We start from the raw sequence: 144,179 nt of genomic DNA, 5'->3' as shown, positions 1-144,179 counted from the left end.
AGGTATAGAGATGGCTCAGAGGGCAGCTGCAAGCAGACAGCTGGGACGACAACAAATAACAAAAGTTGGAGCCTATAGCAAAGCAGTAGGAGGAGAGAAAATGCTGGGCCTGGAGATGATCTGAAATGGTATCAGAATGGTTAAGAAAAGCCAGAAAACCCCCAGACCCAAACCATGTAGCCAAATGCAGAGCTCATCTTCAAACCAGAAAAGAAAGAAGACCATGGAATTGTGCACCAGTCAATCTAAGTTCAGTTTCTAGAAAAATTCTGGGAAAAAAATGATCCAACCAGTTGTAAAAACTGAGAAATCTGAAAGAAGGAAGATTGAAGACAATACAGATTTGTTGGAAACTAAACATTTCAAACACAGTATCTCACTTTTTTTTTTCTTCAACAGGCCTGGTGATAAGATGCTAATCCCACAGATCTTGATTTTAATAAAGGTTTTACTTTTTCAAAAGCTAGGTAAAATTGTGTTCCTTGTGAAACAGTTATAGGATGGATGCCAAACTGGTTATAAAATTGCACCACAGGAAAAATTAAAAATTTTTCATTATTAGGATGTGAGGCTGTTATTAAATAGTACCTGCAGGAGTCTGTCCTGGGTGTATTTCTGTTTGATATTTTCATTAATGGCACAGAGGACAGAATAGAGATTAGACTTAATACATCTGCAGAGGACTTGATGCTACAATGATCCAAGAAAAACAAAAATAAAATAAAAAATGAGGGACGATTTCCACACAGTGTATTTAAATTGAAATGATCAGTTGCATAAACAGATGATGGGAGCAACTCATCAACTGGCGACTCTTCAGAAAAGGATCTGAAGTTATAGAAGTTCACATACCTTCTATAATTAAAAATGTTCATGCTATTGCAAAGTCCTTTGAACACCACATTGGGCTGTATAAACAGCATAAACAGGCAGTAGACACTTGAAGTAATCCTTCAGCTGTGCGCAGCACTGGTAAGGGCTTGGCTGGATTGTTGTGCTCAGTTTGGCGATCCTCACTTTAATGATTTGAGCAATCCAGACTCATTGAAGGTCTTAAGAACATAATTTATGAGGGAAATGGAAAAAAAACATATTGTTAAGCCTGAAGAAGAAAAGCTTGTGGGGGAGCACATCCAAACATTTTCAAGTATGCAAGGAAAGGAAAATTCAGACTTCTGCCATAAAGATAATAAAACACTGAGATAACTTGTCTAAAGAGATAATGGAGTTTCCATCATGAAGGGATTTTAGATAGACATGGCAGGAGAGTGAAAGATATAACTAATGAAATTATTATGGGGGGACGGGGGCATGGACTAGATGGCCTATTGGGATCCCATCCACAATGAAATTTCAGGTAAACTTGGAAACTTACTGATGATGCCCTTTTATTTCATAGATCTGGAAACTGGCTGAGCATTGGAAACAAAAGTAAAATCTTTGTCACTAAGTTATTCATCAGAAGAAAGTAATCTGATGTTTTTTGATGTGCAAATGATGGCTCACAATTGCCTGTCACGTCAAATGAGGCTTGTTCAGTAAGCTGGGGAGCCACCGTTCTGCAACCAGCCTTTAATGCATTGGTGTATCAGAGGGTGAGCTGGTGGAGGAGCTAATGTCTGGATTTGTTACTGTAAATGTTTTGGTCTTTATTGTTCTTCAGGTTTTTTTTTAATCTTGAATGGATAAAAGTTACCCAGCTGATGTAATGGAGCAGTAATTCCTTTATGTCTTTTCATGCACGTAAAAATGTAATTTAGAACATGATTACAGAAAGATCACGGTTATGTTGGCCAAATTATACTACTTCTATTCTCTTCCTTACAAAGCTTTCTGGCCAGTTCACTCTCATTTGGGAGTCTGCAAACAGGGCAGATGCAAGACTAATACTGAATGGGTCAGTAAACCTGGCCCCTCGCTCCAACGCCCTGCACGTTTCTGGAAGGATATGGTAGGGGGACCACTGCAACCTTCTCCAGCCATTCTGTCTCTCAGAAAACACAAACACAGGAAATTCGTGATCTTATTTCTAGGCTTCCCAGTTGTACTGTGTTACGAAAAGGCCATCCTTAGGGTGAATCCAGAGCTAGTTACTTCTCAATTAAATGAAGTGAAATTCTGGCTTTACTGAAAGAAAAGGTAATTTTTGTCTTGACACTTAAGGAATCAGGATAAAATCATTCCTTCTCCTTTATAATGGAAATACCCTTTTTAATGTTGTTTCTAGAGAGGGAACAATCTTTTTTATTAAAATCTGTAGGATTATTCATTTTACATTCCCCTAACAGACCCCAGTGTTTTCAGTCAGAATTGAGAAGATGTCTGCTGTCTCAAAGACCTTTTAATCACAGATGACAGAAATACACAAGTGGGGAGAGAAAAGTGGCCAGAAAACCCAAGAGTCACTCACAAGCAAAAGAACAAAAGCAGAGGTGGGCGAACACTTAACTGATTCTATCTCTGTAATTATTTATTATTATAGTAATTAAATCATAATTAATTCCTTAGTTGCATTTAACATTGTTAATATTCTTATTTCATCTTGCTTAATTTCTGCTAGAATTAGATTCATCGAATTTGCCTACTTAATTCCAGAAATCCTAATCCACCTTTAGATTTTGTCCATCTCACCTCACAATTTCTGTTTTAACATTTGTATTTTGCCCCTTTCTGTTAATTATGTTTTGTCCCCTACCCACTGCCTACAGGAATTTTTCTTGACTAGCTGTGAAGAATTTTCATCATCCCAATTTCCCTATTACCATAAAATCACCCTTAATCCAGAGCAACTTGTAGTAAAGTAAAATAGGGAATGTATTTACAAATTAAAATAGAGATGACAGTGTGGCAAAAGTCTTGGGAGGAGTGAAAGTAACTTGAGAGAAAACGCCCTAACACTTTGATTAGCTTGGGAGTCTCTTCCCATGGTATCCAGCTGAAAAGCTGTTAAGAGATTCCTTTGCTTTCTAGCTGGGGAGCTACTTCTCAACCAAGTCCTTTGTCTTTGCTTTCTTGGACGATGATATCACCTTGGACCCCATTTTTTCTTTTCAGTGTCCTGTTTGGGGATCTCTTCAGATACAGAATTTCTTCTGCACTCCTTGTTCCATACATTTGGAAGGGCCTTAGGCAGAAGGGAAAATATATCAAAGATGAAGTGACAGGTAATGGAGCTGCCTGGCTAAAATCCCTCCTCTGACAAGATCCGCAAGCATCAGTGTATCTCATTGGGAGTTTTTCCAAAACATTTGCATCAATCATTGTGAGCAGAAAGAAGACGCAGGGAACTCACTGTAGTCTCCATCCCAACCCACCATCATTAATCCAAAGTCTGTTGAATAATGTTTCATGTCTGTGGCTTTCTTTATCAAGCAGAGCCTATTCAAACCTAAATCTCCTATCTTTCAGTGCAGTGCATTTTGTTAAGCAATTAATTAGAAAATAATCGTATTCCTGGGCAAAGAATCTAGTCCCTCCTTTGCACAGGCACAGCTTCAAGAGAGGGGATGGGACTTGCCTTTCCCCAGGCTTGCCTTCAGCCTGGGGCTTAGCACACTTTTCTGGGAGAGGGAAGTGTTGAATTCTGAACCCCAAAAGAACTTATGTCATGATGCATGAGTGAGATTGCTACCTACTAAAGGCAAACAAAATCTGTCTTCATGGAAGAAGGGGCTGTCTGTGAATGTGAGGTTTTGTGCTGAGTATGGTAAATGCCTATGCAATTTTGGAGGAAAAATTTTAGATTCCTCTTGCTTTTGAATTACCTAGAATATAAGTGAGGCCTTTGTGCATTATGCTTCTAGGTGTTGGTGCCTAAATCCTCTTTACATCATGCTTTATGTTCTTCAGAAGGAAGATTTTCCTTTCGCTGTGATACTTTCCTTAGCTGCCCCATGATATCTTAGCACGTTGCAACAATTTGTATTCATTATTTGCTTGCATGCTCAGTTTTCTGGGCAAAAATTATCTTAATAAGGTAGGAGCAGATAATATAATGTGTTTGGTCCAAGTATTGAAAGGAAAATATTTTAGCTGCTATGGCTAACCATGATTATGACCAGTACTAAATTACATGTAATGAACTGACCTTCGACTAATCATTTCAGAAGGAAAAAGCCTAATAACGCTTTTAAGTTAGTGTATGCACATTCATTTCTATTAGACTTTATTCTTCCATTATTTGAGAGCTGGCTGGCTGACAAAAGCATCTTATCCAGAAAGTGCACAAATTTTAACATTTCCTTCTGCGTTTTGATCACACACGTGACATGCTTTCTCTATAGCTTTTTAACGCAACAGTTCAATAATGAGGGTCCAAATTACCTGAGCCAAATTAAACTTAGTAACATGGCTCCAAACCCACAAAGGTGCTCAGGGGAGCTACACATTATCAAGCAGGGAAGTGCACTGCAGCAGCTCTACCATCAGCCATTTGCAGTGTTACTAATGATCTCTGTTGTAAAGTATTTAACCTTTGGAAAGAACAGTGATAACAAGGAGGAAGAGAGTCCTTACACTGGAAAGTGTATGCTTGCAAGCACATGTATCTGTTTTTCATTGTATGTTATGGTTATTTATTATTACCATGACACAGACATGTCCTATCATGGTATGTGGCAAAATTTGATTATTTTTTTTAACACATGCAATAAAATTTAAAAAAAAAAGTACCTTACTTTAACTAACGGATACTTCCTAAAGATGCATCACAGCATTGAGTTCAGTAACAGGCAATTACAATGAGTAGGGCTGTGGAATCAGGTAGACTGGGCATCAGAAGCAAACAACCATAGATTAAATATCTACACAGAATAGATCTAGACAATAATGTATACATTTCCAAGCCATCTCCGCAGCCATCACAAGGAACACCCAAGGCAAGAGAACTAACAGGATCTGCTCATACTCTATTTGCATTTTTTTGAACATTTTGTATTTTGTCCAAGCCATCCAATTGCCTCATGGAAACCATGTGGCTAGAATGGAGCAACCACAGTGCACCAGAATGATGTTACTGAGATAACCAAAAAAGGCTAGAAATGCCCATATAAGAGTGGGGAAATATTTCTTAAAAACACCTATCTTGTCTCTGATATCTGAATCCTTGTTCTCACAGACAACCCTATAAACAGACTGAAAGATAAATCTCCAAAATAAGTTTCATAATTGTACTAAAAATACTAAAAAATATGGACTTAGCAAGGTACAATATTGCTCTATTGCATATTATTTTTCCTGACTATGACTATCAAATTGTAACTCTGTGTGGCACAGAGAGCTCTGGTTCTTTATCCCTCTCATAAATGAAAAACACCTTCCATTTTTATGTTTGCTAATACTTCTTTCTGCTCCATAGATACCAAGTACCCATCTCTCCTGAGCTCAGACTGATTGATATAGGCTTAATTAATCTCAGAAAATTGTTTTCCAACTGGAAATTTGCTTCTTCCATTCAGACCTGACAATTTGTGCATCAAAAATACACATTTTCAGTAGCTATAGTGGTTGGTCTAATGGATTTCTTTATCTATACACTCTGGCTCTCTGAGTCCTCCTGATCTCTTACATCACATCATTTTACATGACTCTGTTTTCCTTTGATAATAATTTTCTTCATGGTTGAATTTACACTGGGGTGGATCATAATTGCCTATGCATGATACACTTCTGCTGTCTTTCAAGATCTTCTGCTTGATGTGGAGAAACAATATGGTAAGTTAATACAGCTGCCTGTTCATAGCAGCATAAGATAAGCATAAAATCCTAGAAAACCAGAAGACTAGAATGTTCTACAAATAGAAGAAAACATCGCTGTTTGGAAACTGGCAAATGCTACATTGATTTTTGTGTGTGTTGCAAAATAATAGGACAAAAATTTCTCCCTTTTATCTTTCCTTCAGCCTAGGTATGGATTAATAGCTAATAAGTATGTTCTGCTTGAGAGAGAGAACTATTTCTATGTTTTGAGTAACAAAAGGTGTCCAAGTTTGTCAGATTGGTTCAAAACAGATTTATTTATTAACTGGTTTATTTATTTGGTTTACCTTGAATAGTGGAAGAATAAGCACCAGGAACAACAAAAAAAAAAAGTTAATAGCAGCTTTTCCCCAAATTCTGTTTAAATGTGGAGGTTTTTTGCAGCATTTTTCACTGAAAGAATAAAAATAAAGGGAAAGGGGAAAAGCGATCTTAGGTCATGATTAAAGGTTTTGTTCTTGGTGCTCCTCCAGGACTGTTTGGTTCTGACTCAGATAAAGAGATTAATGCTCTCAAAGCTGTGATACAGGGAGTTGCGGTTCTGTGATTGTACATTCATGATTTATAAAGTCTGTTGACTCTTTTGTGAAATTGCCTCTGTGGAAATTGTTTGGGATAAGAAAGAAACTCAAGTGACCACTGCTGTTTGCATCCCTTTTTCAAAGGAGACTTTATCGTAGTTTTATTCAGGAAAGGATTTCAAAGGGGTGCTTTGGTTTGGGAACACTGGAGTGCAATTACCACTGGCATGTTTCATAGCACAGTGCAGTTCACTGCTTCACTTTATGTCAAGACTTGCTAATCACACAGGATTCCAGAAAAAAAGTAAAATTAAAAAAACACATACAGTTAGACTCCTTATAGGGCAAAAATATCTAACAACGAGTTTAATGAATATTCAATAAATCTTACACCCCCACTCCCCAGTTCTGAGAAAAAAGGTGTTTGCTTAGTATATTTTCTGGTTTCTAGTTTAACTGTAAGTATGAGTAACAGATTTCATACCTTTTATTTTAGTAATTATAATGTAAGCTACTGAGTCTACAGGAAGTCTTTATTACCGTTAGGGGGCTTCTCCAATGCAATTTCATGCTGATAGAAATAGCAATCACTGAGCTATATAGCAGAACACTGATGTTAGCTGTGATGGGTTATTCCTGCACCAGCACTCCTACTGGGACAGAATCTTTCCCAAGAGGAAATGTGGAGGTCAGACCCAGAAAATATGAGTTCTTTATAGACAAGGCATGGGGGAAAGCATGGCAATATTCAATGCCAGCAGCAGCTAAAAATACCTGCACCTTTTAAATTTGAAAGCAAAGGCGGGTGAGGAGTTGAAGTAAGTTTAAGCCAAAAGAGGGGAGTGAATGACCCTGGAGGACAGGAAGGCTAAGCAGAAAAAATATATATATGTAATAAAATCAAAAATTTATCTATAAATTTATAAATATATATTTATAGTATCATTATATAATATATAATATAAATATATAGGATATAATAAAAATATGTTAAAAAAATAAAATTTCCCATTTTTATACTTGGAGTTTTCTGAAGCTCGATTTGTGCACATAGCCCAGTTAGGATCTCAGCTGCAGTTGGGGAATCGGAGACACCCTGTGCACAAATGAATCCTGCAGTAATAAACCTCATTATTATGAACCACTAAAACCCTACTTGGGAAATCAGGACGAAGATATCCTGATGTCTCTGTTCAAATATTAGCCAAAAATAGATCTCAGCACAGCTTTCTTCCCACATTAGTAATTTTATTCAAAATTTTACCCTGCATATGATACAATGAACATTAAGAAGAACAAGGAAAATGAGGGAGTTTAAATTACCTTTTGTAGTGTTATGTGTATATATTGGCTATTTTGTGAATCTTTTACTATAGTCATGTTTTATTATTGCATAACAGAATAATTATAAAAATGTGTCCTTTGTGAAAGAGATACTCCCATGTGGTAACTTAGACATATTGACTTTCCATTATAAATTGATAATTGTAGTTTAAAATGATAAATGGCAACATCTGAATTGATCTGATTTAATAAACAACTATTTTTACCTAATTATGATCCACTTATGGTTTTCCTGTTTGGATGGCAAAACATTTTGGTCATTAACACCAGATTGCCTGACAGAGTTGTCCTTTCTGCGTGGACTAGAGGGTCCTTTGCATAAAGTTGAAATCTCAGACTTCTCTCCCTTTTACTGAGGAATTTCCTGTTTTATTGTTTCTGACAAATTTTAGGCACGTAAATCCAGATTCATAAAGGGATTTGGATATAATAACCTTAAGACTGCTACATCAGTGTTGCTTTGGTGTTGGAATTTACAATCCCACACCAAAGGCATAAATTCTCTGGAATGGTGTTTTTCCAGCTTTTGAAAGTGTTGCCCTCTTTTGGCTCCTGTGTCTTCATACAATTTTCGCCCACATCCTTGTGTTTAAATTAAAACACAGTTCAGGTTAGGTGTAATTGCTGGAAGACCTTAGTTCCTCCAGGGTAGCAGAGGGCAAAAAACAGCTACAAGGGCTAACTCTTAATGTAAATTTTGGTGACCCCCACCAGCTGAGCTGCTGCTGGCCGTTAAAGCTAATTACCAGCTCCCTGGCTAGCATGAGCACTTGCAGCCAATAATGACTGTTGCTTTTTACACTCTTATGCTGAAAGAACCCCTGCTGTATCATGAGAACAGAAAAGAAAAAAAAAAGTATGTGGCAGCATGGTAAAACATTGCGTATGACTTGCTGACACCTCTTGGGCGCAAAGGTGAGCTCCTTGGTGGGCAGGATGCAGAGTCTGAAAAATGCAGTGATTTGGGAGTCTGATGAGTTTGTATAACACAAATGCTCCTGTACCGAAGCTCTTCACCAAGACTGGGAATCTCTGGGAATGTGCCACAGTATAACTTTTGACACGAGAAAGCTTCCCAGGGAAGGTTTAATGTCCTAGCTGTCAGACAGGAATTTCATGGATACTCCTCACAGTTCAGTTATGCCTCAGCCCCACTATGGGCAGCAAAGCACCTTGGACAGATTGGTTGGGTTGCTGAGCTTAGATATGGAAGGAACTAGATGTTCAAGTATTAAGCCTACTGTTTGCCCGAGCAGATGTTTTTTCCCATTGCTTAAAGCACCAACTTCAGCAGAGCAGTGGAAGCTCTGTTTGCAATACGCCAGCATGTCCTCAAACATGCACCAGGAAGCACCAGTATTCAAAAAAAATCTGTCTCTGCCCTCTCTTTCATCATTTGCGGTCACTTATCCATCCCAGGAGAGGTTTTTAAGGGAATCACCAGCAGCTTTTCTTGCCAGAGATTCCAGGCGTTCGACTGATGATTCAGATGACATTTGTGCAAGCCCACTGAAGAGAGCCAAATCTGTAGGGTAAGTGACAGCTTTCAGTGCTGGAAAGGAGAATCCTATAGCAGGGGAAATGAGCCAGTCCATAGGGGTGTGCTCTGTTCAGTGACTCGGGACTCTGGAAATACTGCATTACCCACATATGTTACGTTGCACTAAAAGTAACCTTGGAAGGATAAAAACATTTCTTTTGCCTACACTAAAATGTTTTGTCATTTTAATGATACCACTGAAATTTTTACACAGTGAAAAATCTTGATATCATTTGAGATCTATTTGGAGCTATCCTGTGATCACTTGTGTGTAGCGCCAGCTGAATTGATTATCAGGTGTATGTATGTATATGTGTATGTGTATGAATACATGGGATCATTGACTAAATGGTTCTGTGCTAGACCGGTTAATGTAGGAGACCACCGGTTATCTCAGAAATCCTATTGAGCTTACCCAATTAAGCATCGAGATTTGTGAGTACACTTCAAAAATCTATTTGTTGATGTGGGTTTTGTGTGTGTTTTTTAGGGTTTTCTTTTCTGAATGAAGAAAGGAGGAAAAAAGGATAACAGGTTTTAAAAGTAATGCCCTAATGATTGAGGTGTAGCAGCTTTCTGGAAAAGCCAGTCCGAGATTTCAGAATTATACCAAGGTAGTTGGAGGTGTTAGGACTGCCCTGGATTTTAAAAGTGGCTTTACTTTTACACAGATAATCCAGGTATGTGCATTGATTGCATAGAATTATTTTCAATCTGTGTCTTTGCTAATAAAATTAATGGCATTTTAATTTGAAACACCCACATCAGAGGCATACCTAAATAGGTATATCATGATGTGATCCACAGTATCTTCTATGTTTTCTTGAAAATATGCTCAGCAACCTTGAAAAGCTGTCTATCTCTGCTTATCTGCATCCTTTTGAAAAGTTCACTGTTTATAATTGATAATTTTTACTACCAGAGCTTAGGATTGTAGAAGTCCTCGTAGGATCAAATCCAGCTTGCCACCAGGCCTGCCTGTGAGATGTGGGTATTTTCAACGGAATTTTCTTGATCTTATGTTTGACAGTAACGTGCATAAGCTACATATTTGAGACTAGTCCGTGAATTCTTCGCAATGTTCCATGAAAATTAACACTGCAAGTGCTTAAATTAGGCAATCCTGAAATTTCAAAGCCTGTAGGGGTTGGAAGCCAGACTCCTGGAAACACAGCAGTGATTTATCAGCAGAGATTTATCATATGGCACATCTTCCAGCAAAGAGAAATGGCAGGTAGTGTAGAAACAGTTATGCTGGGTGGGGCAGATCTTTAATTTGCTTGTCTCTAGTAAAGCTGTCACATTTGCTAAAGGCTCCACTGATTCCTTCCCTTCCTGACCTACTTTTCATCCAGTCCTCTTGAGGGGAAGATTTATTTTCTTCTTTAAATGTCAAGTTTAGGCCTTATACTTGCTACGTAAGCAAGAGATTAAATCCTTTATGTGTCCTGTATTTTTGCAGAGTAGTGTAAGGAGGGTTGATTTGACATTGGTTGTACTAATAAACTATTAACATTTTTCCAGTTTTTACAGCTGTATATAAAAAGCTTTCATACAACACTTCTTTTTCTCCAACAGACCATGGAAATGTAGTATCATTATGGGTATCATTATGCTTGTTTTCTAGCCTAGGAACACTGAACTCCAGAGAAATGAGGTGACTTTTCCACAGTTCCAGCCTACATGGAACGAAGCAAAGGGTCCCTGTGTCATTTACCTACTGGTGTGGATCCGATGCTATTGTCTTGTTCTTTCTTCTCTTCTCTATTCCTTTTCTCACTCTAGGGGATAATTGACTTTTCACTGAGTGAGACAGCTGCTTGTGATTACAACACGAGATTTAAAAACAGCACAGAGAAATAACAGTGCTACATGAAAGGACAACTCTGGTGACAGTAATGTAATGAAAAGGCAGTAGCACTAATGGGATTGAGAGGCTTTCCAGAAACGAAGTTTGGAGTAATTTGCCAGAAATATTGTTTCTGAGACCAAAATCAGTCTTTATAAATACAATGATTCTCCTCGTTTCATCAAATGTCTTACTAAAAGGCTGGACCGTGCTAGATGATGCTGAAGGCTTCTGACAGACGCCTACAAGATTGTGCATGCAGTACAGAGCACATGAGACCTATGCACACTCTCCATCCCTGTTAAAGCTGTAGTCAGTCCTTGGACAGTCTGTTTACTCCTTGGGGCACGAGAGGAGCCATTGCTCTTCCTTTTTTTTTTCAACTAGAACTTCCTTTTTTCCTGTTCTGTTGACTGGGATCTCACAATACTCACAACGTATGATACTTTTGGGTGGTAAAGGGGAGTACCTGGGTCAGAATAATCTCAAAACTTATGTAATACTATACACAACTTATTGCATGTATATTTTTTTTTTAAAAAAAAAAGCTCTCCAAACTTGCAGGTTTAGTTATGTGTTACCCTAGAAAATAGAACACCAGTTACTACAAATAACTGATCTTAATTAAAATTATTAAAACCCCAAACTCTAAATATAACCATACCACACTCTCTGGTAGGTTTGCCGCTTAGAGTTTGCCAAATGTGCTAACCAGGAGATGCGGGATAGAATATTTTTTGTGATTCAAGTTAATCTACATCACACACACCTGTAATTTCTGTTTTCAGAGGCTGAAATAATAAAGGTCTATTTTCCAGTGAGCATTATAGTCAAACATTAATATAAAATGAACCATTTAACATGCGGTAATAAGACACTGTTTCTCTGAAATTAGTGGAAGTCTGCAACACCAATGATTCCCATTCCATGTGTTATGGAAGGGCACACAAAGACCCAACACTGCTTATTGTGGGAGAGTCTTTGGAAACAAAACTGCAGTCTTGGGAAAGAAGAAATTATTCCCAGAAGAAAAGATGTTCCTTAGAAGGACCAGAAACCTTCAAGGCTTCAGGACCAGAAGCCTTGAACAGCTTCCACCTCCACTGCTGGCCCAAAGAAGCTTTTTGAAGAAGCTAGCTCACCTGGGACAGATTAAAGGTGTTGATTGAGTGGGTGAGTCTTCAGGAAAATAAGTCTTCAGGAAAATCTGAGCTTAGCCTGAGGGTTGCTGATGGGAAAAAAAGACCTTAGCCAGGTTACAGGCCTTGGCGGATGGGCTGAAAATCTTATCACTGGTGAGGGGGTTAAAAGGTGGAGAAGTCGCAGTTGGAAATATTCAGCCAAAGTAGGAGGACTGTGGAGATCTCAAGGTGGACAACTTGGAAGGGTAATTGTATCGCTTGAGAAAAGGGCCATAAAAATCTTGAAAGGAAGCCAATTGTAACTTAAGAGTCGGATAGCTTTGAAGATAAAATGATAGTGGAACATTTCCTGGAGCACAAAAAGAGCTGTGGCAGGAAGCTGGAAGATAATGTGCGGTGGGATCCCCTGGGTTCTCCTCTCTAGTCCCTGACATCCTCAAGTCCATTTGATAAATGCAATAAATCCTATCTTAAAGGCAGAAAACATGTATATTATAACTTCTCATTTTTATTTTTACTATGAACCCTTTACTAGCTTGTTAAAAAGTCCCTTTTCTAACTGTTGGGAACCACCTTCTAACTTCTAATTCTTCTGATTTCTAACCAAAATTTTCTCTCTGCCAGTTCTCTACTAGTCTGTATGCCCTTGTTCTTAACCTGAAACTGCTTTTAATACAAGTAGGTCTTCTCATCCAAAACAAGGGAAAAGCTTTTAGTCCGAGGCCAACTAGGTCTTCAATGGACAAAAGCAAACTAGCTTTAGCTGCTGCTCGCCATGCAAGCTATATGTTCCCTGTATCACTCAGGTTCCTGCTTCTGCTTTTGTTTTTCACTGAATCTTTCTTAAAATAAGAGGATGATAGTTACCTCTAGTCAGTCTCCTAAATGAGATGTCATCAGCAACTTAACCACTTTTGTTAATACTCCCCTATGTCTGCCTAACATAGTTCTTCCATTTGATGCTATGGTCGCATTGCTTTTCCACAGCAGTGTCCCACCAGCTCGCTGTGATACAGTGTTAAAAAACTGTATGTAATTCCTCATCTTCAACTCTTTCCAAATTATGCATTTTGTGCTAATTGATTTGATTTCAGTCCCTATCTGTGATTCTTATTCTCAACCAGCTTTTGGTGTAATGTTTGTCATGTCTGTGTTGATACAAAACTGGGAGGTGTCACCACCAGATTTTATCAAAAATTCCTATTTTTCATCTATGAAAACATCAAAAATCCTGTGATTAAGGAAACTTGTCCTGAGGTGGTTGAACTAAACCTGTGCTACTTTCAGACTATGATTCCTGGCATTCAAACCTGTTTCTTAACTTTCCCTCATCAGTTTCCCCTGTAATTCTCAGTTACTATTGTCACAATTATTTTCTCATATCAGCAGCTTACTGATATCCATGTAGATGAGATATGTTCAGTTTTGTATCAAAAATCAATTACCAAAAAATACTTAGCACATCTTTCTTTCTTTCTTTCTTTTTTTTTAATCTCCCAATGTATAGGGATACCAATATCCAAGAATAACCCATTACTAAGAGTATGTGTTGTGAGGTTGCCATCAGAGACATTTATAGTTCCCCATGATAAATCATGACTCTACGAATGTCTGAATCTGGCCTTGGGCTCCATAGCACGATCATCAGAACTTGTACTTAGCCATTTTCCTCATAAACAGATCTTGTTTGACTGTTTTCTCTTTGTCCTCTCTTTTGTCTATTCTCATAATGATTTTGTCACCCCTCATATACAGCGACACTCCACCTCCTCTTAGAACACTCCCATTTGCAATTGTGTGCCTGATTTTTGATTGAAAAGCTGTAACATTTATCAATTTTTGCTGAATAAAACTGTTTAGGAAAATTTTCAGTTTTGCCATGTTTCTGGAAACAAGCCTCATCGCTACAATAGCCTAGTAGCTGCAAACACAATAGGACACTCTTTCTAGGAGAGCTCACAGCCGAGACTGACGCAAAGAGGAAGGATCAGGACTTGATGTACATGCAGAAAAGGTCAATAACGGAGCCAAGAGTTGAACTCTCTAATCCCTGTTGAGTGCTCTTTCTCCTCAAGTTTGTTGTGTATCAAGGGAAATATTAGTCACACCTGTACCGAGACGCTGAGACATCTGGCCCAAGCAAGGCAGCTCTACTTCCAAGTTCTTTTACCATTTTACCCCCAGACTGACTTCTTCAATACAACTCCGACTTTTTTGACATTTAATCCTCCCTTCTTCTTCCTTTTGGCATTGCTTCAGTCACAATCCCTTGTACATTAGTTCAGTTCTGGATTTACCAAGCTTTTAAGTCATGCAGGGAAACATTCCCTATAGACTTCTTATTCTTCAGCCACACCCTTCCCCATCATTTTATATCTCCTCTTCTATCAAAACCTGCATGAAAACATCTTTTTTTTCTGAATAGCGTGTTTTGTCTGCTAAATCCCTTCATATACATTTAACCCCACAATGCAACTAATCCAAACCCAACAGGCATCTTGTGAAAGTACACAAAGAGAAAACAAATCTAACGGTGATTGCATTGATCATTGCTGGGCCAAGAAGCATATGTTTCTTCTCCAATCAATAACATTTTATATCTAAACTTATTTCAAAGTAATTAAAACAATAAAACACTTCAACTTAAACTCATAAGCAGTCTCCTTTCCTGCCTGTATTTTAAGAAAAAAAGTGGCATACTTGTCTGTTGTTAAAAAATCATAATTAAAAAAAAATAGGAAGGAAAATGTGCATTTAACATCTGGCTTTTGGTGAGGTCTTGCTCTCTCCTATTTTTTCCAGCTGTGTTGGCTCTTTACTTTGATGGATCCTCATTCAGGCATCCCTGAAGTTCATTTTCCTACTGATTGGATGTCCCTTGGCCACCTTCCCATTTTGAGAAGAGAAAGCAGGAGCGGATACCACACATGAACTTGGCTTAAATGGGACTAAACTGTCCCCTCCACTTTCAGGCACAGCTGGAATGAAGAACTTGGAAATATGAAAACAAAACACAAAAAAGCAACCAAGCCCCAGTCAGACAGCTATATCTACTTACTCCAGAGAAACAGCTACTCTTTAGAGCTGTGTACTCTCCTGATTGGGGCCAACCAGGAGGAAATAAAGCCAGGTTTAAGATTCATCAATAAGCAGATGAAGAGAAATGTGGACTGCTGAGCAAGGAACTGGAAAGGAAGGAGATATATTGTAGGGTTTTTTACCTGTTAAGTGTTATCTCACTTCCCTGGTTTATGCTTATATAAATAACATCATACTGCCCTTCAAATTTCTGCTCAGTTCATTGAGTACCTCCTTTTATTCCCTCACCCATGGCTGTGTCTTTACTGAGACACCAGTCTCAGTAAAGTTTCTCCTTAAAGGGCAGGACTTAACTAAAAAATGTCCATTACCCTTAGGTGGGAGTAGCTCTTACAATAAGGGTTTCGATAACTTTGGCTAGGGTTTCCTAGGCAGAAATATGCATTCTGCAGCACGCGTGCACATACACAGTGAACAGGACACATCTGGAAAGCACTGTATAAAAAAGTACTGCTGACCTGGGGCTGCAGAGTCAGACTTCAGTAGGGCCTTTGGAGTTCATTTAGCATGCACAGGTCATCATCACAGCATGCATGCAGTCCTCTACAACATGTGTGCAGTAGGGACTTCTAGAAACATGGCTCAAATCCTTTAATTCCAAATAAGATTTTACTTAAATTCTAGGTGCAAATAGCACAAAATTTGGAAAAATTAGACACTTGGTAATCATACTAACGTCCTTTAATTTGACTTCTGTAGCAAAGGCCAAGAAAAATCAGTTTTCTGCATGACAATTTGTTTGACCTATGGCGTATCTTCTAAGAATAGCAGCTTGCCTTGATCTTGATAGATGGATGATGCACAATCACTATGTTCCAATGTTTTTTCAATAGTTTTTTTTGTAATTAACATATACTTCTTAAACTATATCTGCTGCATTAAATCTTCTGGTAATTGTCTTGACATTGATTTCTGATAGATGAACTTATTTTGTAAAGCAAGTGACAGTAAATGTTTTCTGATTGTATTAGAGGATGACAGCAACGTTCTTAGCCTTAGTAGTGCGGTGGGAAGGGTACGTGTGATACAATACACCTCATGAAGTTAGGGCTTCTTGTAGGGATGTCCATGGTCTACCCTTGGCAAAATGGCCTGGGTGACAACAGCTGTTAAGGCAGGAGGGCTTGTGTACATGACAGGTGAATGGGACACCCAGAAATGTCTAAAATTGATAATGTTCATGTGGTTGGTTGACCCTGGCTGGACACCAGGTGCCAACCAAAGCTGCCCTGTCACTCCCCTTCTCAACTGGACAGGGGACAGAGAATGTAATGAAAGGTTTGTGGGTTGGGGTGAGGACAGGGAGAGATCACTCACCAGCTGCTGCCATGGGCAAACCAGACTCGACTTGGGGAAATTAATTTTATTTATTACCAATGAGATCAGAGTAGGGTAATGAGAAATAAAACCTAAATCTTACACCCCCTTTCCCTCACCTCTCCCTTCTTCCTGGGCACAACTTTACTCCCCATTTTCTCTCCCGGCTCCCGCCAGTGACACAGGGGACAGGAACGGGGCTGGGCCAGTCCCTCACGCTGCCTCTGCCGCCCCTGCCCCTCAGGGGGAGGCTCCTCACACCCTGCCCCGCTCCCGCCTGGGGTCCCTCCCGCGGGACACAGTCCCCCGTGGGCTTCTCCAACGGGAGCCCTGCCCAGAGGCTGCAGTTCTTCATGCCCTGCCCCAGCTGGGTCCCCCCATGGGGAGGAGCAGCCTCTGCCTGAGGGGCTGCATCTCATGAAACCTGCCCCAGACGGGGCTCCTCGCCATGGGGGTCACAGGCCCTGCCAGGAGCTGCTCCAGCGCAGGCTGCCCATGGGGTCACAGCCTCCTCTGGGCACCCCCTGCCCCGGCGTGGGGCTCTGCATGGGCTGCAGGTGGGGATCTGCTCCACTGTATCCTGGTTTCAGCTGGGATAGAGTTAATTTTTTTCTTAGTAGGTGATGCAATGCTGTGTTTTGGATTTTGTTGAGGTGAGAACGATGTTGATAACACACTTATGGCTTTAGTTGCTGCTGGGTAATGTTTATACTAAGTCAAGGACTTTTCATTTCTCAGGCCCTGCCAGTGAGAGGGCTGGAGGAGCACAGCCAGGACAGCTGATCTGAACTAGCCAAAGGGATATTCCATATCACAGAATAACATGCTCAGTATATAAACTGAGGGGAGTTGACCATAGCTGCCGATCACTGCTCGGGGACTGGTTAGGCATCAGTCAGCATGTGGTGAGCATTTGTATTGTGCATCACCTGTTTTGGAGGTGGTTTTTTTTCCCATCCCTTTGGGTTTTATTCCTCTCCCCTTCTCTCTCCTTTCTATTAGAATCGTTGTTACTATATTTTTTCAATTATTAAACTGCTCTTATGTCAATATATAAGTTTTACCTTTTCCCCAACTCAGGCTGGGGGGAGTGAGCAAGTGGCTGTGTGGTGCTTAGTTGCTGGCTGAGGTAAAACCATGACATACCATTAACCACCATCAGCTGAAGGGGGACAGCCTGCCTCACACCATGGTCTTCACCAGGGGTTGCCAGGGAATCCCTGCTCCAGCGCCTGGAGCACCTCCTCCCTCTTCTTCACTAACCTTAGTATCTGCGGAGCTGTTTCTCTCACATACTCTCACTCCTCTCTTTGGCTGCCATTGCACAGGGTTTTTTTCCCCATTCCTAAATATGTTATCCCGGAGACACTGCCACCATCGCTAATGGGCTCAGTCTTGGCCAGAGGTAGGTCTATCTTGGAGCTGGTTGTCACTGGCTTTATTGGACATAGGGGAAGCTTCTAACAGCTTCTCACAGAAGCCACACCTGTAGCCCTCCACTACCAAAACCTTGCCATGCAAATCCAATACAGTTCAAGAGGAAGCTGATTGTCAGGTGGTTTATCATCAAATCATAGAATGGGTTGGGTTGGAAGGGACATGGAGCTGTTGACTGCAGCTTTTTGAGTGTGACCATCCAGCCAATTCCTTATCCGCTGAGTGGTCCATCCATCAGATCCATGTCTCTCCAGTTTAGAGACAATGTCATTGTGCAGGACAGTGTCAAATGCTTTGCACAAGTCCAGGTAGATGACATCAGTTGCTCTTCCCTCATCCACCAAAACTATAACCCTGTCATAGAGGGACACCAAATTTGTCAGGCATGATTTGCCCTTAGTGAAGCCATGCTGACTGTCACCGATCACCTCCTTATTTTCCATGTGCCCTAGCACAGTTTCCAGGAGGATCTGTTCCATGATCTTGCCAGGCTCAGAGGTGAGACTGACTAGCCTGTAGCTCCACAGGTCTTTCTTTGCCCCTTTTTAAAAATGGAGGTTATGTTTCCTCTTTTCCAGTCAGTGGGAACTTCACTGGACAGCCATGACTTCTCATATATGATGGATTAATCATTAACCAGGAAAATTCAAAGAAGAGTTTTGTTGTGTTTGTGTTGGTTTTGTGTGGGGTTTTTTTGTTGGGGAGGGGGGGTTATTGTTTTTTTTGGTTGTTTTTTGTTGGTTTTTTTTCAAACAAAGGAGAATTCAGCTCAAAAAGAAATAAGGACAAATATTTGTGACATGGAGAGAGCCCTCAGAGAGGAAACCGCAGCAGCACTTGGTTTGGCACCTGGTTTGACACTGTCATGGGATGCCTTATCAATGTATCTGTGCTACCCTGGCCAGATCCAGCATACTTCTGCAGGATCCTACAAGGAGTCTTCACCCAGCTGGTGGGGTGATGGGATGGGGCAGCTCATGGGGATGCACATGCATGACCTCCTGTGGCTCTCCTACCAGGTTCTGGGATGAGTGTGGGCACACACATAACAAAAGCACCCCCACCTCCAGCTGGCACATGGCCAGAGGATGGATGTACATGCAACTGAGTGTGCCTCTGTGTTGTTATTAGTTGCTGCTAGTTAGATAAGCCACTAACAATGTATAGGTGTTTGCTAACAACTGGTGTTAAGTATGTAGTATAGTGATTTTCCTGTTGATTCTGAATGCACCATTCACCAGTTGCTGATTTCTGCCATTAATCAATCAATAGTCTGCTTTGATCTTGAGCTGGTTTTAAACCGTGCCAAGACACTTCTCTCTGCAACACTTCTCTGTGCTTGGGGGTTGTAGCAAGGTGGGGATCAGTTTCTTCTCCCAGGTAACAAGTAATGGGACAAGAGGAAAGAGCCTCAAGTTGTGCCAGAGGAGGTTTAATTCAGATACTAAGAAAAATTTCTTCACTGCAAAGGTTGTCAAGCACTGGAACAGGTGGCCCAGGGAGGTGCTTGAGTCACCATCCCTGGAGGCATTTAAAAGATGTGTAGATCTGGCACTTAGGGACGTGGTTCAGAACTAGGTTAATGATTAGACTCAATCTTAAATGGTTCTATATTATGATCTAAATGGTTCTATAATTCTACGATTTTATGATATTGTGGTTCTATGAATAAAAAGTCAAGTTGGAAAAGAGGTGACATAATTGAACCAAAGGTGGATATCACACAGGTGACAGACTTCAGATGACTCTAAATTTGGAGTCTCTGAGGTGTGCAGTGGGGTTATGCAGAGATAATAAACTTGCTTTTCCCTTCTACTGTCTGCTATTTAATTTGATTATACCATGCAGAGTGGAAAGTATTCACCCGGCACTGTTGCCTTATTTTTCTGCAACTTTTATATTTGAAATAAAATTCCTTGGCCTGTAGTCCTGTTTTAATAACTTGATTAAATGAATGAATGTGAAGAAAAAAACAGAACGAAGAAAAAATGTAAAGTAAGCACAATAGTGATCAAGAAAGGACTGTTTTCCCTCTGTGACAGCCTGTACAAATAAAGTGTGTACCCAGTGTGAGTAATCCTTAACTGTTTTTGCTATTAGCTCAAAAAAACCCCAGACTTTGTGAATGAATCCTGTGGCACTGCTAGGGGGATACAGGATGTGGTTTTATGCCTTGAGAGGTTTCCCTGTGACTGACGAGAGGCTGAAGTCCTGCAGGGGTTGCGGGAGCCTGGGCAGCTCCCCCAGCCAGTTCCTCTGAGCTTTTCTTGCCTTTTTCCTATGGGAAAAGGCAGGACTAGAAAGGGGAAATTTGAGACAGAAAGTGGAAAGACACTTCAATGTCTGTGTGCATCATACCTAAAGCAGGCCAATGAATGCTGTTTTCTAGTAGAAAGCTTGCAGAGGGCTGATAAAAAGTTTGCATGCTGTTTAGAGAAGGCCTATGACAGCATTCAGACATACTCTGTCACAGAGCCTGAGACAGGTTTTAGGTAGAGCAATATAGCTCAGCAATGAATTCTAACATGCTACTGTCCAATTAAAATGGTGAAGCAAAAGACTCTAATCAGCTAAAATCTTGTTGGGCTTGACTGTGGACTGAAAACAAAGCAGAATGAATTCAAACCCAATGAAACAAAACCAGGGAGGGGAATATTTCTTTATTCCACATGGATCAGTGTGTATTTTATCTTAGTGTTACATGATGCATATTAATGATGGTTAGACTTTCATATTTGATATTTTCAGTTTCATAATCATCAGAAAATTTGGATGCATTTTCATATCCCATTATTGGCTTTGCACTGGATAACACTTCTCGGGTTTTGCGACTTTGGCTTTAGCTGAAATAGAAACATTGTACCAGAGGTATACTTGAAACTGTGGTCAAGGAAATCTGATTTCTTGTTGCTTACATGAACTGGCTGCTTTAAGTCAACATTTTGTCTTTCAAGAGAGCAATTTTATTGGCCATCATTCTAACAATAATCTAGTATTAGTTATTTGTAAAAAGCTATCTTTTAAAGATGGCTATTCCAAAGTAATTTTTAAAATGCACAATTTAAGCTATAAAAATCAACTCGGAAAACTCAGCTGTATTTTTTCCCTCTCTCTCAAGATCTAAATGAAGCAATTATGAATTTTACTTGAAACTTAGTTTATTGTTTACCTCACTTGGCTTAGTGGTTTATAGTAGCTCTGGAAGAGGACGTGCCCTCTGAAAGCACCAGTAGTTGCAAACCAAAGGATTTGGACAGTAGTCTGGGAACTGACTTGGACATATGGAAACATTCACATTACTCAGGTACAAATGCTGAAAGATGTCACAGGCTCCTTTTGAGCATCTGGGCAAGAATCTCTCCTCCACAGTTAGAAGGTAATGAAGTAAAAGCTCAACTTGGCACATCCCTTCTTCATACGCATTTCATGTTTTAGGCAGCACCTCATTCTGCTGTTACTGCTTTTGCTTTCCTGCCTGTAGATCACACTGTGCATCAAACTGTGTCCTGTTATCTGTACCAGATGGTCAGGTCCCACGGAGGGATTTGGGCTTGTAACCAGTAATGACATTTCAGTGCAGCAGCAGCAGCAGCAGTGTGTGTGTTGTACTGTTAGATGCAGTGTAATATGGAGGAGTTGTTTATTATAAACTGAGGTCCCTGATGCCTTTTTACAGTGATTGTCCAGGAGGGAAGGTTAAAGGTCTCATGTGTTCCCTGTCTACCCTGTGCCTCCACAATGTAAGAAAAGATTCATTTAGTCAGTGTTCCTTTTCTCCAGAGAGCAGCCTTGTTGGCCAGTATTATCTGTTCTTCTATAAAATGACCAGTCTGTTAGAGGTTTTGTTTATAAAATACACAATGCAAGTTAGTCAGCAAACACAATTCTTGATTTTTCTCTTGTGGAGTTCCAAGTGAAAATTACCTAATCAGCTTTTCATGAAGTGTGTTTAATCATAATGTTTCTTCACTTGGCTTGCAGATTTTGGAGTGAGACTTAGAAGGGCATGTGCCTTGGTGAATCAAAGCTGGCCAAAGTGTGGGTGGCAGAGGTTTATAGACACATTTTATGCTTGCTTTAGTTCAGGAACCAGTGCCCCTGGGGTCAGTGAAAAGGCTTCAGATAATGCTGAAGTCATGTGTGCATGGACTGAATATGACCTCGGATGTTTATATGCTACCAGCTGGCTAGTGAGTTGTATGCACAATGTACAGCTTTAATGTTCCCTTGCAGAGGCTGCTCCACTCTCTCTCTTGCTCTGCTAGGACAAAAACCTGGTGAGAACATGAGAAAGTATTATGTTTAATGAAGGGAAGGAAAAGAGGAGCCAGTGAAAAGGAAAGTCACTAATTGATATTTTGGCATGTAACAAAGATCTTCTACATAGATTTTACATCTGTGCAAAACAATAACTTCATTAATCCCTCTGAACTGTGTTCTCTATTGTTCTCATCTGTAGCTAAAACCTTTGCCTTTAGGAATTAGTCCAAAAGATCAGAAGATTATTGTTGCATTATGATCTGCAGATTGTGTGTGTAGATTTATATGTTAAAATTGCCAAATTAATTGATGTGTTATTATTTTTTTAAATCTTAAATCTGCTGTTTGGTCTATGGCTTGGCATAACACCATGAAGTCCCTAAACACAAAAGAAGAGTGCTTTGGAATGCAAAGTGCCTGAATACTGACGTCAGGTAAACGTGTTTCAGGTTGCAAGCCAATATATCTTTTTGAAGTGACCTCCATTTGAAAAAGAAGCGTTCAAAAGTTTAATTAGCTTTAAATAAGTTTCTGTAACTGAGAGCAAATGGCAATTTCATGACAGAAATTTCACCGTGTCCACACTTGGAACTGAAATGGTAAATATCAGCAAAGATAAACTTTTTAATGTCTACGTAACAACAGCACTGGGGAGATTAATGTACTGAAAGCAAACAATTACATTGTTGTTTCTTATCGTATCTGATTAGGGTACTTGTGAGAAGGACCTCAATAATTTTGCTCTTCTGCTTGTAAACAGAGTGACTGCTTAGATAATAGTCTCTAGTTGTGACATCCCTTAGCAACACATTGTGAAAACACAAACATGCTGCTTTATTAACCATTCCACCATGACTGTGTTTTAAATTCATTTGGAGGATATATTCTCAGATAATTACGAAGAGGGGCATGCAAGAGGCCACATCTGGCTATGAGGTACGTACTGTAGGAACCTGCCCTGTTGGCATCGTAAGTGCAGAGTCTGGCAGAGTTTGGGCAGCGCAGGAGCTGCCCACCCAAAAGAGTGGGCTCTTTGGGTAGCATTTGATGTAAAACAGAAAGAAAACACGTGGCAACCTGCTGTGATGATTTGTGAAGGATCTGGAGAAGGGGGTGCAGAAGGCCAGGAAGCACAGCTTTGTGTGCTAGGTAATGTGGGCAGATGAAGGTGTTTCCTTGAAGGGTTTTGAGCCAGAGACCAGGAAGTGACCCCAGGTTGGTAGTGATGGCCATGGGCTGCCTGGGAAACTGGAGCCTGAGCGACGCCTGCAGAGAGTTGGCAGTGTGTAAGAGCATCAGCCACCACACTGAAGGGACAGCAGTGGTTGTAGGTGCTATTAACACTGTTCATCAATGTAAAGAGTAATAGTCTATATTTTCATATACATGGAATTAGACACATTGCTGGAGAACAACTCTCCTTTCCTCTCCTCCTGTCACTATGTTTGGGTGTGAATGCTGACTCCCCTGATGCAGATAAACCTCCTCTGACGAAAGATGTGGTCCCCATCCCTGAGGATATTTTCTGCCTTCCAAACTGGGTTTAACGGGGAACTAATCAGTTAACACATTTCAACTGCAATGCAGTAAAGAAGTGTTATTTTTGATAGAAAGGTGGGCTAAATTCAGTTTTATGAATTACTCCATCCCACTTCTCATGAATGGTAGCCCTGACAGTGGTAAGATGTTTTGTTGCAAATTGATGGGGAACAGCTGCCTTGTGAATGTAGGATGTTAAAATTAAGGGATTAGAGACAAGATACATGTTACACTTGATCCATTTATGGAGCAAAAATCAAGGAACAAAAAGTGTGCTGGGGTTTAAAGAGAAATCTTTTTGTTTTCTAATGCTGGCCTACATTCCTCTAACTCTTTGTAAGGAATAAATGACACACACTAAGGGCAATATGTAACTTTTTTTTTTTCCCCTAGAAAAAAAGAAATCATGTTATTCACACCAAATAAATAATTATTTTAGAACTCAGTATTCTTTTTAAAATACAAATCTTAAAATAGTGCATAGATACGCTTAAAATTATTCTTAATTTAGACATTTTATATATATTTATATGTATTTATTTTTATATTAATTTAGACATTCTATATATAGAGAGACATTACATATATATAATTAATTATAGCCATTAATTTAGGCACAGCTTTTAGTGTAACAAACAGGGCAGATATTTGGTATAAATTGAGATCCATATTGTTCCAGCTATATTGCTAACACCACTCGTTGATTTGGCAACTGGCAGAAACACCAATCAGCAATCCACTTTTCTAAATCATCTGACTTCTTTCAGCTTCTCATATTTATAGAACATATGGCTACAGTAATAAAAAGAATAAGATGCCTTTCTTTATTTCATATCTCTTTATTTGAGATGGAGTAATAGGGTATTGTTTTGAGTTTTAAAAAGTCAGCTTTTGTTCTATTTAAAAATTGTTTTCCTCTTCTCCAACGACAGCATTGATTAGTCTTTGCCGTCTTCAAGGATCCTTTTTCTTATTGCTTCCTTAAGGTCTAAATGCTGAATATGCAAAATGATGATCTTAACTAGTGTCTAATGAGTGAGGCTGGGAATCAAGACAACATTTCTCTCTTATTGACAAATTCATTACTTCAGACTATGGTTATTCTTCATGGAAGGCTGAAGGGCATAATTAGTGTTTGCAAAGTAACTCGAGATACTTGGATGAAAAGCACTTTATACAAAGTGTGAAGTGTTTTACTTGAAGAAACATGATCTGGCAAGTACAGTGGGACAGGACATAGCTGTGCAGCAGTCACAAGAACATGTTCTCCCCTCACCAAAATGCTTCAGTGAAATTATGATAGTCTACTGTTTTTCTAGCTCATTTTGTTTAAATCTGAACTTTTCTACAGGTATTCGTTTTTCTTTTCTTCGCATGACAGTGTTGATACATACAACTAAGAAAAAGCCACAGATTTTTCTTCTGTTTGTCAAGAAAGTGAAACTTTGTAAGTGAAATTTAAGAAATTCCTTTTCAGACTGGCTGTACTTGATGATAATAGCCAGTTTTCAGTTAAAGGGATTAACAAATACAAATCAACACTATTTGACCCCAGTTCTCTATGTTTGCTAAAACAGCATTTCTTAGATGGTGATGATTGTGCAGAGATCTTTAGTAATCTATACGGGCCCAGGGTCAGACAGACTGGTGCTTTCGGTTAACCACAATGCTCATGAGGGTGCACTCAATCCCCTGGTCCAGATCATTGATAAAGATATTAAACAGAACTTCCTTCTGCTACGCCCCAATACCAAGCCCTGGGGAACACCACTTGTGACCAGCCACCAGCTGGATGTAACTCCATTCACCACCACATTTTGGGCTCAGCCATCCAGCCAGCTTCTTACCCAGTGAATAGTATACCGACCCAAGCCATAAGCAGCCAGTCTCTCCAGGAGAATGTTGTGGGAAAGTGTCAAAGGCTTGACTAATGTCCAGGTAGACACCATCCACAGCCTTTCCCTTATCTACTAGGTGGGTGGTTGTAGTGCTGTGCTTGTATTGGTAGCTAGAAAGGTGGCGATAACACATCAGTGTTTTGACTACTGCTGAGCAGTGCTCACACAGAGCCAAGGCTGTCTCCCCAACTTTCCCCTCCGTCCCCACCACTAGGCTGATCCTGGGAGGGGAGATAGCCAGTACAGCTGACCCAAAGTGACCAATGGAATATTCCATACATATGATGTCTGTTCATATATAAAAGCTAAGAAAAGAAGGAGGAAGGGGGGGCATTTGTTATTTACGATGTTTGTCTTTAGGAGTAACTTCTATGCGTACTGAAGCCCTGCTTCCCAGGAAATGACCAAACATCACCTGCTGATGGGAAGTAGAGAATAACATCTTTTGTTTTCCTTCCCTTCCACATGTGTGAATTTTGCTATTGCTTCATTAAACTACCTTTATCTTGGCCCACAAGACTTTTTCCATCTTGTTTTCTCCCTCCCTGTTCTGCTGAGGGGGTGAGTGATAGAGTGGCTTGGTGGCCATCTGGCGTCCAGCCAAAGTCAAGCCACCACATTTATATCTCGTCTAAATCTACCCTCTTTTGGGTGTAAAACCGTTATCCCTTGTTTAGGGTTTAGGAGATTTTCTTGCTTATATCTTGTTTAGGAGATATTCTTGCTACTAACTACAATGAATTCCACATAGCACAGATGTAACTATCAATTTTTGACCAGACAAATCCGTGTTAATGTTTAGCACCTGTCCTTTTCCTATTGAAGTTTACAGTAAGCATCATTGGACTGTATCACTGGCTGCCCCATTAATAAACTTTAACTGGAGCCCACCTCTCAGGCCTACTTATCAAAGTGTTTCTTTCTAATATATAAAGAAACTTTGGCTTGATAACATTACTAAAATCCTTCAGACTTCTGTCTCTCTTTTCAATATGTCTGTCTTGCTGTTCATTTAGACAACATTATTTTTAGGCACATAGCAGTCTCAGCCTCATTTCTACCTTTTGAAAGTTCAGGGAACTATTGATTGCCATTACTAGTGATGATAACTTTTCAAGGTTATCCTCAGCAATGAGGTAAACTTCAAACAGTGGGAAGGGAAGGAAAGGATAGTTGGAAAAATAAATACAGCAAATATCTTTATTTATTTGTATCCACGTAGATGAAAATTAAAGTATTTTGTGACAACCTGTGATTCCCTTCCTACTTTGAAGTACCCAGAAGAGAAGAATTAATAAAAGCAACAAGAAATTGATGGAAGAAACACACTTTTTTATTATAATAATTTATGTGTACAGTGTAAATATTGAAGGACTGTCATAGGAGTTAAGTTCTCAGATGGTGATCTCAGGCATTTTTACATCTTTATTACCTTTTTTCTCTCATTAATTCCCTGCAATTGCTAATATTGGAAGGAAAATTGCATAGCATGGAAATGCACTCATCTATTCAGCATCTATAAATGCACACTTTATGAGTTGTGCCTGTACATACAGCAGATAGTAAATGTCATAGAGAACATGAACATGTTGGAAGACTAATAAGAAAATTAATTACTGTGTACATACATTCAGATAAAGGACATGCAATTTATCTAATCCAAGATCTGCAGAGGTTGTTTTAGCTGCTTATATTGCCTCGTAGTGGTTTATCTAACACTTTTTCCCTCCCTACAGCAACACACATATGCACATATGCCTGAATGCACTCCAGATACCCAAGGCTAATGCCATTCAGATGCCCTGCTGTGTCCCATTGTCTGCTTTGCTGAAGGGCAAATCTGTAGTAGTGACAGTGTAAGCATAGCAATTTGCTTACAGATGTTGGATTTGCTTCTTTGCTGCATTGAGTCTATTATTTTCACTCATATCAGGACCATTTTTACCACTCCTGTGCATCCCTAAAACCATAATAAAGCTTCAATATATGAATAAAGTGACAAAACCCCTTTTGCTCTCAGGTTGGTTCTTAATCTAGGAACATGACCTGAGATGGAGGGTATAGCTGGCTTTTTGTGGGAATCTTAGGTTAGATTAGAAATAAACTGCAATAGGAAAACCTGTTAGACTTAAGATAGGTGTATCTGTGACCACCAAGCAAGCACCTTTGCACAGGAAAGAGAGTGAGGAACTGAAAATATTACTGTGTGGTCTTCCTTTGAGCAGATGTTTTTATCTGGGGACAGTCTGTAATGCATTTCCTTGACACTGAACTTCCACCCTGGACTCCTGCTTGAATGTCATGGACAAATGGGCCTGCACCCTCAATAAAGCAGACTAGGAGCCATGAATAATCTGAGACAAATAATGTCAATATCAACTCAAAAATGAATCACAAAGCCAGTCTAGGAATCCTCTGAATGGCATGCTATGGGGCCATACACAAGTCTACGTGGCTGGATGGGATCCACCCAAGTGTACTGAGGGAGCTGGAAGAAGTGCTCACTGAGCTGCTCTCCATCACTTGTCAACAGCCATGGCTAACCAGGGAGGTCCCAGAAGACTGGAGGTCAGCCAGTGTGATACCCATCTACAAGAAGGGCAGGAAGGAGGATCCAGGAAACTACAGGCTTGTCAGCCTGACCTCCGTGCTGGGGAAGGGTGTGCGGCGGATCATATTGAGTACCATCAGGTGGCACATGCAGGACAACCAGGTGATCAGGCTCAGCCAGCATGGGTTTATGGAAGACAGGTCCTGCTTGACGACCCTGATCTCCTATGACAACAAGACGACCCACCTAGTGGATAAGGGAAAGGCTGTGGATTTTTTTTACCTGGACCTTAGTGAAGCTTTTGACATTCTCTCCCACAACATTCTCCTGGAGAGACTGGCTGCTCATGGCTTGGGTGGATGTACTGTTCGCTGGGTAAGAAGCTGGCTGGATGGCTGAGCCCAGAGTTACATGGTGAATGGAGTTACATCCAGCTGGTGGCCGGTCACAAGTGGTGTTCCCCAGGGCTCCGTAACAGGGCCAGTCCTGTTTAATATCTTTATCAACAACCTGGACCAGGGGATTGACTACACGCTCAGTAGGTTTACAGATAACACTAAGTTGGATGGGGCTGTTGATCTGTTTGAGGGTAGGAAGGTTTTCACAAGGGGATCCAGACAGGCTGGATTGATGGGCCAAGGCCAACTGTATGATGTTCAACAAGGAGAAGTGCCAGGTCCTGCACTTGGGTCTCAAGAGCCCCATGCAGCGCTACAGGCTTGGGGAAGAAGGGCTGGAAAGATGTGTGACAGAAAAGGACCTGGGGTCGACAGCCAGCTGAACATGAGCCAGCAGTGTGCCCAGGTGGCCCAGAAGGCCAACAGCATCCTGGCTTGTATCAGCAGTCGTGTGGCCAGCAGGGCAAGGGCAGTGACTGTCCCCCTGCACTGGGCACTGGTGAGGCGGCACCTGGAACCCTGTGTTCAGTGTTGGGCCCCTCACTGCAGGGGGGACACGGAGGGGCTGGAGCGTGTCCAGAGACGGGCAACGGGGCTGGGGAAGGGGCTGGGGCACAAGTCTGATGGGGAGCGGCTGAGGGAGCTGGGGGTGTTCAGCTGAGGTTGGACCTTGTCGCTCTCTGCAACTCCCTGGCAGGGGGCTGTAGCCAGGTGGGGGTCAGTCTCTTCTGCCAGGGAACAAGTGATGGGATGAGAGGAAATGGCCTCAAGTTGCACCAGGGGAGGTTTCGATTGGATATTGGGAATAATTTCTTCACTGAAAGGGAGGTCAAGAATTGGAAGAGGCTGCCCAGGCAAGTGGTGAAATCGCCATCCCTGGAGGTATTTAAAAGATGTGATTACGGGGCACTTAGGGATGTGTTTTAGTGATGCTCTTGGTAGTGCTAGGTTAACAATTGTTTTTGATGACCTTAAGGGTCTTTTCCAATCCAAACGATTCTATGATATATGAATGAGTTCACCATTGCTAGTGTGAAACTTCAAAACAATTTGATTTAAGAAGTGCTGTAAAATTATTTTTGCAGGGCTAGTCCTTGCTTTAGTTTTAATACAAATATTTCTTTTGTTTTGTTTGGTTTTTTGTGGGGTTTTGTTTGTTTGTTTTCAGTAGAAAGGTAAGCGGAGCTTGTTCCTACTTGTAAGGCATGATTAAAGAAAAAGCTGAATGAAACATATCTCCTAGCTTGAGTTTCTTGATGGTGTTTTTTTTTTTAACCCATTATATAACTACTTTTTCTAAAACTATTATGTACTATATTGCAGGGGAAGCCTCGGCTTATTTACTAATCAGATATTTATTTCACACTTGTCCCTAATTTAACTGTTGTAGACATAGACAGCCTATGTTTGAGATACCTCTAGATTTTTTTCTTTTCTTTTCTCTTATAAAATACCTCCAAACTCCTGTAGTTCTCACATATCCCATCTAGACATGACTTCTGCTTCACGCCTGCCAATTTGAAAATGGACAACAGACTATTTGGAACGTGTAAAACGATTTTGTTCCTTATGAGCAAGAAAGTGTTTTTTCTTTATTCTAGGGAGATTGCTTTTTATTGACTTCAAACATGTTCATTTAGTAGGGCCTCCTAAGGGGAAAAATAACTGATGCTGACGAATTTTCTGCAATGTGTTAAGTAATAAATATAAAAAGAAGCAAATTCTAAAAAAATGTGCCAAGGAAAAAAAAACACAGAGAGTATTCACATTTACAGGCTCAGTTATCCACGGTTGTGAGGCCTCTGCACGCGGTGTCATTCACACTACAACTGTACCTATATCTTCTTATTTTATGTTCTTCCAATACCCTTTCGAATGCATTCATTATTGCATAGTCCATGAAGCCTAGGCTTTGGGAATAATTTTACGGTATCTTTAGACTATTTTTTTTTTTTCTGAATGCTTTTCAGATAATGTGTTAGCAAATGCAATAATTGCCATTTTTTGGCATGGCTTGCCGCAGGAATGCTTCCCCACCTTAGTCAAAAAGATCCATGAAGTTTCAGCACATCTATAGTCTTCGCTGTGTAGCAGTCATGAAATGGACTCTAGAACAGACATTTTCAGGGTTATGGTTTACCTGAAAACCTATTTCTGTAGCCTGACCAAAGTTGCAGCCAGGGTGTCCATAGATCCACCCGTGATAGTCAGGAGCTGGAGAACCATTTGCAGCTACTGAAGGATTGTCTACATGGGGAAACCAACTGGCAAATGCAGACTGGAACAAGCTTTATCACTTCTATAATAAATACATCAAAGCACTCCCCACATTCTCTGTATCTACAAAAACAGTGGAATAAAGGTTACGTGCTGTGGTTTGTACCTCCCTTGCCAAAGGTAAGAGCTTTGCTTCTTCCTGCAACAATGGCAAATAACAGAACAGATATTTCATCACATCCATGCTGCTTTTCTGCCTTTATTATCTGATCTCATCCCTCACATTTCACAACAGGGAAAGAGGAATTAGCAACAAAGGAGCTGTAGACTGCCACAGCAGAAATATCTCCAAATAAATTGTTGTTTCAGAAACTACAGGAAAAACCCTTCTTTCTAGTCACTGAGGGTCTTTGTGTATCTGCAAATATTCAATGTGGTTTCGGCTTAGTTAGTGATTGCATAATTATAAGATTTCTGCAACAATTTCCACCTAAATTTCAACGATCTCTAACCATTTTAAGTATTACCTGCAGACATTTTAGAAAATCCTTCAATAACTGCTCAAACCAGTGATTATATAATGCACACACATTCCTGTGTTTAACTCCATGTTTACTCTAAGAAGTAATCATCAAAACACTCCTTCAAACTTCAATACCAGGTCATTAAGAAGAAGAGTAAAACAACAGCTTCAGTGCTTCAGCTGACATCCTTAATCTAACCTCAAAAAAGGATTACAGTGCATTATTGACATTTTTGATCATCTAACAATTTAATTCATGTAAATAAGTGTTTTGACCATCAATTTCACAGAAACCTGGGGAAAAACAGGGACTTTTTTCCTTTCTTTTTTTGCCATGCTTTGGATAATTTTATTCTGGGTTTGGATAGCTTGTCAAAATAGACCTTGAGCCAAAGCATAACAGTTTCAAAGCCTAGAAAATATGAAATGAATACAGCAGTATCAATCCAGCTACCTTATTGTAAGTAAGATTTTTTGAGCGTTCAGTATTTTTAGTTCCAAATAAAACTGTTACCTCTAATTTGAGGTTTGCAACTACAAACAGCAATATTATGAATATGTCCTAAACCTCATGAACTGAGCTGAGAACATTTTCAGCAAACAAGGTAAAAATAATGTTTTCCCTTTCTCAAAATTTGTCCTCCCAGAGCTACATGTTGCAATTCACGTTTGGCTTATCTTCATACCCATGCAGAGTATGAGCTGGGAAAGAGTTTAAATACCACTAAGGACATTTAGGTGCAGCAGATGATTTTCCTCCTGTATCTTTGCACCACTGGTCAGAGAAACCAATTTAGAAGGTGAAAAGGAAGCAGATACATAACATATATGGTTTATGTCAATGTAGATGTGATCAGGGAGAGGTAGGTCTGAGCTTAATGTGGGTCCTTTGGGATACTTAACATTCTTGCATGGGTTGTCCTCTGTGTACACCATTAGTTCTGTAAAGACCCTAAATCACTAGTTTTTCTGTTGGTACAGGTGACTAGTGGGCATTTACACCACTGTACAAAATTGAAACAAAATTCAACTTTTAATACAAAAAGTGCCACAGAAACAGAGCCAACAGAAGATATTTCTCTCCTTCAAAGTATTGCCATGTGAGTCCTTTCTTTTACAAAAACATCTTCACAGACTCCAGCCAGGTGGACCTCACAGATGAAGATCAATAAGGAAAAAAATCAGTTTATGTAATTGCTCTGCTGTGCTGCAGTTTATTGCCTTTTTGAGAACAGGGACATAGGGAACTTCTTTGGCTCTGTCTTCTCTGACCATAAAACCAGATATTAGAGATCATAGACTATAAATGTGTTTGTATTGGCACCCTGCAAAGATTTGAGAGTGATTTGCAGTTAATATTAGATGACTCGTTTTCCAAGTGGCAAACTGACAGTAACCAGGCTAACTGTGAGTCGGTTAAATTGGCTATTACTGTGGATGTGGCATACTATTTTTTATTAAGGGATTTTAAAAACCTACACTAATTTTGCAAATTACTAAAGAAGGGCTGAAAAACAATAATTTTCTTTTTGTTGAAATGATCATTAAAATGCAGAGGATAAATAAAACCCTACCTTCAGGCTAAAAAGTCTGGATTGCTGTCTGCTTGCATTCTCATTAGATCTGAAAGTAATTCTTCTATTTGAATTTCTATTTCATTTAGTTAGTCATAGGGTGGAGGCATTTTTTTTCTTGATTTTGTTTTAGTAAAGTGCTGTAGAAATGTTTTAAGCATGCTTGAGGGAGTCTTGGGACTTTTTGGAAGTGGGCACTTTGCTCTGGGTCTGGCTCTGCCCTGAGCAGCAGCATCATGACTGTCTGTCAGGCACTGAAAGGTGTTCATGCTAAGCGTAACTGTTTGGAGAGGTTTCTCCTCCAACTGTCTAGAGACTTAAATGCAGAGGTCAATGTTCGCAGTGCACTGGAGTCGTTTACCAGAAGTGCAATTTAGATATTAGATGATTTCCTACAAAATATTCTTAATATTTACAATGTCCAAAATTGTTACAATATTTATATTCTTAGTACTTAGGATATCGTAATTTGTTATGAATATGCAATTGGCTGGAGAGAGAAGAAGCAGTTTTGGTGGCAGATGGGTCTGTGTTGGTAGAGGTTGTTTGTAACAGCACTTCGTGAGAATGTGCATGGACCCTGCTAATCCTGTTGAGGCATGAACTAATTAAGGTATAAATACTAATAGAAACCCTACTTGTTTTGGCTAGAAAAAACATCATCTAGGGTCATAAATACGATAAGTAATTTTATATAATTTGAAAACTTCATGTTTAATCAGCAACTCATTGTTACAGAGAGTTAAATGTTAATGCAGCGTGTTTTATACTGACCCCACAAAAACAATTTCTAGGGTAAGGGTCAAGAATGAAAATATATGTATTGTACTGGTATGGTTCCTGGGCCAGGCCACATATACAGTGTATTTTTGGAAGTGTTCAGGTGACTGCCCTAAACTAGTATACATTTCAAAAGGGTGTATCAGCTCGGTGACACTCTTAGAAAGCAGCTCTTTGTTCTGCACTTTCCCACCAAAGGAATAAAGCCTCCACTTTTCCACCTTTCTGCATGTAAAACTACTTCAGGAGGCGCTCATATCATTGTGGTAGAAGCTGCAGGATTGCGTAGATTGTAATTTCAGAACACATCCTGGTTTATCAAAAGCATAAACACACAGTTTCATCCAGCTGGATTACTTTGGTTTCTGATGTGCCTGCAAATACTGCCATGATAAAAACTTATATTCTTCTGTTATTCTGTCTTAAATGATGGAGAAAACTGTTTTTAAAACAGTTTGTGCTGTTTTTAAAATGTTTTTAAAACATTATGTGCTTCTTATAATTTATGCTACTCGTTTCATTTTGCATTCTACTTAAAAGAATCTAGATAAAATAACTGGTCCAACATCAATGGCAAAAACTATCTGTCAGGAGGGCTTTAGATATTGTGGATGTGCTTATGGCAGAAGGATGACCTCTGATGACAGCCCTCTGTCTCCTCCAGCAGTATTCTGTCATTCTATGGATATTGTAACATGATGATTAACTTATTTTTACAAGGCAGTTGAACAGGAATGTTAATAAATGTGAAAAGTTTTATATACAACTTTCATTTTCTGTTTTGGTGAGGTTTTTAAAATAATATACTGCGGACCTGTAAGAAATTAAACGTCTCTTTAAGCTGATCAAGAATTCAGATCCTAATGTGGCAATTTGTTGTAATGAATATAGAGTTAAAAAAAGGCAAGCATCCCTTGTTAATGTCTTCCTAAGCTGCTTCCTTTTGGTATAACAGGGCTATGTGGAAACTGATAACACAAACTGCCTGGGGCTAGTGGCATGGGTCCTGCTTCCCATGTTCTGGTAAGGTCTGATCCTCTGATACCAAGCACAGAAGCAGCATTTTCCTACTTTGGCAGGAAACATCTTTGCAGTGCTTGGATTATTATATAATCACAGAAATATTAAATTATCTTGAAACAGAGATAAGCCAGACACTAATATTGCCAGATACTGACTCTATGTTGAAGGGCTTTCATTTATTCTGGAACCTCACACTGTCTCCGCATTAACTCCTGGGTTCCTATGAACATCACACTTGGCATCGTTGTGTGGTACGTGAGACATACCAATACGATCCCTCCTCATTAACAGAGCTCAGAGTCTATTTTGACAAAATACAGAGAATACTGATGACCTGATTTGATCTTGTTTGACCAGTAAGTACTACTATTTGTTATTCCAATGATGTTGTCCAAATACTGTGAAAAAACATAACTGATTTTTAACTCAAGGTTAGCATTTCCAAATTACCCTAGAGATTAATCACAGCCCAAAAATTAATGTAATCTCTTGATTGCTCATCATTACTTCTTAATATATGAGAAATATTTTACCAACAAAGCTAACACATGAAGTAGAAGATAGCTTTACTTAATGATACATTTTTCTAGTTTATCTTAGACAAAATCTTTTCATTCTTAGAAAAAATATTTTGTTGAATAAAGCCATTGTTTCATCTAGCTCAAAAGCTTGCTTTTAACACTGAAAAATAGCAGGTAATCAGTAGTGGTCATTGTAAATGAAGGAACATTATCTTTCATAAAGTTCCTCTCCAGGCCAGCAGTAATTTAGGTTGGAGACGAGAAAGTCTTTAACAGGCTGGGAGCTTTAACAACTCTACCTGAAGCCACTGGAAATATTTTCAATTAATTCAAAGATAGTTTTCCTGAGCCACTTAATTTATGCCCTAAAGCAGAAGGTTTGTTAAGACTTATAGTAATTATTATCATTATCAAAACTGCAGGTACTGGCCTCAACGTATAAGCATTTTATCTTTGCCTGGATCTCAGCAAATAACATCTCATACTACAAAAGTGTCAGAACATTTGTAGATTTTCACTAGCCTAGGGGAAAAAAAAAAAGCTTTCTCAAGGAAGTTCATGTGTGGATATTCTCCTGGTTCTTCTAAAGCAGGTATAGGAATTTAACAAATGAATACATGCCTAGTACTTGCCATGCTCCTGGATCTCAATCATATAACCCAATTATTCTGAAAAGAGGTATTTGAAATACTTGAACTCAACTAAGAGGACTCTTATGATCCTCAGAAGTGACTAGGTAAAGGGAACCACTTTTTCAATATTATGTTACACGACAGCCCAACCACTTCAGCTAATAGTTTGCTTACCTTTTTATGCATATGCACCACCTAATCCTCTTCTGAATCTGTGACAACAGGGATTCTGTCGGCACTTCTCTGCACACAGAAGCTGCAGTTGGAAAGGAAAATTGCACAATATGGGTGTTTAGTCAAAGCAAGTAAATGTGTCCAAGAACAGTTCAATTTCTAATGAAAATCTTTCTAGGTACAAAGGCCTGGCTTGCCTGCTCCTTTGTCTGCAGCTCCCAGTGTCTGCAGGTGTCTCCAATTTAGTTGCCCAGCACAGGACTTATTAATAATGGTTGGAAACATTTGCATTTGGAAGATGCAAAGTGTCTCAAAAGCAGAGTGTCAGCACTGATGAGCTCCAGAACTTCACAGATAGTACTTTGATGAATTCATTAATAAAGGATTGGAAGTGTTTTGCCTGCTAAGTGCGTGACATGGCAGATAAGAATATTCCCACTTTTCCTGGCCAAATGTAGAAGACTGTCTTGATTTCAGAAATGGGTACTTACTGCTTTTTCTGCCTCTCTGCACTCTTTATCTGGAGGTGGACTAAAGCAGTATGATGAGTAGTTTGGAGTAACCTGATTTTTAGATGCATGTCCCTCTGGTTCCCCAAGACTGGCAGAGGTCCCTGCAGGTTACTCGTTCAGGAGCTGTGGGCAGCAGTGTGCTGCACAACAGCACAAATCGAATGCTTTCAGATTGGTCTGCGAAGAAGCAAGGCAGCAGCTAACAGCATCAATTAAGAAGGGATATTTAACTGCAGTCTGAGCACCTGAAGCATGTGGGGGAAAAGAAGGTCATCAGGAGCAGTCAGCATGGATTCTCCAAGAGGAAGTCATGCCTGACCAACCTGATAGCTTCTGTGATGGAATGACTGGCTGGGTAGACGAGGTAGACAAGGTAAAGCAGTGGATGTTATCTATGACCTTGACCTCAGCAAGGCTTTTGACGCTGTCTCCCACAGCATCCTCACACATAAGCTCAGGAAGCGTGGACTAGAGGAGCGGACAGTGAGGTGGACTGAGAACTGGCTGAATGGCAGAGCTCAGAGGGTTGTGATCAGCAGCACAGAGCCTGGCTGGAGGCCTGTAGCTCGTGGTGTTCCCCAGGGATCCGTGCTGGGTCCAGTCCTGTTCAACTTACGCATCAACAACCTGGAAGGAGGGACAGGGCGTACCCTCAGCAAGTTTGGTGACAATACAAAACTGGGAGGAGTGGATGACACACCAGAGGCTGTGCTGCCATTCAGCCAGACCTGAACGGGCTGGAGGGCTGGGAGGGAGGAACCTCATGAAGTTCAGCAAAGGCAAGTGTAGGGTCCTCACCTAGGGAGGGACAACCCCACACACCAGCACAGGCTGGGGCTGGCCTGCTGGAAGGCAGCTCTGTGGAGAAATACTTGGGAATCCTGGTGGACAGCAAGTTGCCCATGGGCCAGCAGTGTGCCCTTGGGGCCAAGAAGGCCAATGGAACCCTGGGGTTTCATTATGAGAAGTGTGGCCAGCAGGTTGAGGGAGGTGATCCTCTCCATCTGCTCTGCCATGGTGGGGCCACACCTGGAGTGCTGTGCCCAGGTCTGGGCTCCCCAGTTCAAGAGGGACAAGGAACTACTGGGGAGAGTCCAGCGGAGGGCTGTGAAGATGATGAGGGGGCTGGAGCATCTCCCTGATGAGGAAAGTCTGAGAGAGCTGGGCCTGTTTAGCCTGGAGAAGAGAAGGCTGAGAGAGGAGCTTATCAATATCTACAGAGATCTTAAAGGTGAGTGTCAAGAGGCTGGGGACGTGCTCTTTTCAGTGGTGCCCAGCAACAGGACAAGGGGCAATGGGCACAAACTGAAACACAAGAAGTTCCTTCTGAGTATGAGGAAGAATTTCTTTACCCTGAGGGCGAGAGAGCACTGGAACAGGCTGCCCAGAGAGGCTGTGGGGTCTCCTTCCCTGGACATGACTGTGCACCCTGCTTTAGGTGAACTTGCTTTAGCAGGGGGTTGGATAGTTGATCTCCAGAGGTCCCTTCCAACCCCAACCATTCTGTGATTCTGTGAAGTCTACCTAGCTTCTGCTTTAGACACCCAAATCTCACTTCAGACCTTTTCCTAAATTCTTATCTATTTAGAAGGAAAACATGATGGGTAAGTAAAATCCATGTTCCTGGCTCAGGTATTAATTCCTTTAAACATTCAGTTACATCATGCCTGCCCCTAAAGAAATCTGATTAGTACTACTGTATTTTTCACTCTGCCACAGCCATTAGAAGTAAAAGGCACCCTAAACCTCGGAACTTAACATGGGACCTTTCAGAAAAAGAAAACTTAGATTTATTCCACTGGAATTAGAACAAAACCAGATGTGGAGATCAGTTGGACTGTAAACCCAGCCAAAGTTAAGGTGCATTGGGCTCAGATAAGTTTCTTATCATGAATTATTCATGGCACCGAACTGTTAAGAAGATTCTGATTCTTTTCTTTAAGACATGTAACTTTAAGGATGAAATTATTTAAACCTTCAGTGCTTACAAGTTCTCACTATCTCTCAGAAAAGATTTTTTTCTATTTCTGAAAGCTTAAGTTCATAATTTTTTTTTTAGAATCTGGTGACTTTTAATGCTGCTTAAATAGTTACAGCAAGGCAAAATACATAGGACATGGAGCAACAAATGGATAGGTTATGATTTTAACCATGTCCTAAAATGCATGAACCCTCTGGGCTGGGCTAAAATGAAACTGGAAATCTAGGATGGGATCTGGCCTTAATGTACACGATTTTAGGCCCAAGATGGGCATACAGACCCCCTCTGGAGGCTGGCACATCTTTCCTCCTCTGCTGGTTATGAAGGCCACATAGGCATACAGTTCAGACCTAACCTTCAGATAGCTGAGAAAGGCAGTGTTATGGTTAATTTACAGTCATAGCCCTTGAAACCTCCCAGGTAGTAACTTTATGATTCCCAGTTATTTTTGATCTGCAAGCGAAGCAAAATATACAGAAATACATATGGAAGAAACCATGTTCTGTCCAAAGGCACGTTTCCTGTGTCAGAGGTAATGCCAGCTCTGCAAAAGAGCGTTCGCAAATTAACGTGTCAATGGTATAAACCTTACAAGCAGATCTGCGTTCCTGACCTCATAGGTAGGAAGCCTCACATCATCAGAGACCAAGCTGTTGTAACTTCATTCTGAAGGAAGGGAAGAAGAACAAACATAGTTGTGGAGTTTAAAAACAAAAAAAAATGAAAAAGAAGGGGAAAAAAGAACTGGACGTGCATAAAGGGCTCCTTCTGCAAGGTACTGAGTCTGAGTACTGACAAAATTCTGTCCTGTGTTTGAAAGAGCCCTGTGCTGAAGGAGGTCTTTGATCCTTGTACATGTAAACTCTGTTTCCAGTCTTTTTCTAAGCAGATAGTCTGCTTTGTGAAAAGTGGTTGATCAGTGGTTAAATTTCTCATTATCTTTGAAAGGGAGCAGATCTTCTGAATTAAACTCAGACCTGCTGAGATAATCGTTGAACTGGAAGGGGACTGTACCCTTAAAAACTCCCCTGCAGCTAAAGGAATGCCTCTTGAGTAAGGTGGTGGCTGCAACCAAAGTAGGGGGTACCTTTAGGAGACCGGGAGGGCCATTAATCATGGAGCAATTGCATTATGCTTAGATGGCCTGTAACTTACTCTGCAGCATGCAACAGATGTGTACAATATTCCCCTGTAATAACACGCTGTGTTGTGGGTTACTCACACATGCATAATATCAAGACATATTGTGGATATCTGCACTCCATGAGCAGATCATACCACTAATTTTGAGACTGCTCATGCACTCTGGTTTTTTTCATCAAGCATTGTTTCTGGATTGCATCCTGAGGAGAGTTTCCTTTACTTTCTGTTTTAGATCTCCAGCTCTAGTAGAATTAGGTAAGGATCTCTCACCAGAGGAAGAAGTTTCTATGTAAGCTAACAGGAACTGGATCTAGTTGAAGCTGTGACAGGAATATGGAAAGTACAGGTTGTGGAAGCTGGTAGCAATGACTCCCTTGAGGCGATGAAGAGCCGGTAACAACAGATAAAAAGTGGTCCACAAACAATAAGCAATTACCTAGGAGGTGCCTAGAGAACTGGAGAATAAACAGCTGTTAATTTAATTCAGAGAATAATAGAATAATAGAATGATTTTGATTTGAAAAGACCCTTAAGATCATCAAGTCCAACTATAAACCTAACACTCCAAAGTCCACCACTAAACCATGTCCCTAAGTGCCACATCTACATGTCTCTTAAAGACCCTCAAGGATGGTGACTCCACCACCTCCCTGGGCAGCCTGTTCCAATGCTTCACCACCCTTTCAGTGAAGAAATTATTCCTAATATCCAGCCTAAACCTACCCTGGTGCTACTTGAGGCCGTTTCCTCTTGTCCTGTCACTTGTTCCCTGGCAGAAGAGACCAACCCCCCCCTGCCTACAGCCCCCTGTCAGGGAGCTGCAGAGAGCGACAAGGTCCCCCCTCAGCCTCCTTTTCTCCAGGCTGAACACCCCCAGCTCCCTCAGCCGCTCCCCATCAGACTTGTGCCCCAGCCCCTTCCCCAGCCCCGTTGCCCGTCTCTGGACATGCTCCAGCCCCTCCGTGTCCCCCCTGCAGTGAGGGGCCCAACAATGAACACAGGGTTCCAGGTGCCGCCTCACCAGTGCCCAGTGCAGGGGGACGGTCACTGCCCTGGTCCTGCTGGCCACACGATTGCTGATACAGGCCGGGATGCTGTTGGCCTTCTGGGCCACCTGGGCACACAGCTGGCTCATGTTCAGCTGGCTGTCGACCAGCACCCCCAGGTCCTTTTCTGTCACACATCTTTCCAGCCCTTCTTCCCCAAGCCTGTAGCGCTGCATGGGGCTCTTGAGACCCAAGTGCAGGACCTGGCACTTCTCCTTGTTGAACATCATACAGTTGGCCTTGGCCCATCAATCCAGCCTGTCTGGATCCCCTTGTGAAAACCTTCCTACCCTCAAACAGATCAACAGTCCCATCCGACTTGGTGTTATCTGTAAGCCTACTAAGCGTGTAGTCAATCCCCTGGTCCAGGTTGTTGATAAAGATATTAAACAGGACTGGCCCTGGTACTGAGCCCTGGGGAACACCACTTGTGACTGGCCACCAGCTGGAAGTAACTCCATTCACCACCACCCTGGGCTCAGCCATCCAGCCAGCTTCTTACCCAGCGAACAGTACATCCACCCAAGCCATGAGCAGCCAGTCTCTCCAGGAGAATGTTGTGGGAGAGAATGTCAAAAGCTTCACTAAGGTCCAGGTAAAAAAAATCCACAGCCTTTCCCTTATCCACTAGGTGGGTCGTCTTGTTGTCATAGGAGATCAGGGTCGTCAAGCAGGACCTGTCTTCCATAAACCCATGCTGGCTGAGCCTGATCACCTGGTTGTCCTGCATGTGCCACCTGATGGTACTCAATATGATCCGCCGCACACCCTTCCCCAGCACGGAGGTCAGGCTGACAAGCCTGTAGTTTCCTGGATCCTCCTTCCTGCCCTTCTTGTAGATGGGTATCACACTGGCTGACCTCCAGTCTTCTGGGACCTCCCTGGTTAGCCAGGGCTGTTGACAAGTGATGGAGAGCAGCTCAGTGAGCACTTCTTCCAGCTCCCTCAGTACACTTGGGTGGATCCCGTCTGGCCCTATATATTTGTGTGTGTTTAAGTGGAGCAGAAGGTCACCAACTGTTTCCTCCTTGATTATGGGGGCTTCTTTCTGCTCCTCATCCCTGTCTTCCAGCTCAGTGGGCTGAGCACCTTGAGGGTAGTTGGTCTTGCTATTAAGGAATGAGGCTAAGAAGGCATTAAGCACCTCAGCCTTTTCCTCATCCTTTAAATCCTTCCAATCATCCATCCAATAAAGGATGGAGATTCTCCTTAGTCCTCCTTTTGTTCCCAATGTATTTATAGAAACATTTTTAATTGTCTTTCACAGCAGTAGCCACATTAAGTTCTAGTTGAGCTTTGACCCTTCTAAAAGTGCTTGTCTTCCAGCACTTGAGGATGGCCTGCTCCTGCCCCTTTAAGATTTCCTTCTTGATACTGTCCAGTCTTCCTGGACCCCTTGTCCCTTCAGGACTGCCGCCCAGGGGGTTTTGTCAACCAGTCTCCTAAACAGGCCAAATTCTGCCCTCTGAAGTCCAGGGTAGCAGTTCTGCTGACCTCCCTCCTTACTTCTCCAAGAAATGAAAACTCTAGCAATTCATGATCACTATGAACAAGACACCTCCAACCATCACATCACCCACAAGCCCTCCCCTGTTCACAAACAACAGGTCCAATGGGTGCCTTCCCTAATTGGCTCCCTCACCAGCTGTGTCAAGAAATTACCTTCCACACACTCCAGGAACCTCCTAGACTGTTCCTTCTCTGCTGAGCTGTTTTACCAGCACACATCCAGTAAGTTTAAGTCCCCCACGAAAACAAGGGCTAGAGGTAGTGAGACTTCTCCCAGCTGCTTGTAGAGTATTTCATCTGCCTCTTCATCCTGGTTGGGCGTTCTGTAATAGACTCCCACCAGGATATCTGGCTTGCTGGCCTTCCCCCTGATCCTGAGCCATAACCATTCAACCTTGTTGTTACTGTCTACTGCTCCACGCAATCGAAACACTCCCTAACACACAGAGCTACCCCACCACCTCTCGTTTCTTGCCTGTCCCTTCTGAAGAGTTTACAGCCATCCATTGCAGCACTCCCATCGTGTGAGTCATTCCACCATGCTTCAATGACGGCAACTACGTCCTAGTTTTCCTGCTGCACGATGGCTTCCACCTCCTCACATTTGTTGCCCATGCTTCAGGCATTGGCATAGATGCACTTCAGCTGTGCTATTGATCTCACCTCCAACACTGGCATGCCATCCCCAGGCTTGTATCTAGTAAGCCTGGTTTTATTCCCTTCCCCCTTCAAATCTAGTTTAAAGCTCACTCAATGAGCCCTGATAACACCTGAACTAGAATCCTTTTTCCCCTTTGTAGACAGGTGAACCCTGACTGTTGCCAGCAGGCCTGGTGCCAAGTAAACTGACCCAATGTAACAAAAACCAAATTCACTATCCTTGTGTTTTTGTATTCTTTTCCTGTGCAGAAAAAAACCCAGAAGGTCTCTTGCAAGATCTACCAAGAAGATCTGCAATATACCTTTCCATGTGAATTCCCCTTCTGCATTCTGCAAGGAATGAAGTGGAAATAGGAGAGCCTTCTCTTTTCCTCCTCTAGTTGTGAAGGGCTGGGGAGCAATTGTGATATCTGAGAGAAGTTCCCTCAGTTGACAGGAATATGAGCATGAGATGGGAAAGCAGGAGATATTTTACGAAACTCAAAACCTACCAGAATACATGTGTATTTCTGTTCAATTCTTCAGATGTTCCTCTGGAAAAATCATGTAAGACTCTTCTTAAAAAAAAAAAAAAAAAAGGTTACTCTAAATCAATATTCTCTCAGTTCTTGACATTCCATCAATACCCCAGGCAGGTTTCCTGGCCACCTCTGGCAGTCATATACTGCCTTGGTAGAAGTTCCCCTGCCAATGCAAGCAGTGAAGGACAGCTTGCATCACCTTGCCTTCTGAGGGCTTTTCTCCTGAGTTTCCTGCAAGGGATCCCCGTGGCAGCTGCTGCACAGAAGTCACCAGTGTACTCCATTTTTATCGTTACTAAGGGCAAATTCCCTTGAAGGTTTGAGCTTGGCAGGGTGCCACTCATTGACTCAACACCACTGTTTCAGCACATGGTTCTGCTGCTGTTTCTTTACAGCGCGTGTGGACAATGTATGTATTTGGAGCCTTCTGTCTTTCTGTTCATTCATTTTTGATCATATAAAACATTATTTTGTACTTGTTGAGATTTTCAACTTCCATCCGTAATTAAAGTGGTATAATGAGATAATCGATAGCCAGATCTCTTTTGTTTTAACTCAAAGTTATGGCCAGTTATCTACAGCTTCTCTCAATTCTTTTTTGGTACAAATCCCTTTACTTAGACTTAGGCCAAAAGTATGTTTTTTCTGGAAACTGTTGAAAGAAATGGTCCTGGCTGCCTACTTTTAACAAAAAATAATTGGAAAATATAAGGTTTCTCACTTTACTAAAAGGTATCTAATTTTTTGTGAGGACTCCTTTTGATTTTGATGAATGTAAGAATAATCTATCCACCTTCATTCATATCCAGTCATTGCTATTGTTTGTACCCTGTATAAGATACCAGCTTGCATGGGGAGCTCCAAAAGTGGTTATTGTGACGAAAAGCATTTGTGGAATATACGTATAAATTAACTTTTTTCTTTTAGTTATAAGAGAATGTTTAAAAAAAACTGGATAATTCTTGATATTTTTTTCTCCTTTTCTCCTTTTTCAGTTTTTATTTTTTGGAATTTTTTCTTTTTAAAAAAGTATTTTTAATTTTCTCAATTTTGCTACTCCAGAAGAAAACTTGGGGTCAGGGGAAGGGGGCAGGAATTTCCACTTATTACAAAAAGTTATTTCTTAAAAAATAAAATTCTAATTTGGCTTCAGCTCCTGAAGAAATCTTGACAAAATTCCCATATGAAATGATTGGATCAGATTTTTAAATTCCCCCTAAGAATATAGCTTTTACACATCAACACTCAGGTTTCAAGAAACATCACTTTGCCTACCTCATTTCAAAACAGAAAGTTGTATGTAGACACATGGAAAATATTATTTCCAAAATGACACAGAACTGTAAAAACTTATTAGTCTATACTCAGAACACTTTTTTTTGTCTTTAGTGGACAACAAATTTTGTTCTCATTGCCATTAAGTTATATCTGTGTGATGGGCAAACCTAAATGTTCCAAAATAAATCAGCAGAATAAAAGGGGAGATTTGAACAATAGCAAAGACGACAGCTGAAACCTTGTAAAACAAAACTGGGTTTTTTATCTTCTGTAACGCTTCTCTTTCATTCCTGTTGTACACCATTGTCTGCTGTCACCACTTACTACCTTGTATCTTTTTTGGGTTGTGAAGTACATAGGACTAGGACCTGTCTTTAGAATTTTGCAGGCTGCCATGGATGTCAGTGGTTCTGCATAAATATGGCAACATGAAGTGTTCAAGGCCAGGCTGGATGGGGCTTTGATCAATTTGGTCTAGTGGAAGGTGTCCCTGCCCGTGGCAGGGGGCTTGGAACTAGATGATCTTTCAGGTCTCTTCCAACCCAAACCATTGTATGATTCTATGACAGTGGCTGTTTGTACCTTCACAGCTGTTACCATGGTACACCCTGCCTATCTGTTTATACCCCGTGACTTTGGAAACACAGAATCTAACAAAAGTAACAGCCGAGGAGAATAATCCCTGTTCACTCACCTGCCAGGGCTGACCTTGCCAGCTGAATAAAACCAGTTCCAGCCAGTAGAGATATTTGTACACCAATAGCAGTTATGAAAATATTATACAATGAAACAGTATCATTCTAAGTTGTAATTCATATGTATATAGTAGCCATTCCTTTGAGTGGAAATACAAAATGGGCAATTTCAGGTCATGAACAAAAAAAGCCAGTAGTACTAAATAAATGAAACTGAACTACAAGGCATGGGAATGTAACCTAGTAAATGAATAATAAACCAGACAGACAGATAAGAAGGGCTTTTTCTCAGAGCTCTGCAACACACAACTTAATCTTTGTAAGGGAGGGAAGTGTTGCAAATGCTGCCTAATATTTTTCTGAAGCTCATATCCTCTGCAAAAACCCCAGTAATCATGCTGAAATGATTAGAGTGATTGTAGCATGAAATGGCTTGGATTTGCTCATCTGGCTTCAAGTTCAGAGCAATGACCAACAAGCTGACTTATGTTCTTAACAGTGTAGACCCAGAAGGGTTCGAGCAGATGTTGCAGGCTTACTCCAGGCAAATACATGAAGTTTTGTGGTTTCTCTTAAGTGTTTGCTAATATCTACCACATTGCAAAGTCAAATGTCCTTTCTCAACAGAGCTGACTATTCATAATACAATACAGATGATTTAATCTGTGGTTAGGACTTTCCATTTCTACTAGAGCTGTGTAAAGTCTGAACTGCTCAAACCTACATTACATTGGCATGCAAAACAAGAAAAGGCCCAAAATCCCAATTAGTTCCAAACTCTCTAACAGTTCACACCTCTGCTGTTGGGTTATGCTGTGATGCTGTCTATGACCCTGTGCATGTCCATGTGCTGCGAGGACATTACTCCTTCAAGTCATAACTGAATAAAGTGGGAGGTTTTTTAGAAAAGTTTTGAAGCAATTAGAGGTGAGTCTGTTTTCAAAACTAGAGACATCAGGATCTCAACTGTACTTGATTCTGTCACTTACATCAAAATGTTCATCTACATTCCCCTCTTACTTGTGACTTGCTTACAAAAATAATAAATGCTAACTTTTGATGTTGAAAATACTATTTGAAACTCACTACTAGGTAAAGTGGTTTTAATAGGATCATTATTTCTTTCAAAATTATTCTAATTTCTCTTTGCAGTCCTGACCACATCAAAACCCTGAAGAGATTTGTGTTGTTTGGTTTTGTTGTTTGTTGGGGTTTTTTTGTTTCATTTTTGGTTTTTTTTTTTTTGTTGTTTTTATTTTTGGGGCTTTTTTTGTTTGTTTGCTTTGGTTTTGGTTTTGGTTTTGTTGGGTTTTTTTCTTTCCCAGAGAAGAGTTTTATTCCAGAAACGTGAAGTTCCTGAAGAACTCAAATGAATCCCTTTTGAGTTTGGTGAGTGCTTCTGGACAACAGCATTGGGTGACGGAAGATTTAGAAAACTCTAAACAATTTGTTTTGACATCTTTAACAAAGACATGTAATTGGTTTTGCTTGAAAAACTGTTTTCGATAATAAATGAAGACAGAAGCCTGAGAAATTTGAGACCCACAAACAATACAATTTGTGTCAGAAAAAATACCTCTGCTAACAAAAAACGTATTCCAAGTTTTTGTTGGTTTAGCAAAACAAACAATGGGTTTCAGTTGACTGAAGATTATTTTCTTTTGTATTTTTGCTCAGTTTGGACAAAGAATAATAATAATAAAAAAATCTATTTCATACATAGCACTGCTCCTAAGTAACTCCCAGAACAAGGCAGAATGAAATAAAGTTTATATCTGGGTTGAAATGCTGGTCCCTTTGAAATCAATGGCAGAATTCCCATTAATTTCACTGGGGTCAGTCTTTTACCTTCATCATTAACTTAAAGCTCAGTTTTCCTTCATTATACATTGCAGAAGTGAAGGAGGCTTCTTTCTGCTCAAATCACTGCTAGTGAATCTGTCCCAAAAGAAACAGGCAATACACACTTCTCTTTTCTGTCCTAAAAGAGCACTGGGAAAACGCACATTTCTCCAACTTTTATAATCTATATGGGCGTTTTCAAATGTATCTTAATGTCTTTGTCTATAGTAAACCCTGTTTAAGATGTTAATAATTTTTGACAAGCACTTCCCTTGTGTCTGGATTTTGAAAGGAAAACCTAGAGCATAAAATGGCCTTGTTCTAGTCACGCAGTGGATTGAAACCAGCAGAAGCTGATAGCAAACAGCTTTTCTCAAAATATAAGTTCAGTTTTCTTTCCCATGCATTTCTACTTCACGTTTTGCTGCAAGAAAGCAATGTTATTTATAAAGACAGAACAAAAATTGAACTCTGAAATCTCCCTTTAATACTAATTCTTTGTCCAATTATTAATTTTTTTTGTAAGCTGTTCTTTCTACCTGACATCCAAACAGCAAGGAAAGAAAATTTATCCTGTAAAAAAAGTCTTCAGAGAGCTTTCTTTAGAGCACGGAGTGAAACAGAGGACTCCCAAAGGGGAAGTCTGCACTCCAGAGAGTCAGAAGAGCTATTTCCCATTTCAGGGCAGCCCAGCACCACACACCTCCAGTTCCTTCTGTTTATTGAGTTAATGGTGAATCATAGGAAATACACACTTTTCACCCATGTATGAGAATAAAGCAGCATTAATTGCATCGCAGTTTTTTTTATATGCAGCATCAAGGCTGTGGCCTATCTGAAAGCTTTAGAAAATTCAGCCTGTTTTATGACAGAGTTGGCGAGGCAATGAATTTCCTAGGGTTAAGAAGTCATCATATACTGGCAAGCCATCATAGCCGAGCATGTGCTCTTTGTTACTGGACCTTAACTGCATATCTGAGTCCTTGGATGCCTAAAAATAAGCATTAGAGTTGCATGTCTTCCTATCTTACAAAGTACAGCGTCGGCTGATATTCTGAAAGGTAAAACTTACATTAGGACTAGACATTTATTTTGTTTTTAACATGTTATCCATATAATTATAGATTTCACCAGTTTTCTACTGCTTTTATATGTAAATTGTTCAGGTCTCGCCTGTACTGAATTTGTTTTTCATTTATTTATGGTAATATGTGTTTATGTTTTTAAGTAAAATCTCTTGCTGCTTGCGATTGGAGACTCCCCAGGGAGGCAAAGCTGATAACAACTCTCACGTTAACCAAATTAGGAACATAAGTTTCTAACACATTATTTAAAAAAACGAGGAAGCAAATTAAAAAAAAAAATTAAAAAAAACCCACAACACCCCAAACCTGTAAAGAGGAAATGAAATTCTAACTTCACGTTCAGTGACAAAGATCATTAATTTATTGACGAAACACAAGCATCATGTTCAGACGTTGTGCTATAAATGCTAAAAGGGTACAAGACATCCTGCAATGAGAGAGAAAACAGTTACAGGACTGAGCAGAACATTTCTTTAGCACAACATATTAAAGGAACAATTCTAGCTCTGCTAGAAATTACAAATTTTATATATATATCCCATACCACATATTTCCTCCTCCCTTCCTGATGGAGTATGTTTTCTGCTGCAGCAGCAGCTGGGCTTTTCCTTTTCACTTGCTCTAGCAGCTGCAGTCCCACCCTCATCTCAGCACCAAGCACACACAGTGATTACATATGTCTATTGCAAATGATCATTTTCCCTTCTGCCTCCCAGCTACAAATTCCCATTACAGTATACCCCTCTTTAAATCTCTTCTTTATTGAGTTTCATCAGCATAAGGCCATTGTTAATACATCTGTTTGAAATAAAAAACAATTTCCCTGTGTCTGCCACCTCCTCTCCACTACAGAGTCTCACCCGATCCCAGGTTCCAGCCATGATTAACCGGCACACATGTGTTTCAAATAAAAGCTATCTTCTCTTCACACACACACCCTCCCTCTCCCAGCTGTGGACTTCCCTGCTGCGTTATACTCATTTGTAACTCTCCTGCCTTGTTTTCAGCCATGCTCTCCCATCAGTGCCTTCTGTGTTCTTAATATTTGCTTATGGATGTATTTAGCATCTTTCTTTCAAAGCAGCAGCTCTAAAAAAGATAAACAAATATCACAGTCTTCATTTTAGATGGGGAAATGAAAGCCTGCAGAGTTTGAGAAATCTACTGATGGCTCTACAGGGGGCACAGCAGGCTTGGGAGAGGCACCTGTGACCAGATTCTCACCTGGTGCAGACTGAAGCTGGAAATCAAGATCTTTGGGCTAATGGGTATGTGCCCCTGTGATGGATTGTTCTTCCTCCCTTTTCAAAGATTTTACTCTTTTTGGAGATACTCATCTTTGGAAAGCATTACTTACCTGTGATTTATATCTTAGACTTAGAGTGGGTTAGGGAAGTGGTGGGCTTCAGACTTACAGGCACATCCTTTCAGCTGTTATTCAGTGGCCAGAGACAGTCTTAATTTGTGGAAGACTAGAGCATGGGCCCATCCTTTCTCCCATCTGCAGAGCAGATGGCTTGTGCATGTCCCTAGTTTAACCCAGTGGGGCTCTGGGTAATAACCCTGACTGCTCATGCCTGTTGCTGCAATTACTCGCACCCAAACTATGTGCCGGTCTACTATGCAGAAGCTCTCAACACTGAACTACTTTCCCTTCATTTGGCTGCGCTGCTATGAACATAACCAGAACATGACAGTGCTTATGCTTCCCTGTGTTTATATTGTATCCCATAGCTGGTATTGCCAACCCCAGCTACATAAAAATTAGGAGTTGTCTCCCAAAGCAATACCAACACAAAAGAATTAATTAGCAAGCACTTGTGCTCATTTTTCTGACTTGTTGCCTCTTGAGTCAAGATTTTCAGCTTTCCCCTGTGACTATAGTGTCTAGAAATGTAAATATTTTTTATTCTTTCTGTAAATGAAAGCTAGAATTCCTATTTAATCTATTGTTTTGGGAAGGTGGTGCTTTAGGAAGGACACACACCCATTGTTATGGAACTCACTAAATACTTAGAAGAGTTGGGAACATGTTACAAGACTTAACTCCAAAGGAAAATTTGTATATATACCAGATAACATTGCACCAAAGAAAAGAAGCTGCTGGTCATTTGCCACTTGCTAAATGTCGCTTCCTGATAGACAGCAAAAACAGTCAAGAAAACCATTCAGAGCGTGGTGCTATTTTCTTTCTAAAATATTATTCTGAATAAAAATTTCTACAGTATTGACAAGTGGTTTATGTCTTAAATCATGTCTCCATTGTGAAATAAACATATTTAATTTAAAAATAATCTCCCACAGCAGAAAAAAGACTGTGGGGAGAACAGTTAACAGGAGCTAAATAGACAGGTAGAAGCACAGTGTAAGAAAAAAGATCTTTCTGACTATATTCATGAAAATATATGTGAGGTTCCTGAGTTTGCTTTTGTTTATGACCTTTGTGGTTGACAGACTCACAAGAATTAAAATTTGTGAATAATAATAAGGGGTTTAATTTGGAGACAATTTATCTGACCTCAGAATAAAAAAGTAGCAACTCAGAAAACCTGCCCAAAAATTGCTGTAGTACTTCTGCAAAATATTGTCTTGATCCTCTGTGAAAATGTAATAGAACAGATGCTTTAAAAAGGTGAAATCATGGACCAGAATCGAGGGAATGCTTGAATGAAGATATGTAATTTTCTGTTTAAGACTGCAAATCAGATGGACACCAAAGGGGTTACTTTTAATGTTGAACCCTGTATATGTTTTCATAGACAACTTCTGTATCTAACATTTGATTTCTGTAAACATGATAAACCATAAAGGGAAAGAATATAGAAGGACATTTTGGATAGATCAAACTCCCTTACTTGGAGAAGTTAAAACCAGATCATTAGTCCAGCTTTCACATAACACTGCATCTCTACCCTATGTCATAGTTGGCATTTGTTTCCTGTAAGACTGACCATCTTGACATTTCTTGCTCACCAAAAAGTGGAAAAGTTAAAGCAAGGCTGGCAGGGACAGTAAAGGTGAGATGCATCTCCTCAGCCCAGATTTCTCAAACACATTACTGAAAGCCTGAGACAATCCCAGACAGCAGTGATAAATGTCTGGCACAGCTAACACATGCAAACTGGTGTAGACTGTGTGTCTAGAGAAATGGAAACACCATTCCCTTTATGGCATCTGCTTGGAAAACAAACAAAAAACCAGGAGCAGCAGTCAGCTACCTCCCTGTTTAAAAGAAAAGAGAAGGTGCAGTTGGAAAAGAGGAACTTCCCTTCCATAAATGATTTTTACAAAAAAGAAGTATCTTAAATGTGGGACCTAACTTGAACACTCCCAAGGCTGGATCTGTCCCTATGTTCTGAACAACCTAGTTACTGATAAACTGTGTTTGTCTGAAGCAGTAGAACTTGACTTAGCTCTCTCACTCCTCCACTGTCTCCTGCTCGATTGACCTAAAATGTCCAAGGTGTCTCCAAGGACACATTCTGATGTGACCACATCAAAACCTGAGATTTGTTGTTGTTTTTCTTGCTTCTATTAAAAAGCATTAGACGAGAACAAATGATAGATGATCTCTATACTGCTGATGAGTTTACAACAGACGATCCACTCTTGGATAACTTGTGATCTTCCAGGCATTGACCAAGACGGACAGTTTAGTCTTAGGTATAAACTAAGAAATAAGGGCTGATACTGACTTTTTCCTTTGCTTCTGTAAAGTAGGGGAAAGTGTCATTTTCCTTTTCTGCCTTGTTTTACACAAATTCTTGAAGTTCTTTGCAGACACAATGAAGGTGGTGAGACTGCCTTCCACAAACATTTTTTTTGGATCTTGCTTTGATGTACAGTTTCGTCACACAATTAGAAAAAACATTCAGTCCCGGTACTGGCTCTTGGCTCACTGTCCATCATCCTTCCAGGGGCAGAGATGTAGGCAGAAGGCTGTGCAGTCAACACCACAGGTACCTGTCTTCCTGGCCCTGAAACGTTCAGGATAACACAGTCAATAGAGCAATCACATGAGCTCGGTGAACTGTGGCTTCAGAGGAAAATGTGGCTGGAAATGTTACACTTCCATGCAAAATATGTATTCCTCTGTGTGTGCACATGTGCACATTTCCTCAGCTTTCCTTATGAAACCACCACTTGTGAGTGAGCTCCTCAGAGGTCTCGTTATAACACTATAGGAAAGAAAATTGTGGGTTTGGCTCATTTGTTGTTCAAAGAATTATTAACTGAGTTGCAGCTGCAAGGCCTAATACTTTTCTGACTTGTACCTCTTCAAGGACAGAAGGCTTCTTGGGATCCAATCAAAGGATAAGAAATCAAAGCAAGACTTGCAGAAGTTGGAATTTGCCTCCAATCATCTTTTATCTTTTACTGCTGGAAGTAGCACATCAGCAGGAACTGAAAGTAACGCGACCATACATTCTGATTTTCAAACCCGAGCAGAATTTGCAGGCCTGATGGTAGAAGTGCTTTATCTCAACTCACTGCTCATAACATTGCCTCGCTGATTCTGCAGTAGAATTATGAGAAGTAAATATGTGCACACACACACATATGTACACTACATAGGATGTGCGCTACAGGTTTTGCATGATCAGCAACATTTGGCAGCTATCAGCCATAACAGCTTCCTCTCCATAAGTCTGATGATGGCCTTGTCTTTTCGTACTCCAGCCATAATTGTTAATATATTAAAGAGCTATGCCTTTAAACTTGAAGGTGTGAATATTTTCATACTGAGCCCTACATTTGATTCCTCTCCAGTTAGTCCACATACATGCAACTGGTTTCACAGCTGGATTATCTGCTCTCCAGTAAAGTGGAAATACTTTACAGAATTTTTCTCACACTTGTGTTATTTGTACGTCCCCTTCAAAATGTGTGCTTTCTGTCTGGATCTGCTGATAACAAGGGTTGAAGAGTGACTGAAGCCTTTCTGCAACTAGAATTCCTCTACCAATCTGCCTGTTTTATTTCAGCTATTACTTTGCTGCCATTTTTTTCTTAAAATTGACCAGGGATTCAAAAATTAGCTGTGGGGATAGACACATTCAGGGTATGATCAGGTAAGTCTTGTTTGTTCAGGAGACGGGACTAAAATGACATACTATCTCAGTATGCTGCATGCACATCCTTCTTGCTGCATGGGAGCAGCTATCCTCTCTGCACCAGGATCATTCAAGATATGTACATGTAGGTGTTAACAACACAGCTGTGTGGAGGGAGCATTTTATGCCACACAGTGTGGGCTTTCCCCATACTATTAGGTCTTGCTGCTATTTATCTGTGCAATAGATTCATTTTACCAGTTCCAAGTCTTTTCTAGTCAAAAGCCAGGCAATTTTCGATTGTACTTGTTACAAGGTGTCTTTGTGCCATTTCACACACATGATCTTAGAAATCACTTGTCCTTCTCGATCCGCTTAAAAGTTAGACTTCTAATCCAAGATAATCATCAAGGTTTACTCTAGTCAGTAAGTAAATAGCTCCAGGACAGTCACTTATCCTAAGAGAAACAAGTATTGCTATGAGCATACAGTGATATGTTTTCAAACTGGTCCGTCCCATCTCTCCATGGGTTTCCCCACTGTCTGGAGAGGAAACCTAGACAGGCAGATTAGTTGAGATGAAATCTGGACCTTGCTGACTTCACTGGGAATTGCTCACAACCTCTAGAGGCAGAGAGCTATCCCCAGGTAACTAGAGTCTAAAATGTTGAACTGCCTGGTGGCTGATGTGGTACAGGTATGTAACCACTAGTGGCTATGATATGACCATGGCAAATTCCTTTCTATTAGTGAGACAAATGGGGTTTAAAAATAGATAGAAACCAAATATTCCTTTAATGTTGTCTTGTCATTTGTCTTCCAGTCAGAGAATGTATGTCATTGCTTCACTGCTGCATTCACAGAGGCTTCCCTTGGTCTTCATTGTTGCTCTCCAAACCATTGCCAGAGGTGGGCCAATAACATCATCTTAACAGCAGGAATTAGTATGTCAAAACTGATCTTGCCTTGTTTCTCAGTATGTTGTTATGCACCGAGCAACAAACTGCACAGAAAACATGGTCTCAATGTTCTCTGAAAAGGACTGCTGAAATATTTGACAAGCTTCAGTCAAACCAAGCTGTTTTCTTCAGTTTGAAGCCAACTTGCCAAGAAGTCTTTCAACACTTTGTAGTGTTTTATGTAGGATTCTTCAGTGTAAGAAAATGTACAGTTCAGTAGGATGTTGTCTTTGCTGTTTTACTGTGACAATACGCAATGCTGAAGTTCTCAGCTTTTCAGTCACTCATCAGAGTAGCTTCTCTGCCGTAGCTGTATAGTGTGGATATAGACATGCCAGATATTAGATATGCCAGATATACGGCAGTGCCAGCATAGTGTACTTTGCTTACATTTATCATACACATTTTATTATCTCACCTCTGCTCCAATAGTAGATTTTTTCCAAGTACTTTCAAACTGCTGTAATGATTTAGATTTTGTTCTTATTTTTCTGAAAAGTCTGCTTCCTTTCCTCAAGTTTCAATCGGCTCTGTTATATACATTTTGTGATCTGATATCTGCTGTGTCTTGAAACACTGTGAGAAATGTCCAAGCTCTCCTAAGAGCACAAACCAAAGGTCCCACCTCCGGTGAGTGGAGTAAGTTGTTCCTGTATTCAGTTTATCAAAATTAGGGTTCGTGTCTTTTCCACTTTCTATTGCAAAACTTGCAGGCTTCCACATCCTACTTGCCCCACATGCAGTCCCCAGATCCCCTGCCCCCCCTCCACTCCCTCATTTCCCCTCCCTTCACCATGTTTCTACTCTCTTTTGTCCCATGTGATACCCCAGCAGCTCCTTCCCACTGCAATACCAGAGGTCTCCCAGTGCCGCTTGCCTTCCTTTTCCTAAGGTAGCCATCCTTTTCCAGAGGACACAATTCATAACATATTATGTGGAACAGCTGTTCCTAGAGAATAAATCTGCTGTCTTGATTCCACTTTTCTTCTTATAGAAGGCACACAGATTTAACAATTAACTCTAGGGCTAAACCAATAATTTGTACCTTCACAAATAACTTTTGTACCACCCAGGACCAGACAAAAGAGAGCCCAGGCTTTCCAGCACATCATTATATCATTCCTCTGGGCCTCACAGGACCTTTTAACTCCTCTCCAAAAACTGTGTTTTTTAAGGGAAAATAAATGCTTTTCACTGTCCACCTCTAAGGTTATAATTTTCTCTCTCTTGCAATTTTGTACTGTCATGTTGACATCAATTCTCTTGATCTCCGAAATGAGGTGAAAAGAATTGCTAGCAAAGCTGTAGAAATCTAAGATTTCGGAAATTGCTTGTTAATATTGCTTCTGCTTCTGAAACACACCCATGCTATGTTTTATTAGCTTGAATTTAGAAATAACAGACAGCTTGCTTTCATTCTCATCTCTTGAAAATCAGGCAACCCTCCAGCACCCAGACCAGCAAGCTCCCTAAATCCTGGCTGTAGTTGCACAGATGGGATAACATGGCCATGTCACTCTGAGCAGAGTGGAGTGAAGGTGTTGCTGGGTTTGCAACTTGCCTGTACCCATACGTTGCTTCATGCCCTTTACTCAGTCTTGCTTTGGAGTTGGTGGTGGGGAGGGTGAAGGGGGTGCTGTTAAGGATTATCCTTTTAGATCCATTTGCACAGCATCTGTCATCACGTGGCTCAGAGCTGCAATTGAGGGGCAACTCCATTGTGTGGCTGAACATAAATCGGGTTAGAAATCCAGAAATCCAAATCCCTTTGAGCTGTTCACTATGCAGTAAGTTCTTACCAAATGGTATAGGCTATTTTCTTTTTTGACATGAGTTCAAGTGAGGCAGGATGAAGGGATGGGTGATGCTGAGACAAAGCCCATGACTGCTCAACACAGGAATAAGAAGGATCTTCTTTTGGTGATCCTGGTTGTTACAGCTACTTTTGGCTTCTCAGAGCTCAATGGAGACATTTTTTTAAATCACAAAAGTTGGATTGGCTTTCTCTAATGTCATAGGTGTCCTCCAAAGTGTCCCAAAGATCTCCCTGCTGCAGAAACAGGAAGCTCACTTCTGTCCAGCCTTGGCCCAACTGCTGCCATGTGCTACAAACGCTCTCTGCGCTGCCAGCTTTTCCAACAAATTTGAGTTGAATTTCCATTTCAGGCAGCCTTTCCTATTTCAACTGTTGACACCACCTGCCTACTGTAGTTTTTGAGGGATATGAAGTGTTTCTTTGAGCTGGCTGTGTCCGCGTGGCCTGGGTGCCAGCTAATGTCAGTATAGTTTGAGGCTTCAAATGGTAATCCTTTACTGAAGCATCTATTCCTGTGTCACCTGATCCTGTGCTCTTGGATGCTTGCCTACCACAGATTTTGTTCATGCACACTCAGAACCCATCTCCTTCTTCTACTCCACTAGGGCAGAAGACTAACAGGAGCAAACCTGAAACATGTAGATAAGCATTTATCTACTGCGTGATACCGTAACAACACTTCAGTGTGTTACATACATAAATATGTTTGGTGCTTCACACTGCAGTTGAAGAGAAGCTGCAAACACAGGAGATAATCCTGATTTACATTAACACTGATGTGAATGCTCTCTCTATCACCATTCATGATTCTTCCTGGTAATTCTTAAATTATTTTGATCTGTGATGAAAATACTCTGCCACACTTGAGGAAAACCTAATGCCTCCATATTTTCACAACATTTGACTGCATTGTTCTGCTGTCAGAAACTAGTCTGCTAGCACTAAATGATCCAGAGATCTTTCAGAATAAAGGCTACTTATTAATTTCAGTGGTGTACTCAGACACCAAGTCCTAAGACATGGTGTTCAGTTCCAAGGTCTTAAATACTATGTAATTTTCTGGGATGCAAAATGACATGTATTAGCTGCTATGGAAACTCTTAAAAGGAGCCATTGTGATCAAGAGCGTAGAAGGGCTTGCAATTTGTCAACAGGTAACATGGAAGGGGAAATTGACTAGTAGGAAATGATTTTTATTTATTTATTCATTTATTTATTTATTTGCCCTATAGCACAGTCCTAAATTTTTTTTAAAGAATAAAAGCCAAAAGCACAAGGCCTGAACTTCTAGCTTGTTACTACTTTGGGTATCTCTGAACAGGTGCTAAATGCCCTCACATTACTTCTGTGGCTAAAGGGATGAATTTTGTAGTCCTTGCTCAGGAATAACAGCCATTAAGTGCACATGGGCCCAATGGCCTTCCAAAACACTTTTATAAATGACAAAGAATAAATTCTTGCAGACCAGTTATTTCTATTTATGGAGTACCCTGGAAAGAGAAGATATTTTGCTTTATATGAAGCTATGATTTATGTAAATGTGAGGAACAGACTAATGTAAAAGCAGGGTGCAAAGGCTATTAGAAGTGGAGGCTGTAGAAGGCAGAAAGTGGCCAGGTGGTGCAGTGGGCACAAAAATGACCCATTCATATCTACTTGCTGCAGCAAAGAGATTTTTGCTTTCCAGCAGAGACTAGAAATAACAGTGTTCAAGCCACTGAAGTGCCAGCATGAATCCTTACAGACTAGTGAAATGTCCCCACAGACAAGGAGGAACTATTACCGTGTTTATAATAATTGTGAGCTGATGGTACTAACACTGCACTGGGAGCAGAAATGGAGCACTGTATATTTGTTTTCCAAACAAAAATATCACATATTTTACCGAGGTATCTTCTAGCAAAGTTAGCTCACGTTTGCACCAAAAAGGAGATTGCCTTTTCCTCTCCTTCCTTTTGGAGTATAGCTCTGCAGTGGTAAGCTATTTGAAAGGACTATGTTCCAGGTAAGAGACAGCTATGAGAAAGATGGCCAGTGGTCAGGTCTGATATTGAAGTTGGCTCCTGGGTAAATAAGAGCCTAGTTCAGAAATAAATTTAATTTGTGGGCAGATTGTTCTTTATCTGCTGCATTTTGCAATGGAGAGTGAATGCCCTGGCTTCACAGAGGAAGCTGACAGGCAGAGACACCGCGCGGGCTGCAGGCTGTGTCCCTGCTGCAAACGTGCAATGAAGAGTCTGAGCAGAATTACTGAGCCTGAAGCATCAGTGTGGTGCCAGCAGGCTGTACCTGGCACACACCAAAGTTGGTGACAAACACCAGGACATCGACTTCTCTCTCTTTCACCTTCAGGGACAGAAGACTGTGTGAGGGAGGTGGCTGACTGTACCAGTGCTGTACCTGCATAGCTGGGAGGGTGGTGAGCTGCAGCATGGCTGTTTGCAAAAGCGAGGCCCAAAACTTTTCATCAGCTTCACAGTATCTGTCTCATCTAGTGAAACTGCACTAAGACACCACTTGTCTCTTTAGGACTTCATTTTGCAAGGCACAGAGCTTCATGCTTCATGCCAGCTGACATCCTTGAAGAAATTACTTGGAATGCTGTAGTGTCCAAATGAGAAAATATAGGTGGAGTATGAGATCAGTGGGCTACATCTAAGCTGTTCGTTGACTTTGCTCATTGATTTATAAGACCTTGTTGCACCTCAGTTTCTTCTGCTTTGTCCAGGGAGGAAAGAGTCTTTTTTTCTGTGTCTCTGTGCAATATGGTACTTGGTTACAAGTGAAAATATTTATTGAAAAAGATTAATGCTGTAAATTAGGGTGAAAAATGCTATAGATGCTAGAAATAATTTACAAGGCAGCATCTACAGAGTGTGAAGGCAGCGTCTACACAGCTTGGTGTATAAGCTCATCCTAAGTTTATCTGGATATATAACTACAAGAGTCTACTAAAAACATCCCAAGATTTCTCAGGTTGAAAGCATACAGGCGCAGGGAAAAAACAACCCAAACCAAAAAAGACATCCCAAACCCCTAAGATTCAACAGTGAAAAGGAAGAATAAAATACTTCAGAGTCTTCAGTGGTTTTGCATCTTGGAAAAGTGCAGATGTTTGCTGAACTGGATGATAAACAGAAAATTTGTGTAGCTGAGGGGGAGCTGAGGGGGAGTAGGAGAGATACGGAACCAGTTCTTCCTCACCTCTGTTTATCTCCTGAGCCCCAGAAGACTCTTTTGATGTATTTTGTCATATATTATTTTATCCAATATAAATCAATGGGGAATGTGACAGACATGTGGACCTAAGAGTCTGTTCATTTAATCATCCCCTGGACACAGTCCCAGGTTGTGAACCAAATGGGATAAATACAAGGAAGATAAAAGTTGCTGAGCATATCTGTTCAAAAATTAAGTCTTTGTCTGTGGGTTGCTAATGTAAACAGAGTGGACCAAAGGAGAAAGAAATAATCACCACTTGCAAAGAGTTCAGAGAAGGTCTGCTGTGCACAACCCCAGAAGATTAATTGTGTTGGAGTAGCTGGTGTCTGTCTACCAAACTATGAGACTGAATGAGCTGCTTTGTTTGGACACACATTTACTTTTATTTATAGACTGCTAGACCTTCTTGTTTGATTCATGGCTGTAATTATGTAAATATAATAATATTTACATATAGTAATAAATATTATAATCAAAAATAATGTTAAAAAAGTGAGGAAATAAAGATATTTTTCAATTGTGGGATTTTTTTTTCCCCCAGCATAAACTGACTCTTACTACTAGATCTCTTTTGTGTACTTCAAATGCAGCCATTTGGTTAAGCCTTCTCTACAAAATGCGTGTGTCCTGGAGAGTGATGTCATTAACTACAGGTGTTGCATGGTCTGAAGAGTGGCAGGAGGAGCACACAGTGTAATGAGGGTGCCAAGTTTTCTCAGACAGTGCTGGAAGTGCTATCTACTACTGCATGGGATACAAGGAAGACAAACGTGATGCAAATCATCTACTCTGTCTTCTGTGCAAGCATGTTACTCACTTACATAAAATACCATCCAGAAATGCATCTAGGGTTTTTCATCAGAGGCCGTGTCTGCATTAGCAGGCAGTGTCCATCTATAAAATGGATCCATACAGTGAAGCAGTTCATCCTGCAGACCTGATCTCCATCCTGTACATTTTTCAAGGGGCTTCCTTGAGGTAGTTCTGGACTGAACACCTATTTGTAGCTGTGGTGCCTGACACCATGCACACTTCCAGTCCAGTTTTACCCAAAAAAAAGAATGTTTGTGCATTGGGAGACCTCTTGACAATGTGAACTAAAGCACAGTAAATGGGAACTTGCTTCAGGAGTGCACTGCTGATCCAAGCTAAAATAGCAATGTAGATGAACTGGAAAATTTTTGGTTCCTTCCTAAAGTAAGCATGGGACACACACCAGCGATGCGGTGCAGATCCCAACCCGAGAGTGAACTGGAAAGCTACAGTTTCTGGCAGCATGAACCATAAATACATATCCATGGAGGCTGAAATCCTGTGTTAGTAGCATCATGGGTGGTGGTACCATGCTCTGTAAATGGAGTAAGACAGAAGTACTGTATTTGAAATATGGGGAAGTGATTGTAATTTCAATTTTCATCATCTAGGATGTTTAATCCTAGAAATAATAGAAGATGATCTATATGTCAACATCATAAATTCCAAGAAGGCCAACTGCAAGGTGCTGCACCCAATATCAGTACAGACCAGGTGATGAAGTGAATGAGGGCAGCCCTGCAGAAAAGAACTTGGGGATACTGGTGGATGGAAAATTGGATATGAGGCAGAAATGTGTGCTTGCAGCCCAGAAAGCCATCTGTATCCAGGGCTGCACCAAAGCAAGCATGACCAGCAGGTCAAGGGAGGTGATTCTCCCCCTCTACTCTGCTTTTGTGAGACCCCACCTGGAGTACTGCGTTCAGGTCTGGGGCCCCTGGCAGGAGAAAGACATGGAGCTGTTGGAGCGGGTCCAGAGGAAGGACACAAAAATGATCAGAGTGCTGGAGCACCTCTCTTATGAACACAGGCTGAGAGAATTGGGGTTGTTCGGCCTGGAGAAGGCTCTGGGGAGACCTTAACTATGACCTTTCAGTCTTTAAAGGGGCTTTATAAGAAAGGTGGAGAGGGATGTTTTACCAGGGCCTGAGGTGACAGGAGAAGGGGCAATGGTTTTAAACTGGAAGGGGGTAGGTTTAGGCTGGACATAAGGAAGAATTTTTTTACAGTGAAGGTGTTGATACACTGGAACAGATTGCCCAGAGGAGTTGTGGATGCCCCTTCCCTGGAAGTGTTCATTGTCAGGTGGGACATGGCTTTGAGCAACATGATCTAGTTGAATATGTCCCTGCCCATGGCAGGGAGATTGTACTAGAAGATCTTTGAAGGTCCCCTTCCAACCCAAACTTTTCTATGTCCTGTGTCTCCTTTTATCAGGAAAATCTTGGGCATGATCCAGTAAGTCGAACATTTACTTGACTTGAAGCATATCAGTGGTGCAGCCACCAGTGAAGCCATCCACATTTTTTCATTCACAAGGTAAGTACCATGGCCTTAGCAGACCTCTTTCTCCTTACAGCTAATTCAGGAAATTCAGCTCCAGCTAATACAGGTTGTATTCTGCTGTCTACAGCTGATACACACCTTAAATACCTTGACCAGCAGCTACAAGAGGGCTTCGGTTTGAGTTATATGGTTACCTTGAGTTTTGTGAGAATGTAACCATTCTTTTTGCTAAAATATGTATTATTCTTCATCTGCACACTTTACGATCTCAAAAAAGAAACTGGGAAACTGACAGATCTACAGTTTCGTTACTCTTTATACACGATGATTCCATTCAAGTGATATGTAGGGGTCACTTCTCAAGCTGAATTTGGCTGTCTCAAGCACTTGGGTTTCTCCCCTCCTCATCTTCAGGAGTCAGCCTGTTCCCAGATCCTGGGGAGAAGTCTCCTCTGGGGAACACAGGGCACTCCTCTTGGGTGGGGATCGGCCAGCTGCTGTCTAGATCGTTAACTCTGGACTGTATTTCTTTTTAAGAAGAACCTCAGTTGTTTTATGAAAGAAACTGTCTAGCTGGCTTCTTGTGATAGCGGGAGACTAGATGTGACCCATGGGGTGACCTTCATGCTTGTGTTCTTGTGTACAGGAATATCTTACACTCCTGGTTGTACTAGAGCAGACAGTGATCACAAAAACAGCCTGTGCTGTTTTGGGGATATTTGTGCCTTTCAGATACTATGATTGCTATGTTAAGAGCAGTACAGGGATGCCCTAATTTCAGCTAATATCTGTGTTACCAGAGTGTGTGCAAATGCGCAGATGTCCTTTGTCATTTGTCCTTGTAGTCCAGCAGTTTTACTCATTGGTGTTGTTTTACTTCTCTCCACATGCCATCCTTTCATGACTTCATATGGGCTCAAGTTTTCCATTGGAAATTTTCACTTTGGTTTGTGGTCTCACTACTAGTGTGTTATACAAAGAACTCCCCTCAAAAAAACCTGCAGCTCCTAAAGATAGTTTATTATCTGTTTCATAAGTAATTTCTGCTGGTTTCCTGATTCAGTTAGCAAGAATTCTCAAGATATTGGCAACAAAATGTAAGCATTTAAATACGTATTTAAGCTCTAAGAATAAAATATCTGGATGCCATTAAAATTTCCCACTAAAGTCAACAGGGTTATGATGATTAGGCTACTTGTGTTGAGAACCTCATACTTCTGATATTAAATTTAGGAGTTTGGCCATCAACTTCAGCTTTATGTGTTCTTTCAAGTCTATTTGGCATGGGGGTCTCTAATGTGATGATCAGAATTGGAGGAAGAAGATCATTTTTAGGGTACCTTTACTCAAAGAACTTCAAAGGTGATTAAAAACATTCACCTGTTTCTACAACTATCCCATCAATGTTTCCACAAATCTTTGGGGACCTAGACACAAGCACTTGGATTTCAGTCATTACTTTTTCCCGTTAAGGAAGAACCTGAGCTCTTTTCTATCTTTCCTTCAGCTCTTTCTGCCACACAGACCACCTCCTGATAGCCCAGAACTCTTCTAAACCCTCTGCTTTAGCCTTTTCATTGAACATTTGAGGGAGGGACGGGAGTGACGGATGTGATCAACTCTGCACAGAAATCATGACTATTTCCATTGAATCAAGCCCCTCACAACTTCTTCCAGAATTATTCCATGCATTAGTGAGTACACCATCCTTAGTAGGTTCAACTTACTGTGCTTCATGACAGAACAGCTAAGGTGTGAACACTGAGCTTTTGGAGTAACACTTGTTAACCCTACTGATAAATTCCAGAAATTTAGGTCTTGGGTTTCAAAAACAGCTCTGAACTTGCAGGAATGACCATGAGGTTAAAGAAACAAGAGTTTTACAGAAATGTGTATGCATTTTCAGTACCCAAGGAGAAAAGGACCCCAGATGGAATACAAGTATGGTGAATTTACTGCAATTTCTCTCTAATTTCCTAACCAGCTGCAGACTTTTATATCATCTTTGGGATTTTTCAAGAAACATCTTGCTTTTTAACAAGTCATTTGCAAAGAAACACAGTCAGACAGTTTTTCCATTTCTCTTCTTTTCTACTATTGTGTTGAAATTTGAGGAATAAGCAAAAAGAAAAAGAAAAAAAAAAAAGGAAAATGTGCCAACAGGTTATTAATCTGTCTATTCCATGTTGCCAGCAAATGAGGAGTGTCATAACTTTTTCTAATTTGGTCACCAGCACTTTCCCTTTCCAGAAAGCAGGACCGGAAAGGAAACCCCTCTGAATCTTGTCAACATCCCTGGGCTCCTCCAGGCTCTGGAGGAGGATCTGAAGGGCTCTATTGCACTTCTGCCAAGCTGCTGAAGTGCAAAGGTCGGTCTGCTCTCCCTTGGGACTCATCTGTTTCCATCACGTATACAGATGAGGCAGAGGAGGCTTTCAGCTTCAGACAAGCAGAGGGAGGCCTGCAGAAAATAAATGTCGGGGGGGAAAAAAAAAAGAAAAAAAAAAAACCAAAACCCTGAGGCCCTCTGCAGAAATAGGTGCACCAGTCCAGAGGCAGACAGACAGGCAGCCTGCATTATCAAAGCGTGCCCGGCTGCGCACCCGGCGGTGTGTTTATATAGGCCATGACACTGCATGTGTTGTCTGTGCACGGTGCGTCCACAAATGGCTTATTTGGCTTGGTCCCTTTCAGCTTCTTTCATTGAGGAAACCCCATCGCTCTGTGCAATTCTCCTACCCCTAAATAGTGCTGGCAGCCCGTTCTCACAGTGCCGGAGACTGTGATTGCCAGCAGTGTCCAACACCGGTAGGTTTAGCCCCAGTACTGGTATGTGAATGGGGACCTTACTGAAGCCACTAGAAAGATGTTTTCTGCCTGACAAAGTGGCAGAAAATGTGAAGGTTCTTCTCCCTTCTCCTGAATACAAGACCCAAAAGGCATTCTGGGCTACCTTAGTGTGTTTGAATAGATCTGTCTTTTTTTTCCCAATAAAAGCTTTCACACAGTAGGCATGACAATTAGCGGTTTTAAAATATTTTTTTCTTGTATAAAGAAATCTAGAGAAAACAAAGATTCCTATCCCAAGCCTAAGACTTACAGACCATATAGAATCATAGAATCATTTAGATCATTGAGTTCAACCATAAACCTAACACTCCCAAGTCCACCACTAAACCATGTCCCTAAGTGCCACATCTACATGTCTTTTAAAGACCCTCAAGGATGGTGACTCCACCACCTCCCTGGGCAGCCTGTTCCAATGCTTCACCACCCTTTCAGTGAAGAAATTATTCCTAATATCCAGCCTAAACCTACCCTGGTGCTACTTGAGGCCGTTTCCTCTTGTCCTGTCACTTGTTCCCTGGCAGAAGAGACCAACCCCCCCCTGCCTACAGCCCCCTGTCAGGGAGCTGCAGAGAGCGACAAGGTCCCCCCTCAGCCTCCTTTTCTCCAGGCTGAACACCCCCAGCTCCCTCAGCCGCTCCCCATCAGACTTGTGCCCCAGCCCCTTCCCCAGCCCCGTTGCCCGTCTCTGGACACGCTCCAGCCCCTCCGTGTCCCCCCTGCAGTGAGGGGCCCAACACTGAACACAGGGTTCCAGGTGCCGCCTCACCAGTGCCCAGTGCAGGGGGACGGTCACTGGCCTAGTCCTGCACTGGATTTTGTCTTATATTGTATAACTGTTTTTTCCATATATCTCTCTTCAAACTCTGGAGCTAAAGTTGACATTTTATGAAACTCAAGAGCTTCTCCTAAACTCTGACTGGAAGACCTAAAGATACATCCATAATGCCCTCACCAGGAAGGGCTATTTTCCTAGCAGGACACACAAGGCAAGTCAATAAGCTTGCTGTGGGCTGCCCAGCATGGGCATCAGATAGGACTGCAGAAGCAAAAAGGTGGACTTGAGTTGGCAAAAATGTGTGTGGCCTCCAGGATGTTTACATTCATATATGGACATATAAATCACAGAGCTACGAACGCCACGTGTCATTTTTTCTGAGTCCTGGGAAAAAGACACTGGATCAACTAATAAAACGTATTTTTAGTTCCAATAAACTTTATTCCTTTATTTATCATGTCCTGCAGCAAAATTCTTGCTGTTTGAAAGAAAAAGAATTGATTTCTTCAACAGAAGGTCAAAGTCTTTTCATGTACTTTGAATATGTTCTTATTGTTTAAATACAGACAAAATAAATGGCTGCTTGCAATTCCAAGTTGTGCAAGGCTTCCAGCTAATAAAAGGCTATGGGTCTATTCGCAACTATCAAAAATACCCCTATTAGTTCCCCACTCAGAAAATCGTGAGGAAAATACCCTGTTCCTCTTTTTGGTAAACAACATCACTAAGAAAACATGCTGACAAGATGTTTCTTTGAGATGCACCTGCAATCAGAAAACAATGGTCTTGAGGAGTACTTTTATGTTTGTAATAGATGGTCCCTTCTAAAACAAAAAAATTACTTAAACATGCTCCAAACCTAGATGACTATTCTCTATCCATCCCAAACAATGGATTAGTTAGAATTTCTGCCTCTATCATTTTTTCTATTAGATACATAGTTTGCTTTTTCCCACCAATGCACTTGATTTCATGAAATAGCTTTTATCATTTATAAACTATAGATGCTCTTATTAGTCTTGAAGAAGTCAGCTGGGATACCAGAAGCAGTCTCGCTCTTACAGCACAGAGCTTTTTGCAGCCTGAACTAGTTCCCCAAGGAACAAGAAAAATTATTTGAAGATGAAAGGTATGTTGTTGTGGTTTAACCCAGCAGGCAGCTGAACACCACACAGCTGTTCACTCACTTCCCCGCAGTGGGATGAGGGAGAGAAACAGGAAAAAGGTAAAACTTATAGGCTGAGATAAAGGCAGTTTAATAGGACAAAAATTAGTGGGAAATAATGACAAAAGAATGTAGAAACGAAGTGACGCACAACACAATTGCTCACCACCTGCTGACCGATGGCCAGCCAGTCCCTGAGCAATGGGCCGCCACTCCCAGCCAACTCTCCCAGTTTTATTGCTCAGCATGATGTCATACGGTATGGAATATCCCTTTGGCCAGATGGGGTCAGCTCTCCTGGCTGTGCCTCCTCCCAGATTCCTGTGCATCCGCAGCCTCCTCGCTGGCAGGGCAGCATGAGAAGCTGAAAAGTCCAACTAAAACATCAGGGTGTTATCAGCATTTTTCTCATCCTAAATCCAAAACACAGCACTATACCACCTACCAGGAAGAAAATTTACTCTATCCCAGCCAAAACCAGGACAGTTGTGTATCAATTATGGTACCCAAACTATTAACAGCAAGCAAAAGCAACTATGTTGCTGTCCACCATATGAACATCTATAGCTGTAGGGCAAAAGACAGTTCTGGGTTAGGGAAGTTTGCTTTCTGATTCTTATGCTAAATCACTTTCTCTTCTTGAGGAAAGCTGTGTCTCCATTTTCTTCTATAAAAGCATTAAACCCCTTTTCGATGACCAGCAGCATAAGAAGCAATTTCATTTAGCAGGAACTACTATTGTTTGATTATTTTTTAGGCTAAAGGTTTTGAAAAGACACATCTGAGGTACACCTGCAATTGGTTAGCCTCCTTTCCTATGTTCATCTAGTATCTGCTCTGAAAGCATGGACTAAGGGAGTGAGAAGACAGCCCTGGCAGTTGGTGCTGTTCTGTTATTGCATGCCAGGAGATTCTTTTCCCTACATAAAAAGGAATTGCAAAGACGGAGCCAGTATCTCCTCAGGGGGGCAAGTAAAAAAGATGGGAGTCAACAGTCACAAATTGCAAAAGGGGAATTAAAATTGGACACAATGGGAAAGTGTGGCTCAGCACTGGAGCAGGTGCCCTGAGAATCACAACAGTGTCCTGGACATCAGGCCCTGGACAATGTGACAGAGCTTGGAGGTTAGCTCTGCTTTGGGGAGGGTACTGGACTACATGATCTCCAGAGGTCTCTTCCAATTAAATTTTGCTAAGAATTTATAAGAATAAAGGTGTAAAATGAAGTGAATTAGTAATTTGGAATTCACTAACAGTAAAAAGTTCTGAATATTTTAAATCCTATTTGGAGAGGAGTTGTTTTCTTTGATTCTCAGTCCTTCTCCTAACTCCTCTATCAAGTTTAAGTTCTAAGTCTTAGGGACCACATATTATCTATCCTTCATGCTCCTATAAAACAGTTTCTGATGGGATGTAGACTGATAATGGGGGAGCAGCTGCCGTGCTCGGCTGAACTTGGCCAACTGTTGTGTTTGTGCTCAGACAAGTAGAAATTCCCCAGAGATCATCAAACATGCAGGGCAAAGGCTGAGGGCAGAGCTAACGGTCAGACAGCAACTTTTTTTAATCTGGCCTGCTGAAGTCATGGGGTTTTGCCCCAAGCAGGAGGCCTGGAAGAGACTCAGTGTCATACTGCAGCGTTTATCTCTGCACTGCCATGTCTGTGTCACTGGAAGCTGATAATGGGGTGAGGGAAAGCGTAGGCGTTTTCCTGAGCCTTTTGTCTAGACTTTCCTTTGTTCCAGGAGTTGCTTTTTGTCCAGGTATCCATCCTCTTAGGTCTGCCTGCTCCTCTTGCAAGCTTGCCTTTCACATGGCTGTACCCCAAGACAACAGTGAGCACTCCAATGAACACATGGGTATAGCTAAACGGGAGTTTCCCAAAATACTGGATGGTAGAACACACCCTCACTGTCCAGCAGCACTGTGAGTGAATTCCTTCAACTCCATTCCCCGGCATGCATCCCAAATACCTGGTGCAATTCAGTGCCCACTGCCATGTGAAACGGAGCAGGGTGCAATGAGGTGCAGTGCGGCACCGTGCCATGCAGTGAGGTGCAGTGCAGTGAGGTGTGGTGCTGTACTGTGCAGGGAGGTGCAATGAGGTGCAGTGTGGTGCAGTGCAATGAGGTGCAGTGATGTGCAGTGCAATGAGGTGCACTACAGTGCAATGAGTTGTGATGCAATGAGGTGTAGTGAGGTGCAAGTGTGGTGTGGTACAATGAGGTGCAGTGATGTGAGGTGTGGTGTGGTGCAAGGAGGTGAGTGCAGTGCAACGTGGTGAAGTGCAGTGCAATGACGTGCAGTGATGTGCAGTGCAGTGCAGGTGTGGCTTGGTGCAATGAGGTGAGATAGGGGGCAATGAGGTACAGTGCCACGAGGTGCAGTGATGTGCAGTGCAGTGCAGGTGCGGTGAGGTGTGGTACGGTGCAATGAGGTGCAGTGCAGTGTGATGAGGTACAGTGGTGTGCGGTGTGGTGCAGGTGCAATGTGGGTGCAGTGAGGTGCGGTGCAATGAGGTGCAGTACAATGAGGTGCAGTGAGGTGCAGTGGAGGTGCAGTGCAGTGCTGTGCAAGGAGGTGCAGTGATGTGCGGTATGGTGGAGGTGCAGTGCAGTGCAATGAGGTGCAGTGTGGTGCAGTGCTGTGCAAGGAGGTGCAGTGCGGTGCAATGAGGTGCAGTATGATGTGGTGCTGTGCAAGGAGGTGTGGCGATGTGCGGTGCGGTGCTGTGCAAGGAGGTGCAGTGCAGTGCTGTGTAAGGAGGTGCAGTGATGTGCGGTGCGGTGGAGGTGCGGTGCGGGTGCGGTGCGGTGCGGTGCCGTGCAGTGCTGTGCAAGGAGGTGCAGTGCGGTGCGGTGCTGTGCAAGGAGGTGCAGTGAGGTGCGGTGCGGTGCGGTGCGGGGCCGCTCTCCCCGCGGAGCCACAGCGGGGCGCGGTTGTGCCCAGAACCGCGGCTCGGCGCTCCCCCCTCCCGCCCCCCTCCGAGGGGGACGCATGTGATCCCTTTTTTTGTATCGCTATGGAAACAGACCAAAGCAAAGGGTAAATACACGGACAATGGCAAAAGACAATTTTAATTTTCATCCCCGCTTAAATGTCACACGTTTTTGAACACGCCGGCACCGTAACCGGAGCTCGCATCTGCAGCCCGATGTGGCGAGCTGGTCCCTGAAGCCTGAGGAATACAAGTCCCTCATTATTGCCAAGCGGGATCAGAGCACGTAGGTCTGTTTAGACACTGCGATGCATTGTAAGAGGCCTCCCTTCAGGGACTGCCATAAAAGCCTCCTTCTTCCCCCCTGTTAAAAAAGAGCAGCTGTATTCTTCTAGCATGGACCACGCCGAAGGCTGCCTGTCTCTGCTGCGCCGAGGCTCTCTAGGTCGGGCGTGAAAAAGCAAACTTCATTTTAGAGGCTCAACAGGATTGCCCAGTGTAGGAGCATGCTTCGGTGGGAGCTGTGCTCGCTCCCGTGCACGTGGCTGTGGGAAAACTGGTGGGGAAGGTTTCTGAGGCTGTGCATTGCTTGCTGACACTCAAGGTGTCTGACAAATATCTTGGCAGCTCTAAGCTGGTCTTACAGCATAAGCCCGAGCAGTCGCATAGGTTAGGGTATTTCAGGCTATCAGTTACCTGCTGGTGGCTGCTTCAAATACCATTGACATTAAATTAAGACCGTAGTTATTGCTTGTCAGACAGGAGAGAGAGGTCACCTTTCGGTGCCAGCACTCCCTAATTTTGTAGCTGTGCCTCAGCCTAGTTCTCCCTCTTCAAAGCCAGTAACAAAGCGCTCAGTGATACAAATAAACAGGACTGCATTGGTTATTTTATAGGTACATGAACAGTGTCTCGTTAATCGTTGAGTGTTACAGATGTGAACAGGGTGCTCTAAACTGTTTACCAGCTGGTTCTTGGAAACGAGGCTTCCTGGATGACTTTCCTATTGAGATATGCTGCCCCTCCTTGCAAATCCCTTGGCGGCTCCTGCTTCCCAGCAAGAGCAAACTCCCCATTCACACACAAGGTCGTTCCTAGAATTGTCACCGGAGATGCTAGAAAGGCTCCAGTTGGGCGGGTGGAAGATACCGATTGCTCCTCTCTGTTTCCCAGCGTAAGCCTGCTCATGACGCACACAGCATCTAGAAATGTAAGCCACGCTGTCGGTGACCTGGCAAACCCCAGGAGCACGTGGACTGCCTTGCTGCATCTGGAGCTGGGGGTGACCTTTCCTGAAAGGAGGAATCGGCTTTGAGTCAGGCTGGGAGTCAGCATGCTGCTGGATTTCTGTTAATTGTACTAATTGCAGCAGTCTCTCCTTGGCACTGTTTTACTTGGAAACTCGTGTGTGTTTAATTTTTAAGCTCACAGACAAAAATCTTGGCATGTGAAGGCTGAATCTTCTGGTTGGATTTGGGAAGGGGGAGGAATAGGACAGAAGGGAATGACCAGCTGGGCTCCTTTTGGCGCAGTCAGAAAATCCAGAGTCACTTATGACGCTTTCCAGTATCTCAGTGCTGTATTTCACAGGCATTCTGGCCGCTCATTAAATGTTTCACATGTATCTGAAGTAAGACAAAAGGAGGGAGAAAAACCACATGTGACTGTATATCGAGGAGCAATGTTGTACTATCACAGAGAGGAGCTAGATGGTTTAAGCAGCATTTTTGTGTTTGAAACCTTCAGGTTCTGCATTAATTTGCAAGGGCACATTGTCGTTACACAGAAAGCAAATCTGGTGCTATGCGCTAACGTACCTCTTACACTGTATTTATGTGAATGTGAGTGCACATTCTAACTATTAGTTACCATAATACATAACAGTTTGGCTAAATGCCTTCTTCGTTTATGATTTCCTGGTTTGGAAAGCATGCAGTTGTTACTGAACATTCCCAGTAGGAAAAATTGTATGGAAAGTTACTGCAAAGAAGAGTTTCTGGATAAAAAGACCCGACCAGTTCTCCAGTGTTATGCTGTGAGACAGCATTTTATCCCTTACAGACCCACTTAGGATGTAGGAGAAAAAGTATCAAAGGATATTTTGCTATCAAGGGTTAGTAACTTCTCTCCAGGATTATGGGGATTTTAGGAGATCATCCAGGAGTCATGTTTGCAATTAATATTAGTAAGAATAGCAGGTGATTTTAATGCATCAATAGAATCAGAAATCTTTATTGTGGTCTGTTGTATGGGTTTTTTTCTGTTGAGTTTGTTTTTCTAGAAAATCATATTACAGTATTTACTATTATTAAAAAAAAAAAAAAAAACAACCAACCTCATCTAGCATTGCTTTCCTGGTTATATATGAGGTTGAATGCCTGGTTAAATACCAGATGAGCTCAGCTATTTCAAAGCACTTTAATCCACATTTGACCAAGATCCTCATGTCTTAACTGCATATACCGAATGAACGAAAGAGTTGAATTTAGGAGGGACAGACTGACGTTCCCTTATCCCTGAGGGGATCTCCAGCTATTTGTGTATGTACTGTGACAGAAGGGTCTTTAGATATTTATTTAGATCTCTCATATGAAATATCCCTCTTTCTTTCTCTCCCACATAAACCTCTGCTTTTAGGGTATAAAAATATGTCTGTAGATTGAACCCTGGTTTCCTGGGAAAAGAAATCGTATATACCTCAGAAAGATTTTGGTAAGTAACTGAAATCTTTCAAATAAGGAACTGAATTGAGCAATATCCCTTACTAACTTAAAATGAGCTCTCTGGAGGTCAGTAGAACAGGGACCTTCTGCAGGTGAGGATCTGTGCAGTGCTCCCAAGACCTCTGAAAACTCATTTAGGCAAATGGAAAGTCTTCCCTGAAAGTTTTCCTCGCCCTCCAGCTCCTTACTTTTACCAGGAGCTCTGGCAGCATGGAAACCTCAGACTGGTGGAAGCAGAATATGTGTATCTGAATGGACTTTATCAGACCCCCTGTCTCCAGGGGAGTCACACCAGCCACCCCTTCACTCCCTGCTTACCTCTAAGATGGCAGGATCAGCTTTGATAAACGAGAAGGCATATCCCTCTTTTTGCCTTCCTTTAGGCTTCTGGGAGACTTTTGGCTATCACAGCATGGATTTACTCCACAGTATTTCTCTTAGCCCAGTCATTGCCATATCAGTATCACATTGTCCCATTTGCATGGGTGCACTTGTAATGCCTATGGGTCTTCATTTATTTCCTTTTTAACACACTTAATTCTTCTAATTTCTTCTGAAATGACCATTTGAATGATTACTTAAGAAAGGCATACAGATCTACTAGTTCACCTTAGCTCTACTGCATTCCATACTTCTAGGCACTTTTTTCCTCACCAGAATAACTGCATCCTAATGAATTCCCCTGCATTTTCAGTGTGGCACTGCTGTGTCTCTATCTGGAGTTTCCCCTCTGTGTCTTTAAGAATAAGGCCTGCAAGGATGGTGTTGCTGGTGGTATGTGCTTTCCCCTTCCCTGACTCTTTCCAAGCAATTAGGTTTGTAAAGAACTTTTTATTTTAAATGTATTCATTTTGTTTGCATCTACAGGCACTTTGGAGTCCTGTGCCACAGCAAGTTAAAACGGATACTTCTTTCAGTAGTCTGTCAGTTTGTTTCCAAAAGTTTGGCTCTATGTCTACAAAGTAATTATTTTTGCTGGCATCCATCTACCTTTGCTAGTTTTCAGATGGACTTGATGTCTCCTCCTCCCGGCATGGGGGCTTTTGAACGCCTGCCATTGCAAGATTTTGGTGTTGTTGTTGTTGGTACTTCTGCCTTTCATCTGGTGCAGCATCCTTGCAAACTGCTGAAATCTCGTGCTCCCTAAATCCCAGCAATCAGCCCTCTCATGTTTCCTGCTTTTGTGAACTGCAAGTTTGTAAATGGCAATTTCACAGATTGTGTTTGTCACTTCTGATCTGTCACTTTTCACATCTGGAAGATAGAATCAAATACCGGGAAACGTCTATGATGGATTCAAATCAATATAATCTTAGAAATTGTAACAGGTAAGGGGCAAATATGCTTTTGCATTGATTCCTTTGTTTGCCTGCCCCAAAAGGCTTTAGTCGGTGTGTACCATAACAAAGCATCTCTCTTCAAGGACCAAACTGATATCAGTTGCCATCAGTTCCAGTTTTCAGTTACTAAAAATGTGCTACCACATATATATGTATACACAGATGGAATATACATATAAAGACAAAAAAGGAAATAGTTCATGTCTCTTGCTGCAGTGACCTGTCTTTTCCCATTTAGCGAAGCTCCCCCATACCACCTGCAAACTTTGCTGACAGCAGGAGGGTGAAACATTTCAGGGGTATTTGGAAAGGCTTTTTTTGCACAACCCTGCTAGATTCATTCTTCCACTTTTTGAAATGTTCAGCCTCTCCATGTTTGTGATATTGAAGTACCAGCAGGCTCAGCCATGTAGGATGACACACAGACTGAATGTTAATCAGTGTTTTGTTCAGGCTGAGGTGATCTGCGGCTGCCTTGCCATGGGCATCTGCCACACTACATGGGAGGCAGTTTGCTTCAGTCCTTTCAAGCCTGTTGACAAAACAACAGCTAGCTCTTAAGAACTACATCTATATAAAAAAATAAAGCAATGCCACTGAAAGCTCCCAGGCACTGGAGCTGGATTGACTATACCACTAAATTCCACATTTGATTCACTACAACGGACACAGTGGCTCTGAAAGCCCACCCCTGGTAGTCCTGCCACCCCTGACTTAACCTCTACTTCTCCTCCCTTGGCCCCTTCATCAGAGATGGCTGCTTTTCATAGGCACCCCCCGGCTGTCAGCCCAGCAGTGCTCCTGACGTCCTCACTGCAGCCACCCGGGCTTGTCTTAATCAGACAGCTAAAAATTTAACACCCGTCCTGCTGAAAGTAGCCTGCTGATTTCAGAGGGAGCAGGATGTTGCCCTAACCATTTGGTTAGTCACTTCATGTAATATTTTTATTTTTCAACAAAGGTGTTTACTTTTCAAACAAAGATCATTGGTTCAGCCATGGCAACTATAGTGACTGTGTAGCCAGCAAACACTTAATATGTGGGTGGGTGGTTTGGATGGCCCTGAATACATAATTAAATTTGTTTTTCCCTTCAGCTCCCTGTGGTGTGTTATTTTTTTATATTTAAAAGTTATCCCATCTTGAAGACAACTGTTTTTTATTATTAAAAGGACAGCTTAAATGCGTTTAACAAAAGCTATTCTCATTTCTTTTATGTCTCAATCTTTTTACCAATTAAAAAAAAAAAAAAAAAAAAAAAGTCCTTTAGTGCCTATGATCGACTTCCTGTAGCCAAAATGTTTCTCTAAACATTTTCTAAAAGGTCTAGATGCTTTGTATACTTAATGCAATAAGCTCCACATTTCCTGATCCTTAAAATGTTCAGCATTAGCCTTGATGTTTTATACTGCATCAGCAAAATTGAGGATTTGGAGTGTTTCCCCACCTTAGAATGAAGAAGCTGCTGCATGTTGCTCCTGGTGCAGGTAAAAGGGAACAGCACATAAATAAGGGACCATCCTTGTAATGTGAACTTCCGCAGTCCCTGTGGGATGCACCAGTGCCTTTGGACCATGGCTTGTTAGCACGAATGGAGCCCTGTGAGTTCTGGCAGTGACAGCCCAGCAGACTCTGCGGGAATTCAAAGTCTATCAAGTTGGGTAGATGGTTTAAAATAGACAGGTGGAAATTCTGCAAAAACAAGTGTGATGCAGACACTTTGGGGAGAGGATCAAACCCACAAATGCAAATCTGAAGTGATTGGAAATGAAAGCAGTATAGCAAAGTGATTTTGAAGATTATGATGGAACTAAAGTTAGATAAGGATAGAAAATGTCATTTGCTTGTGAATCAACACCTTTCTTGTTCTAATTATTTCTCTCTGTTACCTTGGTTTCATGAGAATCATAGAATCACAGACTGGTTTGGGTTGGAAGGGACCTTCAAAGATCATCTAGTCCACCTCCAACCTGCCATGGGGAGGGACACCTTCCACTAGATCAAGTTGCTGAAAGACCCATCCAGCCCGGCCTTGGACACTTCTAGGGATGGGGCATCTATAACTTCTCTGGGTAACCTGTTCCAGTGCCTCACCATCCTCATCATAAAAAATACCTTCCTTATGTCCAGTCTAAACCTTTCAGTTTAAAACCATTGCCTCTTGTCCTGCCACTACAGGCCTTGATAAAAAGTCTCTCTCTTTCTTGTAAGTCCCCATTAAGTACTAGAAGGCTGCTATAAGGTCTCCCCAGAGCCATCTCTTCTCCAGGCTGAACAACCCCAACTCTCTCAGCCTGTCTTCGTAGGAGAGGTGTTCCAGGAGTGTCAGGAGTGTTACAGCAAAGTTTAGATAGTGAAGCTAAGCTGATGAAGCTGAAGCCTGGTGCCTGCGTGACAAGGGATATAGAGCATGGAAAGTCTGGAGGAACAAAGTTTGTTTAATACCTAAAAAAAGAAGACTGAGGACAAGATGGAATGTCCCTTGTATGTTAATGTTGCTACAAGGAGGACAGGGAGCCATTGTTGTCTGTGTTCCACAGGGGAGAGAATAGTCTGTTTATATCCAAAAGTTTTATATTGAAAAAGAAGAAAACTTTTAATATATAAGGGTTCTGAAGCACTGGCTGGCAAGTTATGTGTGAAAAACCTTTGATCGAATGTTTTCAAGAACAAACAAGCAGATGACCCTCTGCTGAGGAGGATTTAGTCTGCTTGATCCTGCCTCGGTGCAGGTTATTGGACTAGATTTTTTGGTGTATGTTTCTTTTTAGCCACACAGTTCTGTAATGTACATGCTCCGTGGACAATCTGGGAGAAATTAGAGTTGAATCCAAACAATCAGGCTGGGACTGATACTCATGCCTAGATGAAACAACCCAAATATGAAGGCGGAAATTCAACTAAGTAGCTACTATTAAAAAAGATCTATAAATAAATTGCCTAGAGTTTGAGACAGTCCCATTACTGTGGGAAACCAGGAAGGAATAGTTATTTTTAACTAACTCTCCTGTTGGCATTTCCATGGCAGCTGATTTGGTGATTTATTGAAATGCATTTGTAATGATTTCACTAATACACACATGACGTGATGAAAAACACCATGTTTAATGAGCTTTATGTGATTCATAACAAACTGCAGACAGTAAAAGCCTGATGACATTTTTAAATTCTATGGAACAAGAAAAATTTTAATTTTAAAAGCAGGAAGCTAAATTCTAAGAAATGTTCCTTCTCTAATTTGCCATTAAATCAAGGGAGACATGATAATTCTAAAAGGTTCTATAATTACATGTTAGTCTATTGTAGTCAAAGGAACTGGAAGTCAATTGGGATAAAACAAAACCAGGCAGCTATCTGGAATCTGTTGTTCACTGTCTTTTGGTCTTTGCCAAGCCTGCTTTGCTTTTACATGGCTTTTGTGTTTGGTTAAAATTAGTTGTCACATAACCAAATAATATTATAACAGAAAACAATAAAATCAGGAAATGTAATGTTCTCTTTCTGGAATGCCACATTATGCTGTAAGAGTTACTTAATTTTAAATTCTAAGTCAGTTAAAGTTGTTTTAAAAACTTCATTAATTTTTCCTTTGCACTCAGAGTCTGCCCATTTTGGTCCAAGCTGTAAGACTACAGAACTGACTTACTCAGCTAATTGCCCAGCCATTTGCTCATCTCCATTAAAATGGCTCAATACTCAGATAAAAATAGATACAAGTGGGCAACCCTTTTAAGGTTTGGAGGGGTTTTTTTCTTTGCATGCTTAACAGTGGACTTTTGAGCTTTTCCAAGTGAGAAGAAAAGAAGCCTGAATCTCCAGTGACTAGCTTACTAGAGCTTTAATTCAAACCTGAATCTCCCATTAAGGTCATCTCTATAGTGGTTTGAAGTTTTCTTATTCGTTAACCTCTGCATTGAACTGAATATTCCTCAGATTCCCTAATTAGTTACAGTTGGAGCTTTAGTGACTTTCAAGACTTTCCTCTTTGAGCTAGAAAGAAAAAGGTTCAAACAATGGTCAGGAAACCCTAAAACCTCTTATCTCTCAGCAGTTTGATTAGACAAGAAGAGTACTGTCTTGATGGATTGAAAGTGCTCTGTACCAGATAAGAACAAGAATGATAAGAACATTAGAGGTCTCCATTTTTTTAACGGAAGAAAAGACTGCTTTCCTTTTAAGCACTATCTTTTCTTCATTTACACATTGCAGGATAAACAGAATGTGTTTGCAATTAATATTTCTGCTTACACACTCACTGTGCCTCGATTTTTAACAGATAGAACAGAAGGATATAAGATTAAATTATTATCAAAGCAGCTGAAACTTAGTAACCTCCTTATTATACGTTGTGTGGCCTAGCGAAGCTGGAAAAGAAGGTAGAAAAGATGAAGCTATACAAATAAGCAAAAAAAATGTATTTGTTCAACGTATTCACTTTCAGATAGATTAAAAAGTAAATATAGGTGTGAGAAAGACATTAGCTGCCCTGCGAAGATGGTTGGGTAAATGTTCGGCTTGTGCTCCATTCAGTGGGTTGGTTGTTGCTTTTCTGCCAGTTGCTTTCCATTAATCACTTTGGTTCTAAAAGGCCTTAGAAGGAAATTGTTTACAGATATTTTCCTTTGCTCTGACAGAAATATGAAGCCATTTTCAATCAGCTCCCTCCCATCCTGCATTTGCAGCCCAGCCATTTCTCAGTTTAAGTCAATCAGGACATAGCCACTGACTTAAACTGGAGCAGATGAAGTTCTTTACCTAGCAATGGCTAAAAAGCCAGAGCGCTGAATGTTTTCTATAAGCCAAAGGATATTTTAATAGCTTAGCTTTTTGTGTAGCTGATTAACTTTGTATTCCAGTGCCAATATAGCAGAAGAGTCCTTATAGGAGTCATTTTAAGGAGCCTCAGGGCTGCATTTGTTCTCAGGCATACATTGGACACTTTGCATTAAACAGTTCCTCAGAATTTTCCTAAGATCTCAGTCATAGCCCAATGTATACCATTTAAAAAACAGAAACATCCTGATACCGTACATAATGCTTTTAGCTGTATGGGGTTTTTTTCTTGTGGTTTGGTTTTTTTTTTTTTTTTTTTTTTCTCTGATCATTGTTGAAGAGCTATTCTCTGGAGACTTCTATAGCAGTTTTTATGGGAATCTATTTATCATTACATGATGTTAATTCAGATGTTTTCGTTGAGCCTACATACTTCTTGCCTCTACATTTATAAATGCACAAATTTATGATGTTGTAAAGTTCAGAAATGGGCGAACTAGTACAGATGGTACTTGGGCCAAAGTAGCAGATTGTAGCCATCATTTCTAGTAGCTTTTTCTATAACTTTAAACAAACTAACCCGAACAGCTGGGATGGTCTGAGTTCCGTAATAACAAACTATTTACACATGAAAAAAGTCAACTTGAAAGCTCAGAAAGATAGGCCCATTTAGAGGAAACAGACTAAAATGTAAGTTTGATTCTATAATCACATCTTAATTATGTTTCAGTCATCAGCTCCTGCTGGCTTTGATGAATCATACGGAGGAGCTGGTCTGCATGCATATCTGTCTTTGCTTGCAAAAGAGCTAGTAGAAAAACATCAAAACCTTTCAAGGGAAATATGGCTCCACTGAAGTCAGTGGCAAGACTCCTGTATGCTTCAGAAGCAGAGTCAAGTCTTCAGGCTGGGATCCTGCCCACAGGCAACTGTAAGAACAAAACAGGAAAAATGGTTGGCTAATGAGAGTTGGGAAGGAATGAGCTGGAGAATATTTCTGGGAGGTTATGGAGGAGAAGTGGCAGCGATGAGGATGAGGAGACAGAACAGCTCAGGAGAAGAAGGAGGCAGAGCATGGAGAGGAGGCAATAGGAGAGCAGTAAGAAGAGGCAGCAGGAGAGCAGTAAGAGGAGGCAGGTGTGTGTGTCAATAAGCAAGAGTGGAGCTGAAATAATGGGTGCTGCTTTTCAGACCAAAGAAGACAGTGTTTCAAATCAGTTCCTTAAAGGGAGAGACTGTGGTGTTCTGAGTGAGCTGAAAGGGTTAAAAGCCTTCAGAAAGAAAACAGCCATCAAAGTCTTTACACTGTGTTTAGGTCCAAATCAGCTGTGCCAGAACAGTTCATCCCACCTCTGGCCTGCTCCCAGGGAACCTTTCCCTTCATAACCCTCACAGCTGGACTGGAGTTGGGCCACGAGGCAGATGAACAGAAAAGGCAATCTGTAGGACGATGCCTGTAGGCCTCTTTCCTGAGGACCCCACAGCCTATGGCACATGGTCCACCATGTCCTGTGACCAAAATGTTGCTTTCTCATACAAAGAGTCAAGAGAAGAGCATAACTGGCAGCCCACATGTCTCTGACACAACTGTTGTAAGACAAAGACCACTTGCATGGTGGATGTGAAGTAGATGCATCTCTGATCATATGAGAGAAAAGGCTTCTCTGCAAACTGCTATGAAGCTTCCTGCAACAGCAACAAGTACCACAGCACTGTGCTGGTCTCTGAAACCAGACATTTGGGCTATAACTGTCAACATTGAGTGACAAGGGCTTGGTACTGTCCTTGGACATTGAGGCCAGCTGGTGTGCAATGGCTTGCACACGTATCTTCCAAAACCTACATATGAGCTTACTTTGAGCCAAAAGGCTCTCCTTTAAGCCAAAGGTATCCTCTTGTCTCCCAAAGCAAGGAAAGGTGTGCACCCAGGCTGGGTCAGCAGTGCTCCCAGGCCTCTGCTAGCTCCTCTGATTATTTCTCACCTTGGAAAAAGCTAACTAGCCAGGTCAAATCCTTGCTGGGAACTCGTCTCCTAGCTGAACAGCACAGATGGTTGAATCACTGAGCCTGGGAATACTGCTTGGTGCTATTTAACTCCCCGTTACAGAAACATAAATGCTGTTTTTCTATGAGGTATTCTTATTGATTTACTTTGGCACATGAGAAGGATCATTCACAGGTTATTTTAAGTACTTGTAGCTTCAGTAATAACAGGAGTCTGGGCAATTAGGTCAGAAACAGCATCTTTTTGTATTTCAGGACATAACGATCCCAAATCAGTGTGACAAAGAAGCGCATTGCCAAACGGCACAGAGGGAACCTGATGAGTCAAGTTCTCCAGCACCTGGACCAGTGTGTAGGACCCAAGGCTGGAGAGCTTGCCACAGTGACACTCTTTATTGGAGTCACCAGGACCCATGTACTTTCGGTTCTGTGTGTGGTGTTAGCTTGGACCTGCATGGTCGCCAGGATGCAGCAATCAGCTCTGAAGGCGAATTGAGGAACACAAAGATTCCCCGTTGCTTCCATCGGGTGCCAGAGAAATCCTTGGTTTAGTGTGGCTCCTCGCGTTCACAGCTGGAGAGCTGGCAGTTGCCTTCCTTCTTTGGCTGCTACCCAACACAAAGTCAGATGAGGGACTAAGAAATACCACTTCGTACACACTCCTGTTGCTGCCTTTCCATTCACAAATGTAAAAACATCCTTGATTTTTTTTCTGACAAAAATGTAAACGGGTAGACTATCTGGCCCAGATATCTGCAATAGGATATAGGGCCTTTCACCTCTGTCTTATGAACAAAACACCGTTCCCTTCTGATACACGTTCGGTGGCTTGTGAGAAGAGAGCTGGTGGTCTGAACTGGGATGTCATGTGTCTGCACCAGGAAGCCACTGGGTTTGGGACTGATCAGCCCCTTTCTTGGCAGCCCCTGCAAAGGAGCCAGTGATGAGCCTCCTGCGCAGAGATAAGACATGCTGACTATACAAGGGAAACTGGTCTAGGCGGTGCTGGTCTTGCACTTGTCCCCTGACTAGTAGCTGGTCTTTGGACATCTGTAGGAAAGCTAATCACGAGCATGAATTCACTTACAAGACTGTAATGAAAGAGAGTGCTGTAAGTCATGCATATACATTTTTGTGAGAGGGTCCTTGGTGACTCAGGTATGCAATGCAGCATCTGTCAATGTGTGGTCTGATGAGTAAAAGAGTAGCTCTAAATGTGATGGACTTCAAAATCTGACATTGCATCACCTGGCTGTGAACAGTCCTTCACTGGCTTTGACTGCAGCACTTGGAGACCTGCTCAGTGCCAGCCCCTGCACCCAGGTGAGGGAATCAAACCTGCCTTGTACTCACACGTGTGTGAGAGGAAGGATGTGCGCCTGCCCTCTGCAAACAGCACGGCAAACCCCTTCCACACGGCACAGGGAGAACACTCCAACCACAGCGTTTCTGTTCTTAGGGCTCGGAGGTTCTACATATCCATCATCTGAGGAGGGGGAATTCCCAAACTCAGCAATACTGGTAGGTGTGCTGGTTTTGTCTGGCATAGAGTTAATTTTCTCCATAGTAGCTGGTGTGGGGCTGTGTTTTGGATTTGTGCTCAAAACAATGTTGATAACACGGGGATGTTTTCATTACTGCTGAGCAGCGCTTACACAGCGCCAAGGGCTTTTCTGCTTCTCCCACCACCCCACCAGTGAGCAGCTGGGGGGGCACAAGGAGTGGGGAGGGGACACAGCTGGGACAACTGGCCCCAACCGACCACAGGGACGTTCCATACCATAGGATGCTCAGCACATCAAGCTGGGGGAAGCAGAAGGAAGGGGGGACGTTCGGAGTGATGGCATTCATCTTCCACAGCACGTTACAGCACATGACACATGCTGGAGCCCGGCTTTCCTAGGGATGGCTGAACACCTGCCTGCCCATGGGAAGTGGTGGATGAATTTCACTTTTACTCTCTGATTCTGCTTGCTGATGGGAAGCAGTGAATGAATTTCACTTTTAATCTCTGATTCTCTCCCCTGTTCTGCCAGGGGGAGTGAGTGAGCAGCTGTGTGGTGCTTAGCTGCCGTCTGAGTCTGGGGTTAAACCACGACAGTAGGTTACATGGGAGCCCTTTGCTTCCAGCTGTTAAGTACATGAATAATAGCTGTAAATGTTTCTCTTTGTGTTATTCTCTTAAAACTGAGTACTCAGATTCAGATTCCTGTTGATGCAGCAGTGTCTGTGAATACTCTCTGAGCTGTGCCCTGCATTCAGACTGGTTCCACTTGGGTGCAACTGCACTGAATTGGGTTGGATTCTGGGATGCTGTATAAGTAAATATCTACACTTAAACTGGATGTGTGACTGGCCATTTAAACTTATTCTTATCCACACTGGGCTCTGAAGTGCCCCTTGACATATGCAAATGCATTGAAATAAGGCTGAGTGTATTTCTATGGCCACTTTTCACTAGTAAGGACCTCGTCACCTCCAAGATAACCAAAGAAAAAAAGAGCTGTAGGAGAAAATACTTGGAGACAAATTTTCCATTAGCTGTGGTGCTGGGTCAGGCTGTTGCATACCTTTGCTGCTCAGTTCTGCTCTCCTGTTGGAGACGGCTGCCTTGAGGACAGAGTCTGAAGAGCAGAACATGCAAAAAGTCCTCAGCTACTTCAGCAGACAATCTGATGGCTTAGCTCCAACCACCTCCTGCAGAAGCTCAAACTGAGCTCCCAGGGTTGAACGAGCAGTGGGGGAATGTGTAGTAATATCTTGAGCTAAATCATCTGTTCACTGAGTGAATGTGTCTAGACCCTGAATTCATTGGGAACTCAAAGAAAAACATCGCGCTCAGAAGGAAGAAAAGGAGATCAACTATTCTGAGTAAGTCTGGGATTGCATCTCCTCTGTGGGTCCAGTTCCAATACATCGTCCCATTATTCCCCTCCCTTTTACCCAGGTCATAGCAGGAATTTGCCCTCACCAGGTCTTTTATTATGTTGCATGCAAGAAAATAGTGAAGACATGTAGCACTGGGCATGGTAACGTGTAGAGGTAAGACCTTTCATCAAGCCCCAGAAGAGGTTGGTAATGAAAACTGGCTGATATAGTAGTATTCAGATCGTTGGTCATCAGATGCAGGACATCATAGCTGTTTTCTTTGAGTGGTGGGATTGAGCACTGGGTGGATACCTTACATGATTACTGATGGACCAAATGCACTGATAAAATAAGTCAGCTAACCATCTGCTTATGTAAGCTAATTCAACCAAATTCCTCTGGAACCTCGAAATGGTGCAGTCAGAGGATCTCCCAAGGCATCAACATCATCTCTGCAGGTTCTGCAAGTTCTTCTGGTTTTCCTGGTCTGATGAAAGTAGACAATGCAAAACACTGTGAGAACAGCACCCATTGGACTGCCAGCTGCCTGACTGGGAACATGGGATGTCAAAATCCCATAAAAATCCCAGTCCTCTAGAGATTTCTGTCTCATTTTTTCAGATAAGTCATTCAAGTCAATTCAGTTCCTAACCATCTGCTTCTCTTCATAAGCTGGACATTCAGGCTTTTTCATATTTGTTTAGTCTGAGCTCTCTCTTAGTGTTATCCTGCCCACACTGTAGACATCAGGAACTTGATTTAAGTGAGTAAAATAAACATTTGTGGGTCTTCTAATTGCAGTAAAAACCCCTGGGTTCTTGATAATGTTTGAGAAAACAACAAAGCCCAAAGACTAAGGATCAGATCTGTGAAAGTTCTTAACAAGCCACGTCCAAGAATGTACCTTTTGGTGGTCACTTATGCATGGCAATACTTAAAACTCACTCAAGACCTCTCTATTCAGCTTGAATGTAGAATATTTCATACCAAAAAATCTGGGAAAGAATCTCCTCTCTTTGTGGGCCCCAAGGTCCCATATTCTTGTTCGCATCAGAGCACAGGTCCCACTGAAAAGTAGAGGGGACCTTATTTAACCAGATGGTTTAGCCACTTTCTTGTAGACGAAGCCAAGGATTTGAGTCCCTTCAATTCAAACTACTTAATGAGTCAGTGTCCTGTTGACATAGTTGGGATATAAAAGTTGAATGCTGCACCAAGGTTGAAAATTTCCTCGTCGTGACCCTTTGGACTTAGTGGGAGAACCACCTGACCTGGTGCAGAGGCCGGTCCTGATTTCTAGGAAGGGGTGAGGGTTCAGTCATGCTTTCCACATAATGTTTCACACTAGCTACCTATAGGTGCTGGTTGAACCTCACTCTGCTGAAGTGCCTCTGTGCTGAAGGGCACTGAAGGTGTATTCAGGGGAAGCAGCTTAAGATTTTACCGTTCTCTGCCACTCCTTCTTCTCTTTGCCAATGCTGAATGAGCAAAGCAAAGCTTGAAAAACAATATCTTCTCACATCTCAGCCATTTCAGTGAAAATTGTTTAATTTATATTAAATTGTTTAATTTACTTGTACACACCTTTCTGTCATAGGAGTAGGTTGTTAATTCCAGGAATGGGGTAGAATGGAGGATTCATTTTCAAACTGCAAAAGTTGAATTTGTTGACCTATTATTATCTATTCCTTATCTCTCCCCAGATCTCTTCAAGTTTAGACTCTGAAGGCCTAGTGCCTAAATATATTGTAGTGCCTACTTTGCTACTCCTTACAGCAAGATCAGATAATCACCACTGTATTCCTTAATATTTCATCATCAAAATTTTCCACTAACACAGAAAACAAGATAAGCACCACCTCTAAATTACTTGAAATGCTAGGAGAGGACATAAAAAAAAAATATTCATCCTCCTTCCCAACAGACTCCACAAATCTGGCTGACCTTAGCTTTGTTTATCTCCAGTTAGAAAGTTTCCACCCTGTCTCTGTATCTGCCTTTTCAGTGGATACCGTTAACAACTCAAAGTCAAGACTCACGTCCGCTGGCTGCAAACAACAAGGAACAGTGTCTGACATGCCAAAGACGAGTGCTTGATTTTGGGGCTTGCAGCCATGAGGGCAGAATATCCTGCAAAAATCAGAGAGATTGGACTCACTAGTCTGTACCCTGCAGGACAGATTTTCTCTTGTACAGCTTGGTGTGAGTGGCACAATAGTCATGATCCCCTGCTGCTCTTCAGGTGATGTGAAGGTTCACTTTATTAAAGCATTCATAGGCTTTGGAGGTGTTAATTGCTTGCCCAAGCACTGCAATGCTTCGAGCCCGGTGTGTATCTGCCACCCATCTGTTTCGGCTCCTGTTTGTTAACACAGCTGGAAAAATTGATATGCAGGAACCCACTTCATCCCAGAAGTCTTTAAAAGCTAATTGCTACTCCTGGATGTCCAGCTAAACCAATCTAAACCAATTAGGGAATGCGCAGTTAAAGCAACAAAAGCTGTAAAGCATCCTTTGGAAAGACGATGCTAACCGGTGTGTTTTTGTGGCACACACTGATTTATTTGGCTATACAGTGATGATAAGATAAAATTGTAATGGCTCTGGCAGGGGACCCAGAGGTCACGATCCCTACAGTATCACTGGATTTAGCTGATATATATTATGAGGACTTAATGGTAACTGTTGTTTTTTTAGACGATATCTTTTGTTCTCAGTTAATGTACTCCTTGTTGGCTTTGGGCAGCAATCTAAATAGCTACAGCCACCTGATGATAAGTGTTGGCAAGGTGATAATCAGTTGGCTTGCCTTTTAATCCCTACAGTAATAGATGGATTAAAAAAAATCTTGAAGTGTGTTATAAATTACAGTGTTAGTTCAATTGTTTGTGATGATAGGCAAGGTTTATAGGGAGAAACAATCTTTTACCAGACTAACTGGTACACTTGCAAACAACAAACAAGTTTTCTGTCTCTCACATTTGTAGCATATCTTGTCCCTTTTCCTTCTGCTGGAAGAATGGGACCTTTTTTTTGTTCCTCTGAAAACCCAAATAGGGACACAAAACACTCCAGCAAGAAGACTGAAGTCCTTGCAGGACCTTATGTGCATCCCAGAGTGGACGCGTTTCCTCTGCCCTACCTGTGCAAGGTTTGATGGAAAGGGGCTGGGGACAGGGAAGCTGCAAGCAGCAGAGAGGAGCTAAAGGAGCTCAGCTGCGGACAAGTTGTGCTCAAGCACCATGAGCAGAAGGAACATTTTTTTCTGTCTAGGAAGAGCATTTTAAACCTGGCCATCAACCAGTGCCCCTTAGGTGGTCAAATCTATTGTAGGCATAGGTTTGGGTTTCTCCTGGGGGAGGCTGTGCCTTTCACATGATCGTTTTGTGGAAATGTACCCTAAGGCAGCACTGTTTATAGCCACAAACCTGTATATGAACATGACTGAGACTCCTGTGACTACGAGCACCTCTACCTCATTGCATCACACTCAACCCCAGCGTAGCCAAGGGAGATCCAACCAGTTTAATCAGGAGATTTAGAGCATTACTTGTCATATCCTGAGGAAGATGCCTCACTGTAACTATGAAGATTGTATGACAATGCTGACACATTAAGTCATCTTTCACAGGTTCAAACTTCCTGCTGTACATCAGTGTTCCCCATACAGGACTAATTTTTCAGGTCTTTCCTTAAATTTCTTGCCCTCGCTGTATCTTTTCCATTACACTATATCCTCTTTTTTTTTTTTTTTTTTTTTTTTTTGAGGTCAGGGAACCTCATCTGAGATGAGAGCAATTTTCATAGTATGGACTAATAACAGATTTACACAACAGCATATTGACATTTTCGGCTTTCATTTCCATTCCTTCTGGTAATTCTAACTTTTAACCTGCTTTTTGATTTCTACCGAGGTCTACCAAAGTATTTCTGCAGAATTATCAGTTGTTAGCCAGAATCACACTGCTCAGTAATACCAGCTCATTTTACATTCAGAGTCAGGATTCTTTTACCTCACATTGGTTACTTTATATCTTAGGGGCATTGACTTTCTTTCCATGTTTTATCACACAGTCACTGAGGGCTCAGCACGGCTGGCCACAAACAGGCAACCTCTGTCAGTACTGGAGGACTTCCCAGCTTCTAGCCTCTGCTCCAGAAAGGCTGCTGGAACTCCCAGGTCCTATCTGCCAGTGTTGTGTGGGCATCTCAGGTCCTCAGGTCTGTCAGGTAACACTACATCTCCATGTTCAGGGAACTGAATTACACCTTCAGTTTCCTATGGTTGTCCCAAAATTCTCTCCAGTCAGCTTACTCTGAATACAACTGAATTCTCATCAAACTTTCTCACTACCCTGCTCAGCCAGGTCACCCATGAGTATGTCCAAATTGCAAGTACTTGCTTTAGGCGTCAGTCTGGAGAGGCCTGCCTATTCTGTCTGACCATTTTTAAAGACAGCAGACTAGTGTTTTCCAAATTTCCAGTCCTTTAAAACAAAGAAACCTTTATGCATTTTAATCAGTGAATAAAGCTTATTCTCACAGATGCAATCCAGATTACTCCTTGACAATGGGTGTCAGTGACTTTTATTATTATCCAACTTTGGAAGACATTCATGTTTCTGCCTGGCTCTGCTCTTCATTTCTTTAGGTCAACACACTGATGCAGGGAAGATGTGAAACAATTCCTATCAGTTGTATGGACAGAAGTATTTGGCATGGCAATTTAGCAGCATGAGCTGGAGTCCTCTCTCACCAAGTTTTCTCTGGCTTCTTAAGGACACGGTGGTGTCACTCACAGTTTAAGATGGTGCTGTGTAAGACCTGCAAGTTTTCACAGTCTAACAAAGAACTAGTTGTACAATGAGGGCTGCAGTATCAAGAATCCCTTCAATAGAAGGAAAAGCATAATTTTAGGGTCTCTAGAAATAAAAATGGCTTTTGTAAGGGTAAGCTTGTGTTTACCAAAGCACTGGAATCCTTGATAGAAAGGAAATTTAGGTGAGTCAGGAAGAAAGTAATTCACTAGGCTGACTTTCATTATTTCTTATAATTCAAATTCAGCCCTGGAGCAGGGGGCTGGATTAAATGACTTCCTGAGATGCCTTTACATTTATTTCCTGTTATGGCTTTTCAAAACTTATGAGAATTGATGGTAGATTGAAAGGAACACTCCCCCCAGGTTGTGGTTCTTCCAGACAGTCCCTGAAATGTCTTTTTCCATTAATCTATTAGTCTCCAGGTGAAGAAGTGGTGGAGTTGGTAGAGCTGATGATTTAATTAAAAAAACCACTATTGAATCAAAAATAATAGTCACAGAAATAGCCCAAATTGCAAGAACAATTAATTTTATTATTAAAACAATAAAAAGTGGCATAGGCAGCCTGTATAACATGCTTCTCTGGTTTGCTATACAATACTATGCAGCAGCTTGCACTATTTATGTGAAATGTGAATAAGCAAGTTGAGTGATGTACCTGGTACAGACATAATAACAGTGTACCTACTAAAGAAATTAACTAAAGAAATTATCTTTCCTTCTAAAACATTTGAGGTGACAGGAAGCAATGAGCCTAAAATGCAGACTTGACAGCAGCAGTGATTTTCTAACAGAGAGGAAAATTAAGAACTGGAATAGATTGCTTAGAAAAAAAGAAGATGGGTTCATGATCAGAGAGGAGGAATATATGTGAGGAAGTAAATATGTATTTGAAGTTACACTGGCACAGATGCATGGTCTAGATGACTTCTTCAAGCCTATTTAGCAGTATTTCCTGTGACAGCAGCTTAGCCCCCTGCTCGTCCCTCCTTATCTCCAGACTATGATATCTGTAAGGCTTTTTCATCTGGAAAACCTAACTGCAAAAGCTGCAGGAAAATCTGATGTTACTGTTGGATGACAGACCATCAGCACAGAGAGTGTGGTCTCAGACTCCCACGCAGCCTCCAGTGAGCCTCCAGTAGTTCTTCATGTGAGCGAACATCATCAGCCAAGGTCAGATGCAGCGGGTGCAAAAGGTTGCATGTGCCCTCTGTGTGCTTAACCTTCCTTGTGATTTATTTTCAAACGGTGTTCAGTGTTTCTGCTGACTCTGCCAGGCATAAGCAGCAGACTTAGCTTGACCCAGCCCTTGATAATGATGCTGGCTGTCTGAAGTGGAGCCTGTTCCTGTGTGTGAGAAGTCACCTGTTGCGGGAGGAACTTGCTAAGACCCCTTATAGAGTTGAGAAGGTAAACTCAGGGCATGAAACTAGCTGTTCAGGTTGGCATATGACATTGTGCCTGGGCTCTGTTTCTGACTCTGTAGCTTGTTTACTGTATTACTTTGGGCTGATCTCTAAGCCCTCTGTACCTTGATTTTGCCACTGTTAAGTTCAGGCTGGAAGTCGTGGTGATCTGTCTCATTGTTTTGCAGTCTAGGAAAAGAAATGACTGTGAGAGCTAATTCCTGCAATGCAGCAATGCCTTGAGCTCCCATACTATTACCTAAGCATTGTCTGCTGGCAGTCTGTGGAGTGTATCTGGCCCACGGACCAACACTATCTCCCAGCAACCTGGCAGCATGTTCCCCTGATTGCCTGGTTTTCAGCAGAGACGGTGAAATGTGCTCCAGCAAGACTGCTGTGGTTGGTGGCAGAAAGGAAAAGGCATTGGCTGCGGGATGTTACTATTCAGCTCTCCATTATGCCAGCAGCAGCAATTTTGAGAAGATTGTAGATTAAAGGACTCTAGCTCCAAGGTATGCTACCTATGGGGACATGAGCTCTTCTCTGTCCTGTTATTACATTTGTAGTTGTCTCTAACGCATGGGAAAATGTGTCCTGAGACTGGCATCCAGCTCCTACCTGCAAAAAGTTGGATCACTTTGAAGACCAAGAGGAATAAAAAGATGAACCACTAATGGCAGCAGAAATGGCATTACCTATATAGTATTCCTGGCTGGAAGAGAGGCAAGCTAATAGAGAGACATGTCCCCAGGAGAGGAACAGACTATTATATGGAAAAATGAAGGTGTAGATTCAAATTGTAACTTCAGTGTATGAGAGTAGATCAATGCAGACAGCAGGTCAGGAGCACTGCAAAAAAACCCTTGATTTTACAGGATGGTAGCTAACAACACAAAAATACCCTTTTCAAGCTGTACAGTTAAAGCCAAATTAAATACTTACTTATATTGAATGTCTGCAGAAATAATGAATGACTGTCTTAAATCTCAGAGCTATATCATAGCAAAACTGGAACAAATCTTTTGTTCAATCAGACCTGCTTTATTTACTCTACTGAAAATGCCTGTTTGGAAAACCCTTGAAAAAGTGATACATAACAACATAAACTGATTCAGCTGCCATGTCAAGAGCAGACCCAGGCGTCCCAGGTGGCATCACACAGCAGGATATTCTCCCCACCAATTGAAAGCAAAACACCTCATTCAGGAGGTTCAAGGGAAGAAAATAAAATTTATACAGAGTTGTGTTTAAAACAGGGAGTACATCTCGTAGGGAGAAAAGCACAACTGAACTCAGCTAAGCTCTGTAGTGTCAGAAACCAGAGACCACCTGAGAAAGAGCTGCTGCTCCCTGGATATATGTGGAATCTGTATCTGCTTTGGGGATCCACCTGGGTACTGAGGAAATCCCTGCACAAGGTCTGGCTGCGGTTTAAGCCTTGACCAACCCCTCCTGTATCCTCTGCTTTTGGGAATCGATGAAATGCTTTTTCCTTAGCAGCAGCAGTAATTCTTTTGGAAGTCAGTCTAGCCAAACTCGACAGGACAGCTGTGAGAGGTGTGAGTGCAGAAAGGCAGCAGAAATGGAGAACAGGATTGTTCATTTGGGACATCCAGCCTTTTCAGTCTGCCGAACTTGATCTCATAAGACAGCCAGGAACTCCTCTGCAGGGGGAAACCTTGGGCTGGAGGAGACCCACACAAATGATTCAAAGCCTTCCTAGCTCTCCCCAATAGCCAGTATAGACTGGGGACAAGGAAGGTGCAGGTGGAGCTTGTTTCTCCTTGCAAAACTATACCAGAAGTATGGTCATGAGGTAAGGGAAATAAGGCTATTTTAATTCATGGTGAGGGGAGAATCTGGGCCCACAACCTTAAGATCACAGGAGTTCAAAGGTGAGGGGTACAGCTTGTCTGGACTGAAGGGTTTAACCATAGTACACCAGTTGATGAAGGTATGAGGAATGAAGGAGCAGCATCCAACATTTCCTAAGCAATTCTTGTAATGTCCCCTCAGGGTTTGCAAAGTACACGTGGTGGCTTTCGTGCTGCACTGGAGCTGGACCCAAGGATGATGGTTGCCTGGAAGCCCTGAACAGTTCCAGGTGCAGTGCCGCGGGGCGGCGAGGGGCTGGCACGCAGGATGCTGCTTCTGGCATTTGGCAAAACCCAGGAGGGCAAAGCTGGCCTAGCTGCACGTAAATGTTTTATCACACTAGAAAACCTTGCTAATGAGCAGCCTGGCTTCCCTTGGCTTTCACCAGGTTAATGCTCCGATATATATATTTTAGGTGTCGCTGTATTCTTAATCCGTGTATTGTGACTACCAGCGAGTTGTGCCTTATCTCTCTTAGCTCTGAAGAGCCTCAGTACTCTCTGTGGTGGGCCAGGCATCACAGCAGTTACCAGTGTCAGCACCCTGCTATGTGGATTAGTGCTAGCCAGTTTCCAGCCACGGCATTAGCTTGAGCCCTGGGAAATGTGCTTCCTCTCCAAGGTCAAGGTGATCGTGCTTTAGGAAGCTGCAAGTGGGCAGTCAGGAGGGCGGGTGAGCCAGTCACCCATTCCCAATAGTTATACCTCCAGAAGCACAAGTGATGAAGTGCCTAATTGCTGCCAAAAATGTTTCCAGATTTACCTCTGAATAGCTGGCCTTCTGTCTCCTTGTACCATGGCTCTGTCTCCTCCCGACTGCAGATGAGGCTTTTAGACACGCCGTTCTCGCAGCACTGAGCGCCCGTGTCTGTGCTGTGGGCAGTGCAGGCTTTGTGCGCTGTTACCTCGGTGTGGCTGCTCAGTCCCACACGGGGGTAATGTGCTACCTCTGGCAGAGATCAGTACTCACGTCTGACCCTGATCCTCCTTCATGGCAGTCTTAGCCTCACATTTTAGCTGGTCCGGCTGGCTCAGTGTGTAAAAGAGCTCAGCAAGCAGGTTGCTGTTTGCATTCATGCCATTTACTGTGTATGCATAACCCGAGTTTCTAAGCGTTCCCTGCAGTATTTTTCTTGAAAAATCAACCACCTAGAAGATTGTTTGAGCTCTGCTCACAGCTCTTCAAGTTCACGTCAGGTATGGCTGTAAGCTGTAGCTGCAGAATTTATAAACAGAGCAAATTCATCACTGAATGCTTAATGAGCCAGGCCTTGGAAATGAAGGACACCAGTTTCTTTCTTCAGCATCCTGTCTGGTCCGCATCTGACATGTTCTAGCCAAATCGACACCATCATGAGCATTCACACTCTGGGCAGCAGCGGGAAGAAGCAACAAAGTGGCATTTCACAGCCTGAGCTGCTGCTATTGTTCTACACAAGATCTATAAATTAAATAAGGTCTCAAAGCTTCTCAGTAAATAAAAGCTTCTAAATAAATGTGGTTAATAAAAGAGGGTCTCGGAAATGAGCAAATTACGATTTCTGTAAGAGTCCTACTGTATGTTGGCCATGAAAAATATCTTTGTCTCAGTCCTTGCTGGTTCACAGATTGATCTCTATGTGGAAATCTGTGCCAAAGAGTATTTGAGGTGTTCTGTTTAGGGAAATCTATAGGGGAGGTCAATTTAGGTAAAGCAGGGAATCCTCTTGAGATTGCAGAGAAAGAAAATCTGGAGGGGCTTACAGACTGAGAGCATTGGCCTGTGCTATTTTTTTGAAACAACTTCAGCTGTGGCTAGACTTGAGAAAATTTAAATGAGGTCTGTACTTGGGACGAGTCCAGAAGGACAAGTTTTGGCTCCTCCAGTTCAATACAGCGGGAAGAGGTGGGAAAGGTGTTGATAAACAGAAATGAACAGAAATGAAAAGGCTGCCACAGCTGGCTGACATTTAAAAGCTGTGAGACACACTTTTTTTGCTTCAAACTCCCAGCGACAAAGAGTTTTAAGGGCCAGGTTCTCATACCGGCCATACCAAACTAAATGGGGAGTAACTCCCAGTTTCTCATTTACACCAAAAGACCGATGTGAATCTGGATCTAAGAGGAAAGCTGGACAGGCCATCACGCTAGGTAATGACGCGATGTATCAGAGCTGGGAATCAGGCTCCAGGCACTGCAGTGAGGACTAAAGGCACCCCACGCACACATGTACTCCCTGCACGTGTTCAGGCTCTGCTGATTACGTTCTACATCACCTAAAATAGTTTGCATTTATTCACTTCAGCCTTTCCCTTGTAGTAATTCCTTAGTTCTCCTTCCGTGGGATCAGATGGTCATGGAGGGTCTCACGTTTGGTGGTTATAGCCATGTGGCAAGAGAGGGACGCCTCCAAGCCCTCTGCCTCCCGACTCCCACCCGCTGGTTTGAACATCTTGAGTCCGTATAAAGGGAAGATGAAGCCACGTGGATCTAGCAAAGAAGTCGTTGAATTGCAGCTGTGGGAACACATTATCTTGGATTTATAAGCAGTGGCACAAGTCTCCTGACCGCCACCAGGGATGACTATGGCTTCATTTGGGTTTGTTTCCTTGCCTGTTGAGGAAATCCTCCTCCCTTGCCCCTTTTTCCATTTATATTAAGCTGGGCTGCACACCCACTGTCTCTCCTGTGCTGAGCTGGCTCTGCAGCCTCTGTGCGTGGGAACAGATTTGTGAACTGTCTCGAAATAAACAGGCAAGCTAACCTACCCACACAGGCAAATCTGACACTATATGCCTAACATTGCATTCCTTTGGGCTGGAAGTCCTCATTTATTCCTTCGTAATTTTATTGCATGCATTTTTTTTCGACTAAAGCAGTCTATTGCTTCTCCCCGTGGAACCATTAGGTATGTGACATTTCCACCAAAACAATAATGTTTTCAAATGGTGCCAGTAAAATACTGGAGGTTTGATTGAAAATGAGAAAAGAGTTCTGAGCATCTAATAGGTTATTTTTCCAGCCCCAGAAAACTAAACTAACCTCTCAAGGACAAAAGCTTGCAAGCAAACTTTTGAACTTCCTTACAAGTACTCCCTGAAATACTTCTCAATGACTTTATCTATACTCATTACTGTATCTTATGAACTATTGTGCCCTGCTTCACACTGAAAATAATAAGCTGATGCACTAGTCTAAGAGGAACCAACTAAAAGACCTTGTTTTCTGCATGTGTGGGAATGTGTAATGCAAATATAAATAGTTTCTTCTTTGTGGACTGCTCATTTTCCTGGGGCAGTCTCACAGCAAAAAAACATGGCATTTCGTGTACTAGTGGCTGTCTTTGTGATATTAAGGGGAAAAGCCCAAACACAATAACGGTTCTGTGTATGTGATAGAGCCAAATGACCAAAATAGTACAAAATAAAACTAACAATGTAAGTTGCTGATTTGCCAGAGCTAGAGGGTTTAAAACTCATAGCCTAGCTTGTTTCCTAAGTATGATTATTATGGCATCAGTCAAAGACTTGAGCAGTGCTGGACTCATCTCTTCATAGCTCCTGTGCAGAGTAGAAATAAGACTGTATCACTTGCAAGTGAGAAACACCGCTGATATGTTCCTGCTTGCCTTTTGGGCCTGGGAGGCATAGGCTTTTCTGAGCACCTTCTAGACCCTGAAGGCTTGATTTGCTTGCCAGACTGTAGATGTCTGGAGTCATATGAAATGCCCTATTGTGCAGAGCTGGAACACACAACAGCAGCTACAGGGCGTTCGGCTGTCCTGGAGCTGCTGACGGGTACAGCAGTTCACCCTGTGGCATCTCAGGTTCAGGCAGTCAAATCCCATTGATTCCTCCATTCCCTGCAGGTGGTTTGGTGAAATCAGCCTTTGCAGTTTCATGGAGGTTTAGTTCATGCTGATGATACCAAGCAGAACGTATTCTGGCCAGCAAAAGTTCAAAAAATCAAAATCAAAATCATACATGTCAGTTCTAGGATCCCCTCATCTGAAATCCATTATACAAGCTATAGAGATCCAAAACAATTGTCTGAAGCCCCTAAAATTGTGTTGTCCACCAGTCAGGCACCAGACATCATCTGAAGACTTGAAGTGTTGGAAGAGCTACCACTTCCTCTGCTAATTTGCTCCAGTAATTAATCATGCTCACTTTTAAAAAAACAAAAGGTGTGGGTGTGGGTGTGGGAAGCGCATTTGAATCTCATTAACCTATTATCTAAAATAAGGTCATGCCTCTGGCTTGTCTGGTGAAGACATTGAAAATTGCTTCAATTATCCTTGCTTACCTGAGTGTAATCCCTAAAATATCAGATAAGTGGAGCTGCAAGGTAGTGCTGTTGGCACTAAGCCTGCAAAATAAATGATCTGTTTCCCCAGTCCAGGGTAGAATCTTTCCATGTCACCTATTTACTGTTAAGTCAGTGGTGTTTTGTTTCATTCATTCACCTTGATATAGAAGGAGATGTGCTGGAAACAGAGAAAAAAGTGTCATTAGACAAGGGAGGCAGAAGTGACAAGGATATTGTGTATTCATTAAAATTTATAGGTATGAATCTCAGGTCTGATTTACTGCCTCCGAAGAATTATGATGTATAGAAATAATTCATGCAGCCTAAGGGGTGTGTGTGAGATTCCAAAACTGTTATGTGTAAAAATGTCCTGGATTAATGCCATGTAAAAAGAAAAAAAGAAGCCCAGCAGTAAAACCCACCTTAATAAGATATTGATTGGAATTCAGATGTGAACCCCAGAATATCTATGTTGATATTATTTCTCTCTTGCTGCCAGCTCATCCAACAGATACACTTTACTAGCAAAGATTTGCTCTGGACCCCCCATATCAACCAGGAGGGAACCTTCACATTGCTCTCAGCACTGCTGTGCCAAGACCCTTCAAGGCTCATGCTTTTATCCTCACCACACTTCTCTGAGGTTGGCAAATAATGTTATCTCAAGTTAGTTAACAGCAGAGTGGGGGCACAGAAAGGTTGGAGGGTCAGTCCTCCCATCCATGGGACGCCTGGGCAGGAACATGAACAGGGACCACATGCCCCACACGTGGATCTGATGCAACCACTGCCCTCTCCTGCCCTTTGCTGTGGTTCCTACTGCCAGCCCCTCATAGTGGAAAATGCGCAGGATCTACTAGATTTTTCTTTATTAAAATATAAAAACTTGCTAACTGCTTGTTAAACACAGTTTGCTAAATCTGGGGTTTCCTGGATTCCTCTTGCACATTATAATTTGCAGCTCCCCAACAAAGTAGATGTACTTTTATCTGATTTTTTACAACTTACTCACAGTCATTTTAGATTAATAAACCCATGCTGAGAAAACAAATCTCCGGCCCTAAAGACAAACGATCAAGCAGGAAAACAGCCTGCCAGTGACTCAGAAACATTTCTTTTGCATTTGTTGTGGACTTCAGTTGATTGCATGCAACTTGTATGTGCGCGTCCACCACGATGGATTTTACCTACCTACCCCTTTAGCCTCAGCTGAGCGGGTTGGACTAAACCTTTCTTGGATGAAAGCTCTCCTTTCTTCCCCAGCTGCCCCGCTCTCCTCTCTGGGGCCCCAGGGACTTTACTGCTCGCTATTTTTGTGGTGAGTGTTATAGGTGGAAACAAAAAAAAAAACCTCAAAGGAAACAGAGGGGGACACAAAAGTCCCTGCTAAAGCCCCGGAGTGGGGAGGCCGGAGAGGCTGCAGGGCTGTGCGTGGCGAGAGGGAGGGCTGACACCTCGGGAGCTTTTCCATCAACATCCCGCCGCGTATTAGCTTCCTACGCAGCTGAGCCGCTGCACAAAAGAGCTAATCACAAACTCATCATCCTGAAAAAGATCAACACAAACGACTCTTGCTTATACATTGCTGGGGTTGTGCTAACATACATTTCCAGGCTGGGCTCCCCAGGGTTGGATCCAGCTGCGTTAATCTGCTTCTATCCAGTGCAGCCAGAAGCAAGTTAATCTTTTCTGTCAGTCTTGCTTTTAAAGGCAATGCAATAGAAAAGCAAGAGAAGCTCTAAGACAGGAGATAAACAGCTCTTAAAGAAGCTAAAAGGAGCCTGCTTTATACAATTGCTAATTTGAATTGCCTGCTTTTAAAGCTCAGCTTGCCATGCTTAAGGTAAGGGAGGCAGAAGGAGGCAGAAGGCAGCGCTGCTGTGAGGCTGTGGGCTCCTGGGGACAGACCAGGCAGAAAGGCAGCAACCGAGTCTGCAGAAAGAAAGAGTGTCAATATTTTGGCTGCCACAGTAAAGACCATTTAATGGAAGTTAAAGGCAATAAAGGGATTGGGGGTGGCTCAGGTAGCTGTGGGATATTTTCATAGACCCTCAGAGGAAGCAAGGCAGGACATAATTGGCATAAGAGTCCCACCTACTTGCAGTAGCCATACATGTGTGGAAGGACTTATTTAGATCCTCCTGTTTCCATGCAGAAATAAAGCACAGTTTCCCTTTTTCACAATAAATAAAGAAGATGGGAGCTGTCAGGCAAGGTCAGGGGAGAAGGGGATGGGGCAAGATGCCACTGAAGCTTTCCTTCCAGTGAGAGCTGGTTCAGGGCTCCAATGTCCCTCATCTGGTGTCAGAATGTCCCACAGCTTAAACTGATGGTGTGATGTGATCCACATACATCATACATAGTCCAAGGAAAATGAAAAAAAAAACAATCCCACAGAAGAATGTCCCACAGGCAAGCTGCAGCCTCAACCCCTTCAAAGCTGAGAGAGGTAAAGCTCCCTGCTCAGTCTGTACACTCTCTGTCCCAGTGCACACTGATAAAACCTTAATTTGCACAATGTGTGATTATTTCCACAAACCATTCCAAAATGGAGCTTCCAAAGAGAGGGAATGCTTTTCAAAAATAAATTATTGATGCAAAAAGCTTTTTTTCTGCCCCCCTTGAAAATTTCTCTCTGTGTACTCCTTTACCCTCTGGTTTGCTCTGTTAAAAACAGGGATGGCTACATGAAACTGAAAATTATTTCTGTGCCAAAATCCATGAATAGTCTATGCACTGCTTAAATCTGACATAATGGCACAAAATAGGAGTCAATTTGTACAGAGAATTGTTTAGAGAGACTTTCATCCTTCTTCCTCCCACTTGCAGACTGAATAAGGCAAGAATCCCTTGAAGAGTACATGAAAGGTCATTTTAAGAAACACCTTCTGCTACTCAGGGAAGAGTAGATGCATTTCAAATCAATCCATGTCAGTCCTGATGCTTTTGGTGATGCTGTGCACCCAGAAAAGCCCCACTGGAAGCATTTTTCCTGGGTAACAGCATTGCTTTCCCTGCCCCACAAGTACGTAGGGAAGCTGTAGGGTCTTGTATGACTGTGCTTGGTCCTGACATGTAACTCAGCGTTTGGTGTCTCCCAGGCTGGTGTTCAGGTAAGTACCAACTTAGTGAGAGGTCTGAAACGAGATAATCTCTGAATCCCTGAATTCTGGCTGTCTTGGGTGTTTTGGATCTTTGGAAATGACTCAGCTTAGAAAGCACACCATGCCCTCTGAGGTTGCTCTGTGAAGAGCATTGCTAGATACCCACGCACTAAGCCAAATGCAAGAGCCTGTCCCGCTCCTCCATGCAGGGCTGGGCTCTGCCTCCTGTGCCATGGCTGTGGCTGAAGGCATGTGGGGCTGCTGCAGCTCAGCCTGCACACGAGTGAGCATGATGCAGGCAGGAGAACAAAAAGTGTTGGCTTTCTCACAGATGTTGGAGTTCAGGTGGGGAAGGACTGGAGGAAACACAAGTATCTTGACTTTAGAGAAGGTCTATTCAAGACAAAATGTAACAAGTCACATAATTTTGATTAGGGGCCCCTGAGATGGTAAAACATTTCTACAAAGCACGTTTGGCAAGAGCCTGCAAGCTAAATCCTATTGGAAGCAGGGGGAAAGAGTGACAAAGGGCAAGTTAGTTAAATAGGAAAGAGTAGCTCTGAGTCTTTTAAGAAATATGTTCAAAGGGGAAACAAGAAGTACAGGGAGATCTGTTGAAAACAAGCCAAAGGAAGGTAAAAATGATGTTATATTTAGAGAACATCGATTTTTCGTGAACATTTCAACTAGCTGTACCAGAATCTTAAAAAAATATTTGCTGTTTACCAAGGAGGGAAGAGAAAATACATTCAGATATAAAAACGCAGAAGAGAAGAAAGTTGAGGACTGAGCAATGGGAGAAAGAAAAGGAACATATTAAATCATTCATTTGACCTTACTTACAGAACTGGAGAGCTGCTTAAGACATGAGTTGACATTGGCAAGCAGTGGTAAAAGAAGCAGGAGGGAGGATGGAGAAATAAAAAGTCTGTGTCAGGTTCAGCAGACAAGACCGCCTATCTAGATACATATTTCTTATGAATTAAAGGCTTAATTTCATGATCATTTCTTTCCTAGATTTGAGCAGCTAGGGTGCCTGGCCGTACACTTCTAGGCCTTCATTGCATTGCTGTTTCTGCTGTCCCTTTGAGATGGAGCAGCTCCCTTAAGGGTATTTTAAGACCCCTTGAGGCTGGGAAAGAGCTGAATGAGAGAGATACAACAATGATCTATAAAACAGGTTGTTGAAGAAGAAAGGTGAATAGGGTGAATGGTTCTTTGCTTTTTCCAGTATAAAAATCAAAGGACATGAAATGAAACTAGTGGGTACTATTTCCAAAGCAAACAAACAGAGGCACTTTTATTGACTGCATAATGCATACTTCTGCTATGGCCCATAGCATGGTAGGGTTGCAAATATTTCCATTAATTAAAAAAAAAAATTCAGGAGCATAAATGAAAGAAAAATCCACCAAGGATTATTAAATATAAAAGTATTAACTTTGTCTCAAGATATCCCTGAGTCACAAGTCACAGGAGGCTGGGAGAACATTCCTGGGAAGCATTCCTGCATGCTTGCCCTGTCCTTACATCCTTCCTCGGATAACATCTGCTGTGTCTGCTCTGCTGTTGGGGGCAGGACACCAGACCAAATGGACCTGTGCTCTGATCCAGTACAGATGTTCTCGTGTAAGATTGTGTGCTGCACTGTGAACTGGGGAATTGATCTGGGTTAAAAATAAGCCAGAAAGTTTTGGGTTTTTTCTATTTTTTAACCCCCATCAGTTCCCTAACATGGTTCATTGAGTGGCCAAATAAATGGTTGGATGGGCTCTATTAAGGGAGTGATGGGAAGAAGGATTAGCAGCCAGGCTTTGGTGTTGGGAAGCAGGAGCAGGATGAAACAGAAGAATTGACTAAACCATTTTTGTCAGGGAAAGAAACTCTTGAGGCCAAAAATACTGATTGAGAGCTGGTGTGAGTCAGAATCCGATTCATTTCTGTGTGGATGGTGCATGGTCAATAAAGACTGCATAAAGCCACATGTATCCCAGTGTTATCTTAACGGTGGCACAGAAAGGACTGGAATTCCTACCCCAGGTGAGAAGCTCAGCCCTCCCTCCTGCTCCCCTCAGTGGCAGCACCATGTTGACAAGTGAAGGACATCTGTGCCCTTCCCCAGAGCTGCGGGCTGGGAGAGGCAGTCTCATTTCTGAGCACTGCATTCTTGAAAGTGATGGAGCAAAAGTCAGTATTACCAGTTTTACTGGGCTAAATTTCTTTTTTCTTTTCTATGTAGAGCATTAAGGATAATTTTGGCCCCTCAGTTAAATAAAAATATAATTGTTTTATTTAAAAAAAAAAAAATAGGACTATTGGAAAGTACCCTGTACAAGAAGTGTGGCAGTACCCAGGCCAAGAAGTGAAGGAAACAAGGACTGAAGCAGAGTTTCCATACCTTTGGAACTAAATCCCAAGGTATTTTTTTCCTTTCTAGCCTCAATGAGATTTCGTGGGAACACTAAAAACAGAAACAGCCCCAATCTCTGAATTTTACAGAGGTAGCTTACCTTAACCTTGGTTCAATCCAGAAAGGCAGTTTCACAGATTTCCCTCTTTTCCAGATTTCTTAGGGGATAAGCCTTATGCTTCAGGTATTAAGAGCTGGAAGCTCAGAAGTCTTTAGTAGCCTCTGTACCAGTATCCTGCAGACAATCTTCAGGATAAGAAAAATACGCCTGCCACTGACATCTTTTGTAGTGACATGAGTCACCATCATTCCAGCTACAGTTAAATTTCCTTTGCTTGCCTTCACATGGCAGTTCAGCTTTATTCCTCACACTATCCTGCACTGCTTTTGGAGGAGCTTTCAAAGTGGGTAGCAAATGCAAAGTTTTCCTCCAGCTTTCGCTGACGGTACATCACAGTGCTGTTTCTTCTGCCTAGGTTATGGTTTTAGATCTGCTTTTGAGCCCTGCAAGCCAGCAAATTTGGGTGGCTGGACAGACTTTATAGACAGCTGATTGAGCCTACTTTCTAAATGCAGGTAAATATCTGTCCAGTAATACATATTATTGTCCTCTTTTCTAATGGTAAAAGTTCCTTTTTGGGGTCCAAACTGTGCCAGGCTGTTTTCTACCTGCACAGATCACACCTAGCTGCAAAGAGAGTTTGTTCTTTATTCAAGTCTTCTGTGGAGACTGCTGAAAGATGAAGACTGACTCTAGATACTTCTGGGTAAGGTTGCATAGGATATATTTTAATTGTTTTGCAACACCTCAGGCAGCCAAAAATTTATTAGCAGTCTGTGTGATCCTTTACTTAGCTGTGCTTAACACAGGGTAAACATGGAGGGAGAAATGGGCTGGTGAGGAGAGCACTGGGCAGGGATCCAGAAGCTCTGTAATGCATTCCTCACTCTGCCACAGATTAACCGTGATTAATCTTTCCTCATTTCTGTGTAATTAGACAGTAAAATTCTCGTAACAGGAATTAGCTCTCCCTACATGTGTATATACTGCATCTCATATGACTTTGTACCTTCAGGTGCAACTAAAATTCAGGCAATGAGTGTTGCTAATGCTGGTGCTGTTAGTAATAGCAATCCAGTTGTAATATTCAATAATTGTAACTGAAAATGAAAAGTGTTGCAATTTAGGGAGAACAGAGTGTGCGAAGAAAAAAAAAAAAAAAAAAAGCCCCCAAAAAACCCCAGAATAATTTAGAAAGTGAAATTGTCCTAGAAAAATCTCATGGTGTTAACACTATAACCTACATCTGTTCCTTGGTGTGCCACAGATTTACCATGTGAACTGTGGCTATGATCTCTTCCTGTTCCTTAGACTTCTTGTCATTAAAATGGCATTATTGATACTTAGAGGGGAATTGAGAGTGCTTTTGGAGATCCTGGAAGACGAAAGGAAGCCAAATCCCTTACCTGCTTGGAAAGGGCAGACTAAAGAATCAGATGATACCTTGACTTTTATGAAACTTTGTGTAATTCTATAAATGTCCTAAATTGTGAGTATTTGTTCTAAATGTCCACTTATTTCTCAGAATTTCCTAATTTTTGCAAAGGGTTTGATATAAGCTGACTAAAATGTGAACAATACTTAGACCCTAAGATCTAGAACATTAGTTTCCTTCTACAGATTATTTCTGAGTGGGTTCCTAGTGAAGTGGGCTCCTCTTTTAGACTTGCCAGATGACATCTGCCACTCTTGTGAAACCTCATTTGTTAGCAGCAATTGCCTCAAAATTTATAGCTGAATATCTAGGGAGAACATGGTGCTTATTGTTCCCTGCATTGAATTATGAGTTCTTACCAAACAAGTTCAGAAGGCAGAGCACGTACTTCTGTATCCTCCCCCTTGTGATTTTCTTTTCTTGAGATATTTTAAAATTATATTCTCAAATCGGTCCGGAAAACCGAGATGAGACACACCACTGAGTAAGGCAGAGTGCCATAGGCAGAATCAATGTACCTGGTAGATGCAAGCAAGATATCACAACTAACACAGTGATAAGCCGAACACTTCAAAGTATATCATCATGAAAAATTCAAAACTATGAAGTGTTTGAAGAACATAGTATTCTTCCAGGTGAAACACTTTCGTGACTTGGCTGAAGTCTAAATGTACCCTTGGTTTATATGACTTTCCTAATGAGATTTTTGTGAGTGACTGTTTTTTTTCACCTTAAGCTCTGTCAGGAGTTCATTGTTCAAGGTTTAAGAAACCTGTGTAATGGAAATATTATCAACAAGGGATAAAGTTCCATAATACCTATTTCAGTGGTGTCAAGAAGCACAAGCTTCTACCGTGAGCCTAAGTCAGTCAGGCAGAGAGAGAGAGGCACCCTTGCCAAATTCATTGGAAACCTCTATCAAGATTATTTTGGAATTAGAAAGTAGGTCTGGAAGGGTCCCTGGGAGATCCTGTAGTTCATAACCCTCCTCCAGGCAGATCCAGCAAGTCCTGAATCACTCATGGGGAATGTTTGTGTAACCCCTTTCTACAATCCTCCAGTAAATGAGATTCCACATCTTCCCAGGAGAACCTGCTCCAGGCTTTACCATCACTACTATTGAAAATATTTTTCCAGCATCTAACCTAAACTTCTGTTGCTTGGGTTTTGTCCACGACTTTGTATCTGTCCCCAAGAGGCACAGAGAAAAGGACCCTTCCCTTTTCACAGATACCTTCTATACTGCAAAATATCGCAGTTACTGCAGACTTCTCTTTTCTGGAAGAGGGCCTGACCAAGTTTCCACAATTTACTGTGCTATCGTTTGTTTACTGAGCTGTGGTGTTTAAGCACGTTGGCATGGTTAACCCTCCCAACAGAGAAGTGAAATGCTTTGGCTTCACCCAGCCATGAAGGCACAGCTGATGCACAGAAACTTGTCTGCAGACAGTGGTTTTTGTGTATATGTATCCTCAGAGTCTAGCCCAGAAAAAAACGCTTAATTTCTTGGCTGAATTTTCCCCAAAACTGCTCAACTTGGGCTTCACTGGATCACTGTCATGGAAAATTTAAATTAACAAATGGCTTCAGTTTGACAATGTCGTAATCAAAATGTAGAATCTTATAAAGCAATGTTAACAAAATTGCTATTATTTCTGCTTCATTTATGTGGCATGTGTATGTCCATGTGTATCCAGGCAGATGCATGGATACTGGTCTCTGCACTCGAATAATTCCGTTCACCTCCTGCTTTTTCCTTAAATATTCTTGAAATGTTCATGTCGGATAAACAAGAAAACAGAAAAATGCATTTTTGTTTTACTAGATTGGCTTTGAATCACTGATAGCATGACTGTGAATCATAAAATGTACGCTACATGCTTTTATGATTAATGCTTTAGTAAAATAGTTTCTGTTGGTGTTACAGACATCTCAGGAAACTTTACTGGCTTTAATTTAACCTCTAAAATTTTTTTTGGCTCGACATAAATTAGTTTATGTTATTCTATAATAAGTAAAATGTAACCGTTTTATTAATGTAAATTGTAAAAGCTACAACCTTTATGCTTCTCATTAGCGTTGGAGGGAAAACAAAACAACAAAAAATCTCCATTGGAACAAGGCTTCCTAAGATGTAGATTTAGTTTTTTGTCGGCTTTGGAACTTCTGTCACTTCCCTCTCATTCTTGATGATTCTTCCTTGCACAGAAAGCAGGGATGCTAAATGTTACAATCAGGAGCAGGTTGGAGTTTGTGAGAAATACCATTTGCACTGTTGATTGAAGAAAAGTGTGAACAGCAAACTTACTACCTAACTGCACTGTTATATTAATGGTAATGTCAACTTAATCCAATGAAACTACAAAGCTTTCAGCATTCACAATAAATATATTTGAGATTGGAACATTCTTAAAATGTGCTAATAATAGGGAAGTTACGTGATTTATATTTTTACATCTACAGGGAGTGTAATCACTTGAGGATAAAACCCCCCAATTATTCTATTTGATATATAACATTTTTTGAGGTAGGTAGACTTTATTCCCCCATGACACTTTTATTTTACATAGAGTGGTTAAGAAATTTGTTTATAGTGGTGCAGACCATTTTCAGTTAAGATAGGAGTTTTCTAAAGCCAGTCTTGTACACTACCTGCAGCACCTCTTTCCTCTGTTAATGTGGAAGTTCCGGGAGTCACTGGGGGATGCAGGTGGATGAACCTAGACCTTCTTCCTCACATTTTGAGCTCGTACATTGGTGTAATGTAATAACATCTCTAGACTTCTCTAAAGCAACAGTATTTTGAGTAGTTTGTTATTTAGGAAGCTCACTGTGAAGGCAGTGTAAAAATAGCTATATTCTACCCATGTGCATGCAGACTGGCTTACTAGCCTTTTCTTTAAAACTTTTTCCTTCCCTCCACATTCCAAACTGGCTGTTACAGATGAGCGTGATCACACCCTTTTGAACCAATCACTCCTTTTTAATTTTCCTTCCTTTGTTTTTAATGGAGTTAAGATAATTATTTTTTTCTGAGCACAAATACAAGCATGAGCTGAAAGATACCTACCATTATAAGCAAACTTACCAGAAAGCAAACTTATTTGCTGTTAAACCACAAAGTACTGGGAACTGTAACATCATGATTTATTTTTTAGGGATTAAATAAACCCACTTTGAAATCTTAATTCTCCAAGTAAAATAAAGTGGATTGTCGGATAATTCTTTTCTGTTAAAACTTTTGTGGTTTTGAAAATGTCCCGTGTGTGGTAAACACATAATATACTTGATTTCTTTTTGTTTTTCCTTTCTTTTTTCCACTATGGTAGGTTTTAACAGGGATTTAAGGAGGATTTAACTGGTGCCTGAATCCTGTGCTACCTTTTCATGTAGGGCAAATCACTGCTCTGTATGAACTCAAGTCTGCAATGGATTGCTCTTGTATTTTGTAACAGTTCCACATCTTTATGCAGCAGGAGTTTCCTAATCCTTAATTATGCCCTAAAGAAATTAGAATAGCAAAGCCACCACTAACCTTCTAAGATTTGGTGGGAAAATATATGCTTACTCACTGTTTGCTGTTTTTTGCTGGGTTTTTGGTCATGAGTACATAATACCACTGCAGATGCATAGAACTAAAAATCAGTTTTCAGTATTTTGTTGAGTCACTCTACTTTCAAGACTAAGGCTGTAGGATCATGAGCATTTTAAGTCAACACAACTCTGCTGTGCTGCTAAGATATCTACCAGCCCCCATGGGCTCATTCCTGCTCCTGCACCATCCCTACAGGAAGCTGACCCACGTTAATATTAAATTGGCAAATAAAGAATAAGTTTGTAACAGGGATTGTTCCTGTGATCTTCTTCATGTGGCTAAATCAGTGTTTGTGCTGGGACATGGAAGGAGCAGCACAGGGAGCTGCAGTAAGGCAGGGATGAGGGTTTGGACGATGGTGCCAGCTTGCAAGGGTTTACACAGCCCATGCTTTTACAATGCCAGAGGACAATTTTACGAGGATGGTTTCTCAGCTGGAGCGTGCTTCCTTTCATAAAACAGCCTGATATTTCTGCAGAACAACCATGAGTGTTGCATAGGTGCGTGGCACCTTCAGATGTCCAGACCTTTTACGCACATATCAAAACAGCAGTTGAAAGGCATAGCTTAATCACCCAAGTTGGAAAAAAAATTCCCAAATTAACTTTTGCCTAAGGTAACAAGGTTTGTATTCTGCTTATTAAATAGAAGAAGTAGGGCCTGTAGAAGGCATTCTTAGCATAAGAACATAAAAATACATTATAAAGTTCAGCACCTTATTTTTATGATTCCCATAAAGTCCATGAGATAGCAATGTTTGCCTACTGAATTCATTTTCATCAAGCTTCACTGCACAGTCTGTTCTCCCGATGTTTCCCAGGGGCAGCTGCTTAAAGTTCTTGACTTAAATCATTAAATGCTTGATTTATGGTGCATGCTTCCGGAGCCTTAGCACTTTTCCAACTCATATTGCAGTATATCCTTACCCTAATCATGTTACTGTTTAAATATATTTGGATGGTAGGGGATTAAAGTGAACCGGCCTGTTCATTTTCTTACAAAGGAGCAAGATTATTTATCTGACAGTTGCTGTAACAGTCACAGAGTGTAACTCAGAACAGCCTTGTTAGCAAGTTGGAGGCAGACTTACTGCTTCATTGGTGCTTGAATATCATTAGCTGGTGCGGTCCTGCCTCTAAAATGTATTTCCTTTGGATAAGATCCTCATCTGCACTGGAAATAGTTGATTATTTGGATGCTGGAATAAATTTAACTTTTTATCTTCTTTGAAACGATACAGAAAGAAGTTGACACCTCAAGCTAGGAAGACATGAAGTACAGGGCTGGAGGGTATGCTTTTTCTAAGACTTTTCTAACCTCCAGCTCCTGCTCAAAGAAACCACTCACCTTTGATTTTCATTGAAAAACGTAGGGGAATTGCATGTTCTTCTGCAGCTAAAAAGAAAGATATGCAAAACTTTGATATCAGCAAAGATCCATACCAGCCTCACTGACCTATTAAAAGGACCTTTGCATCATATGTAAAATTATGACTAAATTGTGTACTAGAAAGTAAACAGCAGATGAAGATAGTACTTCTATCATGACAGACTGAATTCAGACCTATTAGAGACAGCCCTTAATGCAAGTAAGGACAACTAATGTTTGCTTCCATAGCTTAGACTGGGGTGGAAAAAGTTTTTCTGACTGCTGACCAACATAAAGGAATAATTCATCTGGGTTTTGTCACATTTGTTTGTTATAATGTCACATTTCCAACAATCTTCTTAAAAGCAGGAGAATGGTGAAAGAGGGACCATGAGCATAACCATTCACATGTAAAAAAAACCCACTTCTCAGTCCAAGTGTGTTTGTGATATCTTGTACTTAGTTCTGTGAATATTTCAACACTGCAGCGTTGCTGGTGAGAACACTGGTGCAAAGTCTATTTAAAACTGGAATGCTCAGAAATTTGCCGAAAGCAAGTATCAAATTGTTCACAGATGGAAGCTGGTGGTGTTCTTGCAAGTCTCTTCTCATTGTTTTCTGTTTTCAGAAAACAGAATTTAATACAGTCATGCAACTTTAAAGAGAACTTACCAAGAGTGGAATAAATCATGCTGACTCCCTCTCCCCAGCAAACACCACTTCTTTAGCCAGCTGAAAGATTCCAATATTCTGTTTATGTTTGACATTGATCATTTATTTTGATTTACAAGAACAAGGGAATTATGGGTGCTGACAAGAAAACTGTGGGAATTAGGCTGGAGTGATTTTGGACATTATGAGTCAGGGTTACTGCCCTATCACTTTGCCAGATGTTACCAGCCCCTTTGGCAAAAGCAGCAGCAGTTAACTGTGTGCTTCAGCTCAGCTGCTGTGTTTCATAGCCTGGTGTGTTAACGTCCCCTTTGATTTCTTTCCTTTCCACTGATTTATAGGATTCAGTTGCATCCCATTTACAGGATGAATAGGATTCGGTTTCATCTGAAAGGAGCTCAGGTCATCCAGACTACAACACAGTGTGTACCAAAGCACAGAAAATGGGAACTATAGGGAGATTTGCTTCGAGGGCACCTATAAGCCTGACTATAACCATGATGGAAACACTATCCCAGCAGGTAACAATAAATAATATGCAGCAACAAGGGAGATAAGTGTGTGAAGTACATGAGGTCCCAGAGCTAACATAACAAAACTGGATTTTGTTCCTTACACAACAGAAGAGATACACATTAAATCGAAGTCTCCTTTGAGGCCTTTTCCTCAAGATATTATTTTCAGTTTCCAGTAATCATTATCATAGAATCATACAACAGCCCGGTTTAGAAGGGACTGCAAAAGACCATCTGCTCCAAGCTTTTGTGGGAAAGGGAGCCTAGATGAAATCATCTAGCAGCCTATACAACCACATCTTGAAAACCTCCAGTGACAGGGACTCTACCACCTGCCTGGGGAGGCTGTCCCAGTGAATGATTATTCTCACTGTAAAATTTCTTTCTTATATTGAGATGAAACCTCTCCCAGTGCAACTTGTACCCGATGCCCCTTATCCTCTCCATGTGGCTCCTTGTGAAGAGAGAACCTCCATCCTCTTTGTAGCTTCCCTTTAAGTACTGGAGTGTTGCGAGGAGATCCCTACAAACATTCTCTTCTCCTGGGAGAAAAGACCTAACTCCTTCAGTCTTCCCTCACAGGGCAGATTTTCCAGCCCTCTAATCATCTTTGTAGCCCTCCTTTGGGCCCTCCCCAGTCTGCCCACACAGTTCCCAAATTGTGGGGGCCAGAACTGGACACAGTACTCCAGGTGCGCCTTGACAAGTGCTCAGTAGAGTGGGATGATCACATCTCCGTCACTGCTAGCGATGCCCCTGTGGATGCAGCCCAGGATCCGATTTGCCTTTGGTGCTGCAGCGACTCACTGCTGACACACGGTCAGCCTGCCGTCTGTCAGGGGCTGCGGGGCCCTTTCAGCAGGGCTGCTCCCCACCACACAGATCCCAGCCTGTACTGGGCTCTTTGGTTACGTTGTCCCAGGTGCAGGACCTTGCACTTGTCCTTGTTAAACTCCATTCCGTTCTTGCTTGCCTGCTCCTCCAGCCTGTCCAGGTCTCTCTAAGACAGCTCTCCCTTCTGATGTGTCCACCCACCACCCAGTTTAATGTCATCAACAAACCTGGTGAGGGAGCTTTCAGTGCTGTTGTCCAGGTAATTTATGAAGACATTGAACAGCATGTGGCCCAGTGTCTGATCCCCGGAGGACCCCGCTTGTGACAGACTGCCAGCCTGAGTGAAAACCATCGAACTTTCCCAGTGTGACCTGTGGTCCAGTTTCCTACCCATCTCTCAGACCATCTGCCCTGTCTGTATCTTTCCAGTTTATCTAGGGGGAGGCTGTGGGAAACAGGGTTGAATCCTTTGTCCACGCAAATAACATCCACTGCTCTCCCCATAGGGACCGAAAGCATTATTTTGTTGTAGAAGGCGATCAGGTCATTCTGGCATGATTTGCTTTCAGTAAATCCCAGTTGACTTTTCCCAATCACCTGCTTCATTTGTCTCGTAACAGTTTCTAGAAGGACTCATTCCATTACTTTCTGAAGTCTTACCAAAGCAAGACTAATGGGTTTGTAGTTTCCTGGGTCTTCTTTTGGACATTTCTTATTATTATGCAGCAAGTATGAAAAACCTAAATGAAAGATACTGGATCCAATATGAAAAGAATCCCAGCCCTCAGGTACTGTTGGGGAAAGGAAACCAGTTTCTCTCACCTCCAAGCCAATTTTTGTCTTCTGATACCCTATACTGCCTCATAAACATATACACATGTGTGAACACCATATATATATATATACACACACATACACACACACACCCCCCTATACCTTACTCTTCTTTTTCTCTTTCAGAAAAGTTGTGCAGAGACAGGATGATGATTTTACTTTCCCATCTCTCCAGCTGAATATGCATCCTGGTCACAGCAGTGTTATCTGAAACACTGGGGCTCCTCGCAGAGCAAGATGCATAGCAAGTTGTTCTGGCAGAGCTGAGCTCTTGCAGGACACCTCTTGGGATCTTCCCAACAGAGACTGAAGTAAATCAAGCTTTTGCAGTTGCCAGTCGGATCTCACATTATGCACTTAAATTAATATTTTTTGCCTTCCTGCCAGTTCCTCTGCTGAGTCATGTGTCCAGGTGTAGTATCCTGCGTTGTCTAATGTTTTGTTTTAAATCAAGGGCTTTACAAGGTGAAGGTAAGGTACAAAAGCCAGAGGTTAAAAAATGCCCCCTTTACTCAGGATGCAGCACTAAGTTAATCATAAATGCCAGTAGCATTATACTACCCTATCTGTTGAATGCTGTTTGTCACCTGTGGCTTTCAGACTGATTTAAAGAGCAAACAACAAACACAGAAATGCTGAGAGATGGCAGAGTAATTAGCAAGACATAAAGATGAGCATGGGCAAGGCCAGGGAAGAGAAGCCAGGTCCTGATGCTTTGGCCAGACCATACTGCTATATTTGTAAAACAACAAAAAAAACCCCACTTTTAGCTGGATGCATTTAAAAAGAATTGTCTGCTCCCAGCTGGAACACCCTTTAACTTTTTAAAATCATCTTTGTCTTTCTATTTAAGAATTTACCGTGAAGAAGCAGTGGGAATCTGCTGCATGCTACCATCTGGCTTTCCTTAGAAATATGGCACTATAAAAGGGCGATGGGCTTTACTATAAGGTTAGCAAGAAAGCTGTGACTGCTTCTTTTTCTAGTCAATGGAAATTTATAGCATTTAAATATTTCATATTTTACTTTTGCCTGCTTATCATAGCATCTAAGCTGTGCATGAGAGATCCTGTCTACTGGCTAAGATATTTCACAGAGGCCAGCTTCAGTGAGCAAGGTTTGGTCTCCTTGATTGAAAGCTGGAAACCCCCCTCTGGCCTCAGAAAGTTTGTGCTTTTTATAATATACTTGGATAGTGTTGTGGTTACAACATACTTCTGCCCTTTCTACTGAAACTCCCAGATTTCTCTATGTGAAGTTTGTGTTGTTTTTAAGATGCCAAGTAGAAGATTTTGCTATTTCAGTTTTGAGTCTTTTCTTGTCACTTCCTCAAACGTTCATGTGAAATATTTCAATCATTCCCCTTTCTGAAGTCATGGTGACAAAGTTCCTTTTTCTTTCCCCTTTCTTTTTTTTTCCTCTTTAAAAAACAAAAAAAAAAAACAAACCCAAAAAACCAAAACCCAAAACATTCTGCAGATGTTTTGTGATCTCATTCCTTATTAACTTTGGAAAGATTTTGCCTACCACAGAGATCAGATTCACTAATCTATGGCTTCCTGACTCCTCCTCAGTTCCTTTCCTACAATACTTCCAGCAATGCACGGATACCTATTTTGGCATCAAACCTCGATTCCAGGCCCTCAAACCTTCAGATATATCTACTTATCAAACTTTTTATTGCATCCTTTTCTGAAACAGAGAATCTAATTTCCAGTTAAAATAGCCATACAAATTGGGTAGCTAGTTAAGCAGCAATTAACCAAATAATTTCCCCTGACATGAAATCTAAAGTGTCCAGAGATCTCTTGCTGATTGCCTGGAGAAGGTGACCATCCTTGTTGGTATTTTTAATTAATTTTACAATGGATACCAAGCAGAGTGACACCTGATCTTTTTTTTCATGTGGTTCAGATCCACAGCCGGGAAAATCAACTCAGGCTGAGAAACATCCATAGGCAGAAGCTAATTATGGGACTTCCAGCTGCATATGGTGAGTCTGGTCTGCAGGATGGAGTCCTCTGGTTGTGCCTCTCAAAGGGCTCAAGACTAAGACTATGGTTTCATGGCCTTTTACAGGCTACCTGCCAGGAGGTGAATTTCATTGTTACAAATCATAATAGTAACAACAACAATAATAATAAAAGCTTTGAGTTTTGTCAGTGTCATATGCTACTGCTATTACAAAAATATCTCAGAAGGGCTGCTTTTCAACTGTTCCCTCTGGCAACTCTTCAGACAACATCATCCTTTCTGCTTTTCTTGTCAGAACTTGAGAATTTACTAAAAGTTTGTAGGCTGGCTGCATCTGGGGTTTCTGTTCTGGAAATACCCAGCTGCTCAGCACTCCAAAGATATCTTCATCCCTTTTTTGCATTAGTTTCTCAGAGGAGCATCCAGAGTTTCCAAACCCGCTGCAAACCTTATAGGGGAGTTCCAGTGAGAAGTGCAATCGGGGGTGTATTTCAGCCCTAACTCTAGATCCACTGGTGCCAGTCTCAGATCCAGTTCATAAGCTAAGCTGAGAAATTCAGACTTTCAAGGACTTTCAAAAAAACAAGTTCCCCCTTTCCTTGAAATTCACTTCTGGTTTGCATAGAGGGCTTTGCTTAATTAAGGGCCCCTCTTCTTTTCCCTTCAGTTTCTTTTAGAGTGAAGCTGCTGCCATCAGTTTTCAGCAGTTTTCTTTGATAACAGTGTCACAAATGGGGAATAGAGGAAACAACCCTAGTGAATGTGTCTATCGAGATTGATTTGCCACCTCTTGATCTGGGCAAGGAAATACTGTACTATTTTTTTTCTTGCCAGAACCACAATTTTCTAAGCAATTCAAGAAAAACTGGTTGCTGAGGTTGATTCTGGCAAAATGATGAAATTCATAAACCTGTCAACTCTTCCCTCGTCAGAGGTGGGACTGTGTGCCAGCTCTGCTGGCACAGTGCCCTCTCGCCTTCTCCCCCCTTCCCTTTGGCAGGTTTGCTACACGATCCCTGACTTACCAAAGTGTCCGCCAGGAAATGTGCTCATTCCAGTGTCTGGATCACTGCGGCACTGACTTGTGACGCTGGCATCTCCCTTCTGCAATGAAAAGTTACTTTTACAGACCTTAGCAGAGATGGCAAAATAACCCCACCTCTTTAAAAGTTATATTGTTCTAACCTCCCCCTTTGCAAACTGTTGACAGTGTTGACTCAGTTAAAGAATTTTGCCTCTTTTGGGTCATTCTGAAGGACTTTACTAGGTGCCTGGTTTTTTTTGTTGGTTTTTTTTTTTTTTTTTTAAGAAGGAACTAGATATATGTAAACAGAGAGTTAGCAGATCATAACTTAAATTGCACTCCCTCTCTCCTACTAAGCCATTTGCTTTCCTAACTGAAACCGGTGGTTTGTGATTCTTCACATTATTCTTTTAATGTCATGACCTGTGTGTCAAAGTGAGAGGTTGCTTGTGGATTTTTCTTGTCTTTGAAAGCAATACTTTCTCCAGAGACAAAGAAGTTCTTTTACAACACTCTTAGCAATTGCCATGAGGTGGGAGCTGCAAATCAGGCAAGCCTGGGCAGTTGCGTGCTGACATTTTTCATTCCTCATGTCCCACAAGTATTTCTCTTTCAACAAGGCTTCTGTGTAAGTGAAAAGGAACTTTTTTGTTTCCTTGATTTAGTTATATTATGTTTTAAAATTTCTCTTTGGCTCCAATCTCCCTTTGGAAGCTGCCATGGCCATAAAAAAATTTACACAACCCTTTTAATTTTTAAAATTGCAAATTTGTGTTGTCCTCTATCCCTATCAATACATAAGGGACAAATTTAATTTGCATTCACAAAGCCTTTGTAAGCTGTTTTCCACAATAGAGCACTCATCGCTTTGCACCTCAGAAATGAAAAAGTAGGCAGATTTGGCCCTTGAAAAGAAGTCTTTTCCAACTTTTTGTAAACATTAATGACCTATTCATAAAGAAAAGGGCAAAAGTTTTGCACAAAGGCATATTAAAACATTGAAAATCTGCTAAAAGTCTGCTGGAGAAATAAATGATGGTGATAGCTTTGAGCGAAGTCTTTGGGAAAGAGAAAAGAGGGCTACAAATATACCATATTTAATCTAACAATGAGATTAAGAAGTTTCCTTTAACATTTCTGGTGATTTTCATACATACAGAACACAACAATAGAAGAACATTTTTACCATATCAAACATTGAAAATGTCCATGTATCTTAATATTCTGTCCCCAGCACTGTCAATAATGTTAGTTTTTGGAAGACTGTTCAAATGGAACAGGGATGCAGTGACACTTCCCATTTCCATTGGCTGTCAACTGCAGGACTGCCTGGGCCACCAGCATGTCATTGCATTTCTCCCAGGGATGTCTCTAGCTGTGTTTTCACCCTACGTATACCACGTTTTGTGGCAGGAGGTTCCACAGTTTAGCAGCAAGCTGTGCAAAAAAAGTAGTACCTGCTTATGTTTGTTTTGAATTTATGACCTATTTTCATCAGTTACTGTCTTCCACAACCTTCTATTGGGAATAACAGTGATGAGTCATTCCCTATTTCCTATTCACCCTTTCCATTTTACTTATGATTATATAGTCTTCCATCACGTCCCTTTGTGGCCATTTTTTTTCTAAGATTCCTTATCCATACCGCTGTTCACTGTATCAAAGCTGTTTGATATCTTGGATTTTTCCTTTTAGAAACATAGAAGCACTTAAGTTGGAAAAGACCCTTAAGATCTTCAAGTTCAACTGGTTTTGCTGCTATCTGCCTGACTCTGGTTCTTCTATACACTTGCATAGAAGAAACCAACAATGGAGATGTGATGGAGAGAAAACTCTGACAGGTACTGCTATTTTAGGCCGCCGTTCAGAAAAGTGCTATGTGCTGTTGCCTTCTGCCGAGGACAGATGTTAGTTGTGTTACTTCACACAACAGTGGAAGGTACTTGGCTCAGATCCAGACAGGCATTCGGGTTTCCAACTCCTGTTTGGACTTCTAACATCTGATTTAATGGAAAGCCGAATACCGGGTTAGATGTGGTTACGATATGAACCTCAAAAGAATGAAATGTTCAGCGTGTGCTGATGGGGTTTGAGTGTGCAGGATCAAGGCATAATCTCTGAGCATAATTAAATGGCAATATTGAAGACTTTTTAGAGGTGTTATAAAAAAGAGGCCCTTGGTAAACTGAGACTATCAGGAACTATAGGAAACACTTTTTCACCTGCATGATACACATGGATGCTCTTTTAGGATGACTTTGTTCTTTGTGTAGTAAATTGTCACCTTCCTGGGCAGAGGGGTGTTACCAGAAGAATGGATCCCATGGAAGTGTTAGGCAATCTGTATGAATGTTTCATTGTGTTTAGTGATATCCAACATGGTATTCTGCAAAATAGAAAAATGGGATATGTGGGATTTATGGCTTTATGCCAAAAAAAAAAAAAAAAAAAAAAGGGGCAAAAACCTAGGAGCGGTAGAGGACACCTACCTTTCCCAGCAGCTGACTTCTACTTTGTATTCACCGTTCCACAAGCAAAACCACTTTGGTTACTTATGCGTTTAAAATCACCTGGCAGATACAGCGCCTTGCACAACCAAGGCATGATTTTTATCTGATCTAGCATTTGTCTTCAGTGGAAACTCTTGTGTGGGCAAAGTCTGTGTGATCAGCCGACCCCTCTGGCAATGTACTCTTCAAGACAGTCATCTCAGATAAAGGTCCTGTGTTCATTTCTGTTACACAAAATGAAACAAGTCAGAAACAACAAATGTGTCATTTCTTTTCCTCTAGGTTGCAGCTTTCCATTTGGAACTCATCCTTGCTTCATTCATCCATTTCTACTAGCATATACTGGATGAGTGTCTCTTTATACAGTGTGTAATTCAGATTTATGAATGCAGTTTGTGTAAATTGGACATTAGTTGCATTTCCAGATATGATGATTCAGCCCTAGAGAATTTGCTGTCTCTTTTCCATCTTTTGAAATGTCATGCCCCATAAGTAGTCTTCTTAAACACTACTGCTGGAAACCATGAAGAACTGCAAACAGGCACCCACTGTTCAAGGTAGCATCCTGGGCATGGGGGAATTCATGATCATCTTCCCTTCCTTTAATTAGCCTGTATTCCTAGACTTTCAGTAGAATAATTAAATTACTAGGGCACAATAACTAGAGCTAAACTAGAGATTGAATAAGGTATCCAAAGGCACATGAGGTACATCTGCTATTGTGCTGCTCAGAAAAGGGTCAAGTGTTTTGTTACCTGAAGTAAGGTTGTACTTGCAAGTTCAGGGGACTTACAAAGGTTGATTATCAACTGATGAGTCCTGAGACAAATCCCAAGATCACACTAAATATAACCTTCCCATGAATGACTTTAGGCAGAAGGATTTCTTCATAAACTGTGAAAGCCAAAGACTAAAAACTAATTTCATATTTTGCCAAATGCCTTGCTGCTCTCTGGGAGAGGTAGGGAAGGACTAAAGAAAGAAATTGAGGGCAGAATGAAAATAAAACCCTGATGTGGCATGTTTCACAGTGTTTCAACACAGCTTGATACAACCAGTTGTTGGGAGTGCAAATAGCTCCGTGACCTCAGGTCCAAAGCGTAGAGCTCTGCTGCAAAGAGGTCTGGCAGGCTCTCTGACCTGACCAGATTATAACAAATGCTCTAGCAAACAATGAAGTGCTATAGTTTGCTAAAAAAAAAAAAAAAAAAAAAGAAAGAAAAACAAAAAAAACAAACAAAAAAACCCCAAACCAACCAAAACAAAAACCACACAGGCAAAAGAAGTAAGCTGCGGAGTAATGCCAACATATTGTTAGGACCATATAAAGACTGTATGTGGACAGAGGCTGCCATAACATTCATAACCACAAAGCCATGCTTTCAGAAACAACCGAGGTACAAAAAGTTTACAAGGCAGATTTGCCTAAGTCAGTGACTAGTCTTGCCATCCTATGTGAAGGAACTTGGCAGCGGGCAGGACCCAGCTGGAAGCATGGAGCATCCTGTTGTGTGTCCGTAGTACTGCCCCTTGGATGGCATGGCTCTCACCCAGGAGCACCTGGCCTTGAGTTGAGCTTCCACGTATGCCCATGGAGCTGTATACTTTCCAAAGGGTAATGTTGGCTTGTACTGGAGTGACCCTTAAAGACTTGATGCTGCAGGGAGGTTGGGTTTAGGCACCGCTCAAAAGACGATGACAGACTGTCAGATGTAGTTGCATTTTTCCCTGAACTCAATTTGAATTCCTAATCCAAGTATAAATTATTTTCCTGTAGATTTTCTCAGTTATTTTCCATTAAAATGTAAGAAAGCTATCATAAAAGAATAAGTCTCCATCAATTTTGTCCTCTCCAAAAAGTCATGCTATCACCTACCACTTTATTAGAAGCGTGGTGGTACTGTGCTCATGTTGATCTAAAGCTGAACCATGAGGTCTTATATACATTACAATTTAGGTTTTCTCCTTAACAATGCATAGACATATACAAATGTATACTATATGCACTGTGTGAACCGATTAAATTAAACATTTTATAAAATAGAAGAACAGCAGTTGTATATGACTTGTAGAAGTTTTCGTGCTTTTCCTATTTTAAGAAGATGTTTAGTTCATTTCATACAGATCTTCAGGGTTATAGCTATTCTAAGAACTTAAAAATTTCTGACATCTGAGATGTGGGGAACACTTGGCAACCATCAGTATTTCTGTACATTTTCTCTCTTTTATCTTATTATTCCTTTCTTCTATTACTGCTTTTTTTTTTTCTTTTTTTTTTTTTTTTCTTTTTTTGTGTTGTATTTTCAAGCACAAGCTCTTTGAAGCAGGCACAGCAGTTGGGAAATTATATGATCCCCTTAAAACAGACAACAATAATAAAGATTTGACATTTGGGATAGGCATTAGATTTCAGAAAATCTAAAGGCACTGTTAGCAGTATTAGCTCACAGATTTTATCTTTGCTACAAAGAACGAAACCCAGTATGTATACATATATATATGTTTGCAAGTGTAAAAGCTGTGCTTTGCATAAAAAGCACAGGTACAGCGAAAGTTATTCTTTTACGAGACCAGCACTGGATGCCAGTTAAAGCCATGGAAACTTGCCATGGGTTCCGCAGCCCAGGGCTTGGCTCTTGTTTTCCCATTGTTTGCTCCACTTGTGTCAAGCCTTGTTTAAGAAAGGCAATGGCAAAACTCCCACTGACTGTTAGGAAAGTGAGGTTTGGCCCTTGGTGAGCAATAAAAGGTCTGTGAAGCCGGGGGGTGGGAGATGGCTCCGGCTCCTGCGGGGCTGACGTGTGCCGCTGAGGTTAGCTCGCACCCCACCCCTGCACGCCCCTTCCAGCTCTGAGATTTATAGGGCTCCGTGGAAAAGCCCCCACATCGTACCACATAGTATACTCAGTCACTGATGAACTTTTAATCGCTCTGGCTTACAGCTTTGAAGAAAACAGCCTTGCTGCCATTACATAAATCAAAGAAATGATTAGCTTCCCTTGTTGTGTTTCTGGTACGTTGTTTACTTGACTGTTTGGTCAGCTTCACAAATGCTGTTGGTGGTGACAGTCATCTGAAGAATGGTGCAAATGAAGAAATGGGGCCCCCTTCCTGGAAGGTGTCCCTCTCTGTCCCTTTCAAGCTGTGGAAGTACTGTTCCTCATCCTTGGTTTGGTGTTTCCTTCTGTGAGGCTGACACAGCCCCCACCCCGGCACCTTATGCCTGGCCTCTTGCTAGACTCAGCTCACAGGAGTGGGGTGGGGAGCTGAAGCACAGATGTCTAGGTATGTAAAGGTCTGCCTGACTCTGGAGAAACTGCCACTTCATGGGTTTTAGGCATTTTTTGAGACCCTCTCAGTATCCCACACATGGTGGAAGGACTTTGCTCTTGAGACAATGAAGCTCTCCATGCCTGTGTGATGTCTGAGCCTCCCTAGAAATTATAAAGTAGGAATTTCTGCCCCGTGTTTCCCTGAGATGCTTCATCACATGTGATCATTAGCAGCTGGGATGACTGAGAATTGCTTCAGGCCCTGGGGTGAAGGAAATGCCCAGGTCCCTTCACTGATGTTGTCCTGGCCATGGTCAACATGTCCTCTTCCAGCTCTGCCTATCCCAGCTCCAGCACCTCTACCTGCAGAGCAAAGTAACTCAGCAGGAAAGGCCCAGGCAGGAACAGATGAATGCAAATGGCCTGAGCGGGCAGGAGGGGGTGGCAGAAAGCAGGGAAGAGTGATGTGGACACTGAGGCACCTCTCCGTTCACCTGGGCTCCCAGGGCTCGCCCAGCCGCTGGCCACAGGCAGAGCTGTCCTGGCTGCCGCATCCTTTCTGCAGCCCTCCAGGTAGTGTCCATTGCCAGGTTTTGGAAGTGGAGTCCATTTTCTTCCCAAACATGCTCAGGAATTACAACATAGTCAGGAATTAGGACGCAGGCAATGACAGGGTGTCACAGAAGGGAGAAGAGCCCTGTTTCTATACCACTTATCTCTCCACTGTGAAGAATTTTTGTTCCCTTGAATCAGTGTCTGCCCTTGCCATAAAAATGAGTCTCCCAATTTGTTTTCCAACTCATGGCTTACTATTATACTTCAAGACTCCTAATATTTCACTAGTAGGGAATAAAGTAGATGTTTTAATCTTGTACCTGATAAATTCTGGGATATGCAGGGGAGGTATGCATGGTTTTACTTAAATTCATTTGTAATGCTTGAAATTTAGTTTAAGTCACAAGGAGAAATAAATGGTCAAAACACAGGCAAATGATATATCGTCACTGTAGTGATGATACATTCCATTGGTGTTAACATCATCCAGCTTGCAAGGCAAAGAGCAGGTAAAGCCATCGACACTTGGTTCAAACCTACTGTGAGGACAATACTGTAGAAAGACGGATGCCTGATGAAGATGCAGTTGAATAAAATCCACAATGGTTTTCACTGCTTTCCACATTTACTTTCATTCTTTTCTTGTGAAGGGTGAATGAAACACGGTTCACACATGAAAGGGAGGAGGACCTGTGCCTCTCGAGCTTCGTTGAAAATTGCAGTCTGTATAGCAAACATTGATCAATGTTCAAGTGAGGGAGGGAATACTATGTATCAACACTTCTTTGTACTGGTAAGTACCGTATAGTTGGTATGAGGGTAGAATAACCATTTTTTGCTAGTTGTGTTATTGATCTTAGTCCCCTCTCCTCTGTAACTCATCCACCCTTTTGGTTGATAGATAACAGTAAATAATTTATGTTCTGAGATTTTTCGTTTGATTCTTCAGGGATCTGGTATTTACTTTAAACCTTAGCATGCATGTCTTATTTGTGTGAAAATCCTCAACATAGTTGGCATAGACATCTACAGCTTATATTGACAACTTCAGTTTCCAGCCAGAACAGAAAATCTGGTAATGTTGAATACCCTTTTGGATATAAGTCATCATAGCTCTCAGAGCTCCTGATAGAAGAGCTGCAAAAACAGCACTAATTGGGAGCCTGATAGAACGTGACAGCAAAACAGTGCATGAGACTCAGAATATGGACCTTAGGAAAGGCTTTTGTGTACACCAGCAAAGTTATCCCAGCAGAAATCCATTGCTCCCATTATTGTGGATCTTGCAAAATCGTATAGGCAAGCTTGGACTCAGAACAACAGTTTACTTGGTGTTGTGTAAATCTTTGGCTGTTACACTCAGGCAGAAGAAGTCAGTCTAGAATCCAGCCATCTGGAAATATGACAGCATGAAGGAAAATATCTTCCAATTTCACTTGTGGGTCAAGTCTTTTCAGTGACTTAAGGATAGAGGAAGAAAACAAATTTCCTGATGACAGTTGTCAGACACATTGTAAATGTCACCTTTCAACATTTCTTTAAAGACTACAAGAAAGATCCTGAAAATAAATATTCTCTGCTATTAAGTCTGTTGATAGGCTACTTCTTAATGAAATAAGTTGCTTTCAGCTCTGCACACCTTGAGATAGGGTGTGTTATATAGTTTATACAGGTATTTTCTTTCACCCTACATAGTACACTTGATCCTGCAAATATTTCTATGCTGATTTGAGCACACAGAATGAACTCTTGATTGAAGAATAGTTTTGGGTGTGGAACAGATTTTCCCAGGGAATTGAATAGATTGTACTGAATTATTAACCCTTGTCTTCTGTCAAGCATATGAGAAAGTGTAAAGACATCAAGTTTTTCAGGAAACTTGCAGTGCAGCATACAATATTAAAAGAGAGCTAGTAGGCATGCCACAGCTTCCTGGGCAACCTTGTGCAACGCATTACTGAGGCATGACTTTGCTCTTGGACTTGTTGGGCTCAGGAAAGCTGAGGATAAGGTACTTGTCAGCTGTCAGGGCTTCTTACTGGCATAGTTTTGGATAGATACTATTATGTCCCTATTATCATCATGATCTTAGTGTGGCTTTTTAAATTTAATATTTAAGTTTAATATTGAAGCAACATTCCTTCTGCATTTGGGACAAACTGAATGCTTGAACATTCAAACAAGTAGGAACCATGATCTGAAGTGTTATAAAAAAATAACTCCTTTTGTAAAGCTCCTTATTTGACAACTTCATAAATCTCTCTAACTCTGATTACCCATCTGGGAAAAAAAATTTCGACAAAACTTTAAGTTGATAAGCAGTGTACAGATATTAGATACTATTACAAAATGTATTGCCATTATTATTAATAAAGCTTAGATAATGTTAAAAACTCACAAATACCCAGTTGTAGATGTCCAACATGTGACGCTTTAAAGGACTTGGCTTTAGGGCAATTTCTTAGTGCATCAAAATCTTGGCCCCAGTTTCCTCCCAACCCTGAATTTCAGTCATATCAACAATATATGGTAACTCTTACAGCAGCCTCAGAGAGAAAGCCTTGGCCCAAAGGAATTCATGACTCTGAATCACAGTACATAATCTGCAAAGCTGAAAGATGAAACCATGTCCTTCATCAGTTATAATCACCTTCTTCATTATGGAGCTTGCTCCAGTGCCAAAAAGATGTGTTTCTTTCCAGACACGGGGAAAGGCAGTGATTTACCCAGAAAGCATAGAGCATACACAGAGAAGGACAGATGTGGGCTGGGGGGAAAAGGCAGCACAGAAACAAAGTGATCAGGACAAGTATAGACACAGGCTGTCACTTGTGAAAAAAACATAAATCCCTCTTCTCAGTCCTTACCTTTTATTCACTCCTATGTCTTTCAAGCAATTCCCTGCTATGATGTTATTGCTTTCACATCTCTCCTCCCAACACACAGTCTGTACTCTCTACACAAATATGAAAGTGACTGACAGGATAAGGAAAAAAGGACTCTAAAAGCATGCTTTGGTCACCTAGTTTCTTGGAGATGTTCCAGGGCAGTTTATCTTCAGGAAGGATTAAGACCCTGATTCAACAAAGTTAACAAAGTTTTAAATACTACTGCCTAGTCCTATGGTTGTTTTTAAAGCATCAAGTCTTTTGGGGTGGGTTTAAAGGTTACATGAGGTGCTGGTTGATGTTTATAATTCCAGTTTCAGAATTTGCTTTTTGTGAATACTTCTACTACTCACATAATACTCACTGTATTTCCTGCTGTTTCTCATCAGTAAATCCATTAGCTAGGGTGGCATTATGAAGCAAACAGAAATAAATGTGAAGCTGGTGTTAATGCCACCTAAGATTTTAATGAGTACTTTAGAATATTTTTCAATTTAGTCATGGATAATTCATGAGATAACATTTGAATTTTAGCTCATGGACAGTCAGGATGAAGAAGAAAAAATGCTTAGCTCCCAAGTGTAGGAGTTTTTGGTTGTGAATTAATATCAATCCTATGGGGACATTCCCTGAGAGTTGTTTATACTCACTGAAGTCAGAGTTTATGGGATGAAGTATATTTAAGGGCTTTGAATCAAATTAGCAATGTTATCTGCTTATTTATTCTGTGATGTTAATGAGTCATTCTGAGCAAGCAATGTTTCAACATTTTATACATTCAAGTTTCATTCCACAAGATTCACTGCAACAATAAATAAAGAATGATCTTGATCATTCCAGACACTGGCAATTCAGATAACCAAAACAATGGAAGAATGGTTCTGCAGATTTGAAAGTCTGCAGTTGTTTCTTCTGACTACTCTTACAGTCTTCAGATGGATGGGTTTTGTTCCTGACTTGTGGTTTGCTTTGGCTCATGCATTCTTTTTTTCTCAGCTGCAGCTCTCCACCACTTTTTTAATCTTTCTCTGAGGAATTTAGTTTACCCTGATTATGAACTTCTCATTTGCTTCTCCTCCTCCATGTGTGTAACAGCTCCCAGTCCTCAAAATCCAAGTAGTATCTGTTGCGGTCCTCATAGATGTGTCCAAGATCAAACTCAGCAGTTAGGAGCATTTGACTCCTCATAGCTCCTGTCTGAATCATCTTCTTTCCTTCATTTGCCATGAAGTAGTGTCCATCTGCCTTTTGTCTCCTTTCTACCATCCTTCTGGATTCACTTCTTCCTTTCCCCTTTACCAACAGGGCAAGTTAGTTATTTAGAGCTGCTTTATTCCCCTCATCTCTTCCCCACACCCACTGATTAATCCAATTCTCTAACATTCACTTATTTCCATTAATCTCCTTTCCAATCTGCTGTACCATGATGCCCCCACTCTTGCCTTTGACCTTGTCTTTACAGACAAGGGAGATTCCCCCAGCAAGTCACTGCCTCAAAATATCCCTTGCCACTATATGTAACTCACAGATCAGGTCAAACAGCAGGCTAAAATTTGTCATGCTCTGGACATGGATATTTTGCCCTCCTGAAGGTTTTTGTGGACTCTCCTTCCATTACCACACTATAACTTCACCCTTCTTTATGGATATGAAGCTGAGACCCATCTCTTTGGCCACTGCATGCTGCCTTCAGCTGTGCTCCTCTCCCTTCTCCCTCCACACTCACTCCTTCCCTTCCTACACACCCCTCTGGGCTTTCCTCTGGCTAGTCCCCACTGATCTACACCATCATCCCTTCACTCTCTGATTCATCTACTCATTCCACACACAGCTATGACTACTTCTCTAATCTTGGCTATGTCTCTGACAGCATCTGCATTTAGTTTTTAATTCATCTGTATTTTTTGGTGGTATTTGTCTTCTGGATTTAAGTGTTTGGACAGTAAGAGCATCAAGCACATGGACTAAGTGGTGTGTCTTTCTCCTTCAGCTGGTTTACTTCCCTAAAGAGCAAGCAAGGGCTGATCAAAGGAAAATGTAAGCCACCCCCATACCACCATTTTCAACATTTTCTTATCCTTTGACTTCTTTTTCTCCGTGTTGTATATATGGGATCTGGCAGCAATAAGCCCATTTTGATCTGTCTTAAGTTTTTCTTTTCTCTTTCTCATGGAACCCTTTATTTCTCACCCCTCACTACTTAGATATCCCATCAGTTGTTTCTATCCGGTTTGCCTTCTTCGTTACTGTTGCCGCTAATGAGTACATTATCCACCTCTACTTTCAACACTTCCTTCCCTTCAGCTCCCTCTTTGATTTTCTCAAAGATGTCTTCAGTCTCTCCCAGGGCTAAGTATTTGTGATGTCTGGATAAAAACTGGTTGAAAATGTAATCATTTTGAAGATGAAGATGTTCACATAATTTCTGATTTTCATCCTATAGATTACTCTTTACTGAGTCCTTAGTTCTATCTTCTCACTTTACAAGCATTAGTTACTCACGTCTTTTCCTATCACCCTGCTGGCAGACTCTTAAATCTGCTTTGCTGCTACTTTCCTTTGGCTTGTTATGCTTTTCCATCCGATCTACCTCTACCTACTGAGAAAAGTTTTTGTAATCTGGTCCTAGGGATCTCCTGTTTTCTCTTTCAGTTTCCTCTAAAAAAAAAATAAATAAAATTAAAAGAAAAAAATCTGATATGGTGTCTTTTATCTTCCTTCTTTCTGCCTTTATCCAACCTGATCACAAACAATTTCTTTGGGTTTTGGTGTTGCACAAGACAACACGGCCAAAGCAAGGAATCTTAGGATCACTCAGATTATATATGTAGTCTGCATTTACACAGTGCTACATACACTTAAGGTACAATTTTGAACTTCAGCTGCCATACAAAAAATATTCATCAGCATATATAAAGGTAAGGAATAATAGCTCTGTGTAATGCATGGTAGTTCTGAACCACTAATTACTGAAAGTATGATATGGCCACTGAGCTGAACTGGATCAAAATTCCTGGAGATTGTGCAAGGCCACAAATTTCAGCTGGACGAAATAAGAACTAATCACTCCTAGTGAAGCAGTATGTCCCAATCACCTTAGTCCTGCTGAGTTGTGTGGCCTTGGGGAAGCCAGATGGTTCTGTTATACAAACTTCATTTAAAGTTGAACATGACCCTGGTTCAAATACTGGCATTTCTGGTAAGTGAGCGTTCATTGTACATCATTTGTAGGATTAGGCAGAGAACAGGATGTTCATTATTTAAAAGCAATGGAAGACACACAACAAGGCAATTTATAATCTGAGTTTTTCCAGCATTTGTGTTGCAGTGAATCCAATGTTACAGCTTACATTACACCTCTTGGTCAAATTGCAATAGAATAAACATTTGATCTTTTTTTCTGTAACCATAACTTGAATTTTGTTTTCAATCACAAATGTGTAGAGGCACAACCATACCACATGAAAGCCTGCACAGTAATTTAACATCCCATCAATATTTTTTTCATCACTAATACTTTCCATATTCTTGCAACCAGTACTCTAGCCTTGAGGCTTTCTTTTGCTTCCATGCTGGTACAACCTCATGAGTGATAACTTATAAACCTTTCTTTCATATTTTTTTTCAACCAGGAAGACTTAACACAAGATGATTTTTTTACTTGAATCAAAATGGGAGTTCTCTTTTTTGCACTGTCCCAGATTTTCAGTGACCTGCAAAGGTCACATCAGACCATCCTTTCTGGATCTGCAAAGTGAGGAAATGAGCAGTGTCCCATTTAGAAGGGGTAGTAAATCCAGAGCATAAAAACAGTGAGACACAAGGATTCTCTGGGGACAGGGCTGTGCAAGTATCTCAAATGACTGTATTAGAAGGTTGTAAAGAAGTTTCAATTCAATTTATTCAGCTTTTAGTATCAAAAAGTTCCTTTTCCCAGAGATTTTTTATTAGTCCTTTGCTTCATGTAGATGATCTTCTATGTCTAGTTTTCAGCGAATGTTGTGCTTACTCCTAAATACACATAAAACAGAGGGAATAAAAGGAAGTTTTACCTCTTCAGGAATTTCAGTTATATATTTATATATTTAAAGACCTTTGCTGTGAATCTGCAGAGGTGTGATATTTCTAACAAATGGAAAATAAAGTCTGTCCTTCCTGTTTTCAAGCATTACACGGGAATAATACACTTGTCTAATTTGGGATATGTTTTCAGGGTCAACATCCTGCAACAGCATTGCTAAAGGCAATGTCTGGTTTTTCTTTCATGAAGGCATAAGAGAAGAAATGAAATGAAACATCCATTATCTGGTCTACACCTGGAGGCTCACTGCTCTACAAAGCTGGGAGAGCCTCATCTTTTCACAATAAATACAAGTAGGGTGAATATTGGGGTTTGGCTTTGTTTTGTGTTGTTTTGTTTCGTTTTGTTTTCTCACAGGAAGTCAGCTTTGGAAAAGAAATTTCATTGTCCAAAGCCCAAGGACAACATAAAACCATTTCTGGACCGAAGCTACTTAATTACTTACCATCTATCAGACAAGCTGCTGTTCCGCACTTAGCATCATGCTTCATTGTCTAACAGTACAGCTGGCTGGAGGCTGAAATTGAAAATCGTTTTCCTTTGCTCAATTTCCTTGTAAACAGCAAAAGAATGGTGTTGATACGCCAGACTTCACTGGGAAAGTGCATTGCCAAAATGCAAGATCTGTCTCCAGTGGTTTTTAAAAGAGGAATGTCATTTGCCTCCTACAGAGCTAAATCAGGACACCTTCAACTTATGCTTCATTTAGTCTTTGCTATGATAGACTCCCATTGATCTATGTTGCACCAATCATGAATAACTGAGAATACTAAGGGAAAAAAGAGGAAAAAATGGTCTTATGTTATAAAACCACTTAGGAGAACTAAGTGATCTATTGTCAATAGGCAATTTATGAAGTATTCAGTCCAACAAAACACAAGACCAGATTTTTCAGTCTTGGCCTATTTCCACTTCCATTTATATTAAAGTCAATTTTACACTACCTGTAAATTTGTGTATGGCTTTGTAGTATATGCCAATATTAAAACTTAGGACCGAGTATGCACTCCTGCATTTTGTTGAGAACCATACTAATGAATTTCTCTTTTCATCAATTTGCAAATAAGCAGAAATATAACAGTTTTATGACTTTATTCTGAATTTAGGTTAATTCTACAAACACTTAATGCAAATGTATTTCATACTATTATTTATAATAGATTGTTTGACTGTCACAGTACTCAGCTATGACCTCAGTGACCAGCCATATTTCACTTTCATTAGTATTAAGTTGAACAAATAGTATAAAAGCAAGTAAATGTGTACATTTTGGGAGCAGGATTCATGCTGCTTTAGTATTATGTTTAGCTAGTGTTTATTACACCGTTTATAGTTTTAGGGTCCAGATTTTCTTCCTTTGAAGTCAAATGTGAAACTCCTTTTGCTTTCAGGGTAAGCTGTATTGGACCAATAAATCAGTGTATTTTCTCCATATAGCCTTGAATTTATGAAGATCTGTTAGTTAATCAAAAAAAGAGTCATCTCCTAACTGGTATAAGTCTGTTCAGCGACTGATTTAGCATAGGTTTGGTAGCTGAGAACACATTTGCAAAGCTGTTATAAAACAGCTTTCTGGGGCAGATTAAAGCACAACGATTCCCGGGTTTCTTCAGATGGTTATTCAATCTGCTGCATTGCGGTTGTGCTGATTAAAGGCTTATATACTTGCTATAGGATGTACTACAATGCTGTCCTCAAACTTTCTAGTCCCTCAGGGGCACTTCTGTTGAAAAGTTTTAAAAGTTTGCATAAAAAGCAACTATTTCCAGAGAAATCGATGACTTACAGACTTCATTTAATATACAAGTTAGTGCCTTTGTAAATATTCATAAATATTCAAGAAACGCCAAGAACAATCCAAGACAGGAAGAGAATGTCTAGAGAAATGCTTTTAATAACTATAGCTCAAATGTACCGCAAGTTCTTTCTGTATCAAGCAGCCCAGTGTTTACCTGTATCTTTTACTGGGTCAAAGAGCTATAACTAAAATGTCAGATCTTAACATCTGATAAAAACCACAGCATGGCCACATTGTCATTGCAACCTTGATGTAGCAGAAACTCACAGGTATTTCTAAAGTAAAGCTTTGAAGTGGTTGTGAGGAATGGACTTAGGAAAAAAGCATGTCCATAACCTTTGCAAGGTCAAGCGAACTACAGGCCGGTCAGTCTCACTTCTATGCCTGGCAAGATCATGGAGCAGATCCTCCTGGAAACTGTGCTAAGGCACATGGAAAATAGGGAGTTGATTGGTGACAGCCAGCATGGCTTCACTAAGGGCAAATCATGCCTGACAAATTTGGGTGGCCTTCTACAGTGTTGGTGGATGAGGGAAGAGCAACAGATGTGGTCTACCTGAACTTGTGCAAAGCATTTGACACCATCCTGCTGCACAATATCCTGTCTCTAAACTTGAGAGATTTGATGGGTGGACGACTCGGTGGATAAGGAATTAGCTGGATGGTCACACTCAAAGAGTTGCAGTCAGTGGCTCCATGTCCAAGTGGAGATCAGTGAGAAGTGGTGTTCCTCAGGGATTGGTACTTGTACTAGTGCTGTTTGACATCTTTGTCAGTGACATGAACAGTGGGGTTGAGTACATCCTCAGCAAATTTGCCAATGACATCAAGCTGAGTGGTGAAGTTCACATGCTGGATGGAAGGGATGGCATCCAGAGGGACCTTGATAGGCTTGAGAGATGGCCAGTGCAAACCTCTTGAATTTCAACAAGGCCAAGTGCAAGGTCCTGCACATGGGTCAGGGCAATCCCAAGCACAAGTAAAGTCTGGATAGAGTATGGATTGAGAATAGCCCTGAGGAAAAGGGTTTAGGGATGATGGTGGACCCAGCAACGTGTGTTTGCAGTCGAGAAAGCCAGCTGTATCCTGAGCTGTATCAAAAGAAGTGTGACCTGCAGGTCAAGGAAGGTGATTCTGCCACTACCCCACTCTGGCGAGACCCCACTGGAGTACTGCATTCAGCTCTGGGGTCCCCAACATAAGAACATGGACCTGTTGAGGCAAGTACGGGTAGGGCCATGAAGATGATCAGATGGATGGAGCACCCTCCTTATGAAAGCAGGCTGGGAAAGCTGGGGTTGTTCAGCTTGGAGAAGAGAAAACTCCAGGGAGACCTTATTGCAGCTTTCCAGTACCTGAAGAAGAACCTAGAAGAAAGTTGGGGAGGGACTTTTTACAAGGGCCTGTAGTGACAGGACAAGGAGAAATGGCTTTAAATCAAAAGAGGGTAGATTTAGATTAGGTACTAGGAAAAATTATTTACTGTGAGGGTGGTGAGGCACTGGAACAAGTTGCCCAGAGAAGCTGTGGATGCCCATTCCTGGAAGTGCTCAGGGCCAGGCTGGATGGGGCTTTGAGCAACCTGGTCTAGAGAAAGGTGTCCCTGCTCTCGGCAGGATGGAACCAGATGATCTTTAAGGTCCCTTCAAACCCAAACCATTCTATGAAATGTATCTCAGTGCAAAAGCACAATATAGATACATTTAAAGCAAATGCACACTCTAAAGAAGTTCTTTCTGATCTGTAGCCATTTGCAGTGGCATGAGACTGTTTCACAGAAACATCTGATTGAATTTACCAGCTATGAAGCTGCTGTTGAGAAGAGTAAGTAAATACTGAAAGATAACTAAGCAAGCTATCTTTACAGAACAGCAATTATTAAAAGCTTGTGTGAATTTTACTTAAAGAGAGAATTAACTCCTTTCACTGAAGCATTACAAAATTAGTTTAAAATGAAATCACCCTTATATATTAAGGACTTGCCGTTGCTGCAGAAGTAACTGTATTGTTCTTAATCTGAATTCCATCCACAAACAAAGCCCTTCCATTCAATGTGGAAATATTCTTGCACACAAGTTAACTGGCCCATTGGGAGGTATAGGCTACAGCTCAAGTCAGCAGGGTTGCTGGATGCTGCTAATCCATTCACTATTTACAGTGTCTCTTCACAGCTGTGGCTTCTTTCACTCCAGCTAAGCTAATTTAAGAGGCATTAAACTCAAATACAGCACTCTTGGATTATTAGGGGGAGAGGTGGGGAAAGGAGATGAGGCTCCCTGGTTTGATTCTTGCTCTGGTCACAGAAGCCTCTGGCACTCACTGAAGTGTGTCTCGTCTCCTCCTCATGTCATAGCTTTGTCAATAAATCCATTTAATTCTTCCAAACTGCTGCTCTACAGGCTCCTCTGCTGTATTGGCTGGGGTTTCATTCTGTTGCCCACGTGCAAGCATCAGGCATTTGAGATGCACAGGATATCAGAGACACCCACAGGGCCAGGGTTATAACTCAAAGATCAGCAGATATAACCCAGGGCCTATGAGACACACACGTTCTTCAGGGTGGCAGCTGGAGGTGAGGCGGGTACCCTTAAGACATCTCAAATGGCACGTGGTGCCTGTGTCTGAGCAACTGAATCTCTGTTGACAATAATGGGAGCTTATAAGCTTCAATTTATAGACATCACGACATTTTGATCCATGGCTGACTCCCACCCTGACAGAGGTATCATTTTCAACTGCCTCAGCAAGACTTGCTGCAGCCTATTTGTCAAATCTCTAAGATGTCTGCACAGATGGCTTAGCAGGTTTAAAGACAGACTATGATAAAAATTACAGCGATAGTATCATTTCATTTTGCCATGCTGTAATATTAGAGAATTTTGATTATTTCAACTGATTAATAAGTATTAAATACCAGGGACTACTGAAGCTGTCTAGGCGGATACCTGAACAATGCAGGTGGGCAGCTGCTGCTGCAGCTTAGTGCTACTGGATGGTGACTGCCAGCAGGTCTGAAGGCTCACAAGCTGTTACAAGAAATGTCAAGTATTCTTCTGCATGAAACGTATCCCACATCGTCCACAAACCCAGTTAGTTTTTCCTGTTGCCCTCCTCTTCTGTGCCACTGCCCAGCTTCATCGCTGGGGCCAGGTCTCTTGTGCAATGTTGGTGGCCAGGTCTTGCAGTGGTGGTTCAGATGTTGTCCCCAGTCTAGCCCCTCTGCTGGGGCTGATATCTCTGTGCCTGCAGGGGGGAACGTATGCTTGCATCTTAGCTCCTTCAGGTCACAGTTTGGTGTGTCATGTTCACTTTAACATAGTTTCGGAATTACTTTTACTTTGAAGTAACTTTGCAATCGTCAGGACTCATGTACTTGTATACACAGGCCCCAGAAGGTTTGGGGCTGGCCCACCTCCGGTGTACTGTTTAAGCTACAAGGAAATGTGACACGTTTAAGTTTCATGGGGGATCACAAAGGTTTGCATGAACTTTCCGTTCCAGCACAAGGCACAGGTGTGGCCTATAAGTGGTGAACCACATTTTCCCTGAAAATACCCCAGAACAACAGCCATGGAAGTCCCCGAGGACAAGAGCCAGTAACACCTGCCGAGTGACAGCAGACACAAGCTTGCAGACAACTCAGCAGACACAGGAGTTTAACGATTCACTGACGATTTGCAAATGCTGGATGAATTCACAGTAAGTCTGCTTCCAGGCTTTTGTAGTTCAAATGAAACATTTCACACTTCTCTAAGAACTGCCCCTCCTGATGAAAAAAGCGTGAGGCATTTGGAAGTCAGTATGAAGAATGTGATAAACTTCAATTAAAATAAAATGACAGGAAAGATAAAACCAGACTTTTTTTGCTTGTCTTAAAAGAAGTTTGGAAATCATATTCCACTGGGGTGTAGATTAAATAGCTTTTCATAAATTATTTATTTGTGACTGTTCAATTGTTAAGTGTGTGGACATTAGTGATGGTTGTTTATATTGTGGAATGGTTGCAGAACATGATGTGTATGGTAGAAAAGGATAAGAAAGTTAAAGACTTCTTTTTTTTTCCAGAAAGAAAGAAGACAGATTCTTAGGTGGTCACATGGTAGATACAATGGATGAAAGGAATTCCTAGAAATCAGTGCACAACAGAAAACAAAATTGCACTTGCTTGCTCGCTTTTGATTTTTGAGTTTGCACCATGGAGAGCAGAGCAAAACTTAAAGATGCAGAAAGAAATGAAAATTAAAATTATGCCAATACCTTTTGAAATCTGTGCAAACTGAAGCAGGTTTTGTTTTCCAAGGAAAGGCTTAGAAATACAGGTATGTATGGACATAACTAGTTATCATCTAATGTCAGATTATGGGCCGAGAGAAGATTAGAAGCCCCATACCAGTGCTAACAGTAGGGATTTCTCATTGAACTCAAGCGGTAAAGATCTCTGAATCTCAAGCTAAATGTCCTGGGCTCTATTCCCATTTTTTCTTTGCTGACAATGTCTCATTTATGAAAAAGGGGCCATTTTCAATTCTTTCAAGAACTGAGTGTTACTGAATTGCTCAGAAGAAACTCTCTTCAGCCCTTCTTGTTTAGAAAGGCAATGGTCAGCATGCTATAGGCTCTTAATATGCACTAAAAAGAAAAGAATAGGAGTGATTCTTTTGGACAAAAGGGTGTAGATGTCATCTGGCAAAAAATTAGTTAACCACTAATTATTTATAAAATGTTTAAGTAGTAATCATTTAACTTGTAGACAGCAGCAGAACTATGTAGCCTAGAGCTGGTTGTGACATCTAAGATGATAAATGAGCTACAATATTTAGATGAAAAAAGGACCATTATAATAATATACACAATGAGCAAAGTACTGCATTTTCTAGTTAATGCCAAAACGGAGTTTCACAATGAACTGTTTGTGGAACATTAAAAATATAATTTAGCATATTTGAATAAATTATTTGCCACTATGTAGTAAAAACAGAGAAACACATGGCATAGATTATAGTCCCAAATGCTTGAATATTCTTGGAATGGAGGCTGCCTGGCAACTTTTGTACCAGCTGGAAGAGCAAGGACCCAGCTGGCTTGGCAGTAGCCACCATATTGTGCCTTGGCTGGCAGATGGCCATCTGACACTCTTCAAGGGTCTGTGTTCCTCCTGTCTGCATGTCTGCAGCACCAACAGCCCAAGACCACATTTAGAAAGAGTGGGCAGATCATTCCCAGCAGCGTCAATCACACTGGCACATGACAGCAGGGTGCAAAAGATGTGAGGGACTGACATTCCTGAAAATGGCTGAATGATGGCACTGGTGGAGGCCTGAGAGCAGGTTTATGGGGTACTTCATCATTGAAATTTCCATCTCAAGCTTGTGAAGGGGTGATCAGGATTCACAGGCTGGTGCCACTGTGAGGGAAGGGAAAATGCAAAAATTCATGCAATTTTTGCAAATCTTTTCTCACATGAATGTAGGATACAGAAAAAAAGGAAATATAATAATTTTTTATGTGGTTTTAATCTAAGCATTACAGGACTAATAACACATCGGAAGTAAGCTCCCCACAGTCAGGTACTGATGTTGTCAAGTTACAGAAATAAATGTAGTAGAGATCTAATTGTAACAAACTGAAGCTGCCTTAGGTCAAGGAGGGAAAGCAGATACACCAATAACAGCCACGTTGCCTCCTCTGATTGCTTATAGTGGACGCTTATAGAGACAAGTCTCAAATTAGGAAAATGGGCACCTCCAGGAATCCTGGATCCTTCAGAGGTTTAGGTGTAAATAGAAGAATGACCCAAAATGGGTCACCCTTTGCTAGACACTGAAGGATCTACAGGGAGATCACCAACAAGACACAAATCTCTATGAAATGAGGCATTGTTGGTTCCATGTCTCAAAGGGTTCTTGCTTTTTTGTTCTTCACATTCCTACAACAAACACAGGAGCTGTCCATTTTTCCCAGTGCCTCCCTAAGGCTGACCACTGTCATCCCAGGAAATGAAAAGAAATGCAGTCACAGTGATCGAGGCTGGGGTTTAATCTCTTGCCTGCTTATTTCCCAGCACACCTGCTCGGCACCACTCTGGTAACCATATCCTTCCAGCTCCTCCTCATCCAGCACATCCAGCAGTGGCTGAGAGGTGGGTGGCTTTCCATGGGCATTGGTGGGAGCTGGTAGAGCAGTGAACGAACATGTAGTCAACGAGGGTTTAATTCCACCCAGTTGGGCAGTGGCAGGAGGTCCCCATGTGTCCCTTCCCGTACAGGCTGTGGCATGGTCTCTTCCAAGCAGCCCCCTCTACAGTCCGTGCTGTTTCAGGTGAAACTACAGATCACCGAAAGGCAGACCTCTGCAGCAAAGCTCTCCTTGAGAAAGTTTTCATGGCTTGGTTGCTGGTGTGAGTGCTCTGATCTTCAGACTTCAGAGGCAGTGTCATCAGAGCTCATAACAACCTTCTCCTCCCACAAGTCCTGAAGCGATGACTGAGGTGTGGATGCTTGTACAGTGATGGTGCCAGAGCCTCATCTACTCCACATTGCAGAGAAATGGCACTGAAGTCAGTGAAACTCTCCCTATTCATATGAGTGAAAGACTTGTTTAATAACTTCAGTCCAGGATGAAACGCTGCATCATCTGTTCAGAATATCTGCATAGTCCAAAACACAACATTTCAGCCACTATTTCCCACAGTAGGGAGAATTTGTTGTCTTCTGTTTATGTGTGAACATGTACAGCCCAAAATCCAGAGGTTGGATTCATTAAATTGACAATAAAATATGCTCTCAGGAATAAGTAAGCAATGCTTTCACAAAAACTGAAATTCTATTTTTAAATTGGACTTTTTTTTTTCCTTTTACTTTCAATGAGATTTAAGCACCTGTCTCTTTGAAAACAAGATCTTTGGTTTCTAAATCATTTAGTCATTGATGAAATTTGTATCCCATCTGCTGGGGAATCTGACTTGCAAAGTCTTTGATTTACAGATCTTCATATTAACCGAACAGTTCTTGCATATGTAAGACTTCCCTTGCAGAATGCCTTCAAAACTGTAGTGCAGAATAAACAAAATACATCAGGTCCTTTGCATAGTTAGGAAGATCAACATGGGCTAACATACTATGGAACCCTGAAAAATTACAGGTTAACCATCAGGGGAAAGTTCTGTAGCACTGAAACCATGTGGCCTTGCTGGTCCAGGACTTTGCTTGTGGCAGCAAGGCCACCAAGAGTCAAGATTTGCTGGTGTAGCTGCTGCTGCAAGCTAAGATGTCCAAATGGCTGTTGGACCACAGGCTTGTGCACAGCCATTAAGCATACAGGGGTGTGTTTCACAGCAAATAAGTCTGCTCAGGGACCTAAAGTTCTGAGTAGTTACAGATTAATGAGTGTAGAAAAACAGTTATTAACTCCCTTTCTGAAGTAATACGTAGAGTTGCACTGACTTTGTACCAGTGCAGTATCCCTGACTTAACTGGAAGCAGTTCTGCTTTCCCTCTGTGTGATCACAGAATTAGGTTTTATCCTTGTATAAGTGCAGTATCTTAATATCCACTACATGGATCTGTTGCACTTTCCCTTGTTAGCTCAGGCATATCACACCATGCTCATAATGAAGTCAATGGGAGAGTTGCCTTGGAATGAAAAAGAAAAAAAAAAAAAAAAGGATTGTGCACTATGTAAAATAAACAGTAATGTAAGCTTCTTTAACTCCCACTGCATTGCATCATAATTAAAATATTTTCTTTTAAAATTGGAAGTTGTAACAGTTACAAATACCTTTCATCTGAGGTTCAGTGGTAAGTTTCTGAGTTTCTGCTCTCATGTTACCTCTGAATTATAAAGGCATGAAAGAAGAATTAGGCCTTGATATTTGAATTCACCATGAAACCTAAAATGTAGAAAATCTGATCTTTTCTGGATGATATTGAAGCATAGAAGGATTGCTGTGCTACTTTCTTCTTCATTTCTCTAATTAAGTCACCCTATGATATGTCACTTCTATATATTTATGAAACTATTTTTCTCACATTGTGGATTACGAGCCACAGTGAGACTCTGCAAGGGTCTGTCAGGGCTGTGGGCAGCAGCCAGGAGCATCCCTGTCCCTTTAAGTCTGCCAGTGAGAAAAGGCTGTAATCACAGGTGAGCATCTGTAAAGGTCAGGGAACTGCTGCCTGCACTAATCCTGCATTCTCCCCTGTTCCTCCAGCCAACGTGAATGCTTTCAGCCAGTGATTATCACCTTTTCTCACGTTTCCACCTGGAAGGACCAGTGCTACTGCTGATCCAGGAGCAGAATAAAGGCAGATAATTCTGAGGGCACTCTGACATCCACCTTTAGAATCATAGAATCAATTAGATTGAAAAGATCCTTAAGATCATCAAGTCCAACCATTAATGCAGGCACTGCCAAGTCCACCACTAAACCATGTCCCTAAGTGCCACATCTACATGTCTTTTAAATACCTCCAGGGATGATTCCACCACCACCCTGGGCAGCCTGTTCCAATGCTTGACCACCCTTTCAGTGAAGAAATTTTTCCTAATATCCAGCCTAAACCTCCCCTGGTGCTACTTGAGGCCGTTTCCTCTTGTCCTGTTACTTGTACACTGGGAGAAGAGACCGACCCCCCCCTGCCTACAGCCCCCTGTCAGGGAGTTGCAGAGAGCGACAAGGTCCCCCCTCAGCCTCCTTTTCTCCAGGCTGAACACCCCCAGCTCCCTCAGCCGCTCCCCATCAGACTTGTGCCCCAGCCCCTTCCCCAGCCCCGTTGCCTGTCTCTGGACACGCTCCAGCCCCTCCGTGTCCCCCCTGCAGTGAGGGGCCCAGCACTGAACACAGGGTTCCAGGTGCCGCCTCACCAGTGCCCAGTGCAGGGGAATGATCCCTGCCCTGGTCCTGCTGGCCACACCATTTCTACATAGCAAAAAAAGTTAGGCCTTAAAGCCAACAGATTTCAGAGAGCTTTGAAGTGGTTGTCCCTCAGACAGCAGTTAGCTACATTTTCAGTCATCTAAGCACCCTTGGCATGGCGTCAGGCCCAGGGCAAGGGGGCCCTGTGTGAGCAGGAAGCTGGCAGGCTGCTGAGGCAGTGCTGCTCTGAGCATGGACTAAAAAATGGTTTGTCATAAGTGCTCTAGAAGCAGGCCATGACATCTTGCAGCTAACCCCATGTCTTGTGTTTTCACTGACAGAATTTCATCAGCAAAACAGTAGATTTCTTCACAGAGATTGATTATTTAGGAATTTATATTCCCCGGCTCCCACTGCTTGACAGATTGAATGAATCCTGCTACAAAGATCCATAACCAGTATTATCTGTCTTATCAGATAAATGGCTTGATTAAAGTGGTAATATTTTCAGCTCCCCTCCCATAGGCAGCTGATCATTTGCTGTCCATATTCTCTTTTTACAGGCTCTGGAGCCAGCTCATTTACGACTGCATTCTGCTATACTGCTCACAGGCCAGGCTAATTGTTTCTACAGACAGCAAGCTCTGTTTCCACTTCTTTCAGGTTTTTGAAACAGCAAAAGACAGTTAACAAATGGTAAAACGCTTGGTGATATTAATGTTTAAGCAAGTTATTATTAATGTTAAAATTTATAAAAGTTTCTCTGATTCATAAATCTGTCTTACACACACTTGTGAGACGCCACACTCACAAGTAAATCTAATGCCTTGTTTACATCATGAGAAAAAGCTAGGATGCTTTTCTTGTTGCGTGACAATCTCAATTTACATTTCCACTGAGAGGCTGTTGTAGCATTCTGTATGCAGATAGGAACTCCTAACATAAATATCTAATGTGGCTTTAATGCACTAATGCACTACAATAACAAGATCAAAAGAGTTTGTATCAATCTGAGGGTCACTTTTAAAATATGGTCCCTTGATTTAATCACATTTGCAGCATAAACAATTTATTGAAAGGTAGGCATATGTGTGCTTGACACATCCTTATTACAGAAAAAAAAACCAACAGCAAATCTTTAGTTTTTCAGTATGCACAGATAAAATTTTTAGATGTGCTGCTAAACAAAATTTTATTAATGGCTTGTTTCCATTTGCTCAGTCACAGGAAAGCTAATACTTCCTAAAACAATTTGGTTTCTTTTCTGATTTTTAAGCCCCATTCAAATAAAGGCTAAAAATGAGTTCGCAATGCAGCCTTGAGATAGATTTCTTCTTCGACCTAATCTATAGCACGGTTTTATGAGAATGATGACAGCATGTTTCTCAAACAAAAATTCCCTCCAGAGACAGAAAAGACAGAGAAGAGTGATTGCCAGGTGAGTGTAAGCTTTAACTAACATGGTCTCTGTTCAGATGAATTTGGGTAGGCTGGAAGCATCCCATTCCAATGTGAGCTACAAATATGTGCTTCATATTTGATCGGAGCATGGAGAATTGTGCAGAGCTAGAGCTGCCCTGCAGCTCTGATGCTCCAAGGTCTTTAGATAAAGAGGAGTCACTGAAATTACTGATGCCTTCTGAAACAGATTCAGTGACTGTGATACAGGCTTAAACAGCTATTTGTGGCCCCTGAATTGGTATCTTCTGGATATGCACTGAAATCTTTTATGTGCCAAATTATCACAACTCACATGGTCAACACAAGGAAATGTTGGGTTGTCTCTGGTTCTTCCATGGCTTAAGCATACACATCCTTCTTCTGAGGTTCTCCAGAGACGCAAGTAATTTAAATGACAAGGAGGCTGGTAAAGCAATACATGAACTATGTCTTCTGGTCCTCTCACTGTTTACATTGGCTGGATGCATGCAGAAATGGGCATGACACCAGCCTAAGGACAGGTTACTCATGCTTCCACTGCCTGCCAAAGAGTTCTAGGAGCTACTGTGTCTTAGACACAAATTCAGTCCTACAAGACAGAGGCTGAATAGGCATCCAAGAGGTCTTATGCTCTCACAGAAATTAGTAAGGTGATGGTCTCTGAGGTCCTTGAGTATACCTGTTGCCTTTACAGGTGACTGGGGAGCAATTTAGTGGGTGAGGGGCTGAGCTGGTTGTTTGTGGTACTTCCCGGTTCCTTCACAGACATAAAATAACACTTACTTGGGCTTTGGGTTTTGTTTCGGTTGAAAGGTGCTGGAGAGCTGATATCTGAGCTGTGAACCTCCCAAAGTTTCTGTGTTGCCTCCATATAAAACTTCTTCTGAGTGCAGCACCATTCCCTAGTGTCGAACTTTTTTTTTCTGTTTCAAGTCCCATTGTGAATAGCCTGATCACAGAGGTCTCCTTTTAACCACGTGTCAGAATAGAAATGCAACCTTGTTGGGAAATTGTAGACAGTAGGGAACAGCCTAGTTAAGGAATATATTGTATGTGGTCTGTGGTGCAGACTGCCTGGCATGAGTCCTCTGTCCAGCCTGTAATTCTGCAAGCATAACTACTATATATGAACTATCAAGGTAAAGAATGAAAGTAAAAAACATTTGGCAGTCACATGGGAATCTATAAGACTAAGCTGCATGTACATACACATACACATAACAGTTGGAGCTGATGATCTTAAAGGTCTTTTCCAAGCTAAATGCTTCTATGGTTCTATATACATGTACATGTGCATTTATGTGTACATGTACACATGTATTAACAAACATAACATTTTGTGTGTGTGTCCTGTACATGTAAGTTAATTAATGCAGACAGAAAGAAAAACAAAAAACAAAAACCAAAAAACAAAAACCAAAAACAAATAGGAAAGAAAGTCAAGATATCATCAAGGCCTTTCATACTATGAACACAGGTTTCATGAGGAACTTCATGATAGCTAGTACTTGGTATCTAATGAAAACTCTTTGAAAATGACTTTGCTGGAAAGCCTTTGAGGGAAGCCAGCCAGATATTAGGTAACTTAAGACTGCTCGGGAAATCAAAACAAAGTTACAGGGCCATTAGCTCAGTGTTATGCTTTTGGCGGGAGAAAGGACTGCGGAGAAGGGGCCTCCAAGCCTCCCAAGTGCATTTTTTTCCTGCCTCTTCGGTTCCAGTGGGGACATAGATTATTCGGAGAGCAGGCTACCATACAGCCCTGTCACAGGAGGGAGTCGGGGCATGCCACCTGCCTTGCCCAGCTGGCCGTGTCTGCTACCTGCTGTAAGTCCTTGTGGTGCCTGTTCTGCAAAGGATGGGCACAGCTGTACCACCCCTGCCTCTGACGAAGGTGGGGACAGGAGTGACCTCCTCTGTCTCCGCTCCTTTGTTAGCCACTAGAGGGCACAGATGCTCAGGACTTGGGCTCACCTCTCCGTCCTCAAAACCTCCCCCAAAAGAGCTATCTAGACAGGGCCCTGCGCTTCCCTCCAGCTGCACACTCAGCTTTCGGTCCTCCCAGCTTCTCCTTCCATCTCTGGCTTCCCTTGAGACACGGTGTTTCTGCTGGTGCCCATGTAACGTTTCCAAACTGCTATGCACATGAAACTAATAAACCGCATTAAGGGAGAGACTCGCTGCTGGGAGTAGCATGTTGGCCACCTTGGCTCTCTGGGAGCATTTTGCCAGCTGAGCTGAAATTGCAGCTGCATTGGCTTTAGGGATGCTGAGCCTGTAAACATCCCCACATTCTTCTGGGGCTGAAAGCAGGCCAGCGAAACAGCAGGGAGTTTGTCTTTAAACCAGCTGATGGATTACCTCTGCTGTTTCATGGCTTTGCTACCTGGTGGCATTCCTCCCTGCAGAGGTTCACACTTTGCGCAGCACACAGCAAAGCCTGCCTGTTTGCAACCCCAGAGCCTTGCACAGTCTAAGTGCCACACCGATTGCGAAAGACTGGAAAGATGTGAACCAAGGGACTCGGACATTATTAGAAACAGTCATCATAAAAAGCAGCTTTTGTGGTTTCAGAGTGGTTATTCGGGATGTACTGTATTTGTTAGTGCTAAGGTAACACTGCTAGGTTTCCCTGGTATTCTCACAGTATTCTGTGGAATTGTACCAAATAAACACAAACCTTTGCCAGCACCAATCTGAGCACTCAGGAATTTTGCAGAAATTACAGGTCTAATTCTGTTATGCAGAGGAAGCTTACTGAAGGGAGCAGTAAGACTTTCAGCAGCAGCAGAAACATGTTACTGATATACAAGGCTCTAGCTGTTTCAGTAACTGCAAATTCTGTTTTTTTCATTGAAACATTAAAGGCTTGTCTTCATGGGCAGTTTATAATTCTACAAACTCTGTTATTTTGCTATCAAAAGTGGCCTGTCTACCCAGCCCCTAACTTAGAGATGACTAGTGAACTGCTGGAGACTTATACTGCAGTAATACTTACGTGGTTACATCTTGATTCCCATGCATTTTAGTAGTCCCCTTGCTGCCTTCCTCTCACTTTATGCCCTGTCCCACCTAATTGCTTTAATTAACAATATGTTACTCCCTGCTTAAATACTGATGTCCTTCTCTGAACTCACAAGCTCCGCAAATGCAGCATCCTCATTACTCCTGAGGCCTCAGCCCTGCCATGCAGCCAAGGAGCACAAGGAAGCTCTCCTGGGATGGGATCAAGGGTGGGGCAGTGGAGGTGGGAAATGTCTGGCTGTAGGGCCTGTGTTGCCCGAGTAAAAAGGCAGCATGTTCCCAATATTCTGGCACAGACACTCTGATATGATTATGCGAAGTGAGAAGCAGTGGCTTTCACCTAATTCTGCAATGTATCTTCCTGCACATCACAGGGATGCCACCATGCATGGTACCAAGGAGAGAATCACCTGCCTTTGGGGCTGAACCTGGTGGAAATCCATGTCACATGAAAGCAGAGGCTTGCTCTGAATAAAAATACAGCTGTGCTTCTGCATGCAGGCAAAGCATGTCAGTTAGTGTAGAGCAATCACAGCTGGAGAATCATACCTACTGCTATTTCTGACTTACAGACACGTAAATGCTTTTGAAGATTGAGGTTTGCATGATTACTTGTACCACGCATCTTGTCAAGTGCCAGGGTCTCTCATTTAGACTGCATAAGACCTTCTGGTCAATCATGCGACAGAGGTACCAAACCCAATAAGCTCATTTTGAGAATAAATGTAAGGAATCACAGGAAAAGGCACTCTGTGCAAAGTTGGTTAAGAATCCTTTAGGCTGGCTCTACTGGTGTTTTACATTGGAATTATTGTTACACCTAAAGAAGTTGCCATGACACTGACCTAGCCCAGGAAAAGAGCCAGATGAGTTAGTTGCCCAGTGTCCCAAGCAGGACAGTTTATCTTCTGGTTGTTAGTGACCACCAGACCTACCTCGATACCTTCACTGCTTGTTATTTGTCCTGTTTAAATTACACTCTAAGACAGCAAGATACAGAAAGGCAGTGAAGATATTCTGTGCTGTAGAGCCTGCAATTTCTATTTTGAATTAAGGACTCTGTGGTAAGAGTGATGCCATAGCCATTCATCGTCTTTGGGAACAAGCACATGGATATCATGCTAGGGGCTGTGGGAGGATCTTCACAAAAGAGCAGGAGGCTATATCCAGGCACACTGCTATAAGGACATTTGCACAATGTGGTCGTGTCAGCCATCTCAAGACTTGGTATGTAAGACTGTTCCAAACTGACAAACACAACTGGGGGCTCCTGTTTTGAAACAGAGCAATTGCACTGATTTATAGCTTTGGGAAAACTGAGTGACATAATTTGAATTGGTTGGGAACTTTGTCTTTAAAGAGCTCTTTTTTTCTTTGCACACACACACACGGCTTTTTGGAAACCACTGATTTGTTGAAATCAAAATGTTTTGTGAAATGGGTGTGTTTTGGCAGACTGACAAAACTCATGCAGAGTTCTGAGGAAACCCTTCCTGCCAGGAAATCAGCTGCCATCAGAAAATTATTTGGTTTTTTGACAGCTCACTTGGCGCATTGTCAAGGCACACAGCTCCAGTGCAACCTTATGTACAGACTGGGCTTCCTCAAAATGCAGGGTTGGGCTAGTACCACTATATGGGATCTCAGCATCCAGACTGGGGACATCATGGCTTCCAAGCTCCCTGGCACTGGACGAGGAACTTGCAAGCCCAGGGAACTGCTTTTCCCATACTCTGCAAATCTCATCTCAGCGGTGGTCCCACAGTTTCTCTTTTAAATATATGAACACAATGACTGTCATTGTAAAATCCATGTGGACCAAACTGCTGCCGACAAGTCTCTGCAGCTTCACAGAGAAGGCATCTTTGCGGTCTATTGGCAAAGCAAGCAAACAAACAAAATACAGATATACAAAAAGAAGTTACTTCTGCTAAGGCTGTTCTAGGGGTGTTGTAGGGCTCCGAAGTGGAAGTCTCATTGCAAGAATGGTCTGTTCAGTGTCTGTCACAACAATGAGATCACTGTGTCTTTGGCAGAGATAGCCTTATGAAAAAGTTTTCTAAAGTTGTAGGTGGAATAAAGGGCCCATTTACAATCCTCCATGGGAAGAAGAACTAGGTTAAACAGCACAGGGTATGAAATTTCCTCTGGGACAAGAGGTTCAGATGGGACTCAAATGGTAGAGTACAATCACGTTCCTTCTGGGGGTGAGTGTCCCCCCCCCAGCTCTTCTCAGGAGTTGCATTACAAAGGGCTTGCTTGCACAGCAGAATCATCCTATGATTTTATCAAGGTCTGGCATCCCTGCACTGGCAAGCCAAGGCTGCAATAGCAGTAAAAATGACACCATATAAGCTTAGAAAAAGAGT

General features: G+C 41.7%; 1 protein-coding gene and 1 long non-coding RNA gene across 3 annotated transcripts; one reads left to right on the top strand and one right to left on the bottom strand.

The window, feature by feature from the left end:
• Positions 1–37,817: 37,817 nt before the first annotated feature.
• Positions 37,818–101,312, bottom strand: LOC308060032 (uncharacterized protein). Of its 2 annotated transcripts, none has more exons than XM_080378233.1 (2): positions 101,177–101,220; positions 37,818–75,220 (listed from the first exon to the last, which is right to left on the bottom strand). In XM_080378233.1, the coding sequence occupies exon 2, from the start codon at positions 69,613–69,615 to the stop codon at positions 68,689–68,691; it is 927 nt and encodes a 308-aa protein (XP_080234359.1). In that variant the 5' UTR covers positions 69,616–75,220; positions 101,177–101,220; the 3' UTR covers positions 37,818–68,688. The 2 variants fall into 2 exon arrangements, 1 of the variants encoding a protein (XP_080234359.1); XR_013926567.1 differs by lacking the exon at positions 37,818–75,220 and adding an exon at positions 79,410–95,740 and having other exon boundaries at positions 101,177–101,312.
• Positions 101,313–115,101: 13,789 nt separating this feature from the next.
• Positions 115,102–132,688, top strand: LOC308060033. The gene is made up of 2 exons (XR_013926568.1): positions 115,102–115,229; positions 116,181–132,688. It is a non-coding gene; the product is annotated as an uncharacterized lncRNA (long non-coding RNA).
• The last annotated feature ends 11,491 nt before the right edge of the window (positions 132,689–144,179 follow it).

Source organism: Falco punctatus, assembly GCF_963210335.1.
Source record: "Falco punctatus genome assembly, chromosome: 3".
Lineage (NCBI taxonomy): Eukaryota > Metazoa > Chordata > Aves > Falconiformes > Falconidae > Falco > Falco punctatus.
The sequence above is the reverse complement of the archived record's forward strand: the minus strand, read 5'-3'. Positions and strand labels throughout refer to the sequence as shown.

What these genes read in the sequence shown, in the direction of transcription:
- LOC308060032 (XM_080378233.1), bottom strand. Translation starts at nt 69,615, where the DNA reads ATGAAAATTAAAATTGTCTTTTGCCATTGTCCGTGTATTTACCCTTTG.